This window comes from Synchiropus splendidus, chromosome 13, assembly GCF_027744825.2.
Source record: "Synchiropus splendidus isolate RoL2022-P1 chromosome 13, RoL_Sspl_1.0, whole genome shotgun sequence".
In the NCBI taxonomy this organism is placed as follows: Eukaryota; Metazoa; Chordata; class Actinopteri; order Syngnathiformes; family Callionymidae; genus Synchiropus; species Synchiropus splendidus.
The window spans coordinates 241,399-353,422 of NC_071346.1; the positions used below are offsets into that span (position 1 = coordinate 241,399).

At 54.7% G+C, this 112,024-nt stretch overlaps 1 protein-coding gene across 11 annotated transcripts; it reads right to left on the bottom strand.

Annotated features, from left to right (window-relative positions):
• Positions 1–10,912: 10,912 nt before the first annotated feature.
• On the bottom strand, positions 10,913–83,928 carry LOC128769921 (adhesion G protein-coupled receptor L2-like). 11 transcript variants are annotated; one of them, XM_053883998.1, is made up of 22 exons: positions 83,594–83,928; positions 69,254–69,436; positions 54,206–54,419; positions 49,071–49,180; positions 45,891–46,691; positions 36,613–36,912; positions 34,379–34,479; positions 31,940–32,125; positions 31,132–31,170; positions 28,801–28,984; positions 26,641–26,763; positions 25,625–25,830; positions 25,145–25,318; positions 23,800–24,009; positions 23,247–23,467; positions 22,689–22,755; positions 20,450–20,541; positions 19,510–19,678; positions 19,145–19,270; positions 18,075–18,171; positions 16,843–16,968; positions 10,914–13,630 (listed from the first exon to the last, which is right to left on the bottom strand). In XM_053883998.1, exons 2-22 carry the CDS (start codon positions 69,342–69,344, stop codon positions 12,792–12,794), a joined length of 4,476 nt encoding a protein of 1,491 aa, XP_053739973.1. In that variant the 5' UTR covers positions 69,345–69,436; positions 83,594–83,928; the 3' UTR covers positions 10,914–12,791. The 11 variants fall into 11 exon arrangements, with proteins under 11 accessions (XP_053739978.1, XP_053739976.1, XP_053739977.1 ...); XM_053883997.1 differs by having other exon boundaries at positions 69,254–69,439; XM_053883999.1 differs by lacking the exon at positions 83,594–83,928 and adding an exon at positions 80,871–82,849 and having other exon boundaries at positions 69,254–69,439.
• Positions 83,929–112,024: the final 28,096 nt, after the last annotated feature.

The window sequence follows — 112,024 nt, forward strand, 5'->3', positions numbered from 1 at the left end:
GAGTCCAGCCATCTGCAACAGTCAGTCCGAGCTCGGGCGGCAGCTCTAAAGCGCTCAGTGACGGAGCAACAGAGGACTGACTCCAGCAGCAGCAGCAGCAGCAGCAGCAGCTGCCTCCACCTCAGGTCCTGGCAGGATGGATCCTGGTGACTCAAGATGAAGGACTCGTCTGAAGCAGCTGGAACTCCACAAGCAGCGTTAGCTACCTCACACGGCCCATGTTCATCTGCGTTTCTACTCAAATGTTCCCATGAATTCATTCCTTTGTGAAGGGGGGCCCGAGAGCAATGAAACAACACGAGAAAAGCTGCGTATAAACAACACAAGAATGAAAAGTGAAAGCATTTGCAAGAATGATAGTTGGCAGATTTGCCAGTAGTAAGTGATGTGAGTGGCTCAACATCCATAACTATTATTCCGGCCTCTTGCGACATCCACACCCTCCTGCATTATTCATCGTGTGGAGTAATGCGTGCATGTACAGACATGAAGCGCTGACATGAGAATGGAGAGAAGGAAACGGGGCCGATGCTTGTACGAGCAGCGCTGTGTGTGTGCGCGAGTATTCACCAGCCTCCTTCAGTCACACGTGGAGCCCGGTTCCTCAGCAGGCCGTCAGGCGGCGCTCTCTGCTCCCTCCCACTGGGACAGCACTCGTCAGTCATCCTGTTGTAGCTCATTACAATGAGTCACGATCATAAGTCCCGCAGGCCAGTCAGAGGCTATTGATCCGCACGAGCTCGGCTGACTTCACGTGCACACTCGACTAACAGCCTCCGACGGCAGTGCCACGCGGCTCTCGGTAAAATCTTGGGCTTCCAGCCCCTCCTCAGTCCAGCAGGTGTCCAGGAGGTGCTGGGAGGCGACACACACCGCTGAGGAGTGTTTCATCAGCCGTGTGCAGCGGTGGAAGGAGGCTGGCGCTCATCAGCATTCTCCTCAGGCGGACCACGCAGATGCGAGGACGTTTCCCCCCCCGAGCATTAGAAGCCCAATATCTTCCACACACTCAGCCTCAGCAGTGCGCCTCACTTGGAGATCACCCACAAAGAGAAGCAGGCTGGAATGAGAAAAGCCAGCCTCCCACACACCTGCTCAGCGCCGACTCTTTCACACCACGCCTCTTGGAATGGCTGAGAGCATGTGAGCGGCCGCGTGCCACCACAGCTCCTGGCTACATGCAACGCACTGGATGTCAAGGGCTGCTGGCCTTCGCTGAAACCCGTCCATGTGACTTGCATCAGTGGGACCAATAGCCAGGCATTCACAGCAAGGTGGCCGCATCCAGTCCCTCTCTCGTCTTCACGTAACTCGGCTGTTTGAGTTTTGCCATCAGCTGACCACAGTACTGTACAACTGTAGCACTGGCAGATTCCCCTGTGTGAACTTGGACCCATCACCGTAACCCTCCTGTGTTCCCCGTCCTGCAACACAACTGAAGGCAGCCGCGGGCCACGCCTCTCCTCGCTTAATGCTGCGACGGATCCTCTGGCTCTCCCGGCAAACTCATTCGACGCTATGACACACGTTTCTCCTGCCAGTGGCAGAAATCCCAGCTTCATTCTGAAGAAGTGCGCCGCAGACACGAAGGTGATGAGAGTCTTTGGCTGTTTTACATAAAGAGCAGGAGCTTTGAAGTCCCCAGATGAGCTTTGCTGCAATAACTGAGTCTCAAAAGACGAGGGAACATCCACACTTCACAGGTACAAGCAGCGCCGCGATATGACAACTGTGTTTCATCTGATATTTCATTATGCTAATGCTACAGACAAATACGGCGGCGGTGCGAGCGGGAAATTGAATATGTCGCATCCTTTGCTTTGAGACGTGTTCTGCTCATTTGTTTGATGCCAAGAGACGGGACGGAGTGAGGAGGAGGATTTGGGGATCAATTGGTGACCTGTCATGACTCTCACCATTATCAGTGGCTCATGCACGTGAGGAACTCCCTCTGTCATCTGACATAGTCGGGTGACTAGTTCCCGCTCCAGTGACCAGAGACCCAGCTGAACAGGGAATGACGTGAGAAGCACAACCGACAGGCTTCTGGATTCATTATCACTCTCGTCGGGTCCGGCTCTGTGTTTGGAGCAAATCGAGCTAGATGTGTTCAACTGGCTCCACTCACGGGTCCAATCATTGCTTGTTCATGGTCAGGGGAGTCAGAATAGTGGACCAATGCAACGGTAGTGTCAGCAGCTGTGAAGTCGCGGCGCAGCCTGATGAAGCAGTGTGTGAAGTGGGAGTCCCAGTGAGTCCCAGTCAGGTCGTGTCAGCACGTGATGCAATCCTCAGCCTTCATTTTGTTTTGCCGTGGAACTTTGTCCCAAGTGTCGGATGGAAGTCAACGCTTGGCTTCCATCAACCACACCATGCTCCGAGCAGTGACATCCGTGAGAGACCTCTCTGTGCTCACAGCTTCCCACGGACACGTGTGTTTAGGGAGCGTTGAGCTTCGCCAGGCCTCGACCGCAGCATGGACACATCGGCGACTGCTTCACTTTTACACGGTTCAGTGAGTGAAGCAACAGAGGTGTGAAGACCTGCCCTGGAGGTTCGTAGAACTGCCGGGACATGAAGCTGAGCTGTAACTATCCCAAAGGCTTTACTGCATGGCTCCACACACGACAAGTACCGCCTTTTTGAGTCGGTGAACTGAACAACCAAATTCCTCAGATGACGTTGAAAGGAGCAGGAAAGTACTCAGGGAGCGCCCACCTCTGCTAACAGCCACATGGAGAGCTCCAGCCAGAATTACTGCTCCACAGCTGCTTGGTCTGTGCAACTCTGCACCATCAGAGATGTTGGTGATGGATCCCAGCTCAATGCCACAGCACTGGCGCTCACACACGGTCGTGTTTTGCTATCTTTGCGGGGACCTCTCATGCCGTCACCCTTTCCCCAGCCTCTCCCTCTGAACCTGACCATCCAAAACACCTGGCTGAAGTGAAGCAGGACCCTGAAGCAGACCGGAACCCAGTTAGAATGAACTACTGCGACTGAGGTTTTAACCCTCTGAACCTTGTGAGGACCCAGTAACAGTAATTTCACCAACAATGAGCAGGATCGCTGCAACTTTCACTGAATGACGGTTGAGGAACTGGCCGACGGTCTTCCTGAGGACTGAAGGTGGGGGTGCGCTGAGACCGCCCCACACGGGCACAGGCCCCGCTGACCTCTCTCCTGCTCCCTCAGCACAGGAGCCTGAAATATGTCTTCAGCGTCAGTCCTTTCTGAATTCACTGAGTCAAAGTCAGTGGTATGAGTGTGGACTTTCTGCTGTTTATTTTGGCCAGAATGATCAGGAACAAGTGAGTGGGTAAGGACGCGGGAAGGGGCTCTATTCATCCAATGTTTGTGCTGGCAATTTCTGGCAAAACATGTTGTTCTTTGTGAGTCTGTGAGTGAAGCCCATCTGGCTGGCTGCCCAGTTCCCTGCGTCCCCCCTGCCTGCCGTTGTAATTCTACACGGCGTGAAGGCACAGGGAGCCGGTGCCAGCCACCGGTACTTGGAGCGGACGCATAGCTGAAGTGACAGCGGCTCGGCAGTGGCCAGTTCCTTTCCACATACCTCAGTCGTGGCTGGCTGGTCAGTGGCAACCTGCAGAGAGGTCCACGCAGCCAGTGGTGTTGGCATGTCACAGGTCATGTGTGTGACATGCAGCCTGGCTGCCCGGTCCAGGAGGGCTGTCTGTCACGCCTCTGTTCCAACACCATTTGATGGCTCAGCCGTGATCACACAGCAAAGGTTGGTACGTGGCTCCGTGTTGGGCCTGTGATTCGGCGACATATTTCACAATCGATTGAAATTCTTTGTGAATTCATGGGTCAAAAGCACAACTCTAAGTTTTAAGGAAGATCCCTTGACTTGTGTGTGTTGTGTGAGTTTTTTCTCCTCTTCCCAACACGAGCGTGTCAACTAAAGTCCAGCTGTGTCTGTGATATGATTTCACACAGTGAAAATGTCAAGTTAGAAGGTGGCAGCCCACAAGTCAGGACCCCATGTCAAGTGTGACATAGACATTGAAGCTATTTCTCACCACCTTAAACACACAGCCAAGTTTCTTTTCAACAAGCTCCACAGCCAGCGAGGACAGCCAGTCACCACGTCGCTGCGGCGGTGGGGAGAGACGCGCTGAAATACACGACAAGAGCAAAGAAGAAGGACCACGTCGGGTTTTCTTCAGATTGTTTTCCTGGAGAATCTCACTTCAGAGCCCGCGTGGCTCGACACTGCAGACACATCCTCCTCTTTCAAGGCAGCGGATCGAGACCTTCTCTCTGCACCTGGAAGTCAGCCAGTCAGTCACAGCGTTCCATTCATGGCAGCAGACGGAGCCAGAATATAGTCGCTGCAACGCTTTGCAACAATTTGCTCAGCCCATGCGAGAGGCTTTATTAGCTGCACATTGATGCCAGAAACAATCGCAGCTGACATGTCAGCCGCCCCGCCGTCCACCCCTTGACGGGCTCCGTCAAATTGCTCCCTGATATGTTTCTTTGAAGTGAGCTGGCGTGATTTGAGGAATGCTAACGGGACGGGACGTGCGGTTTGTATTCTCATGGCTGCCTCGGCTGAAACCGCTCCAGTTTCTCTGTGCGGCGGATTCTGGGGGGCATCTGCTGATGTTATTTGCACGGAGTGTAACGTTTTCCCAGTCTTTCCTGCCGGCCAGCGGCTGACCCACATCTGGATATCTGCAGCAGTGGGCGCCCCACCCCCTCCAAAAAACAAGCCCGCGAGCTCGGGCTTTATTTTCCTGCGACACACCTTCGTCCGGTCCTGCAAACGTGACAGAAGAAGAAGAAGAAGAAGAAGAAGAAGAAGGCAGAGCAACGCTCTCCATGTGACACTTGCGGACAGCTGTGTTGGGCCGAGGGCTGGGCTGTGGCCACAAATGAGTGACTGCATGGATGGATGCGCCAAGCGAGCAGATGCAAAGATATTAAAGCTTTTGCTCTGGTCACGTGCTGTTGTCATGTGATGACCCTCGACTCATGAGTTTGTGCTCGATCTCAAGGTCCTTCCCTTCACGGCCGTCCTCCTCCTCGGCAGGGGCAGAAAATCCATGGAGCCGCGAGGACAATCCAAGCCAAAGGAAATTCACCAAACCTGCTGCAGGATTGAACTGCTTGAAGTCCTAATTTTATTCTGGGGAAAAAGGTTGAGCCTGTTTAAGGACAGTGATGAAGCAGGACAGGAGCCATGAGAGAAACATCCTGGACTCCTGTCCACAGTGCTGAGTGTGCTGCTTCAACAGTTGCTCACTTGTTTGATCTGAAACGACTTCAGATCGCCACCTCAGAGGCAGCGCGGGATGTTGCGTGAGGAGAAGCCAAGCCTCGCGGCTGCAGGCCGTTTGGCGATGGACGGACGAAGGCCACGCCATGGCCACCTTACGGCCGTCGGTTTGTTTGTCCTCTGCCAGTCAGCCACAGGACGTGGTTTGATACAGAAAGTTGTCCCCCCTCCTCGTCCTCCCAGTGGGTTTGGAATGGTTTTCTTGTGGTCCAAACAACGGCCCCCTGTGGATTTAATGTCTCATCCCTTTCTCTCATATCGGACTCTGAGGGCTTTGAGGCTGTAATTAAATTCCAATCCCCGCGCTCACTCCTCCAGCGACTGTCCCGTCTCTGTGGGAGTTTGAGAGGCTGGTTTTACTGCCCGCTGTGGTTTGTTTCCCTCCCGAGCCATTACCATGGAATTGGCGCATGCAGTGCAGTGGGAAAATGGAAAAGGTGTCTGCTGGTGTGCCAGACGGGCCGGACCCACTGCAGAAGCTCTGCCTGTGAAGAGCAGGAGTGAAGCCGTCTCACGTCACGCCGGCCGTATGATGGGTGTGCTGGGCTGTTAGGAGGCCCGCACCAGTCCCTCAGCCATGGTGTCTCTTCCGGGGCAGACGCCCGCCCGCGGCCCAGGTGCAGAGTGCTGGCATGGGCCTCACAGGCTGGAGTCAGCTGCAGCAGCAGGTTGTCAAGACGGGTCCGGCAGGGACCGGCGGGAGTGGATGCTCCACTGATCCAGAGTGACAGTGATGGACAGGTTGAGAGTGGAGCACTGACGGTGGAGCTTCTCCTCCTGTCTGGACAGTGTTTGGAAAGATGGACATGACGGTGAGGGGGGCACGTGTGTGCGTGGCTGATGTGGGTGTGCAGTGGTGTCAGAAGTCCAGCTATGACTGTGAGAGGTGACACTGAAATCACAAACCTGTTCTCATGTTCAGTCGGCCTGCGCTCGCTGCTGGGAGGTGAAGTGTCGGAGCGAAGCAGACCTGCGCCAAACACATCAAGTCATACGTTCGTCAACATCACCTTAAGTCATGTTTGCTTTGGCTGCAAACGACTGGCTTCTGACCTGAAGACGTCCTCCACTGAAGTCTTCTGTACAGGGCTGCGAATGCAAGACAGCAGGTGTCGGCCATCCTCTCAGCGCATTTACGGCATGTTGCAGACGCTGCGGACCGGTGCATTCCTGCACTGAAGGAGAAGCATCATGACGTGCAGCAGCATGGGGAGGCGCTGTCGAGCCACGCGGCGACCAGAGGTCAAGTGACTTCCTCAGCAGCCGTGGCCCGTTCTTCAGTGTGGGAGTCGTCACACGTCCTTCAGGTTCAGGTTTGACACGTCATTGGAAGTCGTGCTTTCACGCGCGCCTGGAACAAACTGCTCTGTTGAGAAAAAGGAGCCTCCCAAGCAGCACTTGTTTCTGTGGGAGGAGACAATGGTGGAGGCAGCAGTTAACGTCGGAACTAATAACATGTGATGAGGCCCCGGGGCCAGGAGCGTAACGTGAGCGCCGGCACCCCGTGTCGAGCCGTTTACCCTCAAGTCGGCTTTGATGGCCTGCGCTCTTACACTCGCGTGTACCTCATGTCCTGATGATGAATAGACCTGGGCTCTGGAGAAGCGCTTCGTGTGCTTTCTTTTCAGCCTCCCATGCTCGAGGACCAGTGGCAGAACATGTTTCTGGAAGGAACATATTGAAATTCCCAAACGACGGGATGCTGCTCGGCAGTATTTCGTCTTTACGACAAAATGAATCTTCCCCAAATTCGACTCGTGAGTCGTGATTTGCTGTACATCCAGGACGCGAAGTGACAGTGGCCCCGTCCTCCCTATTACTTCTGGCGGACTTCAAGGTCTCTGCACTAAATCAAACGCACCCACCACACGTCCACGCCAAGGTCCTCCACACCATAATTCAACGGTGGTGAGGAGAGACTTCCACCATGAACTCTTTCAGTCACACGGACAAGGCTGACCAGCAGCTTGTAAAACACTGTGCCTTATCACTCTTCCAGCTGTAGACTCTCTCAAGAGAAGCCCTCTCACGTCACAACCTGGAGGTTTAACATGTGGGGTCACACCTAAGTCATCTGAGATTACAAATGATGACCAACGTGAGGGCAGTGCTCAGGTCAGTGACCGTCCGTCCATGCAAGTCAGCAGTGTAAACAATATCTCTGAAGGACATTTCACACCAGACAAGAGCCGTCTCGGTCCGCATGATTCGGCCTTTTGGAATGGATGCTCCCCCAGAGACACAAGTGAATCCGACCGGCTCAGGTGAAACGGATCTTCCTCAGCAGTGCAGGAGGACTGATTCGGCTTAGTTTCCCAGAAAACCACAGGGCTTGTGCAGCGCACCTCAGCGTTGAGCATATTCACTGAGGAAGAAAGAATCCAGTGCGACTCCAAGGAGGAACAAGTGAGAGTCTGCGCTCTCTGTGGACCTTTCAATGTCAAATTCGGCAGAGGGGCTGCCTCCAGCTCTGGGTCTGATCTCTCAGGAGGCGCACATCTATGGCACGCTTCTTCGTCTTTCTCATCCTTTTCTCCAGAGTGAGAACGTGTGGAGGAACTGAAGAGGGTCGTTCACTCTCTCACACAAAGCCATGATCTGGGTTCATTCAACACGGCTGCTCCATCTGACGTCCACACAGCACCGACCATGGCCGCGACGGTACCGTGGTGCACTGCCAGCTGGAGCCGCTGAGAAGCTTCCGCCGCGGCTTTGATGTCAGACCGTGAACGTGACGGAGCTCCTCCAGCGCCACAGTTGACTGGCGCAGTTGGCTGTGGACTGAGAAAGTCCGGATTTGCTTTCCAGGAGGTTCAGATGAGACTTGACAAAACAAACGGGAGGTTTTAGTTTTGTGTTTTGCAAGTGTGTTGATGTAGTGTGGAGAACGAGGCCATTAAGAGTCAGATGTCAAGAGCACACGTTTACTGAGGAGCCAGACACTGTCGTCACGTCAGTGTGGCTGGACTCCGGTCTCAGCTCCTCGGACACATCTGGCCCCACTGGCTCTCCTTCACTGCACTCCGCTTGATAAGGGAGCCCCATCTCAACCCCCCCTGGTGTGGAGGGTCAAAGCCCCAGTCCTGTCCACGACAGCTGCACGGGTGACAGGAAGCTCCGGTCGGATCGGCTGCACGTGTCAGGGTCCCGGTTGCCGGGACCAGAGGACTGGTTTCTTGGATGAGTTGCAGATTTGATTAGAGCTTCTCGGGGATGGTTTTCTTTTGTTGTGGCTCCCAATCCTCCTCAATTCATCGGAATATCCATTGGAAGATGAGCAATTGACAGAAGACTTCAGTGGGGACCGAGTGAGTGCCTCCAAAGGAGCAGTGGAAACAACTTCTGCTCAGGAGTAATGGGGGAAAGGACATGCTCTCCTGAGTCTGCTGAGCTGCAGGTGGTGGCCAACTGAGTGGCCCCTGACACCAGGCATCTATTCCCTCTCCCCCTCAGGTTTTTGTTCATGGAGCCTCAGCTCCAACCTACGTCAGAAAGGCCCACAGAATCCTCTACACGTCACTCGCTCAGGAGCCTGAAGCTGCGCGTGGAAGGAGGTCAAACACTCACCTCGGACCACATGTTTCCGTGACATACGGCCTGCAACTGAGGCACAAGACAAAGAGCGTCCTCCTCCTCCAGTTCACTCAGCTGGCTGAGTCACAACGCGCCGCTCCACTTTTTAAGAAGGTTACAAGTGTCTCACTTGCATCAAGGGGGAGTGACGATCACGGCGGTAAGCAACTGACTGGGGGATCAACAGGGATCAAAGACGCCATGCAGTTCATTGCTCTGCTGGAAGTACGACACACACTCGGCCCAGGGGGAAAAAAAAGCATTCTATTTTAGCTATTCCATTCGCTATGCTAATTCCTGGTGGAGCGCGGGACCTTTGTCCCTGCAGCGAGAAGACCAGATGAAGGCCATCTAATCTAGTTGGCACGGGTCTTGAACAGAGTAGGAGGAGAAACATCGAGGGTCGCTCTTGGCCTCTCGACAGAAGCGATGGAGAGGACTTACCAGGGAGGGTTGAGAACTGAGACTTCAATCTGCAGTTCTCCTCTGTGTTTCCAGTCTTCTGCCTCCACATTTGGATCCTGGAGCTTCGGCTGGATCACTGGGGACCTGAACATGGACAACCATCCCTAAGTTGAGGAGGCAGTTCACTCCAGCCCAAGCTCCACCTGATCGACTGGATGCTTGCTCTCTAGGTGACCTTCGGGATCCACCTGCCGCAGTGGCCGACCTTGACGTCACCAGCGCTTCGTTCCCTTTATCAGTCCAAGCGTCTGAACATCAGAACTCCTGACTGGGCTGAAGAGAGCGCCGACCCACTGGTCATGGGTCTGTCTTTCCCGCTGCGATGAAGGTTTAAGTATCTAATCCATACGTATAAATCTGTGAGCTGTTGGCATCAGGAAGGCTCCCGTCAGCAAGAGACGCGTGCGTGCGCGCGCGCGCGTCTGAAGCAATAAACTGGAGCCACACGGCAGATTCTGCTGCTCTTTGACGAGGCAGTCTCCATAAAATGACATTTCAAAAGGCACTTTGAAGTGAAACGTCCAGTTAAAAATGAACTGGGTTTATTTCCAGCTGCTTCTTCTGCTGTATGTTTGAAGTCGTGTCGTACGTGACTTGCACAGGTTCCCTCCCTCATGCATGTTCCAAATTACATCATCACACGCCTTTTTTTGGTTTTAATGTCATAAAGACGGGGAAATTCCTCCCCTGAGTTTTCCACTAACAGGAGACACATGTGAATCTCGGGTAGGACATGGAGCTCATTTCAGCAGGGAGACCCAACGAAAAGAGCTCTGCTGCTGTGACTCCCACTCACTGGTCAGATGGAGGCGGAGCCTTGAAGGTCACCTTGATCTTTCAGTGTCGAGCTGACACGCTTGACAGGAATGCAGAGCCCACCTTTGTCCTGCTGGCAGCCCAGACCAACCCTCATTCCACTCTCGTTCCCCCAGGTGAAGGACATGACACCGGTGGATTCAATGCAACGCTACATGATGATGTTCAGAAGCTACTCATTGATCTGAAGATATCTTCAGAATTACAACGGCCAGGCCACTTTCACTCTGCTACTTGGCTTGTTTTCCGTTCCCTGTTTTTTCCTCCAGCTTCCCGAGCGCCTCGGCTGGCGTTGATCTGCCATCTCCATGGATATCTACACCTTGGTGCCGGGTCGTCTCGCCAGATGGCTGCTTCGCGTCCTCGCGGTAAACTCCCTCAGAACGCCGCTCGCTGGTGCATCTGACTTTCTGTCTATCGCCTCTCGCCATGGAGCTCCTGTGTGACTGTGAGTGTTTTGTAAAAGTCACCTTTTTGTTCGTTTCTCCGTGTGATGGCGATTCCTCGTGGACGTGTGTTTAATCCCGCCACCGTGCACTTTCTGTCAGTTGGGCCTCTTGAGTAATTTCCGAGTGCGTTTGACTCAGGTGAGTCCTCACGCCTTTTAGATGCAAATCCAGAAGTTTGTTATTTGAAAGTGATGTCAAGTTCAAGTCAGAGCACAGGTGTCGTTTCACCAACAGCTGGCCAGTGATTGGCTGGTCTGCTTGAGACTCCTCAGACCAGGACCAAGGCCAAGTTTGTGTCGTCCTCCTGAACAAGTCACAGTCATCGGTGTGTGGGGACATGAGAGCTCGGGTCTAGCAGGAGCCTCTGAAAACCTGGTGACGGGCTCAGGTCTGGGCAGCAGCTGGGAGCGTGGAGCTCCTGCTGACATGATCCGCGGCCTTGGTGGCGTGGTCCTGACTCCCTGAAGCAAGGTGGCGGGGATCAGCACAGGCCGGCCGGCGCCACCATACATGGCACAGCTGAGGAGGGAGGGATGTTTCCAGGCTACTCACACATGGACCTGGTCAGCACACAGTTCGGCACACAGGCTCTGTGACCGGGCCCCACGGTAACCTGATCACCACCCAAGGGGACGTGCGGGTCCGTCCGTGGCAAACGATGATGTCCGTCGCACCTGAAGCCAAGGTTCCCGGAGGGTCTGGGCAGAGTGGCCTTTCTTCAAACACTGAGGCAGAGCCACAGTGGACTCGGAGCTTTGTCTTAACCTGCCCACCACTCTCCTGACAGCAACTGCCCCACAGCTCCAACTAATAAAGCTGCGCTGACGGACGGCTGCTGCGACCGCAGCCGAGTGCCTGCGCGTCTGTGTGTGTGTGCGTGCGTGCGTGCGGTCGGCGGGAGCCAGGACAACGCCAGCAGACAGTGAATGGCTAAGCCTGGCAGCGTGTGGCGAGGAATGTTAGCGCAGACACCAGCGCGGCAGGTGCCTCTCCTCACCACTCTGAACGGGTTTCACAGCACTTTGATGACCTTTCCTGTGAACATGCAAACAACATCTTCCACACAGTCCATGAATATGTTTCCCCCATTCAGTCATTTTTGAAATCAATAACTAACACTGTATGCAAATGTATCCAACCACAGCCCTCCGGTCACATGCTTTTGCTGCCATTCATTGGTAAAACAGCAGTGAGAGAGGCGAGAAACGTCCTTGAGCTTTGTGCAGCTCTCTCCAGCGTCGGCTTCCTGACTCAGCTCTAAGCTGCGGACGCCACCCCAGCTGCTGTAATGACACGACGCACTGTGCCAACAAGGAAAAACAATTCACATTTATTTGATATCAAACGGAGTAGAATGAAATACCAGCGGATGATGGGCTCTTACAAAAGAAATCAAAGGATGATCAGTGCTTCCACGACGTTTTTCACACTTTCTAACCACAGTCTCTTTTTCTTACTAAAACACATCATTGAATAAATGACTGTGTGTCTGATGAGCGATATTGCATTGACACATGGAACACAACTCTTTTGACAATTTCTCTTTCAAGTCAAATAAATTACACAGGATTTCCTCCCAAATCTGTGCGTGGCCTGGTGATGAGTATTTACGAGAAACAATCATTCATCAACATGAAAGCACTTCACAAGTGTGAGCCAACGTCTCTCCATCTGTCTTTCTACGGCGAGTGTGAGAGAAGACGACGCACATTTCCAACTTTGGGATTTTCTTAACACTGAAAGGTCGCGCACTACTGCTGCTGCTGCTGCTGTTCGATACACTGGTGGCACAGCAAAATAGAGTTTCTGGAGCTGTCACTCACTTGAATGTGCAATAGAGAAAATATAAGGCCTGAGTCTGAGTTAGTGGTTCTCGCAACTTGACAGTCCCGACCGTGGCGCCGCTTCAGTCTCAGCTCCTACTGCACGACTTTAAAGACCCCGGCGTCCGTTTCAAAGTTCTCTTGCTCAGAGAGATTCTGCATCCCTTAATCTTCCGCCGCTGCTTCACACAGAGTCAGAGCTCCTGAGTCCGAGCGCCCGACGGACGACACGTGTTGTTGCTGTGTTATTGATGCGTGCAAAACGTTCACTCCTTTACCCAGCCGACAACACTGCACTTCCTGCTTGAACAGAAGGAGCATGTGGAGTGCGGAGGCAGACGCGCCGGCGCGGCGGGGCGGGGCTCAGAGGCTGGTAATGAGCTGCATCTGTCCGTCGGCGGGGGCCTCCCCTCCCTGCTCACAGTCCTCGGCCTCGCCGGGCGGGATGATGCACCCGGCGCTGGTTCCTCGGTTGATGTGATGGCGAGACAGAGGCTGAGGCGTGTCGCCCAACTCCGGCATGCTCTTATGATAGGTGTCCTCGCGCTCGCTCCGAGGAGAGGCGGCGAGCTCCTCCTCCTCCTGCTGCTGCTGCTGCTGCTGCTCGGGGGGGTACGGCGAAGCAGAAGGTGAGTCTCTCAGGTTGGGCATGCTGGTGTAAAGGGAGTCTCTGTTATTAGTGGGCGACTTGCAGTCAGCATCCTCCACTGTGGCCAGCGCCTCGGTGCCGTGACCCCCTTCCTGGCGCCTGTAGAGCAGAGAGTGAGTCCGCTGGGGCAGCAGCGGGGCCTCCAGGGCCTCCTTGTGGTGGGGGTGCAGAAGCAGCTCCAAGGTGGCTCCGCCTCCTCTTTGAGGGGACGGCGCGTCGGCGTGGTCAGCCACAATGGCGTCATCCTCGCTGCCGCTCCCACCCCCACCGTGGTCCACCGCCACCCTGGTCTGTGGAGGCGGAGCTCTCTCCCTCTGAGCATCGCAACCTTTCGGGGCCCCGCGGGGCCGGAGGTTGTTGTGTACAATCTCCGATATGATCATCTTCTCAAAGGCGGCGTCGTCCAGGTTGAGGACCCCGAGGTCGGCGGGGGCTCGCACCCCGACGGCCTCGTAGTCATCGTCGCGCAGGGAGTAGCTGTTGTTGAAATTGCCGTTGAGGGGGAGGGTGTCCATGGCGCTGATGTCCCTGCTGTTGCTGAGGGAGTGCTGTCCTGCAAGAAAGGGCGGCGGAGCAGGTGAGTGAGGAGAAGAGAGTCAGAGGTGTCACTCAGCCATGCAGCCGGTCCACACACGCCACGCCGCACCAGTCCTCCCCCTCCCCTTCTGCCGATCTGGAAGTGGAGCTCCCGTGTGTGTGTGTGTGTGTGTGTGTGTGTGTGTGTGTGTGTGGACCGCTGGCACAAACCCACTCACATCCACGTGTGCGTGATACTGCTCAGGACTCTTTGATCTGCGGCTGAATTTGGATCCAAATGGAGCTTGGAACATTCAAAGGCGAACCCAATTAGCGGTGCGAGACACGGCCACTCATTACGGCGGAATATCATCACAATCCATCTACGAGATGATCCTGAACAATATTGGCGTAATGAGGAAGAATGGATGGGCGATGAAGGAGGGTGGCAGCAAGCCATGAGCAGAAGAAGCGGATGAGCGCAGGAGGAGAACAAGAGCAGATGAGGAAGTGTGGAGTGGCGAGCGGAGGACAGAAGGGCCCAACACACATGGCCACGCCACACTCACAGCACACACACACACAGGCTCCGTGCAATGACTCACTTTGCCACCACTCACAGCAAGTGTGTCTGCTCAGGCCTAAGAACGGCTGATGTGCAAAAGAAGGAAAACAGATGCTGTTTTCAATTGCAGCCGAGACACTTCAGTGAAATAAGATCAAAGTGGAGGCTGGTAACATCCAGCCAGGATTCAGTTGATCCGCGTCCGGTCCCTGAATTTGAAAGTAGAATGGAGGATTGGCTCGAGTTGGTGGGTGGACAGTTTGGACGGGTCAAGGACAAGTGAATCCGGGAGTCAGCAGGTGAACGGGTCCAGCAGCAAGCACAGAACGTGTGCGAGCGAAATCATTCAGGAGCCACAGAGTCCAGTACAGAGTCCAGTGGGCCTCGGTCAGCTGGGACCGCCGACTCAAACTTGGCACCCGGGCCATCTATCTAGGGACCCGGTCCTCACTCTGACGCACAGAATGAGGTGTGGCTCAACACGTAAGTCAAAAGCAGTCAAACTTGGCCCGATGATCCAAACCTGTTTTTTCACTGTTTAACAGAACGCTGCGGTCTCCTCACATTAGCGATGAGTTGCTTCTCGTGGATTCTAGACGTCTCTCTACCGAGCGTTAACCAATGTGTCGGGTGGACTCTGCTGACGCGACATCTAAGTGCAAGTTTGCTGTCGCTTGTACATCTCTGACGGAAGAACAAACTCTGGTGCGTTCGGTGAGTTTCACGGAGTAAACTTCTTTTCTTGCGGCGTTTTGAGACACGCTGAAGTGCCGCCGCCCCGGGTTGGCAATCCAAGATGGCTGCCCTGGACGTAAACAGGCAGTACACAATGTCGTTGCTTCTGTTTTCCAGAAGCAAAGAGAAGTTGTTGCCTCTATCCAGATGAGACGTGCGTGAGGACGGCGGTGCCTGGAACACACCGTCCCACTTCCTCGGGAGAGTCACTGTGTCAGTGTTAGCACCGGTGCTGGCACCAGCTCAATGACAACTCACACGCATCACGTCACGCCACACGCCAATGCTGAGACTCGAGCTGTCGAAGAACGGACACGGCCCCCCGTCAGTGACTCAACGCAGCACGTAACTTGTAGTCTACGCTGTGGTCCCAGCTGAGAGCAACACCTCTTCCAATGTCGGGAGAGTCATGGCAACTGGCTTGACCCTCCTCAGCCGAGAACTGCTCCTCCAACCTGTGAGAAAGTCTGGTGCTGGAGCACTCGCGTGTCGTCAGAAGGTTGGAGGACAAATGTGTCCGGTTTGGATTGGAAGGTGCTGAAAGCTGGGATCCTCTCTCTGCTCCATGTGATCCCCCGCTGGAGAGGAACGTCAGCAGATGCTCACAATGGACGACATCATGTCGAGGGAGCGGAGTGAAGTAACCACGGCCGACACCGTCCTCAAAAAGCTTCTGTTGAATGTGACAGTGCCTGGCCTCATCTCTCCCTGTCGCTGGTCTTCACACCGGCTTCTGACATTCATGTGTCAGACGGTTCCTTCATCGCCTCACACTGCTCTCCATAGGTTGAACCTTCCTGACACTTCCTCTGCAGCTCAGCCGTACGGCGAGGCGAGGCGAGCGTCTCGTTTGGGTCTGGTGCTGAGCAGCGCCAAGGCAGGTGAAGACGTGGGGGCAATAAAGCAGGAGCGGCGCCTCAAGAGAAGCAAGACACACTGTCTTTGATTCTGCCGCTGACATTGTTCTGGTCCCAGTCCTGCTTCATTATTGCTCTCTCACAGCTCTCACGACGTTCTCTTCCCTCACACACTCTGGCCATATACCGCCGCTTTTCCAGATTCCCTTTTATCATCAAATGCATGAGAATATCTGAGGGCTACGACTCTCCCCGCATTGCGTCATGTGCTTGTATTTTTTTCTTTTTTTCCCTGCCTTTGATTGGGTTCTTTCGCTCTGCCAGCGAGCAAGTAGGTCACTTTAAGCGCCGACTTGATGTAGGTTTAAAGCGACCTATATAAAATGTGAACCTTTTTTACATGAATATTTGACACATGTGCAAACAGTGGGAGCGTGTAAATCCAGCAGGACACCAGCCCCAGGTGAGTGACCACTTGAGGAGGAGCTTCCCACACGTCCACGGGACAGAAATCATTCTCATTGTCTTGTGTCCATGCTCAATAAAAGATCTTTGTTGACATGCTGGGAAACAGGGCCGTCATTTGCATAGAATCCTATTGAAATAGATTGAATATTTCATGATGAATTATGCAGCCTGTGAAGGTAGCTTAGCATGGAGGTGGAAGCCGGCAGCGGCGCGACGGGCACAGCTGGCGCCGAGTGGCGCGGGCTGCACCGCTTGACTGGCACGCAAACACCTTTCAATGACAATCAGACTCACATCACTTCACCGTCTTGCTGTGATGTGATGTGTAGGGTGTCCCTGATCTGGAGCCCTGAGTCCAGTCACTAACTGACTGTGTTGTGTGACAGGACAGTTTGAACCCATCGATCTGAAAATCAGTGGTTCAACAGTCTCATCTCACCCAACATGATGACGACACCGTTTGTAAGTCCGTGGCCTGAGTGAAGTCCCACTTGCCTCTTGCAGAGCAGAATTTTTCTAATATCACTATGGGGGACTATTGGGTGGCGGAAAGTGTTTCCCAGCATGTGGAGCCCTTGTGTTAAAGGTAAAAGCAGAGGATCACAGCGGAGGGTCGAGGTGCACCTGGAGAGTGAAAGGCCGGTGGGGAGGGGGTGTTGCACACCACCGTTTCTGCCAGCAGGTTGTTATAGGGGTTAGTGTCGTGGGTACGGAGCAGTGGGTTAGTGAGGAGGTAGTTGCCAGTCATGCCTGAAAGAACAGCCAGAGAGAAAGAGAGACGTCAGCAGGTACAAGAGAAAAGTCAGCGCTCCACCTCGAGCGTCAACAAACGCAGACGCCGTCCCGAAGCTGTCGCCACTTAAGATGTACCAGGGCGCTGTTGCCACGCCGACGTTGGTCACCGACACTGTCAAACACAATGGTCCCAGTTTCCAGCTTCATGTAAACAAACGTCAGACGAGCAGACTAAACACGCGGCGGCTATTGTGTAAACCCTCCAGAATCTCCTGTCTGCTCTCACACTGACGGCTGAAAGGATGGCGCTGGAGGATTCCAGGATCCCACCCAGAAACCCGCTCTGACCTGGCCACCTCCCTCACAACGATCACCCTGGGGTGGAGATGAGTTTGCACGCGCGGATCTGAACTCATCATCCATCGCTCCCGGGATCCGCCTCACCCCCCCCGGCCACTTCCAACACACGTGAACGTCCACGCAGGCTCTGGACACGGCTCTGGAAGCTGCTGTTACACAAGTCTGTTCCACACTGCCAATGCCGCGGTCCAGTGCCTGCCACAGCTTCTGCTAAACACGAGACCGTTCCGTTCCTGGGGCGCCTCGCCACTCCCCCACGAGACTGTTGAGAAGAGCCACTCAGTGATCAGCGCTTCCGACTGTCTCCCTGAGCCTCGCCTCCCACACGCCGAGGGACAGCCGTCCCACTGCCAACCTCCATCTAAAGAGTCATAAAGAACAGACCACGGCACGGTCCAAAAAGAGTCACCATTCACTCACATGTTCTGTGAGTCTTCTGTGCTCTTACTGGGTCCATCAACCTACACTCAAGCTGCACACCTAAAGAGGGGCAGGAATGATCAGGACTGCTCTTCTTCTCTGCTCCTTCTCCATCCCTCGGATCAGGGCGATCGAAATAAAGACGGCGCCGCTCGGCCCAAACGTCACCACCCGCCTCCTCTTGCTACTCCACTTGATCTGGGCCAGCGCAGGAGACTCACACATCTTTTCATGCTATCTCCGATTGCTTAACAGCAAAAGACACGTCGACAGGAGGCGCTGCAGCAGAGGACCAAACACAAAGAGGTCTGGAGTGGGGCGGGAAGAAAGGTCCTGCTCACCCTGGTTGAGAGTGGAAGTGCTGTTGATATCTCCAGAGATGAAGGAGGACTCCGACTGCTTCCTCACAGTGTCGTTCCACATCCTCCTGATGCGACTCTGGAGGGAGAGAGGAGGAGGAGGAGGAGTCATCGATCAGGTGTCGCGGGCCTTGGTGCCCTGCATTGAAAATGACACTTGGACACATGACAGCACTTGATCAAACAAAGGGATATTGACCGTCCTGGGATACAAGAGCAGGAAGGACTGAGTGGGACACCGCTGCTCATCTGATGCCGTTTCTCTGACATGAACAGGGAACTCGGAGTCAGGAAGGTGTGGCTCCACAGGGTCCTACCAAGGTGGTAACAAGGCCGCTGGAAGCTGAATGGAAACACCGCCTCCTCTCGACTTTGCCCCTCTTTATCACACACTTTGTTAGATTTGCAATTAAATGGGCTGCAGAGTGGTGCGGTTAGTGATGCACACCAAGATGCTTGCCTCCATTTCCTGTGTGCCGTCCAAAAACAAGCTGCTTCATTGATGTCTGGATTGTCTGCAGTCTTAATTGAAGTGTGTGTTCTTGCGCGTGAGTTTTTAACCAACAGAGTGCGGACATTTTACCCAGGCTTCACTGAATAAGCTTCAAAATCACGGAGTGACTAACTGAGAGTGCTGCTTCAGGTGTGTTCGGGGGGGAGGCTGGGGAAAGGGCGATGGCCATGGGAGCTCCTCACAAGGGTGAGAGAGGCAGTGTGGGCTCTGTCTTCTCATGGCTTGGTCTTGGAGCGCACGCTGCCATCTGCATGTTGGTTCCAGTGCATGGGCTCAGTGTGTGTCTCAGCGATTCAAGCCTTGAGCTCAGTACCTTCTGGGTCATGGGATCTGATCCGTGTGAGTCGGTCCTGTGTGTCAGGCTCTAACGCCTACGCAGGTCCTCACCTGTCTCCCTCTGTGTGTTGAGATACGAGGCTCGGTGCGTGTGTGTGCTGGGCTCCCAGGGCCTGTGCCATACTTCTGCACGTGCCATGATTCCAACGGTAGTGACGGAGGTCACCCAGCCAGACCCGTGCCTGCGCTCAGGTTCACCCACCTGTGTAGCGGAGGAGTAGCGGGCCGTGGAGCGGGACGTGGCAGTCTTGGCTGAACTGTGGGCTTCGGGCGGCAGCGCGCCGCAGCACTGCGACTGGCGGAAACACTTGCTGTACTCCTTGCGGACCTGCGGCGAGACGACGGGAGGCCAGTGAAGAGCAGGCGACACACACCACAGCCAAACAGCCAGCAACAGTGCGCAGACAAAAACGCAAAATGTTGGGTAGAAGGCTGGATTTGATCTGAGATTCCACGCTCACAGCAGCTGCTGGTGTGTTTGCCATGAAGGTCACTCTCAATCTCACCCAAGGCAGAGAACAAGCCGTCACACGAGCCGTGCTGGTTTGAGGGGGTTTGACAGCAAACCTTTTTCTGGAGGAGGCAGTGGAAGATGAAGATGAACATTCCCTGGAGCGTGTTGAAGATGGTGAAGAGATAGGCCATCACGATGGAGGACTCGTTGAGGAAGAACAACCCGAAGGACCACGTCAGGCCCAGAAGACAGAGTAGGGCGAAGGCTCCCAGCACCCACGACCTGCAAGACAGCGCAGCATGAATGAGAGCCCAAGAGTAGACGGGAGCCAGCGCCTTTGCTATTTAAGTCACGGCATGTAATCGGATAAAGAGAGTGCAGACGTGGCAGGTTTCTCCAAAGTGGCTTCCAGGAAAGACAGAGGGAAACAGGAGAAGTTAGCAGTCAGTTTCAATGAGGACGGCGGGTCGGTATTGACACGCAACAGAGAAGCGAGCCCCCCCCAGAGAGGCTCATGGAGCCGGGGGCAGCGGGGAGACGTGTCATTGACGGATCCATACGGAAGACAAAGGAGACGCGGCGCGCAGACTGAGGCCTGGTGGACGAAGATGCATGTCTTCTGGTGCTCGCGGCACAGTCATCGCACGCCACGTGACTCGCTGCTCTCAGCCCAACGCTGCGTGTCTTGGCCGGCCTCCTGAGGTGCATGCCGGCTGCTGGCGCGACCATGAGTTGGTGGTACAACTCCCCGTAATGCAGCTTTTGTCTGAGGTTGTACTTTTCCTACTCGACAGAAGACAGTAGCAATGTGTCACACAACGGTGGGCTCCTTTCACATGCTTGACATGATGCACCAGCAAAGCTGGGGATGGCAGCTGAGCCAGCAACTCTGAAAGGTCAGGGGTGCAGATATGGAGGGGAAAAGTAGCCCCAATACTGGAGAGATTCTATATCCCCGGGAGGAAACTTGAGTGCAACACGTCACCGGCAGGAACCACGGCGGACAGGAGAAGGCACTTGAAGAGATCAGCCGACCGGTGAGGGACATCTCACCTGATCCCCCCCAGCCTGGAGGAGTCGGGTTTCATGGAGGTGGAGTGTTTCACCATCTTGTACATGGTCAGCACCAGGACGAAGACGTTGACCTGTCAAAACAGACACATCAGGACTTACACTGCGCTGCACTCATGGAGGCATCAGATGCTTCTGCTTCACATCCACCTCCATTACTGTTGAATCCATACGCTGTGACTCGGCCCTCAGCAGCGCCGTGGAGCCCAAGGTCCAGGCTCGGAATGGAGAGTACAGCACATTCAGGCGTGAGTATTGAGAAACACGCAGGACGAGGACCTGCTCCGGAACGCTTCACACACACAGCTGGCTGTGGAGCTGCTCGCCGTGTGACAGAGCTTTGGCTTCCTGGCTGTTCACACTCCCTCACCATGGTTCAAACCTGTGAGCTGATGGGGCCAAGGTCATCTGCGCCAGGACCTTGACCCGAGCAGTCGCACAGAGAGGAAACAATAGAAAGGAGAGCCATGTTCATCACACAGCCCTCCTGAGGCCAGGGAAAACACTGCACTGACTCAAGCCATACATCCAGAGCTTCCCAAGCCAGAGGGGCCCATCACCCCAGGAAGAGGGAGGAGATTTGCCCCAATCTGACATTCATACAGGACGTGGGTTTTTTATCCCGTCGTGCTGCGAGCATGTCTGATAAGGGAGTGTATATCCTGCTGGGCCGGTCAAAGGTCAAATAACATGAGCTCCTGTTGGACTGGCCACAGCACATTCAGGTGCCAAGTGAACCTTTCAGTACACGGTACTGAGCAGCCACTGACATTTAAAGCTCAAGACATTGGACAAGTGCATCAAAAATGAAGCAAGTGTAGCATCTCTGTCTACACATACAGATATTGATGACAATAAACTGACTGAACTAAAGAAATAACAGGCATGTGACTTTGATTATGTAACACAACACTCGGAGTTCTTCAAATTATAGAGTAATGTATTGACTGAAACGGACTCTACAGTGTTGTACACCATGTTCGTGCTCAGACACTTCATTTGGAATCCTTCGCCTCCAAAACAGGCAATGGATCGGGGCGATGCCTTCAAGGCAAGAGAAGGGCGTTTGAGATGGAAAGACAACGTGTGCGTGGAAAGCAGATGGAGGGGGAAATGGAGGAGAGGGAGGAGCGGTGGAGACGACACTGGGAGGCTTTTAGAGCACAGCTGAGCTGAGTTCTGTCTGCCAGCCACTGGGGCCGACTGCAGCCGCGTCTGAGTCGGCCACAAGCGATGAGGCCGATCTGATGAGAGGCAGACGACTCCCGCCCGCACTCCTCGTCGCTCGCTCTGCGGCCGAAATGAGGAGCGTCAGCACGCGTTGACGGAGTCATGGCCTGCGTGGATGTGTGCGAGTATATTTCTGTGCCAGCCGGGGCATGAAATATTCAAGGCTAAGAGGGAGAGGGGCGTGCGCTGGGATCGGATCCTCTGGGAGCCGCCCACCACCTTCATGCCTGAGACCATCTGAGGGGAGTGCTGGCCAGAGCGCTCTCCACTTGTTGCCCATCGACCAGTCTGCTTCGTGGAGATTTCATGGCTGAGTGGACACTGATGTCCTCGTGTCAGACGTAATGGGCCCATTTTCCTTTCACGCTAATTGATCTGAGAGAGACGAGCTAAGAGGCTGCCAGCGAGGATCCGGGGAAAATCTATAAGATCTTTTCACCGCTTTACAGAGTTATGTTTCGGCCTCCACCTCAAACACTCCCAGATGGGTTGTGCGCAGAGACCTGGGGTGGAGCCACGGAGGCGTGTCCTGCGCTCAGCACCGTGCACGCCGGCGAGGTGACACTGCGCCAGTAACAGTCTCGTCCTGAGCGTCCACAGCACATGGCACCATTTACGCCCTCTTTTCCCAACTTGACGCTCTCCCTCCTCTCCAGTGTGTCCCATCAGAGGTGGCCACTGCCAGTCAGACTCCACCACCTGAAGCATCTTCATCCTCCTCCCTGCTCACGCCCCTCCTCCCCCAACAGTTGTCTTCCTCTCCTTCTTTTGCCTGCCACTTCCACTGCTTACTCTCTTTCCACACCTCTCACTATTCGGCTCTATCAGCAGGACGGTCTCTTCTTGGCAGTTATGGAAACTCTCTCGAAGCACTTTGGAATCCATCACTTGAAACACGTGCTGTGTGAGAATCCAACTTCCTACGTCTGCACTCCTGCTGGCCCCGTGCCAGCAGCCATGAGACGTCCCTCGCCACGAGCGCAGGACTCACCAGTATGACGAAGGTGACAGGCCCAATAAAGCTCCAGATGAAATGGTTGTCCACCCTCAGCCAGCATCTGCCGTGGACAAGAGGGGAGAGAGCGCTTCATTAATCACACACTTGCCAAAACAAGGCTGCGTCTCGTCCATCAGGGCAGACATCGCAGCAGGCGGGTCGCGCCTCGCGCAGTTACGGGAGTGTCAGCCTCCGCACGACGCGCAGCAAGAGAAGCTGTGGTTTCTGGGATATATGACTTCATCGTCTGAAAATGTCTCCAAATGTGGCACGGCTGAAAAGCCAGTGTGGTAAACAGCGCCTCGTACAACCGAAGGACGAATTGTGCCGGCGTTTATCATCGGGGAGCAGAAGTGTTCCGAAGGCTGCGGCTGTAAAACACTCCGGGAGAGTAGTTCCCCTTAAGCCCCATACATTAGCGGGCGGTGGCGGCACAGATCACAAGGCTCGCTGCTCGGATGCAGAAGGGCAACACTTTTCCCTGACAATTATCCACGTGCGAAGAATGAGCTCCCAGCAGGCCGGAGGGAGATTAGCAGGCGCTGAACTTACGCTCGCTGCGTGCCGTAGCTGCGGTGGTCCACGGCCGCCGAGATGCCCACCACCACAGCCGGGAAGAGGTAGCCGGCGACGTAGTAGTACTTCCTGCGTGAGAACTCGCTCTCGAAGACCTCCACCAGCATGAGGTAGAGCTGCACGCCCTCCAGGCACATCCAGGCAAACGCCGCCAGGAAGCAGAAGTGGAGAACCCCGGCCACGACGGAGCAGACCAGCTGACGGCCAGACAGGAAGCAGGTTAGGCAGCGGACAGGTCCACATCATGGCAGTTAAGACACCAACAGAATGATACCGTCTATGCATGAGCCTGGATCACTAAATCAACAACGCTCAGGAGGAGCAATGAGCTCCGTGCTGGTCAGCAGCTGATGTCTGCAGCTACAACACCACAGCTCCTGTGCGAGTCAACACGGTCCGTGATGATGATGCCACAGAGTTTAAGGCACTGAAGTATAATTTGGCTTCACTCTGAGGAAAAGCTGAAGGAGCAAAAGAGCCTCCACAGGTTCATGGAGGGAGTGCCCAGGCTCTGCATTTCCCAGGTTACCTTGGGCTCCGTCATGTTGATGCCCACCAGGAAGACCAGCTCGCCGATGAAGAGGTTGAGGCAGAGGTTCTTGTGGATGGTGTTGCGGTCGCTCTGCAGCCCACGGAAGAAGCAGAAGGTGTAGAGGCTGATGGCCAGGCACACCAGCGACACGGCGATGCCCATCCTGGTGATGACGGTGAGCAGCAGCTCGTGGACGCTGCCCTCGGCCTGCGGGGGAACACACGGCCCATTGAAAGCACCAAGAGGCCAGTGTCTGTTGCTGCATACGCAGGACACCTGAAACAGTCGGGGGCTCTGAAACCCCGCCCCCTTTTCTTTGGCGTCATTGACACGAGCCGCTGTTTCACACGCTGCTCTCCTTCCTTGGACTTCAGAGCAGCACTTCCATTCCTTCCTCTTTCTTCCTTCTTCACTCCCTCCCTCGCTCCCTCGCTTTGCTTTCCTGAAGGTGTTGCCGACCTTGGCTGTCGCAGGGTTTTAAACGCTGGTTGCCCCGACAGTCTTTAATCAGAATGCAAATCTGACATAAAGCCTTGGCCTCATAGCTCTCATGAGGAGGACCTTTAAAGTAACAGCGTGCATGATTCACTGCCGTTGGAGGCTTGCAGACGTCTGTGTTGGGGTGTTTCAACACACTTGAGCGGAGCTTCTCTGTTTTCTCTGGTATCACTTATGAATGTCTCCAAACGCCTGGGACCCTCATGTGATCCGCGGCCCACGCACCAGATCAGACTGGGTAAAGGTGCGTCACGTGCAGTGCGACTCACGACAAAGGCAGGAAGGTAGGAGGGGATGAGGACGAAGGAGCGAGACGCTGCCGGACGTCCCATGAGAAAAGAAAGCAAATGCTATGGTGCAGGGCGGCTGGGGTCACTGGAACACGTCAGAAGCTCCTCTGGGGCGGCCCCAACAGCTTCCTGATGTCTGACCCACATTTGAATGTCCCATGAAAAAGCGCGTGGAAGCACAGACTCCACACGTGTTGCCAAAGAGCGAAGCAGCTCCTCCTGCGATGGAGGGCAGAAGCGGCTCAGGCCACTCAGGCTGAGGTCACGACAGATGACGTGTTAGTAAAGTTGCCTCAGACTGATCCTGCGCACTCATTACTCCGCCAACACCACTCCCTCATCATGTCATTCAACTGGAAATGGGCTCAAGAGGAGCGGAAACCTCAGTCGCCGCCAGGTTGGGCTGTTTCCCCTGGCTCCCCGGGACAGAAGGACACGGCTCAAATGTAATGACACAGCTGGCTTCAACTCCTCCGGTCCAGCTCCTCCAACCCTGCCCCTTCCACGCCACCTTCACCTGCTCCAGAGATGCCGAGCGGCGCCGGACAACTCACCACGTTCCCACGATGAGCCATGAGGATGGCGAAGTTGGTCAGGTGGCTGCAGGAACAAGTGGTGTGGCTCTTGTTGGTGTCCAGCAGCTTGCAGTCCTGAGTGGACCAGTATCCCATCATGCTTCGCTCCGAGTAATTCCAGAAGGAGCAGTTGGGGTTGAAGTAGTGCTCCTTCTGCCAAAATCAATCGGAATGTTACAAGTCACGGTGACACCACAGTTTCAAACAGCAAAGTCATCTTGTGCTCAAGCTTCCAGTCAAACCTCCCAAATAAGTCCCAAACAAGTGGGGACAGAAGCTGGCACCAGTGGCTCTGCACGACCGCAGTGAACTGGCGTCTAGTGAGACACACAGACTTCCTTCTCTGAGTGAATGACTCGACAGGACAGCGTGACGTAAAAGCCACGATTTCTCCTCTCAGCTGATAACAACAGCGGCTCGGGTGTGGCCCGGGCTAGCAGGGTCGCAGGGGTGACTCACGTCCAGGTGCTCCAGGGTGAAGACGACGGGCTCGGCCACGTACACTCGGCTGGACTCCTTGGTGATGGAGGCCGACAGGACGTGGGAGTTGATGGTGAGGGACAGGTTGCGTCTGTTCATCTCGCCGACTCCCCGCAGCGTGGCGTTCTCCGTGCTGAGGAACTGACCCAGGTGTTTGTAGAGAACAAACACCAGCTTGGCCACACCTGCAGCAGAGCAGCATCATGAGCATCACCTCACGCACGTTCACATCTGACTACCGTCAGTTTGCCGCGCCCCGTCAACATGGAGTCTCCATATTTCCGCCCTGGGCGGCCTCAAACCGTTTCATTCTCACTCCCAAAGAATCGAATCCAACACTGGGAGTGAGCCGCTCCACAGAGACTGGGTTCACCATCTGTTTTCTGTCTGTCTCCTCTGGTTTGAGGATGACAATTAAAGCATTCCGTTTGTTTTCAAATGGGTCGACCGATTTCAACGGCACAAATGCCTCACAATGTGTGGTTTATTTACAGCACAATATGCTGCAAAACAAAGAGCAGAAGAAGTGTCTCTGCCTGATCTCAGCGCGGCCCGTTTCACAAGTGAATGACAGGGACAGAATGGCATGAATGTGTTTTCAGCCCAGTCGTGAGCTCAGTCCATGTGTGTGGTTGGTGAACAGAAAAGCTCATGTCTATGAAACTCACCAACCACTCACCAACACCACCACTGCAGCGGCTGAACAATAATACTGTGACTTACAATCGGCAATGAGAGCACCTCAAGAAAAGTACCCACTGACCTCTGCTCACAGCAAGACATTGGGAAACTGCCGTGATAAGGTGAAGTGACCAGTAAAAAAATAGATGAGTGAAATTTGCAGTTTTATCAAATCAAGAAAATCACAAAGAACTACCCAGTCGGTCACCAAACTGACTTTGGAAGGGCTTGACTTGGAAACACCGAATGCTACTGTTTGGAGTCATTGCTGGAGACGGTCAAGTGTCAGTGGCGTGGGACGGGCCTTTGCTCACCGCTCTTGCTGTTGACCTTGACGGTGTTGGAGGAGAGCTGAAGAGTCGCTCCACCTTTGCTGGTCTGGGGGAACCTGAAGTCCTGCACCTGCCCGTCAGTGCTCAGCACGTACACGTCCAGCACTAGGAGAAGAGGCGGAGAGCAGACATGACGCTCAGAGGGCGTTGAAATCAAGCAGCGCAGAGAATGGAATGGGACGGCTACGTCAGCGCCCGGCAGGGGGGCCTGTTCAGACTCCACGTTTATTGTACCTGCAACAGAATCTCATCTTATTGGCAAGACCCCATGGAGAGCCATTTACTTCCTAAACCTGTCGCGGAGCTGCAGAGGAGAACAAGACGACGAGACAAGGCAGCGCTCGCACCCCACTGCAGCTTGGATGTCAAGCATTCACCGCATCACAAATATCTGCCGCTTCTTTCTAGCGCTTCCCCGATGGCTCCAGATGATTCTGCTCTTGACAAGCAAATCTCTGAAAATCCACCAAACCTTCCCACAGCCTCACTGCTGCGTCGCCAGCTGCCGGCGGTTGTTGCCTTTGAGGTGTGCAACTGCTGAGGAGGCGGCGGGTCTGGGCCGCTCCCCGACTTCACACGGGGCCCTGCAGTTTTCCGCGCGCTCCGTCAGGTCTGCGACGGGCCGCGAATCCTCACTGTGTTTCACAGGTGGACTTGGACTCGGGCCGCCCTCCGCTCACACTAGCGAGGGCCTGAGGTCTGTGAGGCTGCAGCAGTGTTCTACACACAGTTGCAAGCAGCTTTTCCCCAACAACTACAAAGATTTGATCGTCTTCCTCGCCCCAGCGGGGAGTCGTTGGAACCCTGGAGGGATACAAATGGACGCCATCAGCTGGAGCCGCCATGAATATTCAGCCGTGGAGTGTGGAGGCTTAAAATAGCTCGGCCGCCGACGGAAGGGAAAGTCACGTGCCATTAAGAACTATCTCTCGAGTTATCTGACAGGACTAGAAAACCTTCCAACTCACTCTCTGGATCCAAGCGATTCCAGCAGCAAGCAGCGCAGCAAGAGCTCAAAATAAAGAAATACAAAGAAGCAGAGTCAAGACTGCCACTTCCTCAAGCTATGGAATAGAGAAGGCAATGGAGTTTCCCAACAGGGTTGCAGGTCCTCCACCTTCAGCATGAACCCCACTGACTCTTCGTCTTCCACCTCCATAAACTGGCGTGGACCATCAGCACAACAGGCCTTTGCTTGGTCTGAAGCAGAAGCTCCTAGTCTCACAGTTCCCGGGCAGCCGGAGCTCCAGAACAGGCTGGGAGCGCTGCGATGAACTCACAACATTCTTCCTATCACAGTCCTGAGCAGACAAAGCCAGCGGCCGTTATCACCTGAGCTCACTGGCGCTCATCAGAAGAGCTGGAGAAGAGCGATGAGAACGGAACAATGACATTCAATTGGCTGCTTTGTTTAGCACCTGGAGGGATGGACGCTTCGTCTGGAGCCTGGCAGTCAATGAGGCAGATTAAAAATCAATGAGGGAGCAGACAATAGGGTCGGAGCAGAGAGGCAGGAGCAGAAATATGACTTCACTCGCTGGACTTCAAGCAGCACAGCACGCAGGAGCTCGCCCTCAAAGTAACAGCTCAGCACAAGCACACATCCCAGAACAGGCTCTTCGATTTACTGGGAGCCATAATTCCAGCGGAGAGTCAAGCCACGGCTGTGAGGACCAGCTCTGCTCATGGGACGGCCATTCCCTGTGACGGAGCCCTCCCTTGGGGAGTGGACCTCACTCACATGTGACCTTCAGGGGAAACCTTCTTGAAATCAACCTGTTATTTGGTTAATGGTGAATATCCAAACAACAATGAAACTTCAGTATTTAGTACTATTACATTCCATCTATATGACATTCCAGCGGGAGGTGTGACAGCTTGGGGCCAAACCCTTGGGACATGTTGAGATCAGTAGCAGCTAAACTTTCCATCATTATTGAAGAGGAGAAAACCATGGGGGCTGCTTCTGTCTGAGCGCTGGACTCTGCTGATGCTGGTGTCACTTCACTGAGTCCCACCAAGATGCCCAACCCTGTGCTCTTCCTGTGGGACGCCTTTCATTTGACAGAGGTTTTCTTTCCTGACCTCTGCGAGGAGCAGCTGTCCAGCCAGCAGATTGTCACCGTCTTATTTGTCACTTACCGATGTTCTCCGCAGGCACTTTGACGATCGCCGGCTCGATCAGGTTCTCTGCCAGGACGAAGGCCCCTTCCTCCAGCGTGTCCAGCAGCATGGTGGCGGCGTGAGTTTGCTCCGTGGAATTCATGTCTCTCCAAGAGTTCAGGGCTTCCGGCCGCAGGAGGTTGTCCACGGTATCCACGATCGCCTGGAGCCATGGAGACGAGCCACACGTCAGCGCTAACTGCAGTTTGTCAAGAAACAAAGGAAATATGCAGACGACGGGAGTGTGACTGTGTGGCGGGCAAGTGAGGGGCAGCGTTCGCCCTCGGCTCTCTGCCTGCAATCACCGTGGATGTTGTGGGAATGTCTGCTTCCCTGCCACTCCCATGGCCATGTGTCCACAGCACAGGATGAGGGTGAGAAGAAGCCGCTGCACCCCGTCACCAGGCTCGGCTCTTTGTTGGGATGAGTCAGCGTGTAACCTCATGAACCGCTCCCGTGCCAGTTAGGCACAGCTCAACACTAATTGAGCACAGAAAGGATCATCCATTTGCCAGGAACAACAAGCAAGCAGCTGGAAGTGGGCAGCGCCGCAGCATCCGCCCCCACCCCACGCTGAGCCGGGAGTGGGCAGCCGGTGAGCCAGGACCCCAGCAGCCCTCCAGAAGGAGACCCTGTTCCTACTGGTGGCACCTGAGCCGAAGCCATCTCAGCGCATCACTCCACAGGACCAGGCAAGAGAGCTGGACACTGAATAGTGTCCAGTAAACTTGCCCAACCCCCCTGCCACCAACGGTGTTTGGAAGCGCAGTCACTTCCCATGTTTTCTTCTATGGAAATAGAGCAGGCGGCGTGGAGAGGAGTTGGAGGAGGACATGAGGACGAGTGGCCCGGGTGGCCAGGGAAGCTGAGGATTCCGCTGGACGTGGGACATCCCAGCTGGAAAATGTGACCAAAGCAGCAGTTTCACAGCGATGACATCATCAGAACCACATCCACATGTTTGTGCAGCCGCCGCGCGCACGACTGCCAAAAGACACATGATGAAATCAACTTGACATAATTGAAATCACCGTCAGATATCGGCGGATTAGTTGTTCCAACCAAACTGGTCGACTCACGTGGTGTTTCCATTTCCACAGTGAATGAGATGAGATGATTATGAGTTGATTGGCCACGCCTCATTTCCTTCCCGTTGTGCTGGAGAGGAGGGAACTGGACGGGGATCTCTTTGTTTCAATAACGAAGAGATTCAGGAGGTCCTGTCTGGGAGCACCTATCTTCCCCTGACCTGACCAAGCACATCAGAGATCTGATATTGAGGGAGCCATCGCCGTCAGCGGCGCGTGAGGGTGAAGAGTCTGACCAATGACAAAAGGGAAGAGATTTCTGTTCAAGTGGAGGAATCGCTCGGGACAGACTGGACGTGGGAATCAAGTGGAGCATTTCATCTCCTCTTGGAGTATCAGTGAAGAAGGTGTTGCCAGGCAGCTTAGCACTAACAACACTTCCTGTCGTAGGTGACGGAGATCAACAAGGCGCCGCGACGACGGTCCGCAGAAGCTCCACCTCTGGGTCACTCAGGGTCGTCTGCCTGATCACTGCCAGGGTGCAACACACCTCATACTGAGTTCAATAGTCCCTTCAGGTTTTGACCTGGTTTGGAAGAACAGCGAGAAGACTGGAGACCAATCCTGAGTACCTTCGTCTTCACGCTTGCCTGACACCAAAACGTTAACGTCAAGTTCAAGTAGGCAGCAGAAGACGTCTGTCCAGCCAAACCCCACTTTACATCCCACTGGCCGCTATTTTTGTGTAGCTTAGCAACAGCAGCCTCATTCAGAGAGCAGGTGTGCGTCACGTCAGAATCGTCCTGATCCACAGAGACGCCTGTCGCATGGTGAAACAACACACGTATGGGACGATGGCCAGGAATCAGCCCCTTCATCTCAACATTCGTCCTCGCAGACGGCCACAACACCAGCCGAATGAGGACAACATCAATGGGCTGAGAGACGGAGCAGGAAGACAAGAGTCCAAATGCAACAGGATTCTTCTCCTGATGCGGCGACAAAGAGGAGCAGAATTGGAACAACGTAAGCAAGTGGAAGCTGAGCACACAGCCACTTTGATCACACGTCTCGCTGACAGGGAGGTGCAATTACCACTGTGGGAAGGCAATTATTCACACAGCGTCTGAAGAGGGACGAGTGCGAAAACGAGTGGGGAGGGGGGGAGGAAAAATGAAAGGGAGATGTTGCAGGGATGGCTAGAAGAAGGGAGCGGCGATGAGGATGAGGATGAAGCTGGCAGGCAGGGCAGCATGCGAGGGCCGAGGGCCACTTCTGATACCTTCATGTAGGCCCTGCACGTCTTCTCTCGTTTCTGAAGCTGTTCCACACAGAAGCACCAAAGACAAAGGGAAGAGAGGGTGATCGTCAGAAAGAGACAGGCTGCGGAGCAGGAATGGCGGGAGTTAGTCCATCAGCAGAGGGAAGTGGGTGACAAGGCAACACGCGGCTGCCTGCCGTGAGGAGGAGAGGAGGCTGCACTGCTGGACCCCTCCGCCCGCTGCACACAACACGGTCAAATGGCGTGAGACAAGTCGGAAACACCTGCGTAGAAACCCAATAGTGTTGCGCTGGACCAAGACCAAGAGCCTGACCAGCAGAGGGTCGCAGGAAGAGCCGAGCAAGAGTGAGTGTGCTTGATGTCACATGCTTCCTGTGTGTGTGTGTGTGTGTGTGTGTGTGTGTGTGTGTGAAGCGGGTGGAGCTGCAGCGCCAGACCAGAGGAGCCACGCTGGAGAGAGCGGCTGGCCATAGACAACAGCACCGACTGCAGGGTCAGAGCACCTTCTCTCACGAGCAGAAACGGACGTGACGGCAAACGCTGAGTGGATCCTCGTCACGTGAGCAAGTCAGAGAGAAGAAAAGGCCACAACCCACTTTGTCATCTCATTTCTAATCACCTCAACCCCCCACGGTTCTGCCCGCAGCTGAGAGACGTCAGCAGCCCACAGCGCCAGCTCAGGCGGAGCGTGCAGGCACACTGCTCCTGTTGGCTGGCGACGCTGTTTTAGGAGGGGTGGAGCACGGGGTGGGGAGGTGAAGGGCTCACGGAGCTGGCCCAGAAAAGAGAGGTCACCTGAGGTCAGTACCTTGTTGAAGCTGCGTCCGGCCGAGTCCTTCTCGCTGGGCCTGAGCTCCTGCAGCTGAGCGTCCAGGATGTCCACCAGCTGCTCCATCAAGCGCACCGAGGAGCTGACGTCGCCCGCGAACACCGGCCCCTGCGTGTGGCGCGCCAGCTCGTTGGCCAGGTTGGCCGCGTTCTCACCGCTCCGGATCTGAACACAGAGAGACGTGAGACCCAGAGGAAGTGCTGCAGAGGATTCCTGCCTGCAGCCAAAAGCATGACATTTATCTTTAACTGCTGGTGCCGCAGCCAACACGGGAGGCAGGTGGTGACGGACCACAGAAGCTGCTACTAAATAAAACAGGTGTGTGTGTGTGTGCGCGCACAGAAACAGACAAATGAGCAGCACAGGGCAGCACTAACACAAATCGCAACTGAAAGCAAGTCTAAATTATTCAAGAAACATCTATACAGGCCATTAGAAAAAAGACAAAAACAGCTATTTTGGTTTCTGCTCCAGGAAACTTCAGACAGAATTGTTCAGGTCCAAATATTCAGAGGTAAAAGTGCGACCCAAAATCCAGTGTAGCTGCTTCCTCAGCGTTCATGTCAGACATGGACATTCATCTGGACGCACGGCAGATTCTTCGATCCACACCTCTGGTGGGGCACAGCAGCAAACAAAGCAAGAGACGAGGGTTTGCTTCAGAGGAGTCCACGGCACCCTGCAGCTTCGGCCTCCACTCTCGGTCCAACACCGTCTCACCGGGGCTCGAAAACAACCGGCCCGCCCTCACCTTGTCTCCACCTCAGTACGGGACTAGTACTTGCATTAGTCTGGCTGAAACAGAGACATGTTTGCGGGACTTAGCTGGACAGGTAACTGGAGCAGAGCCACTTCACTTGCAGGACGCGAGGCGCTCTTAAAAATTTGACAGCTCCAGGAGAAGGAACTTGAAACCTGTTTTTTCAAGATGGCCGCCGACAAGGCTGACTGACTCCCTGCGGCTTCGTAACGCTGCGTCACCAGTTTCTGTCCACACACGCTAATCGTCTTAGCATGTGGCTAAAATGTTTTACTTCCATTTGGACGAAGGGGCTTTTGTGTATCTTTGCGAGGCAGTGACTGCGTTTAAAACAGCGAGTCAACCTTTCACTTGGATGCTTTCCCCCTCAACAACGTGGAACTGGTTCGGAGACTCGTTTCAAGCGCATCCAATAGCTGTCTGTGACGGCACCCTGCATCAGGGTCTCACTTTTTCATCCCAGCCAAATCAAAAAAGCATCACTTTGGCAGAATACAATGTTTTTTGTTTGAGCTCTTTATGATGCTTTCAGGTGATGGAGTCTGCGCCCAAATCTCCATCTGCATCAATGACAAAGCAAACAACTCGGAGAAGAAATGAGCTCTGGCTGCTCTGTTCCTGAAGACTGCCACAGCAGCGCAGTGATTGAGATGTTGTTTTTGCAGCTACAAACGGCAGCACGGCTGTTTGTGATGTTTCATTTATTCCACAACATATGTGTGGCAGCTCCAGTGTTTGCAGGAAGAAAGTTCCTCTTCAGTTGTTGTTATGGATTTTAGAGCATGGAGTGACATGAGAGGAGCAGAGGACACACAGGAGACAATGTTGCTATCTTTAAAGGTTGGAGTTGGCTGACTGGGATTCAAGCGTGCTCCTCAGGGAACCACGGAGGACGAGCTTCACGAACTGCTCCCTGTACCACCAGCATCCTCGTCACATTTCCTCCTTTCACATTAAGACTGGACGGACCCTTGGAACGGCTTCTGTTCTTCAAGATAGAACATCTCAGACCTCGTGACCTGCTGTGTTTCCTGACTATGATGAGGCTGTGTACGAGTCGGCGGCGACCAGGATGTGGAGCGGCTACTCTGAATCTCAGACCGGGAGTCTTCTACAGAGAAGAGAGTCCAGTCCAGGTTGCATATCAGACCCTTCTGAGCATCTTGGAGTCACCAAGTGTTGAGAAGAAAACTACACCACCAACACAAGCGTTCGCAAGGAGTGAGGACGTTCTCAGAGGCGGAGCCACTGCAGCTCTGCACCGAGGAAATGAAATGGTCTGGGTGTGTCCTCGACGCCTTCCGCAGAAGTGCGGGCCACATCCAGGACTTGGTCTCCGGGTAGGACACCACATGGGGTGGGAGGATGGTGAGCGCCGACAGGCTGAGAGACGACTATTCCTTTCACGTTCTCCCTGCAGGTCATATTTGAGCTGCCTGCCTGGAGAGGAAGAGGAGACAAATCTGGCTCTCTTCACCCACATTGCTGCCCCCGTGACCCAAAGCTTGTCCTGCTGCTTGCAGAGCACACGTGGCTTGGGTGCTGATGTGAAATGGCAAAAGACCTCAAGGACACAGACTGAATGAGCGGTGAGCAGCAGTGATGCACGTGGGTCTGCCGGCTCTCTAGCTGCTGCTGACATCACCATCCTGCTTCACCTTTTGCGCCACTTGAGTCACCCAGTGGGAGGTGCAGTTGCTGAGGTCCGGCCCTTTGGAGCACCAGCTCCCCGACACCGTGCAGAGGAAGGAGGCGATGCCTGCAGGAGCAGAAGAACAAAGACAAGAGTTGGACAGAGGCCAGGACTTAGCTCAGATCGCACTGCTCCTGCTGAGCTTTTCATTCAGGAACGTCTGTGAACAGTGTGAGAGCTTTGGCAATCTTCAACACAATCAGACTGTGACCCAGCTCCCACCAAACAGGCAGGAAGAAGCAACAATTCAGGCCACACGGTGACCTGTCGGCTCCTACGGATCCTGATCGCAACCAAGTCAGTCCAAGTGGTTTCAGTCGCCAGACACGTTCACTGAACCGAGAGCACAGCTGCTGGTGTGCTGAGCACCTAACAGTGGCTAGCATGGACCGACCACCAGCTCCAGCTGAGCAACACATCGATGAGAGCAGCAGTGGTCAGCCATGGCGGCAACAGAGCCACCTGCAGGGACTCGTACACACCACGAGAGGTGTGTATGCGAGAGGCCGGTCTGAAGAGCGCGCACGTGCTGGTGCTCACCAGGATGAAGGTTCCCAGCGGATACTTCCAGGAAGCTCCACATCTGCTGTCAGACCCGCACAACTCAGAGACTGCGGGGGCTGTGATGTCATATCCTGTGACAGACTGGCCAAACCGTGGAGGCGGCCATGTTGTTCCAGGGATCCAGAGTGGCTGGAAAACCACTTCTTCTAATTGGGTCTAATGTGAACTTCATATTCCCAAACCCTGCTGTCGCTGGTGCCATCACTAGCTTCCCCTCACATGCCGCCTGTCGCGCTACGACAGCTCCGTCCTTTGATCCTTTGATGAGGGGCTGACGGTGAGGTCGCGCGTGTCTCCTCGTCAGAAGCAGCTCATGATGACCAGACACTCCTGTGATTCAGAGCTGCTGGCGGGATGTTCGGCGCCTCAGCAGCACCGTCCGCTGCTCTCCTCGGGGACCGCTGCGTGTGGTGTTGTTTCCACGCCACAGGTAAACGCCGGCGTGTTGGGCTGCCTGACGGCAGCGGAGCGGCTCAGACCAGGACAGTTGCACCTGCCACGTCCGCCTCATTTAGTGGAATTCTTCCAAAATGAAAGTGACATTCTGGACGTTTCATTGATTCTACAATTGTCACATTCAACCATCAGATACTGAGGAGCATGAACTTTTATTTCTGAACATTTGGATTTGAAAAATGTCACCTGAAACAGAATCATTTGAAAGAGGACATTTCAAGTGGGAGCACCATGACTTCCGGACTGGGCTTCTTCAAGAGGCTAACAAATGTCGTACGGGTGAACAGTTTGGAGAAAGAAGCCGAGTCCTGGCTCCGCCCCAGAGCTCTGCTCGGAGGCTGGACGAGGCCACCAGTGAGCGCGCGGCTGCAGCCAGAAGGCAGTGAAAGAGCCGACAACAGTGAGCTCTGGGGCGGAGCCAGCACCAGCTCACAGTGTCGATGCTTCCAGGACGCAGCAGAGGCTCTGACCTGCTTCCTGGTGTTTCCCTCTCTGCCCCACTTCAGCCTCACAGCTTTCCTTGGAGCTCCCCAGTAAACAAGCCACGTGTCACAGTTGCACACTCTCCGTGACTAAAGCTCAGACAAACATCCCTGGTGAGAGCGGCGGTCGGGGGCCGTGGCTCTGTCTGCACATCCTCCGCTTGATTTACTGACTGTTTAAAGGCAACAGCCAATGAGATGGGAGGATAAAGCCAGACCTTTAGGCGCCTCCAATGTAAGACTGGATTAGTCACAGGTGACAACACAGATGTGCAGAAGCCCAATTCATCAGCCACTGGGATCCAAGCCTGCGACCCAGCTTCCTACGGTTAAGAGTTAAGACCTCGGTGTCACCAAGCTAGAGTGGAAGCAGGAGTTTGATGCTGGTTTGGTGGGCGGAGCACAAATGCTGGACATGAAGAAGAATGCTTCACGGCAGATTGTGGTGTGACTGGAGGATGATCGAGTCAGTGCCGGACACGGAACCATCCAGCTCAGCTCGTGGGACGCACGCACGCACGCACTGAAGCTCTCGCAGGGTTCGAAAAACTCTGCCGATGAAGATGATTCATCTCCCTTGCATTTGAACATTTATTATTCCTGCTCTGTCGCAGCCCAGAAAACGGCCGTCAGTCAACCGACTTGAGCTGCTTCAACAACCCTGGAGAGTCAGTGGCAGCACCCGTCTCTCTCTTACCTCGGGTCCCTTTGGGACAGGGCCGCTCCACCGTGGTTCCCGTGTGGGTTTGAGGCCAATCGATGGCTCTCCTCCGGGTGGCCTCGCAGAAGCGCCTGGGCGTAGGTGGCAGCTCGGGGAGCACAGGTTCCAGCGTTGCAGAACCACGCCTGTCCTCGAAGGGATCGCGGCCGTCCCTGGGGTCCGCCCCGCCCATGGTGGTGTCACCTTGGCCTCTCAGGCTGAACGCTGCGGTGGTGCTCACGGCCGTCGTGGCTTTGGGTGTGGGCGACAGGACGGAGGAATCGGCCGGCGTCGGCACTGGCAGAGAAAAGAGAGAGTCAACCTTCCCTGGACATCTCCTCTCGAATCAATGGAGCTCGCCTGTCTCCTGTTATTGTTGCTTGGGTTAAATGAGAACAGCACTGGTCACCGATTTCTTCCCAGCAGAGTCGCTGCAGCGAGCCGATTAAAGCTGCCTGAATTTGACTCCCTGCCTGCTCCGTCTCCGCCGCCTTGATAAGCCTCCTGTTTGGAAGGTGAATTGTGCCGACATCAGCAATAACGCCGGCGAAGCAAATCTATAGGTGATGATTGTGTGCAGAGGCGCTTGAGGGGTGTCGCGGTGGAGAATCGCTGCATGTACACAGATGCTTATCTAGCTGAGATGAGAGAGGAAACAGCAAATCTTTACCAAAGCCCTTCTGCGTGTGCAAAGTCAAACAGCTATACATGTGGGGACCAATTCTTGTAAACACCTTTTGCTGGTCCCCACAAATTTGAGGAACGTCCAAAAAAAACCGGGTGATTCTAACTGAGTCCAGAGTCCTGGTTCAGGCGAGCCATGTGTTTAGGGGGAGAGGCTGGCGGAAGGTCCCCACAAGGACAGAGAGACCCACGTGTGCACAGCGACTGATTCTGCACACCAGCAGGCCACATGTTGAATAGTCCCATGACAGAGACTCGGCGGCAGGTGACTCTGACAGGGGAGGCAGAGTGGCCCACCGTCCTCAAGTAGAATATCGCTAATCGATTGGCCGTCTAGCACTTAGCGAAGAAGAAGACGTAGCGGGCCCTGATGCCATTAGGGGCCGAGCTGGAGGTTGTGAGTCCATTACAGGAGGAACCATCTGGAATCCCCACAGTCATTAAGAGTCAATTAACCAGGACGCATGTTTCTGCACTCACGGTGCTGCTGCACTCCACCTTACACATTCAGACCTCCACATCACTTCTGACGCAGAGAGGCGATGCAGCAGGGCCAAACCAGCCCACTGCACCGGTGACTGCGCTGCATCACACCCTTTGGTCCCCTGGAGCCCAACAGATCTCAGGTCAGCGCTGGAGTCCACGGCTGCAGTTGGCTTTGCCCATCATGTGATGGTCACCAAGTTGGCCGAGGACAGAAGAGCACAGACCTTTGCAGGAAGCAATGAACCAGCTTTGCACCGTCTTCAGCCAAGTAGCGAGGCCATCTGAAGGGAAGAGCAGGGAGAGAAGCCCTGCTCTGCTGCCGTCTGAGAGACTGATGTGAAGCAGGACAGAGGTCGGGATCAGACCTTCTGATCTCCTGAGTCCCGGGACGTGAATTCCACGGACGCAGAGAGCCCCTCCCCGCTGGTCGACTGAAGCAAGCCAGAGACAACTGCGCCGCATGATCCTCAACACCAACTCCTCCGAACAGCAGGGATCGGTGCAGGAGAGAGTTCTCGAGAGAGTCTCCAGCAGGAAGCATCATGGAGGCCACTGCAACTGACTCTACTGGAAGATAGAGAGCAGCTTGGTGTTGAGAATGGAGCGGCTCCCAGGCACATGCAACCTCATGTTGTCTGAGACAGGAGGGGCCCAGACCAGCGTGCTGACATTTAACTCTGTGACCTTCTCTCCCGACTAATTACCTGTAACTAATGGCTGCAGTGTTGTGAGCATGACAAGCAGATGACTGCTGCGCGTCAGAACCTGCCGCAGGCTCAGAGGAGAGCTAACTCCTCAAACATTCCCTGGAGCAGCGGCTGAATCTGGGGGCCGACAACCGACTGTGGCGCCGCAGCAGCCCGTATCCATCTCTGGGACGCTGGAGCAGCAAAGCGGAGGCCCGGCTCTCCAAACTACCGTCTCTCTCAGAGAGTTTTCAGCTGGACGTCAGAACGCCACCCACGGCCCTCAGGCTTGAATTGGCCAGGCCCCTGCTCGCGCCCAGCAGCGGCTTCAAACTCACCATCTCAAAGAACCAGAGCCGCTTCTCTCAGCGCTCCTTGACTGTGTTTAAGGCGCCCACCTGTTGATGACTTGCGTTTCTATTCCTGCATTTATTGGCTCGGATCATAATGGCCCTCTTCACCACCACCAATTGAATCGAATTTCTTTGTTATTTATTCTTGCAGTTTCCCACTGAACATTAATATTGAGCTCCTTTAACTTTCTTTCAGATGTGTCTTCTTACCCTCCATTTTCTTGAGCAGGTATTTATAATGCAGTGACTTTACCATTGGAGAACGCGTTATTGTATTTTGTATCGTCATCTTTTTCTGAATCAAACAGGTTGCAAAACAAACTCTGACCTGCGCAGGCTGCTCTGCTCAGATCCAACTATGGAGGCAACATCATGATGTCAAAAGCAGTGTGACTTTCATGTTTTCTATCAGTTTATGAGATTCATATCTCATATATTCTACTTTTCTGAAGATGCTACAAGAGGAGGATAAATGTGAAAACAGCTTTTATTTCCTTCAAATAAGAAGACAACAGTGCAGCATTCTGCGGGGGAAAATGCACTTGATGTGCCAAAGTTTTTTTATTGACTGGGGAAAGGTGTGATGATTCATGACCTGACTGCGCTGATTCAATACGCTCACTTAATACAATCTAACGGCCAGACTAGTTGGGTTGGAGAATGAGCAAAGCTGAGCCGCTCCACAGGCTGAGCTCATGTGCATCTCCCTCCTGTGAGGACGGGCCACTCCCACAGATCCAGTCCAGTCTTCTGGAGCCAGGATCCAGCCACCTGCTCTCCCGAGGAGCACCTGTGGATCTGCGTGGCGGCGCTCACTGACCCTCACAGTCCAGGATTTCTGGCACAAAATGGGGCTCGGAAAGCGGTTTGTTGACATTTGAAACATCTTGTTGAACTGCATGGTAGCATGACGTCAACGTACATCGCCGATGATCCAGCTGTCACTTCACTTCAAATCAGTAATGACACCACGTCACCCAGTGGAAGGAAGGATGCACTTCACTGTCACTGTTGTGGAAACCACCCTTCACACTCCTCTCTGACGGTTTGGACAGTGGTTCGCGCGCGCAGGAAGCTGTGAGCTGCTGCAGACTGGCTAACAGCGCTGCTCCCTGAGAGCCTGCAGGGGGCGTGTGGCCTCCTCTGGCCTGCGCCCAGCCCACAACATTCCTGGGTTTGCTCAGCAGCAGCGATTAGCCGCTGCTTCTCTCCTGGGACAGTGAGGTCGCTCGCTTTGATATGCTGAATAGTGCCACTAAGTCAATCACGGAGCGGTCAGTGCGCCGCACAGAAACTCTTCCAAGTGACTCGCGGCTCTCTGGGGTGGGTCGGTGTCAGCTGACCTGACCATGACAAAACATGGCCCAGCACAATCGCAGGACTCCAGCTCCCCGGTGCGTCATGAGGGAGAAATGACCTCCGCGCAGCCGGGAAGGCAACGCCATCTACCTGTCCACACACATGCTCGTCATCAGAAAAAAAAGCAGTGACAACTCAAGCTGTTTTCAATGAGTTTGCTGCGATCCTCCCGAGGAGGGACGAGCGCCCCCGATTCCAGAGCCCCACGCCGGTGAATGTTCAGCAAACCTGGCTTGAAGAGCAGCCATTTTTCTTTTGGGGTGAATGAGGCAGAGGATAAATGAGAAGGTGCCAGAGTGGACGCCGGGCTGATCACCGCGCCACCCGGGGTCACACTTCCTGCCTCAGTGTCGGTCCACTTCTCTCTCTTTCCCTCACTGTCAGCTGCTTTTATCATCATCATCAGTGAAGAAATGACTTGCTTTTTTGAAGCCTGTTCTCAGTCCTTCAGCAAAGAGAAGAGAAACCGAAAGCATCAGCACCTCTGGTTTGTAGTTTGGGGTCTGGCGCCACCGTCCTGATCCAGGCGAATGAAAACAACAGCTAAGGCCCGGGTTAGTGACAGGCAGGTTTGCTTCAGCGTGAAGCCTTGGACCTTGAAGAGAGCTCCTGTCAACATGACCCCTCCAGACAAACAAACATCCACGTGAAAATGGCTACAGCATGTGACAAAACAGGCACCTTTCTTCATCCGACATCAACGCAAGCGTAATGCAAATATGCTGGGCGGAGCCTCCGCACCAGCGCAGGCGATCGAGGAGAAGCTAAGTGGGAAAGGAAGCCGCTGGAGAAGCTGGCCCCGAGCCCCATGTAGCCAGATATCAAGCTGAGCTGTAGGAGTGAAAAGAGCCCGGGTGACAAAAGAAAGCCAAGGCTGCCCAACACCGACTGAGTGACAGCGTGGCACAGCTACGAGTTCAGCCGTAATAACACATGTATGACAATAATGATCAGAATCCTCACAACATTGCCATCGTAGTGAAGACAAAGAGGGAGTAAAGATGAACCTGCGCTCCTGATAATGCACTCAATGAACGTGCTTGAGACGCAGCAAACTTTAGCGCGGTAATCCAAAGTGCTTGAGAGCTGTAGCACATAAGCAATGGCACTTTGGCCGTAACAGCAGTCAAACCGATGCGGCTACACCACTGAAGCCACGAGAAATATTCATATCATCACAAAAAATTGGGCCACAATAGCTAATTAGCTGAGGCCACGTTAGCATCTTAGCCACCTTTCAAGAGCTTATGGCGCTGGAGCAAATGTTATGACGAAGAATGAGCAATCCATCTCAACAAGAGCTGTGGAAGAGCTGTGAGAACAAGACCCAGGGCTGGTCAGTGCACCTCTCCAAGAACCAAGCCTGGGTTCCTCTGTGAGACAGACGCCCGCGAAAACACACCTCCGTAGCACAGCTCTCTTCAGCACCAAATACGCTGCACCCTCCGCTGCCTTCTCACACACTGTCTCGCTTCCTGAAGCCACTGCCGATTTCAACCTTGGTCTTCCTGCCTCCTCACAAAGAGTCATTGCTGGTAATAAAGGGCAGAGCAACAAACCACACAAGCTCAGGCTCTTTTCCGCTTGCTACTCCACTATATTCAGGTGTACGTGACGAAAGGCTCGGCGCACACGGCGTCCACACGACATTGTTGCTGGAGGATGAGGCAGGGAAATGGCTGCTGGGCCGGTCCTGAGCAGGTTACAGGGGCTGAAACTGGATCGGGCGCCGCAGGGGCACAACTCCACACGGAGGAGCTCAGGTGGCCGCGCAGTGACGGCTCAGGCAGACCGCTACCTGCACCCAAAGTAACTGCCTGCTCCAAATAGTCGACTGCCATTTCAAAACAAACAGGCTTCGAATGTCAATGGGACGGACGTCAAGTGTGAGAGGTGAGGCCAACACTTCTCGCGGCCCTCTAGGGGGCGCTCGTGGCCCAACCACCCAGCCCTGTGGTTAAGAATCACTGCTATAAAGTATCCATAAATGAGTTTCCAGTGATTGAACGTGTCCCAATGTCTGTATGCAGCCATTAGCATTTCAGTGAGAATCACATGACATTTCTCATAAGCTGGATCAGAGCTAGCAAGGGCGCTGGAGAGCACCACGGGCTGCTCGGGCAGATGGGAGGACACACACAGGCAGACAAGCGCTCTCGTGTGAGTCAGGCGAGGATGTGGGAGGAAACTGGAGTCCACCAGAGGAAGCCACGGAACACGCTCAGGTAGGAGACGAGAATGAGCCGCGGTGTTTTAGAAATACGCGGCAGTGTACACTCCAAACAGTGGCATTCAACGTGCACTGGACTGGACTGGAATGTGTCTTTCACGTATGTTAAGTGAAAATGTGCAGCCAAGTGCACAGCTGGGTTTCAAGCTGAAAATGGCCCAGCTTAGCAGAAACACCAGCCGCCGATGACAGATATGCGAGGCACGCAGCAGGCTGCACGGCTGCTTTTCTTGACGTTTCACGCTGCTAAAATGAGGCCGAGAAGCATTGGGACGGAGCCGTTGGTGTTTGGGCTTCAGATCAACGCCAAGTCATTTTCTCTCCGCGTCACTTTCCAACCAACTGCTGGCTCATCTGACTGGTTCTGTTTGGCCACTGACTGGACGGACATCAGTTGGAGTGCGTGCACATCACAGACAGTGCTTTCATGGCATGAGCTGCTTCGACACAGCTCACAAATCTCCACCGCGCATCATGGACCGGTTCTAAGGCTTTGGCTGCAACAGAAGTGGTCAATGAGGGGAATGATTTCAGTTGGAGCTCCACCGTGACGTTCCTCTTAGCTGGGCGGCTTGGTGGCAAGTGTCTTTCAGCCCAGCAGTGAACAGAAGAGGACGGCCCTTCAGCACCTGCCCAGCAGGTCTCCGTCCCTTCCGTCTCACCCTCCTCAGCTCCACACCGTCACCATCATGTTCCACACAGGAAAGCAAGAGACCTGCCTCCGTGTTGGAGGGAACGTCTCTGGCTGGTCCATGAATCTTAATGGGCACAATGAATTTCTTTTAGGCCTCAAGTGGCCGAGACAGAAAGGGAGAGGGAGACATCAGATCAGCCTGCAGCACAGGCTGCTTCAGTTCAGTGCCATATCACGGCCGCCATGAATCCTCCCAGCCAGGCAGTCAGGAAGTTAGAGGCGCTCTCCAGGAGAAGCCTAATAAACAAGAACCAATTACTTTCAAGTGCCATTCACAAAGCGCAGACCAGAACTGCTGGCCATCTCGAGCTGCCTCTCTCCGTCCCCCTCCCTCTCTGGAAAAAAAACCTCCCCCAAAAACATGCTCCGTAGTACTGTGTAGTACTGTGTAGTACTGTGTAGTACTGCGTAATACTGCGTGGTACTGTGTAGTACTGTGTAGTACTGTGTAGTACTGCGTGGTACTGTGTAGTACTGCGTAATACTGCGTGGTACTGTGTGGTACTGCGTGGTACTGCGTGGTACTGCATAGTACTGCGTGGTACTGCGTGGTACTGCGTGGTACTGTGTAATACTGCGTAGTACTGTGTGGTACTGTGTAGTACTGCGTAGTACTGTGTAGTACTGCGTAATACTGCGTAGTACTGTGTGGTACTGTGTAGTACTGTGTGGTACTGTGTGGTACTGTGTAGTACTGTGTAGTACTGCGTGGTACTGTGTGGTACTGTGTGGTACTGTGTAGTACTGTGTAGTACTGCGTGGTACTGTGTAGTACTGCGTGGTACTGTGTGGTACTGTGTAGTACTGTGTAGTACTGCGTGGTACTGCGTAGTACTGCATAATACTGTGTAGTACTGTGTAGTACTGCGTGGTACTGCGTGGTACTGCGTAGTACTGCATAATACTGTGTAGTACTGTGTAGTACTGCGTGGCACTGCGTGGTACTGTGTGGTACTGTGTAGTACTGCATAATACTGTGTAGTACTGTGTAGTACTGCGTGGCACTGCGTGGTACTGTGTGGTACTGTGTAGTACTGTGTAGTACTGCGTGGTACTGCGTGGTACTGCGTAGTACTGCATAATACTGTGTAGTACTGTGTAGTACTGCGTGGCACTGCGTGGTACTGTGTGGTACTGTGTAGTACTGGCCAACCAGGAAGGCTGTTTCAGTTGGCCGTTTCTGCATATACACCGTGCTTCTAACAAAAAACTACTTGAGTTTGTTTCTCAGAACAACACTTCAAGAAGATGCTGGGAGCAAAGCAAAGGTTCAGACACACGCGGCATCACAGTCACTGACCTGCTCAAGAAAAGCACCCAGAGGGCACAGACCTCAGCCAAGCAGCTCCCCTCCAACCACAGCGGAGGCTCTCACAGACGGTCGGCGGCAGCAGTGTGGAGCCAACTGACCCACGGCTACATGGGAGGCGCCTGCTGGAGTCTCCGCAGGCCATTCAGAGAAATATTTTCTGATCAGTGAGCGGAAGCAGGTGCACCGTTTCGTCCTTCCCTTCATGTCATAAGCCTCGGAGGTGGATAATTATGATAATCCTGGTGTTAATGACACGTCTGTCGGAACAGCAAGTTTAGCTGGCTCTGATCTCGCTTCCCAACACACTGGTTGCACAGGAGAAACGCAGCAAGTGAGGAGCCCTGGGGGGCGGAGTCCTGGTGCTAGAACGCTTCCAGGGAGCGGCGGGAAAACAAACAGACGTGTTGACCAGGGGCCAGAGTTCAGGAGCACGCGGGCTCCACGGCGCCCCCTGCAGCAGCGGCGGGGCTCAGTTTCCCGCAGGCGGCGCCTTCTGAACATGCAGGGCTGAGCTGGGCTCTGAGCCAGCGAGGCGGCCTGATGCCCAGGTCCCAGTCTGGCGACACACACGTGGCCTCGCAGCACGTCACACATCCGTTGCAGCCCCTGCCCACACTCACCGCTGTCACTGATCTCTGTGAAGGACTTTGTTCCTCAGCCGTGATTCACCTCGTGCTACTTTTCTCCGCTCCTCTTCAACCTGCTGCTTTTAAAGGAATCTTGGCTGCAACAAAAGCCGAGCAATTTTCTCCTGATCCGTTACAAAAACTCGGTGTCGGTGGAGCTGATGGTGTAGCCATGACAACACCAAACCCAAGGTAAGAGACAGCCACCGTGGCACTGTGCCTCTGCGCCGCCATCAGAGAGCAGCTCAGCCTTCACCACGGTTCTGGAGGAGCCCAGCCATGAAGCCGCCGCGGCCTGCTGCAGGGTAATGAAGACGCACGACGGTCCCACTGGGAGCTATCAGTCACTCCGAGGTGAGTCTGTCGCTTCGGTCAGAAAAGGAGGCCGGCGCTGATGAAATCCCACACAAGCAAGTCACGCGAGCGTGTGGTCACCCGGGTCCTCCACCACTGGACCCGCCCACCCGGCAGCCTTGCCCACACCTGTGGACAGGTGGTGAACTGCTGCCATCAAAGCGTCACCCTGAAGGGGCAGCTGATCTCATCGAGCCGCTCCATGACACCTGAGCAGCACTTCAGTACTCGGATCAAGAGTATTCAACAGCGGCTTTACCAGCCCAGTTCCAATGGCATCCAGGACAAAAGACACTTTTTGAAGCCAGAGATTCAGGAGAAGACTGTCAGAGACCTCTCTCTCACCATTCTGCTGAGGATGTGCAGAGTTTGAACTGAACGATCGTGTTCTGTGTGAAACGAGCATCAGACAAAGCACTTTTCCTTCGACGTCACCCCCCTCCCCTCAGGAACTGAGCCACACATGGAGAGGAAGAGTGGGGGGGCCTTACCTTCAGCGGGGTCCCCGGGAGCGAAGTCCAGGTCGTAGCGCAGCACGTAGAAGTTATTCCACACATAGAGCTGGTTGTCTCTGGGGTTGTAATCCACAGCGGTGATGTACTGCTGCTGGTTGGGGAAGGGCATGTCGCTGTACTGGCCCTGACTCAGCTTGGTGTTGTAGACGTAATCGATTTGGCTCCTGCTGGCGTCGCTCTCGCTCTCCTCGTAGGTGGAGCGCACCACGTGAAGCACGCCGCACACCATGAAAGCGTTGGAGGCAGAGCGCTTGTCGTACGCCGTGTCCCACGTGGCCTCGAAGCGCAGCGTGTACGGGTTGAGCTGGCTCACCACAATGCGCCCGTTGTTCTGCTCGGTGGCGTAGATCACCCACAAGCCCCGCTCGTCCACGGCCAGGTCAATGTCCGTCTTTCCGCCCCAGCGATACGGCGACGTGTCATGATAGTTAGCGTTGTTGACAATAGCTTCGCCGCTTTTAATGCGCGTACGAAGGTCAAACTTGACAATGTTGCGCGTGCGCTCCTTGTTGAAGAAGATGGCGCCGTCGTACGCTACAAAACCGGTGCCGTCCACCCGGTGTGGGAGTTTGTACGTCGTGGTTTGGCGGCCATTTTTGAAGTCCTCCAGAGAGGCATACTCGATCAGCGTGTCAGTGCGGTACGGGGTCCAGGGCATGAAGAAGACTTTGTCGGCAGCCTGCAGCGGGTCTTTGCACCACGAGCCAGCCTGCTGCTCCGCCTCATACAGGAAGGTGGCATCGCCGATGCCCTTCAGGATCCCGGGACAAATGAAAACTAGTGGTGCAGAAGAGAAGGTGGCACGTTAGACCATATCAGAGGCGTCATTCTCGTGGCTGTACGGCTCAGAGGCAGGACAGGGAGACTGCGACTCTGGAGGCTCTTTTGATCGTCTGCCATGATAAACGTACAACAGACATCGAAATGACTGAACGTGCATTCAAGCCTCTGCTGCTAGATCCTCACAGGAACCAACAAATAAGAGATAAAACAAACAAAAACAAGGTCAAACTGAACCTGTAAGTGAAACCAATGGAGGAAGGAGTGGCAGGAGAAGTGACCTACACACTGCACATGCACACTCGGACACACGTCGTCAACAACAGGCTGTCGATGCAGAGGCAGAGGTCAAAGAAAAGCGCAGGGGAAGAGAAACTTTCACTACTTCTGTCGCAGAAAGGACAGGAAGTTACCACTGATGGGTGAGAGAGGTCGCGGCAGGTCGCCCACCCCGAGGGTCTGGATTCATTCGGATTGACTTTTCCCCCCTAAAGTTTCTCAGCCCGTGCCAGACTCGCTCAACCATCACTGCTATTTGACTTCACGTGCTGTGGGCGGAGCAGGACGAGGGCCAAGCAAAGGGATGAAGACAACAGTCCTCCTCCTTTCAGGAGGGCGAAGCAAGAGCCGGGGGGCTGGACCCGCTCTGCAGTCTAGCCGCTCTCAATTTGTTTGGATTGAATGGATGCAAACAATCTTTGGGCTGGTTTAGTATCCCACAGATGGAAGAAGACGTGAACGCAACACCACACAAGACGGGACCAGGAGAGGGGAGGCAGTGCGGACCAGACCACTCATTTACCTTTTTGCTCCACTTCTATTTCAGGCATTGGGAAAGAAAGCAAGAAGAGTGCAAAGGGGAGAGAAAAGGTTATATGGTAAGTCATCTGGCAGCCACAAGAGGAGAATGAGTTGGGAGATGGGGCGACGCCTCAGCGAGCCGCGCTGCGGAGGAGCTGGGAAGAAGAGGTGTTTTTAAGAAAATCCAACGCCCATCCGTCCTGGGGTACAAAAACAAGTTATGACATGAGGTGCGCACCAAACTCCGGCATCCAACAGCACGTCACGCCGGCTACTGTGGAGGCAGGAAATAGATAGCTTTAATAAGACATCCAGCCCATAAGAGCGCAGGTTTGGACTGAGGGCGGAATCTGCTGCAACTTCACAAACACGGATCAGAAGTCGTCTCCAAAGGTGCGCGCCCACACACTCAGAACATGACGCAGGGCTAAGTTGAGTGGGTCAGTGAGGCGGAGAGAGGAGCAGCACATGAGATGAGTGAGTGGTGAGCGGACGGGCTCCTGTGGAGGGAGGAGCCAGAGGGAGCGGGCAGGAGGCTCTGGAGGTCTGGTAGAGAGAAGAGCCGGTCAGTGAGAGGGGCTGCCGGCGTCTGCCAGCAGGGAGAGAAGGTAGCTTCAGTTCAACGATAACCTCTCATATTTGAGGAACCATCTCCGAACGTGGGCCTCAGACCCGAGTCCCTCACTGATGTGGTTTCAGCAGGGCCGAGCAGGTGACCCTCCAATGACGCCAGTGATGAAGGATGTCATTAGCGCGAGGATTGTGTTGCGGCGGAATGTTCTTTCTATGAAAAGTGATAAGAGTGAGGCGCTTGACAGAAACCAAATACAATGAAGAGATTTCAAACAGCGTTGCTCAGACTCATGTCTGTCCAGGCCGGCGGAAATGTCCTCAGCGCCAGCGTCATTTCTCATTGAAAACAAAAAGAGCGGTGTGATTCTGCTCATCGCTGGTTTGCTGAGGCCCGGCAGCATCCGGGAGATGAGAGGAGACTGACTTAATATCCATGGCTGCATATTCATGACAGATGAAGCCAAGTCTTTTAAGAAATGATCCCAAAAGTTGGTGAGTTTTCAGGCTTTCATCATCTGCTAATGTGATGGTCATAGTGATGTGCATGACATTGCTCTACAACACCATCACCTGACGGGCAGGTTTTCTTGGAAGGCACCACCATCATCACTTTAGCCTCAGACTGAACACACAATCATTTCATCTCTCAACCAAGAGCTTATGAACATTTCTGCGTCAGTGTGTAATGAACCATAAGCTGCGGCTGTAACTGTGAGTCGTGGTACAAAACTACCCAGCTACTTCTGAACAGTCCACTGAGCTACCACTATTGCGCTGCCAGCTCCAGCACATGCATGGACATGACCACTATCAAGGTGAAGTGGCGCAGCGCGACAGCAGAGCTCAGCTGCAGGGGCTCCACTGAATCCAGTCGCTGAGGTCGGACACACACACACACACACGCGCACGCACGCATGCGGCACAGCAATGAAGGCAGAGAGACGGAGACCACAGCAGCATGACATGATCAGTGTAATAGGAGATTTGGGTGGCGATACTTACTATAGGGAACACACTCATACTGGACCTCTAAGTACTTGTAGGTGCCAGGACACGGATCAGGAAAGACATCGGAGCCAGTGACAACCACACACTGGGTACGGTTGTTGCACCTAGAGGAAGAGAGAACATTGACCAGAGATTTCTTCACGACGGTACAGAAAACACACAGCAGAGGAGGAGGTCGGCTGGACTCCCAGGGCGAGCACCTTTTCACATGTCACACCTTGGCAAACAGAGAACCGGGTGAGAGAGTTGAAGTCAAGGCGCGTGTGGATGAATGGGAGCATGGATCAGAGGGTGAGTGGACAGCTTGTTGTCGGGAGTTCTCATTGGAGCAGAGCCCACAGGTGTTCTCCATCTGTGACTCTCGCCCAACAAAGCATCCCTCAGTTCATCCACCGCTCATCTAGAGAAATCTGGGTCAGAACCACGCTAAAGTAAGCTGCGTCGCTGACAACAAAGGCAACATGTTGGTTACACGCACGGCTATGAGAGAGAGAGAGAGAGAGAGAAGAGTGAACATCATAAGGCACTGGGAGGAAACACATTCATCTCAGGGGACACCCGCAGTGGGGTGCGTCAGGACGTGCACAGAGAACCGCCACGCTACTGTGGCGCTCAACATGAACTAGCTTCCCAGCTCACTCTTCAGCTAGCTAACGCAGTCCCATGTGACGACGTCACAAGATTGCTCATGTCAGTGGGCAACCTCTCCAACCAGGGTTGCAACGGTTCGGTGACGTCATCCACAACTAAATTTGGTCGACGTCGAGTTGCTGCTGGTGTAAACACACACGGGCTGCAGGATTGTTATTGAGAAGCAGTGAGGAACCTTGTCTGGAATCATTCAGAGAGGTTCATTTCTGCTCCTTTCATTGGTTCCTGACTGAGGTCCGACTGGCCCCAGGCTCCGCCTCACCACCTCCCACTGAGCGGCGTAGTGTTGAAAAGTCACAGCGAGAGGATTGAAGCAACAGCTCCAATAGAAAATAACGGTTAGTTGCAGCCCCACGACCAACACGTCAAAACATTCAATTATGTTTGCCTGGTCCAACAGCATTGATAGGAGTGCCAAACATTCCCGCTCCATCTGGGCACCACTGGCCGACTGAACGTTTGACCTGGACCGACGGCGAGTGTGTGAGTGGCAGGAGGCGGAGCGATGGATGGCAGCGCTCCATGAGACTGGTGTCCAGGACACAGACGCTCTGTGAGCCAGCAGTCTTCCCCACGGTTGACCCTTACCACAGCTCTGCGATGCACCGTGATAAACAGCTGGGAAACAGCTGCGATCCTCACACATCACTGAAAGGTTTGTCACTGCGTTCACTAAAACCTGAGTCGAAACTCCTCGTGTGTTAAGGAGAGAACATGAGCTGGAACCCACACACCCGCTCCAGGGCAATAGTACGAGCAGAGGAGGGATGCTCAGGAAGCAGTGGGCCAAAGCGACTGAGAGGCCAGTCAGTGTCACCAGCAGCAGAGGCCAGCCAGGTGGATCACAGAAGCTCAGTGTGTGCAAGTGCACTGCCGCAGCATGTGGGCGTGGCAGGCGGGGAGGTGTGATGCACGCTGCACGGTCCAGGTTTGAGGTAGAGGAGGAGGAGGAAACAAGAGTGGGGTGAGTCGGGTGGCTCCCGTGCAGGCAGCGGCACTGAGGCATCCGCCACAGAACGATCGGCGACGAAGGAGCACAAGCCAACAGTCTGAAGCCTGAGATGAATATTTCAGAAGGTCAGTGGCAGACGTGCAGGTCGGACATGCAATTCCACTTCTGACTTTGAAAGAACATCAGAAACTCAGGAGGCATTTTGTCTCCACGCAGGCTCAACGTGGCTGCAGAGATAGGTCTGGCCACGCACACGGGCCACGCACGGCACTCGTCCCTGCGGAATAATGGCAGATTAAACATTCCATATCAATAAACATGGCAGACGTCCATTATGAAGGCAGCACCGGCAGACTCCCGCGGGACTGAAGTGCGCCGACAACGCGCCGGCAGGCAAGTTGAAGGCTTCACTTTTATGGCAGTGAAAGGCGGAGAGCGGCGCTGAGAGGAAGCAGGGTCACAGCGGCGACGGCGGATGAGAGCGATCACTTCACTTCAAATGTACCCGCTGATATTTAATTCAGTGTTTGAGCGTGTGACTGACACTTGCTCCCAGCTGAGGGGAGTAATGAGCTGCTGCAGCAGGATCCACATGCTTCTCCCTTCAATGCCGGGGCTCATTTGAATAGTCTGCTGAGAAGACAACTTTTCTCATGACACGTTTAAGCAGCTGTCAACAAAGCATCGTCGTGACTGGCCACCAGTGTGCTTGACATGGGGCGATTTATTTATGGGTTGGTGTTGACAGCGGTGGATGGACGCCGTTGAGTTCTGCTGAGAAGAGCTTATCGGTCGGTTTGGGTTTTTCACAGCTTCGTGCCAGGACATTGGCAGGAGCACTGAAACCCAGCGAGGAGCCAGGCCCGTGAGCTGGAGTCCGCCAGGCTTCTTTCATTGGCTTCCCACGTCTCCCCTGCGCTGAAGTGTCCGGCTCATCGTCCTTCTAAACTCGTCTTCTACATCCAGCAATTACAATCTCCACACCAGCACAACTTGCCAAAATGATATCATCAGCAAGATCTACTTCAATCATCTCCACCACGTCCAGGAGAAGGGCCGTGTCGTGGGCGAACTGTGGCGGCCTATTGAGGCGCGGGTTATCGCAGCCCGTCCTCTGTTGCTCTCGGCCGCCCATGACGCCCGCTCCGCAGCGTTAAAGAGCCACACCTGACTCAGGCTTTGAGTTGAGAGAACATCCTTCCTCGTCTACTTCTCTGAGTGGAACATCTGCAGCGCCCCCACCCCCCCACCCCGCCCCCGCAGCGGCTCGGCTGTCGATGGAAAGTGGGTCAACTTTTGGAAAGGCTTGGGGCTCCTCGGTGTAGCTTGGCTCTCAGAAGTGAGGAGAATGGATTTGACGTGGTCCCCACCATATCTGGGCCGACGGAAGTGGCAGAAGTGGAACTGGCTGTCCACCGACATTTGTGACTCCAGTCCGAGTGCGAGTCACAAACGCGTGGCGATGACCACTGAAAGACGCTCCGACGCAACACGGCACAGTCACATGACTGGTCCTCAGTGAGCATCATGATGGACCCGGCTCTGGGCAGCATGGCTTCTTATTGTGGGTCCATGCGCAGAAGTTTTTGATTTGACTGGATTTGATTTTACTAACGTAGCTGAAGTGCTCACTCAGACCTGTTTCCGGTCAGAGGTCACGTGTTGCTTGTAACTGTACTCGATCTGTAAATGGACTCATTTCAACGTTTACTCCACAGACAAACGTGTCTCATGAAAACACATTCCTCTTCATGCAGCACATGTGAGGCGAGAAATCACGGGTGGGAGGGAGGTAGGCGGCAGAGAAAGAGAGAGAGCATATCTCACATCCCTCGCTCCCAGCACGATAAACACCCTGCTGACCCTGGGCGACAGCACTGGGCCTCAGGTGGAGGCTTCTCCAATGGCGTGTTGCAGGGGGACAGCAGTCTCCTGCCTCAGAGTCCAGGTCGCTCGGACAGCCGGTGCTTCTGAGACCTGGATCTGCCTGACTGTGTTCTGATGGGCCACAGTGATGAATCCCCATCGGCGTCAGTGCATTGGCTCAGACCTGCGTCACGAGGGTCCCTGAGAGCCGCCTCTCCGCCTCCAGGGGACGATTCAGAGGAAGCAGAGGTCTGAGGCGACAGAAGGACGGGGTCCGTTCCCTCAGGACTCCAGACAGAAACACGCGGAGGTGGAAGGCCCTGAGGTGAGAGATGGTGGGCGAGGACGTGCTCGCTGAAGGGGATCGGGGTGAGGGCGCTGCGTCGCATGTGAAGACCAATCGCTCGGCTTGCTATTGCTTCATGGAGGGCCCCTTAAAAATACAGGCTGCTGCTGCAGCATCGAGTGGCTGTTACGCTCTCGTGACGCTGGGCTGCATGCTGGATGAGGGGCACGGCTGGAGAGCCCCGACACTCCAGCGCACCACCAGCGTTCCAGACAGGGAACCGAGCGCCGATCATGTGACTGTCGGCGGCGCTGATGGTGACTCAAGCTGCAGCGGCGAGGAAGCGCTCGGCTGCCAATTCCTGCCAGTCAGGAATTAATCCCTGCCCCAGTTTTCTCCTGCAGCTCCAACGTGCCACCTCCATCGTGGAAACGGAACCTTCTCAACGCGTGACATGTTGACTAAACCACAGCAGACTGCAGGTGCAGCTCAGTGCAGTCCTCAGATGTCAGACACAGCACTCGAGGTTCACGTCTGACTTCCACTGTCCTCGATGTGGAAACAACAAAAGAAAGAGAATTCCTCCAAACACGGACCTCGTGAGGCCCCCAGTGTGTGAACTGAAGGAGTGTGGCCCCGGTGGGTTCTGCGACAGCCTGCTGCGAAGGGCTTCAGCAGAGAAAAGAAGTGGCACCTTTGTTTCAGGATATGTTCACCATCACATTTATCACTAGTGCCCTGGTTCTATTGACCTTGATTTCATAACGACACACACACACACACACACACACACACACACACACACACACACACACACTCACACTCACACTCACACTCACACTCACACTCACACACACACACACACACACACACACACACACAGACAGACAGACAGACAGACAGACAGACAGACAGACAGACAGACCACACTCACACACACCACACTCACACAGACAGACAGACCACACTCACACACACACACACACCACACTCACACAGACAGACAGACAGACAGACAGATAGACAGACAGACAGACAGACTGACACACACACACACACACCACACTCACACACTCACACACACACACACACACACACAGACACACTCACACACAGACAGACAGACAGACAGACAGACAGACAGACAGACAGACACACTCACACACACACACACACTCACACTCACACACACACTCACAGACAGACAGACAGACAGACAGCATGTGTCATGAATGTGTAGCTGCTCTTGAGAGCAGCAGGAAAACATCTGCTCCGCAGGTCCCGAAATGAAAACCAGCCCCGAGCCTCTCGCAAAGGTCCCTGCCGAAGCCACTGTTTACGAAACAAGATCCCCTCTTTGACCCCGAGCTTTACCTTTGTGATATGATCTTGTAAGCGTCGGGGAGGTAGCAGTTGACATTCTCCATCTGGAAGGGGTCGGCGTCACAGATCTTGTCGTCGGTGCGGCCGTAGTTGGCCGTCTCGATCATGATGACATCACTTCCTGGGCAGCGTAGATCGATGGCGTATCCTTCACAGGAGAGCTCCCTCCTGACCAGGCCGAAGGGCAGAGCTGCCCGGCTGAACCCTGCGCAGCACCAGACGAGACAAGACTTAGAGCAAACACACAGACAACCAGCCACACACACAAACGGGAGAAATCCTCCGCCGCAGTACAAACAGGCCGCAGCGGCCCAATGGTTAGCGCAGTTTTCAACGCGATACGTCCTCCTCCTTCTGAGCTCTTGCATGTTGACTTGGACACCGGGGACCAGAGAAGGAGCGGGGGGAAGCTCCCACCTCCACGGCTGGGCTGAGTGTCACTGTCTCCTCGTGTGTGTCGGCCGCGCGGGTAAGACGGAGGAGGAGGAGGAAAGAAATCAGCCATTTGACAGTGTCAAACAGGAGCCGGAGTGGAGTCGGGGCTCCGCTCGCCTGTCATAAAAGCAGCACGGATCTAATGAGGTGAGCTGAACAAGAGACTCGCGACGCTTTCCTATGTCAGGGCTCCAGTTAGTGCAACTCAAATATGACCTGTCGTCACGCACAGCAACATTCGCTGAAACTATGACAGAACAGAATCCAGTCCTGTCCTTTCTCACTGCCGGAGGAGAAGGAAGCCACGTCCACTGTCGGAGCTTCAGCTGCTCTTCAGATCAGGTGCAGCCATCGTGTTTCTGTCTCACCCCTCTGGGCCGCCATGAGCCAGGTGTGGTGGCAGCAGTGAGTCAGTGAACTGACCTGACCGCTGCTCATCTGTGAGAGTCACCAACTATGGCAAAGCTCTTGGAAAGAAACAATGAAGAAGGAAGTGATGGCGCCCCCTACAGTACAGACTGTTCATGAAAGCACCTGTTGGAGCTGTTTTGAAAATTTCATGGCAATACTTTCATTGACACTTTATTTATATCTTCTGTGGAGTTTAAATAAAATATGTATTTTTTATTTGATGATATTTAGGCATGGTTCTGTCAGTCATTTTTTTCTCTTTCTTTAGTAAATTTGACCACATGCTTTCATGTCATTTCACAAGGTTTGCTTTGTTTACGCATGAGTAGATTCAATATCGTTATTGAGCCCAAATGAAATCAAGAGTCAGTTCTACTGAATGGGCCCCGGGGCCATATATTCTGGGAAAGGTGGGTGAAAGGTTGAGAACCCCTGATCTGAAGTGAGAAAGTCAGAAGCAACTGTCAGAAGACAGCAGCAGGTAAAACCTGAGAGTGTGGAAACGTAAAAGTAATGGCAGACGTCCCTGAGGGGGGCGCTAGCATTTGCTTCCACTACTTAGCCCTTCTTTCGGCCCGTTACTGTTCCCATCCTCCCATTTGCTCCCGAGCATTGTCATGCACGAGAACCCCCCTCCCCACCCCCACTCTAATGACCCCCAGACTTTTGACAGCCTGGCCGACGCTGTTCACATCCTTTCAAGTGCTCTGAGTTGAAGTGATTCCGTCTCACAATTCAAGTCATGGTGACTGCTGTGTGTGGAGCAGAACCTCTCTGGTGGTTCCTTTTCATGACTTGATCCCACTTTCTCAGCTGGTGAGGAAACATCCGTGCAGCTGCACCAGAGCGGGAGGTCACTGCCTCGACTCCAAACACCACAACAACTAACCAAACCTTGCCCAAATGAAGCCTTCGGAATCGGCCTGCGCAATAAATCGATTCTGATTCACCCTAGTGTCTGATCTTTTCAATTTACTACTTTGCTTGGTGAGTTTCACCTCCCAAGCGGCGCTGCAAGCCACCACTTCCTGAGTTCTCACGATGCTCATGGCTTCACCGCGGACACAGTAGTGACTGCTCGTGTGGCTGGTGACAGGATAGAAACTGAAGGAATATGGATGACAAACCAGGAGCTAGCTACCAGAGTCAGCCCCCCCAAACAGCCTCACAATAAACTTGTTCTGAAAACAGAGAGTTTTCTGGGCTCATGAAAGTGAGAGCGCTGGCTCCTCAGCAGCTTAGCAACACCCGCCGGTCCCAGCGTGACATTGGGAGTGATGAGAAATAACCACGAATTTCACAGAGCTAGATGAGCAGCCTTTCTCAGGTGGAGACGGAAACAGAAAGGACCGGATCCCTCACCCTGCGTGGCCACCTGACTCTGGAACTGTCGTCACTGCAGTGCTCTCTGTCACGCAGTGCCGCTACAGTGTGTGAATGAGATTCACCTGCCACGTCTCACGTGGAACTAAATGTCTCTCAGTCGTGTCCTTTTGACAGAATAGTTGCCGCATTCATCAAGGTTTCTCTATTGTCTGCCTTCTTGAAGCAGGACATAAAAAGTGTCTGAACTCAATTGATTCAGTGGTTCATGATTTCACATCACGTGCACAGAAGGTCTCACATTCTGGATGACAAATTCAAAGTCAGTCCATGGTGTGGGTATGGGTGATGGGCAGCACCAATCCTGATCGGAGCGTCCCGACCACAAATCTTTATCAGCACCTCAAACCTCTTTGTTTTGTCATGGTTTATGTGGGCCATAAACTCCATATTTCATGTCAGAGAATCGTGATATCAATTCTTAGCTACAAAATCATGATTCCTATTTTCCCCCGAATAGAGCGGGCCCACTCCGGAGCGCGCTCAGCGCTGCACTGCTCTCAGTCCAGACCAGGCAGACGGGCGGCGGCGGCCCATCCATCAGACGCCGCGGCTCGACTGTCAACACGGCTGAGTGATGGGACTCGCTGGCCTCCCTAACCCACATAGACGCCTCTGCTCACGAGCTCACATCCATTCAGGGCAGTTTCTTGTCCGTACCGGCGGCCGACGGGACAAATGACTTCCTTCTGAAACTGGAGCCATTGATGACTGTCCTGTCGGCCAGGAATCGGCTTTTAACAGCAGCCAACACAGCGCATGGGCTCTGTGGGAAACATGCACTGACCTCCGCCTCTCTTCTGACACCACAGCAGTGGGCCAGGTGAAGGTCTGGACTGGCTGGAGCGTGCAGGAGAACCCACATGGGTCCCATCAAATGAGTCTGGTGATATTTTCTTTAGCTCGTCGCATGAGCTGATGGATCAGCCGTCTTCTGAGCTCACCAGGGGAGGAATGCTAATGCAATGTGGCTTAGCGTTTGAAAAGTTCCACCTTCCTGATCAAGACCCAAAATCCCCACCAAACCAAGGGAGATGCAAACCATGATAAGGCGTGCGCCGACAAAGATCTTCTCTGTGTTGGGGTGGGCTGTGCAGGGTGTTGGAGAGCAGGAGGGCGTGTCTCAGAGAAGTCTGAGGAGCGCTTCATCCTGCTCTGGCTGCTTTGTTGGTGCGCTCAGCTTTGAAGCGGGTGACGGCGACAGAAGGCCACCAGCTGCAGCGACAAGGCCGTCAGAGAAGAAGCCCAGTGCCAGCGAGCGAGAGAAGGTCTCAGTGTTGGCTGCCTCTTGCCTCTTCAAATGAAATGACATGATCAGCAAGAGAGAGAGAGAGCTGCCACGGTGCGGCGAGGAGCTCTCCCACCTGATCATGTATTCTGCTCAGATTGCTCCCGCGGATCTTCCTGCTAAGCCTTCTATTGAGCTGCAGAGAGCAGAGTCCAGGACCGCTTTTCTCTGCTGGAATTCATGGGTGAGCCCCCCCGCGCCATGATACATCATTTGTTTTCAATCAAGACCTGTGAAATGGGAAGCGCCACTCTGAGCCAGATCAGGTGCGTCTGAGAGCAGCCACCGTCACACAGGCACTGAAGATGAATGAGAAACGATCAGAGTGTGGGACATTTGTGGCGCGACAGAGCCCTGCGCCCCCTCCCTGACCCGTCCCAGCTGAAGAACCACAAGCATCAGGCCACACCAGCAGATGCTGCGCTTGGTCCTCAGCAGTCTGGATCGTCGTTTCTGTGCTGGAAGTGGAAGGCGAACGCAAAGATGAAAGCGGTGGTTGGGACCTGCATGAAACAATTGCAGCTGAGAGAGAGAAGAGGCTGCAGGCTGTGTGTGAAACCATGAAGAAGGTTGAAGGTTGAAGCAACGTCAGTCAGCCTAACGCTCACTCTGCACGGGACGGTTGCACGGGACGGTGACAGTAGAGAGCCGGTCAGGCTCAGCGACCGCAGCAGGCCAAGCGCGTTCATCCAGCAGAGACTCACAGTGAAGCCTGCTGAGTCACAACCATGCCGCGGTCGCACCTGGATTCATTTTGCACATGGAGTTGGGGGAGGCCTCCAGAGCGACGGTGCCATGGACGGACAAACAAAGGCTTTGTTCCCCGGCGCCGACCGCAGCTTAAAACAGAGAAAATATACTCTCCAGGCCCCTTCACCTCAGCAACTGCAGCGTATTGACTAAAGAAAATGGAGGGAAAATACTGCCGCATGTTTGGTCAAGCTTCCACAGCGGGCCACTTCAGGAGGGCAGACGGAGCGGCCGGGGCCGACACAGACGGAGCGTTGCTTGATGCTTGTCATCCTCCATTAAGGCTCTTTGGACGGGCTTTTGTGCTCCTGCAAACGGCAAACAGCTGCATGCAAATGGCCCGGCCCCCCTGAGCTGGGCCCCATTGTTCCCAGCTTGGCTTTGACAGGGACACTTTCTTCTCAGGATAAAGGAGGGTGTAGACTCTGGTCCAGTACGAGCGCCCCCGCCGCGGCGGCCGCAGCAGGACGACTTCACATTTGGCTGTCTTCCGACCACTATTGCTGGTCGTCGCCATCACCGGAATAAAAGAGGAAAACCCCAGAGTGGAGCCTTCCTCCAGCAGCAGGGGATGCCTCTCTAATCCAACATCCGGAGGGGCCACGATGGATCTTCAGCCGCAGATCAAGAAATGGGTCCCACCCCTCACCTCCACCCCCACCCCCCAACAAAAGTTTGAATGAAGAATAGGTTTTTTAAGTGGCGAATTGCTCAGGCGCGGGTTACAGTGCTCCTGCAAGTTGAATTGATTTGGACGGAAAAACCTTTCTTTCACTTGTTGAGCATGATTTTAAGAAGCACAAGATGACATTCCTGACACTAGTTTACCAGTTTAGATAAAGTCTGGAAAACGCCTCAGCAGACTGGCACGTCTGCAGCCACTGACCCCGCCGACCCCTCACTGTCACGTGACCATGAGGTCGTTCTCATTTCACCCCCTGGCATCGCAGCCGCCGTCGTCATCATCATCATCATCATCATCCTCATGAATGTCACTAAGCCAACTCTGCTCTAAAGGAGCAAAAAGGGTCCAAGTGCAAAAAGCAGTGAGAGACAAGAGCTTCACTCCAGCTGGGACAAGCAGATGAATCCTTGGGATGAAGGTTGAAGGAGCTTCACTGAGAGGCCAAATGCAAGAGAGCTGCAAAAACCGCACCACACAGGGCCCAGATGCAGCGGGGCTGGGCGCAACATGATCTTAGAGAAGGTGCAACACGTCTGGGCAGCGCCTCGTGTTTCATGTCAACCCTGGAAATCAAGCCCTGCCACACGCCTGGGCTCACCTTGCTGGGAAGCCAGCGTCCGACAGGCCACTGCTATCAGACACGCTGGATTCCGATCGACGTATTCCAAAATAGAAGGCGGTGCATTTGTGGTTGGACGGAGCCCTCCGGGTCGTATCCTGTTCCTCTGAGCTAGAAATTCACTGCTGCCACTTCAAATTCCACTGCCTTGTCTCTTAATTCCCCTCTCCAGTGTTTGCTCCGTGAAAGAGAGGAGGGCGCAGGCGGGGCCCCACCACAAGCACGTTGAGGTGTTTTTCAGGGAGAAACTCAGGAAGGACTTTGTCATGTCAGATGGCAGCATTTGAAGGAGAGCCAGGACCTGCATGTCTGGCTGGTGGATTCAGCCGGGGCAGACTTGTTCTGCGAGGTGGCACTGAGCGTTCGTGCTCAGAGAGGCAGAAAACAAGCCAAGTTGGACAGGCTGCGGGGGCCTGTTGCCTCAGCTGCCGGGGACATGCAAGCTGATCCTGCACGTGCAGTCGGAGCAACATGCCTGTCATGCCACCCGTCGTCACAACCAGCGGAAAACTGTTGGTGGTTCCTGATTTGCCTTTCAAACGCAGGCGTCTTATTTCCATACCAGAGTCTAGTCATCAACGACAGAGCGGAATTCCCAGGCAGGAGTCCTGCACAGGACCAGGGGAACCGGGGTGAGCCACGAGCAGCCAGATCTTTCTGCTGGAAACACTCAGGGTTCCATGCAAGTGGCTGCGTGGCTCTTTCCATGCCGGGGTGTTGGGGCAGTGGCGGGCGGTGGTCAGCTCAGTGTGTTTGGGACTGTGGGAGGAAACCAGAGTGCCAGGAGGCGGCTCCCGGGAGTACTGGGTCCAACGTGATATCGTACACTAATATTCCTTTACATCACTTCTGATGTTATTTTGGCTCAGATCAAGACACTGGCCTAAAAGCGATGGTGGTTAAAGAAAACCACTTTCACAGCTGCATTATTTAGTGGCCTGATTTCCAGAGGCTTCACTTCTGAAAGGGAAAACAGGCCAACTTTTTCTAAAGTGACTTGACAGCAGCATTGCCAGAGGGCATTGACTTTGAAAGGCGACTGCTTTAGTCACCAGGACCTCACCGGAGAATAACAAGCACCTGCGTCTCTTCAAAACCGTAATCACGCTTCAAACATGGCAACGACGTCTCCAAATGACTGATGTTTTGATGTCTGCCAAATCTGGGACTTCACAACGCAGCGTTAAAAAAAAGAAATTCTCAGTCGACACGGGGGATTATGGCGGTTTTACACGCCGCCGCCGCAGAAGACTAGCGTGAAGAATCGCTCCCGAGGGAGGGACTGGCGCCAGAAGGCCGGAAGTGCCTGCCGTAATGACGGTTTTAATTTGGTCGCAGGACTCGGGGCTCTTTTTCACGGCTCTGTCCACTGGCCGGCTGATCCCTGACCCTGTGGGGACACATCAAAGGGAAGCAGCGGCGAGAGGGAGCGAAGCATCGTTGCATCACGGAGGCAAACACACACTCGCACAATTAGACGCTCCGCTCTGCTCATTGTCTTTGAACCTTCAACCAAGCCCTCGGATGAAAGTCAGATATACAATGTGGAGACATGCAAAGTACGGGGAGAATATCCGCCTCTTCAGAAGACACACCTGACCGCACCAGGCCAAGAGAGCAGGAGACGCCGAGCGTGAGGCTGCGGGGAGAACGGCAGGACTAGTTCAGCCTCTCTTCCAGGAAGCTCATAAGGTGGCAGGGTGGAACACAATGTGATAGTGGCCCATGACAAAGCCATCCCTCTGTCAGAGGAGCTGCAACTGTTGCAGTGCCTGACAGGAGCGGACAACGCTGGCAGAGCCATTCAAAACGGACAGAATGCAGGCGATGGGCTACACATCTGAGAGTGAAGGCCTGGAACATGACTTTTGCTTTCCTCCGCCTGACTGGAGCTCCTCCCTGCTCTGCTGAAGATGTGAGGTGGAGCCGGCACACGCCACCATCCTGCCTTGCTCTGAAGCCGTCTCTGCCTCCTGTCCAGCCAGTGGTGTCCGCTCTGGAAGGAAGCCCAGCGTCTGTCAGACAGCACGCCTCCCCGCCCCCCGCCTGACCGGACGCCATCACGTGATGAGACGGGAGACGGTGATCAGCGGCCTGGAGTTGATCATGAAGAGAGGACGGTGATAAGAGACACTTCACCTTCATGCATGCATATCCTTCTCACCACTCATGACTCTCATGTCTGTAAACAAAGGCAGGGGAGGGGGTGGAGCTGGGCTTGTGTTGACGCAGATATGACAGCAGCCAGAGGTGTCGCTGCATGGCTGAGCATCAAACCAGGTTTCTGTCCCTCCTCCAACCTCAGAGAGAGCTACACTTTTTTCAGTTGAGCGCAGCACCAATAAAGAGCACGTTGCCTTTGATGAACGGACAGAGCTGATGACCAGAGCCTTCTGGACTAACAAGGCCGTCGCCTCTTCCTCTGCTCAGCAGCATCTCCACAACACCCCTCCCACACCTGCTTGCACTCGCCAAGTGGAAGGTCATATCGAGCCACTGACTTTTGGATTGAAGAGCACAGGGGAAGAGAAAAGCCAGTTGATCCGTGAAGCCACGCGTCGGACGGTGAGGGCATCGCGTCCAAGCATATGTGGCCATGAAGGGAAACCGGCTCACTCATGAACGTCATGCTCTCGGAGCCCGGCCTCTCCACTCGTCCAGCAATTCAGTGACCAACCTCACGTGACGCAGCTTCCAACTGATGTTAACCTTTGGTTAAAGGTTTAACTGCCATGAGGTTTCTGGCAGCCGCAGCACATTATTGCCAGATTGCAGCGCGGGAAAGTTAGCGGTTGCCATGACGATGGATCAAAGCCACATCCCAGAGGAAGAGGCATCAGCCCTGGGAAACTACCTCGGTCTCCCAGTGACACGGAAGACCAGCCCTTCGTCCGCCATCGTCCATCCAACCACAACAGCTGTCAGCCCTGGGCTCTGAAGACGCGTCTCCGAGTGCTATTCAACCAGGTCCCGGTGGGCTGTGTGGAGAAATGACCCTCCAACCGAGGAAAACAGAAGGGCGCAGATCAAAGCAGGACGTGGGGAAATGCTCTCAGCTATATGCCACCTCACACTGCTCATCTTGTGTTTCCAAAAGCATCCGATCATTTCTAAGGAAACCGGATTCAACGTCTCCTGCGTGTCCAACAGTTGTAAATCACACAAGAAACGCCAGCCCAGCGACAGCTGCAAACACCAACAACATGATGACGGATAACACAATACACTCTAATCGGGTCGAGGCCGCCCCACAGCAACGGCATAATACATTTTGGGAGTTGAGAGATTTGCTCAAGGACAGCACGACACAGCGGCGGGTGAGCGGTGAATAAGCTCAGTGACCGCGCGCCGCAGCCCCTAACCTGATGAGGGAGGCGCACACAGACACCAGCAGGCGTTGGGAGTCTGGCTCAAGGACACTTTTCACTTTCAATCCTGGTGACAGTCCGCCCACCGCTGAAACTCCAGCAGCTTTATACAGAGGCTCGAGTTGAGGAGGCCGGTCCGCAGGACACACTGAAACTCAGCTGGGCCTCGTCTCAGATTCTGACAAACACCAGCATCGTTTCAAAATCAGTCCATGTTCACTGGAGGTCGGGCTGGAGTCAAGTTTTGGGAGCCATTTTCGATGTTTTTATCCTCAAGGACCTGATTCAAGCTGAATAACCACAGACAGATCAGCCATTATTTATCAATAACGGCGGCGCTGATGGACAATGACCCGAGCACGGAGCTGGTTCTGTCTGGGTGGGATGAGAGTGGGAGCGAAACGACAGACAGCTCAGGAACCATCATGCCAAACTCCCATCAGTCATGATGGTGGGCGTGGCCGTGTCAACACCGTGAAGCAGCTCGGTTGGCTCGAGGAGGCCGTGCTCTCCAGGTCGCCCCACGAGTCTAAGTCAGTACCAAAGGGCCACAGCAACATGGAGCCGACTGGCCTCACAGAACTGAAGAGGTCCACTGGACATCACAGAACAGAGTCGCTGACTTCAGGCAGCTATTGAAGCATCTCCACCCAGGAGTGGCACGTGGCGACGGCACACACTGGTCCTTCACACACACACACTCTGGAGCAGATGGACGTCTTTCAGCAACAAGGCGGCGCTGGTCAATGTAAAGGGCAAATGCTACTCACTATGGTGCCAAACTTTGCGTGAGCTCCATCTTCAACGACCTTGGCATTGAGCAGAGACATGCGACTCCGCTGAGCCTCCGTGCTGCACCCACCATCACGCACTCAGAGTCAGAGGCAAAACTCCAGGTGGATGCAAGTGGGCCTCAGCCATGACTCCGGTGAGGAAAACTGAGGCGGCAGCACTGGAGGAGAGAACAGGCAGCGGCGGCCTCGCGGCCCAGAGTCCCATCAAGCTGTGAAGTGAAGGGCTCCAGGGACGCTGCCAGCAGGTGAGCTTTAACCAGCAGCAGAAGAAATCAAACAGTGGCCTCCGCAGCCGACCAGCTCCTGAAATATTGACTTAAAGTTGAGAAGGCACTTCGCCCGTCCTGTTTAACGTGGACTTATTCCTGGGGATGTGCAAGCTGAAGAAAGAAGCAGGTGATAAACGCAGGCTGACCCTATCAACCTGGTCACCTGCTGTCTCATGTCCTCCAGGGGAATCCTGACCCTGGGGATTCACAGGAGCCTGGCTCATTTCAATTCCATCTTCTGTTGGGATGACACACTTTCCAGGATCTGAGCTGCATTAAAGGAGCACATGCTCTCAGGCCGACGGATCCCTGTGACCGAAGCCACGATCACGGTCCAACTCTGGATGTGCTGGAGCCACGGCTGCTGGAGGCTGCGGGAAGTGACACACTGACGGCGGCGTGTTGCACGATAGGCCCCTCAACTCTTTTATTATTGACCACGGCGGACGGTGAATAGCTGCTCAAGATCATGAAAGTGCCACGATTGAGTTCACCATCAATGGAAGCAGGCCCAAGCAAGTGGACTGCTGTCTTCACTGGGGTGCGCTTCAGCCACAGGCGTCCCCTCCTCAGTCAGACCACACCAGCGCACGCTCTCAGGCATGACAACAAACAGGAAACCGAGCCAAGTGAGCCGCTCCAGATGCTCACACTTGGTCAACATACGGTATCACAGTAACAGCTGACCCCGGAGGTTCATCACGTCACTGCTCAGACTGACTCCCGACTCTGCTGCCACCAGGGAGGCACTCGCTCCTGAGGCTGCTTCTCATGCCAGCTTTCAGCCAGCGGTGAAACAGCCTCTCACGCGGACCCAAACACTTCTCCACACTTGTCTTCTTATTTCCACAGAAATATACTATATCAGGACCACACTGAATACTTTATCTTATTCGGTTCAATGATCTCCAAAAAGGGCTACAAACTACAAAGTCAAACGGCTAGTAAAACATTTTAACGGCACTACTAAATGAATACAAATGATGAATTCACCTGATCGATATTAACTTAACAGCGTATGTTTGATTGAAAATAATGCAATATTTGGTGGCCAAACAAATGTCTCATTCATCACATTTTTGACTGTTTTATTGAAAAGGTCTACTTTAAATCCTGACATGAACGAATCGAGGCTGAGGTTTGGATGGGTGAGCTCATTTCAGAGGCACTCATACTTGACTATGATTCATTATATCATGATCTGTATTGTTGACCACTTCACCTGACCTGGATATTGCCCGCCGGCTGCATGGACTGACTCCCCCAGAGACAGGCTGAAGGAACCCGACCTCACCGATGCAAGGCACTGAACGGCGTGGTTTAACCTTACGTGTTCCACCATGCTTGTTGTGTTGCCACCGTAGTTTCTCGACACACACGGCATCTCAGTAGCCCCACACATGGCCCCGCTCATGGTCGGCCATCCTGCAGCACTGAGAGCGACCCAGTCTTGACTGCGAGTGGCGCGGAGCAGCGTGCTCCGGCTGCGCTTATACACAACGGGCGGAAGAAAAGTAGTTCCCACTAACCAGGTCTCCACTAACCGCGTGGTTACTTTTCATCGTGGTGCTGTTAATCATATCGCTGGATTAGCTGGTTATCAGCCTGGAGGCCCTCTTCTCACTCGGCCACCACCAGCCCACTCACGCACCTCCAGGAGCAGTCGAGCAGGACGGATGAGTCCCAGCTGTTTTCCAGCGCTCAGACGGACCAGTCTTCTCTCGTGAATGATTCACGACGGCGCTGCCAAGGACCCCGAGCGTTCAGTCCGAGTTCGGAAATGGCAAGCCAAGCAGATCGATGGATGACAGACGGGATGTCACAGCACAATGAGAGTGGAAATACCAGCGTGGCACCAGGGAGGGTCTTCACTCAACACATGTGGAGCTGAGCTGCACAGTTGACCTTTGCAACTTTGCAGAGGGGAAACACAGGCCCGCCGCTTGTGCTTTCACCACCGTCTCTGCCTTCTGAGCGAGATGCGCGGTCCGCCGGCCGCAGCTTCGTCTGTGGGGGGAGACCTCGCCGGCCGAGCCTCCTCACTGGATCAGGCCACGACGCTCTTCCGACTGCAGCGTGTTCGTCAATGGAGACTGAATCAGAGTGGCATCTTTACGTTCAGTCTCGCTGCGCTGACCTGGACAAATCTCCGGTCTTTGCTCGGAGTCAGGGCTGCAGCGGCTGCACGCAGCGTCATCTTGCTCCCTGTGCAACATATTCAGATGGGAAGTGAGAGGTGGCGGCTCTTCCTCTCGGCATTTAAACACCGCAGCTTGTCGTGTTGACACGGACTGCACAACATAATCCCGCCTCGATCTGCCTTTCTTTACTTTAAAGAGGGAGATAACAGCTCTGCCGGAGACACTCGCCGTGTCTGCGCTGCTCCGTCGAATCTCTCCCCTCACGTAAGCCGACGGGACGGTCTCCGGCGCTTGCAACAAACCCGCTACCTGCCTGACCCACTTTCAACCACAGCAGCCAGTTTTTAGAGCCGTTATATAACGGCGCAACGTTGCGAGGGAAATCACGCCGCAGCGTCGATGATATCCAGCAGCAGGCAGAGCACAGCTTCCACCTTAATCCTCTGCTCCGTTTTGTTGGTTTTTCATGTCGCACACAAAGGTGAAGCTTCTCTCTTTATGTTGAATTCAATAGTGGAGTTTCTTTCTCATCCCTGACTCCAAGGACCACCTCCTCGTGACATGTAAGAACATCAAGGATTCCACCGCATCTTCTAGGTTAAGCTACGAGCACAATAATTCATGGATTGATTTATGATTGATTTAATAAGGAATGTGTCATGGAGCTGTAAAGACTGTACCCAGACTTATATAAACACAAACGAGGCTTGTCTGAGGCACCTACAGGACATGTCTGAAGTTCTGACCGAGCCTCGCTGAACAGCGCTCCTGGAGCAAACCCACCATGCTCAGGATTTTTCCAAGGAGTAACGACTGTGGTATTAACACACAGTGGCGAGAATCTCACCAGACAACGGACTAGTGACATTTGGACAGAAGTGGGTTGATTCTCAAGGGGATCGGCATATCCACGATGTTTGACCTTCTTCTCATTACAGAGGTGTTTGTTCACAAAAGCCAACAAAGAAAGAGGAAGAGTAGTCGTAGCAGTAACGGCAGCAGTGTTGAACGTACAAAAGTACAACTGACCAACAGTGGGCAGACAGCTCGCAGGGACCAAACAGCAGTGCTGTGAAACCACTGTTCCCAGACGGACCGAGCTGCGACGGAGAAGCCACCCATGAGAATGGAAACCATTTGGATGTATACAAGGACCTGGCAGACGGTCAAGAACATGTAGCGGAGTTCTTGTTTCAGCTCATTTCTAATGCAAGCTGAGTCAATAACACGTTTAACGTTCCATCTTCCATGAGAAGAAGGAATTGCTGGACTGATTCCTTCAACAGTGGCTTGAATGAAGAGGCGCCATGACAGCGGAGAGGAGACCCTGCGACGCCCGCTGCAGAGCTTCCTCCCGCTGCAGCGCTTCCTCCCGCTGCAGCGCTTCGTCCCGCTGCAGAGCTTCCTCCCGCTGCAGCGCTTCCTCCCGCTGCAGAGCTTCCTCCCGCTGCAGCGCTTCCTCCCGCTGCAGCGCTTCGTCCCGCTGCAGAGCTTCCTCCCGCTGCAGCGCTTCCTCCCGCTGCAGCGCTTCCTCCCGCTGCAGAGCTTCCTCCCGCTGCAGAGCTTCGTCCCGCTGCAGCGCTTCGTCCCGCTGCAGCGCTTCCTCCCGCTGCAGAGCTTCTTCTCCCGCTGCAGAGCTTCCTCCCGCTGCAGAGCTTCCTCCCGCTGCAGAGCTTCTTCTCCCGCTGCAGAGCTTCCTCCCGCTGCAGAGCTTCCTCCCGCTGCAGAGCTTCGTCCCGCTGCAGCGCTTCCTCCCGCTGCAGAGCTTTTCAGCGATGTCACAGAGCATTTCAAAGCCAGACGATGGTTTTGGGAAAAACCGATAAGCTGATTGGACTCTTTTCTTTTGTGGTGCAGAAGGTAATTATCAAACGGCATTTGAGTTGCCGATACTGAATGGGTCCGGGACGCACCCCCCACCACACACACACACACATTCCTCCATTCAGGTAGGACGGACGCGCCTTCTCAGCATCGACACACTGAAAACCAAGCAGTATTCCTCCGGAACCCTGGACTCAGTGAAGACAGATCGACGCTTCACTGGGCTCCGCTAACGCTTCAGCATGTCTTGGCATCCTTCCTCCGTGACGTCTTCGGAAAGAAGACTGAAGACACGTTGAAGTCAGGAGCTCTACATGATACGGTGGCGCTGTTCTCATCCCGGTCAGACCACAGTTGCAGCGGGCCATGGCTTCTGCCTTGGCCCTTCAGGATGAGTCAATAGTCAATGAAGGTTTGTCCATCAAAATACTGCCTTAAATAGCCAAAGAAAATCTGAGGAAAGGTCTTGGGACGGCCAGTGCCTGTTCCCTGCCTCTTAAGTAAAGCTCCCTGTGTCTCCTGCCAGCCATGACCTTGACCTGGAGTCGAATCTTCAGAAACAAGATATGAGGCTGCGTGTGTGTGTGTGTGTGTGTGTGTGTGTGTGTGTGTGTGTGTGTGTGTGTGTGTGTGTGTGTGTGTGTGTGTGTGTGTGTGTGTGTGTGTGTCTTTGTTGAATAGGCAGAAGCTGTGTTTGGCAGTGAATGGAGCCAGACTCCAATGTTAAGTACCTGAGTGGATCAGATGTGGTCTTGGATCAGTGTTTGTGTCTGGTGTGAAGCTCGGCGGCTGCCTTCCTCAGAGGTGCAAGTCTCGCTGACCCATCACGCAGCGTTCAGTGGCGGACTGCTGCTCGCAGGGACCCGCCGGAGCTGAATGACTTCATTATGACTATTTTGTTGAAGCAGTCTTTTCAAGCTCCAAGGCTAAACTTGCCGCTGAAGAAGCGCGCGACCTCGCTGGATAGCAGCTCCCACTCCTCAAATCAATGTTGGTCATGCATTCAACACATTCAGCAGAATAACAAGTGGCTTCTTGGAAGGTTGACCAGACACACATTAGCACGACTCACCTTGAGAACAGTGAACGCAACAGAGGAGGAGCAGGAGGAAGCGGAACATCGCACACCTCCACAGTGCAGAGGCCATGTTCTGCGGCGGCATGCGAGCGATCCAGGAGGCCGGCGGCGGCGAAGAGAGGAGGCTTCTGTGGCTGGAGGAGCGTCAGGGGCTGGTCGCTCCAGTCATCTTCTCATCTGCTGGAGAGAAAACAGGAGGGCATATGAGCGCGAGCTCTGTGACCACCACACGTGTGCACGCGCGCCCTGACGGCCGCAACGCTCGCCACCTTCATCGCTCTCCTGCTAAGCTTCGATCTTCATTTGTCCTCACCCGTCCTGAAAGCCAAAACCCCATCCACACTCTTGCCGATGCATCGGCAGCTAACAGGCTAACAGGTTTGAGGCCTGCTCCACGGCTCCTCTCGTGCTCGGTCCCGGGACTGGTCTCAGTTACACTGCAATATCTGCACCGACACCAAGACACTGGCAACGGTGAGGCAGCTGAGCCCAGATCCGGATGTCCATGAGAAGGTCTTGGTTCAGTGTGGCGACGGCCACCATCACACGTCCAGCAGAAAAAGCAGCCTGACATTTCAACTGGCGGGAACTCTTCACCCCGGGGAGCGTGGAGCGGCGGCAGGACATGGCCAGATTAGGAGGAACTTGAAAGCAAAGCAGAAAGTGCTCAGCACTGCGGCGTGTTTACTCCGCCTCATTCTCAGGCCTCGGCCATTTATTCCCAGACCTGTCGCTGTGGCAACACATTCACGCCATTAGAGACAAGGCTGCTTTGTGGGCTACTTTTGTCTCCTTCCTTATCGAGGGTTTGGCAAAAACATGCCTTTGTCTGCAGAGGCAGCGAAAGGTTAGCGGCTGAGACGGAGCCTCCAGCCAGACAGGTAAGCAGCTTAACGGGACTCAAAGACCAAGAGGTTTCGCTGGTGGACGGCCGAGCCCACGCCACAGGACCACTGGAGCTCATCCATAAATGCAACAACACACCTATTTGTTTAGCACCCGCTCACGCCGTGCCTTTCTGAAGACACGTGCACCGCCGCCTGTCCACCGGAAGCTCCCGGGAGACATGGACACCTGCTGAAGATGGAAAGCTTCAGATTGCAAGTCGAGAACGGAGCCGGGCAAAAGACGTGGGACTGAATCCACTGGCAGTGGCTTGGTGCCGCTGGAGCCCAACCTGATCAGATAAGGAGTCTGAAACAGCACTGGTGTCTCCAGAAACAACTGCTGCTCTGCCTCTTGTTTTGACTCGCGCTGCGTAACAGGCTGACTGTGCCGCTGTAGTTCCCACTCTGACCCACTTTCAAAATCAAGCCGCTCTATATTTACAGCTGGAAGCAGAGCATGTTCCTGTTATTTGCTTCCAAGTAGACATGTATCTTTAGGCTACTACGGGCCAAAGTGCTGCCAGGTTCAGGCTTGGCCGGCCATGATGGCGTCACCATGTGACGGACAGCACTCTCCCGACTGAGAACCATGGTCTCGCCCCAGCGCAGCCGGAGGTCAAGAGGTGCAGGCTGAAGCCAACAGCATTACATCAGACTCAGTGGCCAACCAACTGGACGGAAGTGAAGTGTGGTGAAGGAACTCAAACTCGCTCGTGGCCTTCACCGTGAGAGAGCCTCACTCTCCCCTCTGATGCCAGCAGATCCAACTGTCCTTTTTGCAGAGGGTTTTCAAGCGTCCCTCTCCGAGGTTTGCTTCGGACGCCTAACCGAGTGCAGCGGTTCACGCAGATGAATGTTGGAGATCTCAGAGTTTGCATGCTACTTGGTCAATTCACCTGAGACTTGCTGACTCCAGACTCCCTCGGCCTCTTGTTAGATCGGTGCTGACGTGCTAAGATAAGAGCCTGGACATGAGCTCTGATCTCAACCCCGGGCACCTGTTTTCAATGGGAACCAGGCGCAGCACTTTCACACATGCTCGCTACAAAATGGGAAAGTGAAATGCAAATGTCTTCACCGTCTGCCGTGGCTGTGATTGTGGGCCAACGAGCAGCTCTGCTGCGACTCAGCGTGGCGGCGCTGTCCAGGAGCCAGCTATCATCTCCCCAAACAAGGTTTGAGGCCCAAAGGGAAGCTTTAATTGTTGTTGACAGGAGGAGATTGGAAAGTGTCGGGGGGCGACGGGCTCAGCTCGGAGCCACTCTGAACACCAGGGGGCGGATGTCTGCCAGGGCCTCAACACCCCGGGGTTCTTCCTCCCACCGTCCCCTCCTGCTCCTCCGCCCCGCTGAGAAACATCTCTCCTTTCGGCCGGTGGAGAACAGCTCATCTTCTGAAACACACTTTTGTTTGGTGGGATTTCTCTGACTCGGTCAAGACGGGCGCTCAGAGGATTAGCCCGCGAAGTCTTCCTTCATCACTGGGGGTGTCGTGTCAATGACTTCCTGATGAGCAAGGCCTCAACCGTCCCTGGCGACAGGTCACCTCATCAGGAGACGGATTGAGCAAGCAAAGGCTGCACAGTTATGTCGCCACCTTCTCATTCCGATCAGCTTGAGAGGAAAGCAAAGCGCCAGCCGCGCCATGAAAAAAGCCAAAGCGTTCTGCAGGCGCGCGTGCGTCCCGCGGGAGCCCTTCCCTGCTCAGTGTACACAGCAGGAAACAAGACACGAGACGAATCACCACACGTCAACAGTCGCCACATCTGTTTTGCTTCCGCCTCCCGAACATACGCAGAGAAATCCATCATCGGCCTCGATAATGGAGGAAATCAGAGTCCACAGCAAGTTTCTCACAGCAGCCTGATGGAAATAATACGCAAGCATTTACAAGAGGACGGCCAGCAATTAAAAGCTAATGAACATAAATGGATGGAGGCAGACAGCCCACACAGCGCTCGGCCAAATGAATGTGAGGCTCCGCTGACAAAGGTTCTGGACCTGGAGAGGGTCCAGGGAAAGAAAGAGCGGGGGATGCAGAGGAGGAGAAGAATGGAGGAGGGAGCGGGGGTGGTGGGGTCAGAGCCCAGGATTGACAGGCTGTGAGGAGGACATGACCTCCTGGGTTCTCCTCCAAGCTTCCTCCGCCGGCTCAGAAAAAAGGCCCGCAGAAAGCAGAGGAATGTTAATTTATTTTCAATTGTCAACAGCCGGCCGAGGAGCGCATACATACATATCAAGTGAGAGAGGAACAAAACTCCCAGGCAAGTCCAAGTGTGAGGCAGCGAGCTGCTGCCTTTGAAGGCCCTTCTGGGCCGCGCAGCCCTGGATCCAGGACGGGGGAGGGACAATGTGAGCGGGGAGTTTTTCGGTGAAAAAAACAAAAGCCAGGGACAGAGCAGGCGCAGGCGCAGGCGTCCCCCCACGGATGTTCCCAGGGAACTCTTCTGTCATGACAGGCTTGTCAGCGCTGCGCATCAACCCCTGCAGGGACGTGATGTCATTTCCTCCGGTGATGTGGAGAACCTGCCATCAACTGCCAGACGCAGAGACGGGTTGACATCCAGCGTCAGGCGCTTTGTCATCAACGGGCTGATGAGACGTTTGGAAGCTCAAACACGGACTCCTGCACCGAGTCACAGCCGCCAAGGTGAACGAGTCACGGAGCCGCTCCTGACCAGCGCAGCTCACATCCGTTTAAGGCGGCACATCAAGTATGAACCAAGCCATTGAAATTAAACAGTGGACACAAGGTTCATTAGAAGACGTCTTTTAAGCCCGTCAGTCCTCATTATTGTCGGCTTCTCGCTCGCAGACGAAGATTCCCAAACAAGAGCTCATCCACTCCTTCGCCATCAATACTTCTAGCTCATTACCGCAGGAGGAACTGAGGAGGTCACCAAGAGAGCCCCGACGCCTGCCGCCCTGCACGGACCTGAAGAAGGCCACGGCTGCTGCTGGTCCCCAAGAACACCGGATACTTTCTTGTCTCTCGTGAGCTCAGAGACAATGGTCTTCAGGGCCACTCAGTAGAGCAGGGAGAAAAGGGCCGCAGCTCTCGGGCTCCCATTGAAAGCTCCGACACTGACCGTGCTCGGAGGCTGCCGCCACATGACCAGGGCAGGAGATAAGACGCCAGCGGGCAGACGGACGCCATGAAAGGCTGAGGCCAGCAGCGCGGCGTCGGAGCAAAGTGCTGGGAAGAAAGAGGAGCTGAGCCCAACCAGCAGGTTAGTGTCGCAGCGAATCTGGCAGCCTTCACAAGAGCCTGGAGGAGGAGCCGTCAGACGGAAGACGCCGCCGAAACCTCGCTGTCAGCTGAAGAATCGGTGGCGCTAAAAACTCATCACCGCCTTTGTCTCAGCCTGCCGCGGCGCTCATTAGCAACACGGAGCCGACAACCTGTCAAGCGCTTGGTCCACAGAAGAAACATGACATCACTCTGCCAGAGACTGCTTTGACAACAGTGATCATAGAACAAGGCACGCCGATCTGGGCTCAGACAAGCGGGCCGAGGCGCGGGTCGAGGCGCGGGCCGATTTGTCCCCTTCCCCAAGCCTCACTTTGCACCTCCTCCACACATCACTCCCCCGGACGCTCTTCATCCACCGCCTCACACACAAACACAGCGCCCCACACGCTGCTCGCCTGCAGCGCTCTGAAGTTGAACCACATTTTTCCTCCCGGGGAGACCGTAATTGGGTTTGACAGTGTTGCTACCAGCCAAAGTCATGGTCAGCCCCCGACTTCAGAACTCAAATCAGACCATCAGATTGGCTCCTTGATTCTACAAACATTTACAAACAGACAACATGGCAAACCAGGACTCCACTGTGCTGTTCACCCAGCAAACGCCTCTCATCACGAGGTCACGTGGACTCGGACCTCCGTGCGGTGAGAGTTTAAAAGCGTCTACGACAATCGAGTAGCTTCCCTGGGAGAAGGGAGTCTGGGCCTGTCACCGTCACAGGACATTCTACTATTCCTAACCACTAACCTGATGGTAATGCATGAAACAATCACAAAAGTGAACAATGAAATATATATATCTGGGTCTCCTGGCCGAGCTGCGACCGGACCTGGGCTAAAGAAGACACACGCCGTTCATCTTATTCAACATCAGTGCAGCACTTCTGTTCAAACGTGACAGGAAGGGGTGCGCATGGTCGGACCGAGTGTGTGAGGGCTGTGTTGGGCTGTCGGATCTGGTCTGACACGAATCCCCAGGGAGGGAGTGACCTCAACGTCAGACGCCTCTTGGAACGATGAGCACCTGGCTCACCTCCGAAACACAGCGAGTGTCTGGTCACCGCCTCACTCTCTGGTATGTGTGTGTGTGTGTGTGCCTCTGCAGGACAGATCCCGCCGACCCCAGCATGGCTTAGTGACCGCCTTCACGCCCGTCTGAGGGGATTGGCTTGTACAGGTGAGGGAAACAGGCGTCAGCAGCTGCAGATGTGAGCAGTCAGACAGATGTGGGGCCTCCTGCGCCCCCCCGCGCGCTCCTCCCGTCTGAGATGACAACTGCGAGATAGTCTGCAAATAATGTGCCGCCTCCTCCGGGGCTGCCGGCTCCCGCTGCTGCGGAGCTTTAAATCACAGCGCTGCGCGTGACAGTGGTGCTGAGAGCAGCGGAGACACGGGCACATTTCCAGGGCTCTGCACAGTTTGAGGACGAACCTGGTCCAACTGATGCAGTTTCCATCATGTGATAACCACATTTCCACCACCCAAACCCCATAGTGCATGGCAACAGTTGAAGTAAACAACGGCTAAGAGTCAGACTCAATATTGACCCTTTCTTTGATTGACACCTGTGTTCAACATCGCCACGTGAGTCCCGCCTCCGAGGGGCCCGCGGGGGCGGCAGCAGTGGCCCCTCACTCGGACCACGACACCCTGACAGCGGCGGTCGCTGGACACGGCTCCGTTTCTAAGGGAGGCTGCCGCGGGAGGAGCAAAGCTTCAGCCGTGTGTGTCGCAGCGCATCTTCCATCCGAAGGTCACAGCGGCGGTTTTGTACAACCCGGGAACATAAGCGGTTCATCGATGGATGGGAACAGGCCGTGTCAGAGCGGGACTCCAAGACAAATGACTGAAGAAATGACAGTGTAAGTGTCATAATTTATCCTTCTCTGGACACGCTGCTCGCACATCAGAACCACTTCATCCCCCTGACAGACCCACAATGATCCCGCTGCCTCTATTACAAGCCATGAATCTGCCCAGATCAGCAGCACGTGACCGGAGCTGGCGGGACACATGAAAAGGGACGTGAGCTCAGGCGACACGCCCCTGAGATGCCTGTCCTCTGAAGATCCGACTGTTGGGGTCGCTGACCTGACAACACTCTCTTAAGGTGGACTCCCTCCAAGCGTTTGGCTTCCAAAGATGCAGTTAGATTTTGAAATCTGGCTTCAGGCGGAAAACATCAAGGTCAGATGGTGACTCTCCTTGGACTCAGCCTTGAGCAGAGGCTGAGCAAAGCCAGCCCAGGCAGCTGTGGCCCACTGGGCAGGTTGGCCTCTCACACAACTCTAGTCAGAGGCACATGGCGACGGGGCCGGACACTTCCTTCTTCTTCATTCCTCAACTCTCCAGTGGGTTTGTGCAGGCAGATCCAGCCGAACAGAGCGGTGGAGCTGGTTGACTTCTTGACTCAGTCCGACACACATGTTCTGCACTGGAGCTGGACTGGCACCATCTTCACTGACCGCCAGGCTGCACATCTAAAACCATTGCTTTTCCTTCACGCTTGCTCATGATCATCTCTCTCTGTCATACTCAAAGTTCATTTCTTCTGTTCCCGCTCAGTCGCTGGAGAGGGAATCTCGTGTCCACTTTTTTTAGCTCTCATGAATCAGAAGCCATTCATCCCGATGTCCGAAGCCTCTCCTCAGGTGGGACTCCAGTGCAGGGTGAAAGAAAGCTGACTGGACATGCCTTGCTCCGACCGGCCGCAGCTTAGCCTGCTGTCTTCAGCCAGCCACTGTGGGAACCGGAGTTTGACTTCCTGATACTGGCGCTGCTGCTGGAGGCCCGAGGCCATTACCTGGCTGCAGAGCCGTCTCTGGCCCAAATGAGTCCGGTGAGAGCTGTGGAGCCCCGTTCACCAGCAGGTGTTCTGGCTTCCTCCACACCGCTCGCTCGCTCTCTCTCTCCACTTCAGAGACTGACACGCCAGCCATCAGGACCAGTTTTGTAGGGCCAGGAAGCCAAATAAATAAATGAAGGACTCATATGACATATTGACCAAATCCACCGCTTGAATGGTATTTTGTCCAAGAGAGAGTCAGAAAAAAAAAACAAAATCCGACTCAAAAGATACTTCAAGGCCAGAAGCTACACACCTATTTGGACAATGAAAAGAGACTCCAGGAGCTCTGAGTCACGTTTCATTCAGCCCCACGTGACCAGCGAGCGGGTCTGCCTGACCCAAGACGCCGGCTTCGCTGGTCTGCCAGGAGAGGGAAAAGGAGGCGTGAGACGACCACCTGTATCAACCCACGCTCACCTCTGGGATCGAAGGTCAGCGCCACAATTTCCTTCCTCACAGGTGAAACCCACTGGGCAACTGGGTGGATGGTTTCAGTCAAACGGAGCCTGTTTCCAAGCCTTTTCCATCATTCGTCCATGATGAACAGTCGAGCCGCAGCATTTCCAAAGCAGATCATCGTTCCATCCCTTCGTCCTTAATTGAATATCGCATGGCGAGCCAGACTTCCTTGGCTGCGTCTTGGAGACGGGGAACGTTGTATTTGTGTGGCAGCTCTGAAAAGGTCATTCATTATTTGCGACTGCTCGTCCTGGCGAGGAATCGCGGGAGCCTCAGCGGGAGCTCGGGCTAAAATTAGGCCGGTGACGGAGCAGGCCCCGCATCGGAGCGCCGGAACTCACACGGACCCAGTGACCCAGAGAACGGGAGCCAAGTCCAGCGCCTGTCGGCCCCTGCCTCAGCGGCTCTCCGGCCTGCCGCCCTGCATCATTCCAGCGGGTGTTGCTGTGGTGTCCCTTAGTTACCGAGCTAGAGACGAGAGTTAAAAGCCTGCCCTGTCCCACTGCTGGGAACAAGACCATCAATAATTCAGCCTCATCGGGAAGCATTATCTAACAGCCTCATGCCGTTTGAAAGGTTGTGGGTGACAAGACGGAAGCAGGAAGAAAGTGCTGGGTGAGAGGACACCTGAGGTGACAGCATCATTTCCTGAGCCTGAACAGTCCAGCACAGAGCCCCGCCGCCACCTTTCTTTCCTCAGCAAGCTCAAAACACAGGATCATGTCCATTCTTTTCAAATCGTTTCAAGGCCATTCAAATTGTCCTTCACAATCCAATGAAGAGAAATGAAGCGCTCTGAAAAGTTGTTAATGAGCTTTTCATGAATGCAAATGAAGGCGGATGAAAAGGTGCTTCTTTAAAGAAGCGGGCTTTTGAGAAAGACTCATTTCAAGCTCATCGCCTGACACAAGAGACGCGGCCGCCGGCCTGAAGCAGCGGCGTGGACGGAGCTGGCTTCGGCCCCCGCCACACCACTGGCCTCGCCAGCGTCTCTGTCCAGGCAGATCTTGCCACAGATCGACCGCAAATCTGCGATGGTTGTGCCGTCGCTATACAATTCTTTCTTCCGTTGTTACGCCACCACCACCGAAGACACAGCTCCTACATCACCGCCGCCAACGTCGAGTGTCGCCAAGCTTTCCTCTCAAACGGAACGCCCCTCCTCTGCACCAGCACCGTCACATTTAAGCAGTGAAGACACCACCAGGGTTTTTGCCCACTGCGCATGAAAACACCAGGAGAAGTAACTCTCATGACTTCAGTTCTGCGAGCACCGGGTGCCTCGCTGTCACTTGGCCAGTAGCTGTTTTACCTTTCAAAAACCCCTAAATCATAATGAGTTTTCCGCTTGTTTCCATGTTTCTACTTTTCTTCCATGCCTTTGGTCACAAGAGATTCCTCCTTGAAAAACACTGGAGCCGTTGCTTGCAGAGAAGAAGAAGTGCACGCAGTGGAATTCTCCTTTAGACTGGTGAAGCGGCTGCATCCCACACAAAGGACAGTGAAAGGAGAGTCGGAGAAGAGGCGCATCCAGCCTGGCGTGCCGGGCCCGTGTTAACGCCCAGGCCCGCGCTCATTGACAGTGAAATCCCTCTAAGCCCAGATCAATTCCAGCCAGCGCTGCTGTAATTAAAATGTCCTCACAAAGGTCTTAAGAGCGCAGGGCGCAAAAAACACCAGCCGGAGAGAGTGGGCTGGCTCCAGTCTGGCGCAGCCTCCCTCCCTCCCTGGCTGGCTGGCTGCAGCGCGACAGGGGCTTCGTCACAGGGCACGGCGGTTGGCTGGGTTTCTTCCCGCTGCTCCGACCACGACAGAATTCTTCTGAGTCTCCTCATTAAAACGGTGGAGTGATTAGCAATCACAACTTCACTCTTCAAATATCAAGATCTGATTTGCTCCGCTGATCAACAACACGCTGACAGGCTCCAGTTGGAGTGTGTGTGTTTGAAATCCAGAGCTGAATTCAAGGCCTGCTCTCATGTCCCTCCCACGCCTGCCGCTCCAGGAAGTGCATCTGGTGGCGGCGGAAGGTGCAGAGGAAAGACTTGCAACAGCTCGGTGGGCGTCCGTGCAGCGCTGAAGACCCGGAGCTCCACCGCTCAGTGACGCTGCAGTATCTGGGCACTTGTTGACCATCTTCCAAAGTGATTCACCGTCACGGACGCGGCACGCAGCATTACGCAGCAGCCAAAGTGAAAGTCGAAAGCCTCGCTGAGACGCAGACGGAGCAAGATGGCTGACTGCACTGGCTGGTAGATGCTCTCTGCTTCTCATCTCAAGTGAGCACGTCTGCCCATCTCAGCCAGAGGAATGTGCTCTGGCCGTGGGAGCATGTCGGGCGGGTGAATGCCCCTCCCGACACCAGCGCGTTACAGCGGACTCAGAGACCACAGCCATCGCTGGGCAGGGAGCATGCCTCACTTATCAGCAGAATATGGTCGATACCTGGTGACACACCACGTCCAAAGCACTAACAAAAGCAAGAGAAAATTCCAAAATAGTCCTATAATTAAAAATCTGCCACTTACTTTTAGAAACGGTTGTCGGTTTCCTCCTGGCATCAGTGTCGGACATGCCACCAAAGTGTGAAGAACCGTGGATAAACAATATGGCGGCGGCGATGGCCAACCTACGGCTGCAGAAGGGCCCAGAATGGCCAAATTACCGGGCGGAAACCCGTGTGACTAGGAGTCGGCTGTCGTACAGCCACTATTGACGGGACATTTAGGGGACGTCCTGCTGAGAAAACTGGGTGCCAGCTTCTCATGTGCCACAGCTCAGACGCCCAACGTTTGCTCCCCCAAGACCAAACAAACATCTAGGCACATTTGTTCAAACACGGAGCTCTGAGCCCGCAGATGTCGCTCTGCTCAGACACACTCAAATGTAGGAGACGCAACACAGGGCCACACCAGCACCATGACAAACACTCACTGCTAGAGGGCGCCATCTTGAACCAATCCACTGTGTATGTTTATGGACTTCTTCAATCGTAGCATGCGGCCACTACTGTAAAGGCTGCCACCACCAGGGAGGGGCAAATTCGTGCATCAGGAGAAAGACCAAGACGACAAGAGCCAAATCTTTCAACATGAAATCCAATCCAGCGCGTCGTCACCACGTGTGTGAGTGTGTGTGCGCGTGTAGCCGTTGCCAGTCCCAGTTTTTCTCCTCAGAGCAGCCGAGAGATTTGCATTTTCATGCGACCCATGAATACAGCGCAGGTTTACCGCAGTGAAGCATGTCCTGAACCTCAATTTCAGCCATAATTCTACAACACCAGCAACCTGAGCGCGACACAAAACCTTCTCTCAGTCCAAGACGGACGGCCTGTCACATGCACCTAATAGCAGCACAAAGCTCTGGGCCTTTAATCCGCTCACTTCCTGTGACCCCGAGCGACTCTGGGACCAAATCAAACGCCCAAACTTGGGACCCCCCCCCGAGGCCCAGGGAAGTCCTCTGAGGCTAATGTCCAGTCTGTGTTGGAGAGGCAGCTCCCCTGACAGCTCACGGCTCAGCGCTAATCTCCTGATAGATGAGTCTAAAGACCCGGGACACATCCATCACACCTGCCGACGGCTCCCCAACTGGGAGCGATCTGCACGCACCAAAGGGTTAACAGACCAGCCACAGACCATCCATCACTCACAAGAGGCTTCCTCTCTTACAAGCGTCGGGACTGGAGCCACTAGCCTCCGTCCACCTGCAGACAGCAGTGGGGACGGGAGGTCCACCCATCCACCCATCCATCGATCCATCCATCCATCCATCCACCCATCCATCGATCCATCCATCCATCCATCCACCCATCCATCCATCCATCCATCCATCCATCCATCCATCCATCCACCCATCCATCCATCAACTGGATAATGACGACTTTCGTCGTCCAGTTGGACAGGAACAGCAGCTGAGGGCAGTGTTTCACGCTCAAAAAAGTGGCCACCTGATCAAAGAAGAAAGAAGCGGCTCAGATTAAAGGAGGAGGCAGAGCCGTGCTGATCATCAAAGCCTCATTTGTTGGATGCCACCAAGCCAACCACAGGAAGTGACTTGAACCATTGTCATTCCCACAAGTGTCAATTGACGGACTGTGTACACGCGAAGAGCAGAGGAGAGTCACACAGCTCCTCACCAATTAAAACATAAAAACACAGCGTTTCCACCTTCTGCAGCGTCGACAAGGCAGACGACATGTAGGTCTCCTCCTCAGCAGCGTCTCTTCATCGTGTCATAAACCGGTCGCAGCAGGATTTCCACGTTCCCCCCGCGGCTCCCACTCTGCGTCCTCCTACACAGCAGTAACAGGCAGGCAGTCACAATTCACCTCCGAGTTGGTCCCAAATCGCTTTGAAGACGCGTGTGAGGGCAGCGAGCGTGAGAAGGAAGGCTAGTCCTTCCATGACTCTGCTGTCCGCTGACCCCCCACCACACCCCCCCGCCCTCCTTCTCTCCGTCCATTTGTTGCCCACCATTTCACAGCGACAAGACAGCTGTCAAACCGACCACCGTGAGTGATGACGGCAGGTGAAGTTCAGCCCAGACGACAGAATCCACCGCTGCGTCCACAGATGCGCAGAGTCATGCGCTCATGCTGGTGGTCCACTTGGTTACGGCGAGCCTGTTTCCTACACCGAGCGACAGCGACAGCACGGCTGGTGCTAACAAGCGTCGCACAGACTGAGCTCCGGCGTATGGAAACGTGGTGACGCTGTGCTTCTCTCAGCCAGGGACTGTTTGCACGGGCTCAGCATCAGAGCCACGCAGAGCGCTCAACTCACCACAGCAGATATTCCAGCGTCACATCCGTGCATCACAGCAAACGCTCACATGCAAGTTTGAACGCAGCGTCACTCGACACTGGACCGCAGAAAGATGATTCTAACACAACAATCAGAAACACGAGTGATCACACTCTCACCTCAATAAACCTTCTTTCCACCTGTCTTTGCATTGTCTTGATTTCCTTTTCTTTGGTATTCATGTGTTTTTACTACAATAAAAACACAGTATTTGGTCCTGAAATCCTAAATAATAGTAAATATCAATGTATACATATTTTTAAATGATTAGAAATAACTAAACACACAAACACACACGTGTGTCATTTCACATTTGCAAAGCCCAGCCACTGCTGCGCGTCCACTCAAAAACAGTCTGAAGAGCAGCGAAGCCTTCGGGGTGTGAACAGCCACCACAGTCCCCTGAGGCAGGGAGGTTAAACTCGAGGCCCGAGGGCCAGAAGGAACCCGCAGCCAATACTTGTGACATCATCTCATAGTTCATCACTTCATGATACTGGCCTCCAGGAAAAATGGTGCCGCAGGTCTCATAACGCACGGCAACAGCTACAGCTTCACACACTTCCAACATCAACAACAAGAGCGTCAAAGCATCACTTCTCACCAAGAACCCTCCATCACAGGGCAGAGCTAGTCAGAGAACCAGCAGCTGGAAGATTTCACTCCAGCCTCCTGGTGACTGACATGCAGACTATGGAGACCCGTCACCATCACCGACCGAGGCAGCGCACTGAGAAACGCTAGCTTGATCCCGATTCCTTCCATCCGAGAGCACGTGCCTGTCAGTCAAAGCAGAAGAAAAATGCTGGATATGAAAGGCACATGTTGGTTTTTTACGTTTCCCATGTCTTTCCTTCGCTCGACCGAGGACGACCGACTTGAGGCGCCATTTCGTCTCAGCCAGAAAGAGTGTGCTCATTGTTTGCGCCACTGCTTCTTCACTTCCATGATGTGAGATCAGCTTCAAAGACGTCCCGATGCCACAGAACAGCAGTGTCGAATTGAAAGACAAAGACAGGCCTGCGGTTTTCACGCAGCCCTGGTGCTACACTCCACACACGCCATCGTTCCACATTCCTCCACTGGAGTCAAAGCAGCAGCCGAACATGCAGAACAAATGTTATCTGCGGCGGAAAAACAATCGGCCGCTTGAGCCTGAGCGTCATTCTCCGGCCCAAAGCAGACTCCTTTTGCTCCGAACAAAACGGCTTCCACACTGAGCACATTTCCATCTCCTTATTTCAGTCAGCCACAGAGAGCGGCGCATGTGCTGAGGGATGAAACATGTTTGAACAGCCAACTAGTTCTGCAGACGGAGCGCTGCGGCGGCCCTTCAGCAGAGCAGCAGAACAAAACGCTCGCGCCTCTTCTCTCCACTTCACTTTGATATGGAAATGGCAAGTTAGGAGGCTTCACACCAGAGTCCACTGAAGCCATTTGGGCGGGTGAGACGAGAGGGCACGTCCTCCCAAGACCAGGCCTGTGAGATGTGTGCGTGTGGAGAACACTTGTCCAGCTCGCCCTCTTTCAGAGTCTGCCATCTTCTCCGCGTCCCACCACCCGAGGCCGTTTCTCCTGGTCCACCCTCCTCTGAATTCATTTCAGGACAAGTGTCCCCAAACACCCCCCAGTGACATAATGCTGCAGCACCGTCCTGGAGCCATCAAGTGTTTTCACCTTGATCTGATGGCTTCCTAAAAGCTCCAGCTGCGCGTGTGTGCGCGAGCGTGAGACAGAGAGAGAGAGAGAGAGAGAGTCCCATCGTCTCGGCTCAGCTCTGTGAATTATACATGCTCTGAGGAATGATCTCATTTTATAGCCACCAAAATGGAGCAGTAAACGCAGAGGCGGAGTGAGACGGAGCCGCTCCGCTCCTGGCTGGAGGGTCACGGATGACCTTTCCCACTGGCAGCGCCGATTTCAAAAGCCCGGAGATGATCGACGGACACGCAGCCCACTGAGCAGACAGAAGCCAGCTCTGCCCAGGCCGTGTCCCACCCAGGACCGAGCCGAGGTGGGAGCACTTCTGGGCTCGACTCGGTGTGAAAGCTTACGGCGGGCTCCACTTCACTGCGGGCGCGACTTACTGCGGCGTGGACTGGGATCGGCAGGAGCCGCTTCTCTCGCGCGTCCTACCGCAGGCCCCCGGAGCAGCGGCTCGGCAGCATCGGCGCGCTCCACCTCCCTCACTGGCGGCTGCGGCAGCGATCGGCTCGTCTTCACGGCGATCCGTCCGGGGTTGCGGGGCTTGGCTCCATGACCGGGGTCCCTCCTCAGTCGAGCTCGGAGATCGCCGAGAGCGCCCCGCTGGCCTCCCTGCGGTCCGCTGGCGTCTGGAGAGTCAGTCCTGGGGAAGGTGTCGCCCGCCGTGACTTGTGGACGCTTGTTCCTGCGGGACCGAGCCTCACGCAGCCGGGCGGAGCTGGAGTCGGACTGGAGCTGCGCGAGGACGCGGAGCTGCGCTCGCTGCAGCAGCTGGCTGCAGACGGAGCGGCGCAAATCCCGGAGCGGAGCGCGGGCCAGACGCGGAATGGACCGATCCAGCAGGCAGACACGACGCGTCAGTCAAAGCTGGGGGGGCGGGGTTATTGGACGCTCTGCAGCGGTGTGTGTGGCCTGCCATGGACCGGCGACCCGTTCTTCGCGTGCACAGTGGAGATGAGAGGATGAGGGGGGCACGCGTCCTGTCAGAGAGGTGTGAACGACAAGTCACCACCATGACCTGCTTTTGAGTAGAGGCTCGGCATCGCGCCACTTGTGCGTCAGACTGCATTTCCCAGCTTCTGTGGAGCATCTGTTGGTTTATGACCACTCGCACAGCGAAAGCCCCGTCAGGCGTTTGGTCACCTGTCGCTCGGAGCAGGTGGCTGGGAGGGATGCAGGGCCTCGGGCCGGGCGCCTGCATGCCCGGGACCTAACGTGGAGTCGCTGCATTTGAAGAGAAACTCACTCCCAGTTCTTCCCAAAGTGACCGCAGCATTTACATGGTGTGGAAGAGCAACTCACCTTCGGCTGCCAAGCTTCGTCTCTCTTGGAGACATGAAGCCACCACAGAAGCTCTTTGAAACCAAGTCACCTCCACCTATCTTTGGAGTCATTGGAGTCCCATGTCGTGCATGGTCACCGGTCACCAGGGTTGCTGGAGCCGCCGTGACTTTCTGCTGGTGCCTGGCACGAGCTGGACGCCACCAGCGCTTCATTTGCCACGCGCCTCAGAGGTGCCACTGGAGACGTCCAAACGGCGGCGCTTCAAAGTCGAGCGCCCATTAAGTTGTTCCATTTGCATGAAATTACCATTTGTGAGCAGCGCATTATATGCTGGGGAGGACAAACACAAAAGTTTGTGTACCATTATTGAGGCTTGAAAAATTGACTGTTCTTAAAACATGCCTGGGGCGGGAAAGCCATGCCTCGGTCCGCAGGCAGAGGAACGAATGCGCCGAAGCGTCATTAGCAGCAACGCGTGGCTGGCGCGTGAGATGTCAGATCTCAGCTTCTTCAGGCCGCCCGTGTTGTCGCCAAACTCACGTAGCATGTGGAGTCTGGGAGGAGACGTGATGCGGGCCCAGTTTCTCCGGTTCAGCCCCATGCGGCGCTCCTTTGAAGCAGTCACTCGCCGCTCTCATTCCACAAGACGAGGCGCTTATTTTTAGACGCCAACTATCAGCGTCAGAAATGGCGCCGAGACACATATTTGCAGGAGGAGAGGGAAACCTTTGGATGAGGCAGCACCACCTGGCTCAGTTTGACATTCACTCCAGAACAGTTTTGCACCTGAAGCAAGGAGCAGTCGGGTCAGCCGGACCCGAGCCGTGGATCGTTTCCTCATGTGAATCTGGATCGTCTCACTGGAACTCTCTGAGCAGCAAAATACTAAACAAACGCAGAGGTCAGAGGTCAACTGGTTAGGTGCAGACACCACATTGAGAGTATGAACAAATGCGTTCGCTCACAAACTGTCGTCTTTAGTGGCCCGCGGGCCTGCAGCTGGACCCCTGCTGGCAGCACACGCCACACTCTGGTGACTCTGACATAGGAACTCCGGTGCAGGGCCAGCAGAAAGGGACCTTCCTTCTTGTCCAAGTGTCAGGTTCCTGAAGATGACTCAGTGGCTTCAGGATTCTCCCTGGCGTGACTCGTCACAACATCAGCTGAGAGAAAGAAAATATTGTCTTCCATCACTCCATCACTCCTGATTTTGCTGGGTATTCTGGATCTATCCAGATGAGGACGTCCTCTGCCACAGAGCAGAGAAGAACATCAGACGTGCTACAGGAACAGCAAGAGTTCAGCAAGCCTCTGAAGCGCTTGAACAACATCTCAGTCAGCCTGTGTCGCTGCATGTGCTTGAGCTCAGCTGACCTCGGCTGGGGGGACCAGCCAGGGCTCGGTCACCAGGTGCTCCCTGCTCCTCAGCAAGTTTGAGTTTTAGAGGTGATTGATGGAGGCGCACTGACGCGACCTCGCTCACACACAACACATGGACACACACCCACAGACACGCGCGCGTCACAGGCGTCCCCATCCATCTGACCTGCTGCACGTGGCTCCAATAAAGGCCAGTCCCCGTCCCGGCAGGGGGAGCGTGAATGTGGGTCAGATGTGGCGGGTGGGAAGTGAGAGGATGAGTGCAAAGCTCATGGGTTTCTTCTGTCTGGTGGAACATAACAGAAGGATATTGGAATCAAAGAAGAGGCGCGCTGCTCCACATCAGGACGGAAGACTCAGCAGCCTCCGGAGAGCCATTCACTGGGTCAACGCTGCATACATACATAGATATGTATCTGTATATGTAAATGCACAGCCAGCCGCTCCGCGTCTTCTCTTTTATTGTGTTTGAGGAGGAGTGATGAAGTTGTCAGAAAATGCTTGGCTCTGCTGTTCCACTGCAGCGTGTCGCTTCTGCTCCGGCACACAATCAAAAAGTCTGCAAGTTAAAGGACAGAAGAAGTGAGTGCGGCGCTCGGTGAGTCCTGCTGCTGACTCATCTGAAGAGGGTAAACAAATGCTCAGGCTGCGTCAGCGCCAGGACACCAGGACTCCGGCATCGTGGCTCATGACTATTTACCGTCCGCACTTTCAATCTGCCAGGAAAATCTGACGACAAGTTCCGAAGAGGCAGGGCACGTTCGTCTGCTGACGGGAAATGCAGGTGTGCAGGAGGAGAGAGGCAGAGACCCCGGCTCCGCAGCAGTGAGTGAGTGTGTGTGTCTGAGATAGTGGCGTGTGTGCTGTCCTCTCCCCGTCCTGACCTGGCCCTGACCCCTGCGGACAGCTCCATGAACACCTCTCTGCTCCCTCAGACTCAGACCTCTGCTGGACTCACCTGACCATCCCACTGCTGGCACCGTCCGTCACAGAGCTGCCGGAGCCCGACGCATGTGCTGCCTCTCCCTCACATGTGCAGTTGAAACGATAGACCAAAACCCCATCCAGCGCGTTCCTGTGGTCAGTGAGAGGGAAACAGGAAAGTCTGTCTGGAGTCATCATTAGCCTGCTTTTACTCATTAGGTTCAAAAGCCTCGGATTCTGCCGTGAACATTTCTGGAGGTTTGATGGCGGCTCTTGTTGCCCGCAGACATGAGAAGATGCTCATTGGTGGAGCCATCTATTGTTTGGCGTCGCTCGCGGACCGTGATCACGGCACACAGCCAGCCACACGTGAACCCTGGTGACAGTGTGGTGACAGTGGCTTGAATCAAAGCGCTGACTTCCTGTTTGAGCCGCCTGGATTTCTGTCAGCAGTAGGCTCAAAGCACGGCTCCCTCGGACGATGAGACGCTGAGCAAGTTAGGAGTCAGGTGGTGAATAGCAGAGCAGCACGTGGCCCACCGCGCAGACCACAGCACGTCTGGGTGCCTTGCTCAGAAGAGCCTTAACCCGACGCTGCCGTGGCTCTGCTGCCAACATGTGAGCGACGCTGCAGCCGACGTCCTGCCCTGCTGCTGCTGCTGCTGCTGGATGGTGTTCTCAGGGAAGCAGCAGTCCGTCCTCACCACTCACTCAGGGGAGGACTGTCCTTCACGAACCTTCCCATGGAGCGCAAACATGACTCCACGAGTGTGACAGCCAGCTGTGCTTCTCCTGCTGCTGGGCTGAGTGTGTGTGACTGCCCCCTGCCGCTCACCTGCGGAAGCTTGGATCCACCCCACACAGTCCGCCACCCTGACCTCCCCACCATGGCCAGACCACGGTCCACCTCAGTCAGTGGGACGAGCCGCCAAGACTGTAGTTTAACGTTTGGTGTCGCTCTTCTTCTTCTTCTTCTCAGGCCCGTGGGGGAAGAGTCGCTTCTGGAAGCATCCACTTTTTCTCCCCAGAGATTTGTGACCGCAGAACTTGGATCAAAAATAGAAGGCCAATTCAACCCTCCACAACAGGCCCAGTCTGACGGGCAAGCGCGAGGCGCTGGATCTTTCTCTGAAGCTCTGCTCTGTGCAGAGGGAGAAAAGACGCCGACAGAACCAATAGAATCAGCCCAAAGTTGCTGCTTTCCAACTGTGTGATTTGCTCCAAAAATATCATTCAGCCCTCGTCGACAAACAAGCTTATCTGCGCGCAGCATCGGAATCAAAGCAGCTGTGTTTCAAGGCACTTGGCAGCGATTGCTCGAACGCAGTTCCCAGTGGCGGATGTTTATCTCGGGCGCGAGGGCAGTGCTGTTTCTGGGTCTGTGTGCAGCAAATATAAAACGATGAAAAATGGAAACAGACGCCACGGCAAGACGGAGGAATGACAAAAAGAGATGGGGAGAAGTTTGGTAAACAACCAGGTCTGGAGGCCGACCGATGACTTTGGTCTTGGTAGCTCCAAGTGGCTGCGTAGTTGATGTTGACTGTGGAGGGAAAGAAGGAAAAGGGTCGTCTGCCAGTCCAGCAGCACTTCTGGGACGGCCTCTATTTTTAGCACCCGGAGCCCAGACGCATGCCGCGCAGTTTAGCTCTGACACAAACACACTCACCCGCAATAAATAATGAACGGGAAGGTATGACTGTCTCAAGTCATTAGGCTTCAAGGCAGCAACAAATCAAATCCATGAAAAAGAAACCTTTTAAGCCAAAGTTGAGGGGGGAATTGATGTGCGCTGCAGCGGGATGTTTCCCACACCTCGCACAGACAGAGAGATGAAAGGAGGGACGGCGGCTGCGCGCTCGCTCCACCAGCTGGGTATTTAAAAATATTACGCCACTCTGAGAAACACTGGTCACCACGGCAACTCTGCTGCAGCCTTTCCCTCAGTCCTCCTGTTTTCCACTGGGACGTTCACAACATCTCTGGCGCTATGGCGTGTTGCTATTGAAACACCGCATCAGTCCTGCTGCTATCAAAGCGGAGCGGGACGGCGTCAGAATCTGCAGCTGATGCTCACAAGTCAGCCAGCGTCTCCCAGCCCAACCGTCCTCAGCGCCTTTCACGGCCCTGAGTTTCCTCCAGTCGCTCAGTTCGATGGCGCCAGTGGTCAGTCAGGAACATCAGTGTGTGTGCTTGAGCCTCACTGGTGTTTCGTGACCAAACACTATCCTTATGAGGACCCCAGGGGGTCAACCTGAGAACGAAGACTTGAAAATAACCGGGTGATTTTGGATGGTTAGGATCAGGAGTGAGGCCGGGGAAAGGGTGATGGCCATGAGAGGTCCCCACAAGGAGAGGCAAACGTGTGTGTGAGAGTCTTGATGAACAAGCAGTGTCGTGCAGAGGTGAGTGAGGGGCCTGCTGCTGCTTCAGGGCCCCGCCCGGGGCAGGGGGGCAGCAGCTGAGCCACACTGAGCCCCGAGGTCCTCCTCCCCCTCCTGGAACGGCTTCTCTGTTTTTTCCAAATCGGGTGGTTTTCCTGTTTTCATGCAGCTTCGGTGGCGGCCATGAGCCTGTTGCTCAACAGTCATGCTGGCGCTCTGAGAGCGCGTGGTCAGCTGACTGATCTGAGCGCCTCGGCTGATGCAGCCACTCTCACGTCGCCTCTGAAGGGCCAAATGACCTCCATGGTCCAATCGTTCTGTTCGGACACACAACTTCGTGCAGCTGCTCGCAGCTCGCAGCCTTTGTCAGCCGTGCAGGAGGGCGGCGGCGTGGAGGGGCGGGGCCCCCACTGCTGCCATCCAGGTGTGTTGACTGGACGGCTCCACTCTGCACGTCGTCTGCTCAGGAAGAGAGGCGCGTGCCAAGTCGGTCACATGAGTGACAGTCCATCTGAGTGAGTGACCCTTGGCGTCCGGCCGCCGCGGCGGGGCCGAGCTTTGCTCCCTCGGGTGCTGGAGCGGGATGTCACGGCTGAACACGGCTGGAGAGTGACGGCGTCGCCCCAGTCCAGCTGATGTCACCACGTCTGCTGGGCTTCAGCCTCGCTCCGTCACGCGCCGGCGCCGGCCCATCCTTCACACGTGGCCGGCGGCTGACGATAAAAGGGTGATATTAAAAGCCTTGCCTCCTCTCCAGGCGCCAGGCCGTCTGACACTGACTCAAATTGATTCTTAATCAGGTTTGTATGGACTCACGAGCCCAGCGCAGAGTGGACGTCCACCGCGGCCTGACTTCTCTGCGTGTGCACGTGTGTGTGTGTGTGTGTGTGTGTGTGTGTGTGTGTGTGTGTGTGCATGACCGTCACGAGGGCTTGGAACATGATTTCGAGGAAGGAGCCGCGCGTCATGGCTCATCACAAGTCACTGGCCGTTGGCATGAACCGGCTGTGTCTCCTGGAGGCCATGAATGGGAGCAGACCTCTGGAGCCGCCTGGTCTGGGAGCAGCAACGGTCAGTCCAGGGAACCCACACAGGCCAAGTGGGAAGGAGGAGGAGGCCTGCTCACCTGCTGGCCTTCTGCATGTTCTCCTCCAGTGCAGCGAGGACCAGCTCCAGACCCAGGAGGTGTCTGCTTCACGCTGAAGAATGGAGGCCCCCTGCATCGTTTTTAGGGTTCCATGGAAGCAGATGTGCTGGGATTGTTCCGAGGGGTTGCAGGAGTTGGTCTTCTGATGGAGCGTGTGGTCATCCTTCCCATGAGAAGCAGGAGAAGGACGCGGCTCTGCTCCACCCATCAGGAGGTGAGTCATGTGTCAAGCCTTTCAGCCGCCATGTTTCCACCGGTCCACTCCACCCGGCAGGGCGCAGGTGGAACCTGATGTCCTCCGTTACGACCGTGACAGTCTGCGTGGACCATCTGGAGACCTTCTCTCCTGAAAGTGCTCAGCAGAGGTGACTCTCTTGAGGAGGAAGAGACGCTCCCCCACGTGGCTCTGTCGCCGCCCTGCCAGGCCCAGCAAGCCTCCATTTTCAGGAGGAAGGTCCCTTCTCTCCCCGCCTGCAGAAGAGCTTCAGCCCAGCTGAGCGGAGAATCTGCTGAGGATTAAGTCTGGGCCTCGCTCTGCTCTGCTCTGCTCTTCAGTCCGCCAGGCTGAAGGCCTCTGGTCACCTCACCGCCATTGATTCAGTTCCACGGTGGAATGATGGCAGTATTAATGATGGCAGCATCTGCTGTCACGCAGTGGGGACAGTTTTGGGTCAGGCCTCAGCAGAGGGTTTTGGGCTCCTCCCTCTCCAGGCGGAGGTCAACTCAGTCACGGCGGCAGCGTGGAGGAAGCGCGTGACTGTGAGCCTCTCAACACAAGACAACAACATGATATTGACCATGTTTATCTTCTTCGCCGTGACGTCCACCTCGCCCTCCACTGTAGACCTTCATTTCAATGGTTTCATACTTTGCCTTGGTCTTTTACGATCTTTTATTCAACATCATTTGTCTAAATGTCAGAGGACCTTCCTGTCTCTCCAGGAAGCCACCAGTGATGCTGGTGAGCCGCCTCGCGCAGTCTTGGCTGATGCCACACACACCTCAACCTTTGTCAGCTCAGCTGACGCCGGCTGCTGTTTTCCCGGCAACAGATCAGTGGCGGTGCATGTTAGCCGGCTCTCCGCGCGCCCTTCCTCCCTCCCTCCCTCCCTCCCTCTCTCACTCAGGCTCTCAGCCACTTGTCCTCCAAAGCGCCTGGTGTTGGAGTCATAAATCGGTCCTGTGGCTGGCGGCTGCTGGGGTGGTCCTCGTCCCTGTCGCTGCTGTTCTGCTGAGGAGTTTGGAGGTGAAGAACCTGTCGCCTGCCTCCAGCTCTGGTGGTCTGCTCATGATCACGGCTCCAACAGCCTTTCAAACAAGCGGTGCACAGCTTCTGTGTGGGATTCACCAGCTGATGTTGGAGGAACGTTGGAGCTGCGACAGAGAGTTTATCTGACGGCAGGAAGTCCGTCATTTCTCCTGCTGAAATCCAACTTCAGTCCACACACACACTCACACACACACACTCACACACACACACTCACACACACACACACACACACACACTAACACACACACTCACACCCACACTAACACACACTAACACACACACTAACACACACTAACACACACTAACACACACACTAACACACACTAACACACACACACTCACACCCACACTAACACACACTAACACACACACTAACACACACTAACACACACTAACACACACACTAACACACACTAACACACACTAACACACTCTAACACACACTAACACACACACTAACACACACTAACACACACTAACACACACACTAACACACACTAACACACACTAACACACACTAACACACACACTAACACACACTAACACACACTAACACACACACTAACACACACTAACACACACTAACACACACACTAACACACACTAACACACACTAACACACACTAACACACACTAACACACACTAACACACACACTAACACACACTAACACCCACACTAACACACAGACACACACTCACACACACACACACTCACACACACACACACTCACACACACACACACACTCACACACACACACACTCACTAACACACACTAACACCCACACTAACACACAGACACACACACACCAAGGTGTGACTGTTGCCAGTAAGGAAAGGGCCGCTGCCAGGGAAGGGTTGAGTTGATGAATGTGCGCTGCAGCTCTGCCATCTGTGCTGCATCCAGAGCGGAGCCAAGTGTTTCCGTGGAGCCATTGTCACTCTCTCTGTATTTAACACATTCAGTCGAGGGCTGATACTCAACATTCACACCCTGGAAGCAAATTCAATTACGATCCGATTGAATTCTTGGCGAGCGGTGAGACACACGTCTCGCGGAAGGGACCTTCTGGTCAGGTCAGTGGAGGCCAGCAGAGCTCCATGCTGCAGGCCGGGATGCTGACAGAGTCAGCCAGCAGCTGCTGAAGGAGCGCCGGCCGCGGGAGGCCCGCTCCCTCTCCCTCACGCAGACTTCCTGTGAGGAGGTCCGGCTCCAGGCCGCCTCCATGAAGCCGGAGCGCCTCTTTCCTTCACACATGTTCTGCGCTGTCTGGCAGAGGAGATCTGGGTTGGAACACGAGTGACTTGCCACTCAACAGAGGTCTCGTGTGTTCAGCCAGAACCAGCACTCCGCCACTCGCCAGCTGAATAAAGGAGCAAAACAAAGAATGAAATCCTCAAAAATGAAGTGGATTTTTACGACAGTGGAACACCTTGAAGAGGCCCATCATCTGCCGGAGCCTCGGAGCGGAGCCGCAGCTCAGCGTCAGTTTTGAGCGGAGACGGAGGTTGCCATGGCGACCGAGCGCAGACTGTTGAGCCAGCGAGTGCAGTAACGCTTTGGCCGCTCCGAGTGTCTGTGGCAGTCGGATGGGTCGACATGTTTAGAGGTCCGTCCCGTGAATGCAGTGACTTTTACGAGTCTTTTCTCTGGACAGAACGAAAATTCCAAACGTGGGAGATCACAGGATCCCTTTCTGTGCGCAGACTTGCCATCCATTTGTTCCTCTGCTCTGTTTGATGATCTTCTGTGTTCAAGTCAAATTGGGCGTCTTTATAGGTTTTTATTACATTCCAGCTCTGGCCAAATTCCCCTCTGCTTTAACAAGTGGATGTTTCCGCCATGTTTCCACTCCGGCTGCTGCCAGTGAACGTTCTGTTGTGGTCCAGTCGCGCAGCGCCATGAGGAACTTGGGGAAAACCCCCTCTCTTTTGCTGAAATGGAATCCAGCTGAGGGGATGAGCGCCACTGCGCTCAGCCATGGACCAACAGGAAGCTTTGTCCCGGGCAGCTGGGGTCGCTGGACTCTGATGACCCCTCAGCCGGTGTGGAGGTGAAGGCCAGCGCAGCCTAACTCACGCCGGCGGTTTACAGCATCAGACGGCAGAGCCAGAGCGTCGACTGTTGGGAGCGTCGAGTGTTGGGGAGCGTCGAGTGTTGGGGAGCGTCGAGTGTTGGGGAGCGTCGACTGTTGGGAGCGTCGAGTGTTGGGGAGCGTCGAGTGTTGGGGAGCGTCCAGTGTTGTGGAGCGTCGAGTGTTGGGGAGCGTCGAGTGTTGGGAGCGTCGAGTGTTGGGAGCGTCCAGTGTTGGGAGCGTCGAGTGTTGTGGAGCATCCAGTGTTGGGGAGCGTCGAGTGTTGGGAGCGTCCAGTGTTGGGGAGCGTCGAGTGTTGTGGAGCGTCGAGTGTTGGGAGCGTCGAGTGTTGGGAGCGTCCAGTGTTGAGAGCGTCGAGTGTTGTGGAGCGTCGAGTGTTGGGAGCGTCCAGTGTTGGGAGCGTCGAGTGTTGTGGAGCGTCCAGTGTTGGGGAGCGTCCAGTGTTGGGGAGCGTCCAGTGTTGGGAGCGTCCAGTGTTGTGGAGCGTCGAGTGTTGGGGAGCGTCGAGTGTTGGGAGCGTCCAGTGTTGGGGAGCGTCAAGTGTTGGGAGCGTCCAGTGTTGGGGAGCGTCGAGTGTTGTGGAGCGTCCAGTGTTGTGGAGCGTCCAGTGTTGTGGAGCGTCCAGTGTTGGGGAGCGTCGAGTGTTGGGGAGCGTCCAGTGTTGGGGAGCGTCGAGTGTTGGGAGCGTCCAGTGTTGGGGAGCGTCCAGTGTTGTGGAGCGTCGAGTGTTGTGGAGCGTCGAGTGTTGGGAGCGTCCAGTGTTGGGAGCGTCGAGTGTTGTGGAGCGTCCAGTGTTGGGGAGCGTCCAGTGTTGGGAGCGTCCAGTGTTGGGGAGCGTCGAGTGTTGGGAGCGTCCAGTGTTGGGAGCGTCCAGTGTTGGGGAGCGTCGAGTGTTGGGGAGCGTCCAGTGTTGGGGAGCGTCGAGTGTTGGGGAGCGTCGAGTGTTGGGGAGCGTCGACTGTTGGGAGCGTCGAGTGTTGGGGAGCGTCGAGTGTTGGGGAGCGTCGAGTGTTGGGGAGCGTCGACTGTTGGGAGCGTCGAGTGTTGGGGAGCGTCGAGTGTTGGGGAGCGTCCAGTGTTGTGGAGCGTCGAGTGTTGGGGAGCGTCGAGTGTTGGGAGCGTCGAGTGTTGGGAGCGTCCAGTGTTGGGAGCGTCGAGTGTTGTGGAGCATCCAGTGTTGGGGAGCGTCGAGTGTTGGGAGCGTCCAGTGTTGGGGAGCGTCGAGTGTTGTGGAGCGTCGAGTGTTGGGAGCGTCGAGTGTTGGGAGCGTCCAGTGTTGAGAGCGTCGAGTGTTGTGGAGCGTCGAGTGTTGGGAGCGTCCAGTGTTGGGAGCGTCGAGTGTTGTGGAGCGTCCAGTGTTGGGGAGCGTCCAGTGTTGGGGAGCGTCCAGTGTTGGGAGCGTCCAGTGTTGTGGAGCGTCGAGTGTTGGGGAGCGTCGAGTGTTGGGAGCGTCCAGTGTTGGGGAGCGTCAAGTGTTGGGAGCGTCCAGTGTTGGGGAGCGTCGAGTGTTGTGGAGCGTCCAGTGTTGTGGAGCGTCCAGTGTTGTGGAGCGTCCAGTGTTGGGGAGCGTCGAGTGTTGGGGAGCGTCCAGTGTTGGGGAGCGTCGAGTGTTGGGAGCGTCCAGTGTTGGGGAGCGTCCAGTGTTGTGGAGCGTCGAGTGTTGTGGAGCGTCGAGTGTTGGGAGCGTCCAGTGTTGGGAGCGTCGAGTGTTGTGGAGCGTCCAGTGTTGGGGAGCGTCCAGTGTTGGGAGCGTCCAGTGTTGGGGAGCGTCGAGTGTTGGGAGCGTCCAGTGTTGGGAGCGTCCAGTGTTGGGGAGCGTCGAGTGTTGTGGAGCGTCCAGTGTTGGGGAGCGTCGAGTGTTGGGAGCGTCCAGTGTTGGGAGCGTCCAGTGTTGGGAGCGTCGAGTGTTGTGGAGCGTCCAGTGTTGTGGAGCGTCCAGTGTTGTGGAGCGTCCAGTGTTGTGGAGCGTCCAGTGTTGGGAGCGTCCAGTGTTGGGGAGCGTCGAGTGTTGGGAGCGTCCAGTGTTGGGAGCGTCCAGTGTTGGGGAGCGTCGAGTGTTGGGAGCGTCCAGTGTTGGGAGCGTCCAGTGTTGGGAGCGTCCAGTGTTGGGAGCGTCGAGTGTTGTGGAGCGTCCAGTGTTGTGGAGCGTCCAGTGTTGGGGAGCGTCGAGTGTTGGGAGCGTCCAGTGTTGGGGAGCGTCCAGTGTTGGGAGCGTCCGGTGTTGGGGAGCGTCCAGTGTTGGGGAGCGTCGAGTGTTGGGGAGCGTCCAGTGTTGGGAGCGTCCAGTGTTGGGGAGCGTCAAACGTCCAGTGTTGGGGAGCGTCCAGTGTTGGGGAGCGTCGAGTGTTGGGGAGCGTCGAGTGTTGGGGAGCGTCCAGTGTTGGGGAGCGTCGAGTGTTGGGAGCGTCCAGTGTTGGGGAGCGTCCAGTGTTGTGGAGCGTCGAGTGTTGGGGAGCGTCGAGTGTTGGGAGCGTCCAGTGTTGGGAGCGTCGAGTGTTGTGGAGCGTCCAGTGTTGGGGAGCGTCCAGTGTTGGGAGCGTCCAGTGTTGGGGAGCGTCGAGTGTTGGGAGCGTCCAGTGTTGGGAGCGTCCAGTGTTGGGGAGCGTCGAGTGTTGGGAGCGTCCAGTGTTGGGGAGCGTCCAGTGTTGGGAGCGTCCAGTGTTGGGGAGCGTCCAGTGTTGGGAGCGTCCAGTGTTGGGGAGCGTCAAACGTCCAGTGTTGGGGAGCGTCGAGTGTTGGGGAGCGTCCAGTGTTGGGGAGCGTCAAACGTCCAGTGTTGGGGAGCGTCTCGTGGCGTTCTGTCCTGTCAAAAGACAACACCTTCAGAAGCTCCACAGCTCACTCTCATTTGTTTCACGCAGCAAACCGAGCTGTAAGTTCTCTCTTTCACAGGGAGCAGGACGACATGTTTGGGCTGTGAAGAGCCAAGTGGAGCCGTGTTGTCGCAGCGTTTGGAAGACGTTGAAGCGGTGACCCCTCGCTCCCAGGGTCATGGACTCTTCTGAGTCTGGGCCAGACGGAGGTCCAGTGCGGAGACAGCAGCTCTGAGCCCAGCACTGAAGAGACAGAAGACCAGCAGCAGGCAGCTGCATGACCAGAGGACAACAGGCGAAGCAAGTCGCCCTGGAACAGACAGCGACTCTCCAGAGACTCGTGCTGTGAAGCAAAAGGGCTTGTTTGTGCTCAGCAAATGAAAGCCACGTGTGTAAATACGGCAGGAGTGCTGCCTGTGTTCCAACATTGTGGAAGTGTATTTCTACATGAGTCAGTTCTTCTGAAGAAGCGGCACAGCTCTTACTGATGTTTGCTCATTGTCCTCCACGCAGGACCCTGGCGGGCTGGAGACACTGTGGCTTGGGAGCTGACGACGAGCCCGTTCCAAATGGAAAACACAAAGCTGCGTGAGGTGGGCTCTGTCCGCCGCTCGCCCCCTCCCAGGCGTGAGTCAGAGATGACGTCCAGCAGGTGACGTTCTCACGGAACACTGCCCCGGAGGTCGTCCTCCCTCCCAGGTCATCCTCCCTCCCAGGTCGTGCTCGCTCCCAGGTCGTGCTCGCTCCCAGGTCGTCCTCCCTCCCAGGTCGTGCTCGCTCCCAGGTCGTCCTCCCTCCCAGGTCGTCCTCCCTCCCAGGTCGTCCTGCTCCCAGGTCGTCCTCCCTCCCAGGTCGTCCTCCCTCCCAGGTCGTCCTGCTCCCAGGTCGTCCTCCCTCCCAGGTCGTCCTCGCTCCCAGGTCGTCCTCCCTCCCAGGTCGTGCTCCCTTGCGAACTCGGGGACGACAGGTGACGACCGAAAGTGGCAGCAGAGAAGCTGGAGAAGCGTGACTCCTCACAGCTACGAAAAATGTGTCCGCTGCTGGGAAAGCGTTTCAAACTGTTGCCAATTGAGGTCAGCTCCAGAGGCCTTGCTCTCCAGCACCTCCAGGATTCCGTCATGCTCTGACCGTCCAGGAGAGCAAACACGCCGACGTGGAGGCGGCGCCACTTGATACTGGGGTGGATACTTGGATTCACTAAGTGGAGTTGTTGACCTCCAGAACCGAGTCACAGCGGCCACAAGAGGGAGCTTGTGAAGCAGGAGGTCAGTGGTCAGGCCCTGCAGGTCTAACACGGGCCCAGTGAGACCTCCTCAGGTTAGCTGGAGTGACCTCCACATGACCTCGCTGCCTTCTATTGAAATGAAGCCCAGTATCAAGTGGAGGCAGCGGCGCAGGGTTGGAGCACCACAGCACTGGCTCCTCCAGCTGAAGCAAGTGGGTCGTGTCTGAGCCGTGTCCTCTGCAGTCTCGTGCCTCGTGAAAGAGCTGGAGCTTTCCGTGCAGGACTGGAGGAAATCCTGTGACAAACAGCCATGAGATGAGAAACCCTGACAAATAAAGCAGGCACGTCGCCGTGAGCGGCCGCGACGTCGATCCCGGCTCTCGTTCCCTGCAGTAGAAGTCACTTCTGAGAAAAACTGTTACTCACAGCTGGTCTTGTTTTGGAAGTTTATTTCTTTATTTGCTCAGCGTCTCGTGTTTAATCGCGCTTAAGGCAGGGATTTTCCTTGTTTGTAAGGTACACGGGGTCCTGCAGCCAGTGGCACTCGGGTTTATGTCCTGTTGAAAGTCACGAGAGCCGAGCTGATCCGCCAGTCTTGAGCTCCTCTCATGGCTCTGATTTCCTCCCACAAGCCTTCCTCCCTGCTCATGTGCTAATGCGGGCCGTCACGATTGCTGATTCCCTTTGAACTGCTGATTTCGTCGCCGCGCGAGTGCAGCCACAGAGGCAGAGAGCAGGAGGTTCTGTGCCGCGAGCCTCCGGCCCCTCTTCCACCATCTGCTGGACCTGCTTTCATTTGAATAATAAATGACGGCCGGCCCTTTTTTCCTCTGCGCTACACAGAGGCTCCTCTCACGCTGCTGCAGTTCAAGGAGAAATGGCCACCAGCCACGTCTCTAACCCAAACCCTGGCCGAGCCGCACGCTGGCGTGACACCGGCGGCTGAACACAGGATCTTCAATGCCATTCAAAGCCTCAGCGTCGTCCTGCTTTATTTCCAGTAGCTGGGCTTGAATGGACAAACAGGTCGCCCGGCTTTTGTCTTCTCCTGAAAGCCCTTCCACGCTGAAGAGGACCAGCAGAGAAGGATTGGCTCAGCAGGTTTTGTCGTGTTGTTGTGCTCCTGCTCCATCTACGACACATGAGAGAGAGAGAGAGAGAAAGAGGGGAAGAGATACACCGCCGGCTCCAGTAGCCGCTGTGCCCCTTCCACGGGCTTCAAATGGTCTCACACAGATAAGGCCTGCACGGGACCCAGCTGGAGATGTGCTGCAGCAAACCTCAAGCTTTGGCCTCAGCGAGACACGGAGCAGGACTGCAGGCAGCGGTGGCAGCGGCTGGGCCGTCCCTCTGGTGCACGGCCCAGCCGCTGCCACACATTCACGAAGGAAACATGGAGCGTGGATTCAAACAGCGCCAGCTCAAGCTCCTTCCCATCAGCAGACGCCGTGCCCGTCCCAAATGGCAGGATCACCTCACCCAGTATGAAAGAGTCTACTGCCATTTCCGCTCCATGAGAAAACAAAGATGCAAAATAAATGGTTGTCCCGACAGACTGGGAAACTTTGGTTCAATCTTCCAAGCTGGAGAAGCCTGTCGGAGCCACTGGGGGACAGTGGAACACATTACATCAGAACTTCATTTAGCACAGTGCTCTCCCACTCCCGGTGCTTCTCTCTGGCTGGTTACCACTCTGTCTGGATGGATGTTCAGTGTCCTGCGTCCTGATGGGTTCAGTGGGACCATGGTAGGGATTTGAACTGGAGCTCCGGATGTGGCACCACGGACAGTGCAATTTGACCAAGCAGAAGAATCCGTTTCCTGTCAAAGATGAGGAAGAAGAGCCCAAAGCCTGATGAAAAAAGCACCCGGAGTATTTCAGTGATGTGAGTCTGAAAGGCAAGAACAAAGGCAAGGATGAAATGCAGAAGAGAGTGTTTGACACATGGCGGCCCGGCGGGACGGAGACGACATGTGGACTGCTCTGGTCTGGAATGGAACTGAACTGAGGCCGGTGAAGTTCTTCAGAATCATTTTTCCACAAGAAAGACGGGGTATTTATTGAGAGCAAACGTTCTGGCCGTCCTGAGAGGGAGAATACGGAGGAGTGCGTAAATCTGCTCCCCTGCCGAGAACCTCCAGCAGCTTTAAGAATGATTGACCTCAGCAGCTCTCCACAAGCCAGGAGGCAGGGAATGCCCTTGACTCGCCCAGGAATGAGAGACGCAAGAAAGAAAGAAAATTGGCTCCAACCCCAGGGATCAGTCGGGGCGCTGAAGCAGGTCCTTCCATTTCCAGTGGCCAGAATTACTGCAACCATCATCAGCAGGATTCATAATCCGCCGGCTCCTCCAATCCGCTGACAGAAGGTCACATGGGTGGGAAGTCCCTCCTCAACCAACCGCGAGTGGTGATCATGGCCCTGGAGCGAGAGCGTGAGGCGCCGCTGTGGAGCACCGACCAGCGCCAAGGTTGGTTACAGAGGCACAGAGGTCACCGAGGCGGGGAGCCGCCATGTCGCCGGCTCGTGTTGGGAGGCGCTTGGCTCCAGAAGCGGCTCATGCGGTTGATGTCAGGACCGTGTGGAGGGAACAGGGAGAAAATAGAGGAGAGCAGCGCAGGACTGAGCGTTTTCCATGGTTTATCTTTGACGGCAAGCGTCAGAAAAGCCTTTAGGTTTGGCGTCAGCAAAGTCACGGTGCCAAGCCTCGGGACCCGGGGGGAAGTGTGGGCGTCTCATCGAGCTTCTCTCAGCGCTGCCTCCTGGAGCGAGCTGCCATCCTCTCGTCAGAACCATCCCTCACGGCACCTCGGCCCTCCTCTTCTCTCGGTTGCACCAGTCCCAGTGATGAAGCCCTCAGCATTTGGAATAAGAAGGCGGCGAGCGCAGCGTGTCCGCCTCACGCACTCACCCTCAGCAAAACAGACCCGGGCAAAACGCTGGACAGGGAGGGGGTGATATTGTATCCTGCAAGTCACAATTCTGGGCTCAAAAAGAGGAGTGCTGCTCAGACGTGGACACATTTAAGCGCACTGCTCCATCCCAGCAGTGGCAGGTGGACAGACGATGGCCGAGGCCTGCGTGGCTGGATCACGCCCTCCATTATTGGTGATGTCTTAGCAGGTCACTCGATCGTGAAATGAGCTCAGCAGCAGCTTAAAACAAAGGAGAATTTCCTGCCGTTTGCTCCAGTGCAGCCGTATTCTTGAATAGATCTGGATCGATGTTTCATGCAGTATAAATATTAATATGCTTTGGACAGCTGCAGATCTATCAAGCCGGAATGACTGCAGTTCCTGTCAGCTACCAAGCGCAAACTTCATTTCCATCTTGAACACAGTTCTGCCGAGAGAGAGACGGAGCCGAAGGAGCACATTCCCCCTGCAGAGGCCGCTTCCCCTCCTGCTCTGGGAGGGGGTCCCAGGGCAGAGAGCAGCACCTGCCGGAGTCATCCGCAGAGACGCCAGGCCTCGGTGCTTCAGACAAACACGGTGAGGAGGACGGATCCCTATCTCTTCCCTGGTGAGGAGGTTTTGGAAGGGCCTCACATTAGCATGTGCGCTGTCATGGCTTGCTGAGCCAGCAGCGCCGACCCCAGGCGTTGTGTAAGGTGAGCCGCAGATGACGGAGAGTGACTTTGAAATGGCTCCACACGTCAGGGAGGAGCTTGGAATCTGACTGGCTCCAGGCAGAAGAAAACTGGGTCCAGAATTTGAGTCTTATCTGAGGCAGGCCGCGGGGGCAGCAGGCGGAGCCAAGAGGCCCGGACCCTCCAAACAAACTTTGTTGAGTCTAGCAACGAAATACATGAAATCCTGTCAAATGTCAGATGACAAAAAAAGAATCATCAATGCAACAACTGCCTTTAGCAACAGAGCTGTGGACATGTAAATTCTTGTTTTCATTTCAGGGTTTTAAAGCAGGAAAGTCACTGGAAGAAAACGCTTATCACATTAGAATCAATAGCAAAAGTTCTTCGGGACAGAGCGACGCAGGATGAAGAGGACTGGCGGCGAGGCCGGTCGCTCGCAGGCGAGGAGTCTCGGTGGAAACACTCCTCTGACTGCCATGTTTCTGAGCCGTGCTCCAGATATGGCCGCCGGCGCGTTGCACGCAGTTTTTCTTTACCAATAGCAGAGGGAAAGGCAGACTGCGCTAAGATCCGGGCCGTGAGAGGAGCGAGAGGCGAGCTGTTTACAGCAGAGAGCCATTGCCTGATGTGGTGGGGCAGCGGCTGCCACAGGAAGTGCTGCGGGTGAGAGGCCAGACGCACGTCACCACCTGCCACCTGGAGACTCAGACTCGCATCAGAACGTGGCTGTGTCTGTGGCCGAATGGAAGATGACCAACCTCCAGAAGCTCAGGTGACAGGCTGCAGGAGCCAGTAGTCTCTGGAGCTGTGGGAGCAAACCAGAGCGGCTTCCTTTGCTCTGCCGAGTCTGTGGCACAAGACAGAGACAGCGACACCGATGTTGCTTCATAGTGCCTCGTCCAAGCACGACGGCGCCACTTACAGGACCGGCATGTGCACACCGTCCTTTTCCGAGGGTTCAAGTGCAGACAGAGCTTTCTGCAAACATTTCTGAAAAGGGACAAGATTGGGTAGGAAAAGAGCGTTTCTGTGGCGCCCAGGTCCCGACAGATCAGAGAGTTGCTGGGGTCACTGTTGCGAGGTCCGGCAGCAGGCGCCTTGCTGTTGAGCCGGCGCGCAGGGCGCAGCGCGAGCGGGGGTCTCAGTCGGCGCCAGGCTTTAGAGCAGTCGCAGCTCTGTGTCAGTGAAGGGGTCAGGGACGTGGTGGTGTGTCTGTACTGCGTCCTCTTCCAGACAGGACCCAGGAGGAGAATTGTCTTGCCAAAGTGACTCAGTTATTCAAATTCTCTTCGCACTCCTCCGGAAGAGAATAAAACAGTTTTCTCTCTAAATCATTGGCAGACTCTTCTCTCCGTCACGCGCCGCCCGACACTTCATGTCTTCATCCGGCGGCAGACCCGAGGAGCCGTGTCCAGGATGGGAGCACCAAACCTGGCCACGCCCGCTCCTGCCGCACCTGTCATCACACTCGCTGTCAGTGACCTCAAAAGGGTCGGGCAGCATGAGACAAGTGGGACCGATGGCCTCTGGCAGCAGTGCAAGTGGATGGATGCGCTCTTCTTCATGCCTGAGATTCTCTTGCGAAGTGATGAGCCAAAACACCAGATGAGCGAGGTCTGAGGCGCGGAACAACCTCAGCAGCGAGGAGGCGACCTCCAGTTCACTCAGACGCGCAGCAGTGATTGGTCAGCTGACTTGAGTGTTGCGGGGCTCGCAGCCTTTCTTCTGACCACCCCGGAGCCGCGCGGCCTCTCGGCAACAGGAGCCAGTCGACGGTGATCCTCTCAGCCTGCAGCAGGTCCGGCCAAGCCAGGAAGCATGTGGAGGTGTTAGGAGGGCAGCAACAATAGCTTCAGCGTGATGGAGCGACTTCACTCTCCCCTCGTGCCGCGGGCCCTCAGGTCAACATTTGAGCCGTTGAACTGTTCCTCGCGGTACATGTGCTCAGAGCTTCCGGCAGGATTCTGCTCTTGAATATTTCATGCCAGTGGAAGTAGCCAGCATGCACTAAACCACAGGGAGAAGGGGCTACATGCAAGGTCCTTGAGGAATCGGAGGAAACCCACTGCAGTGGGCGGAAGTGTCCTCCTCTGTCCCAGCTGAGAAGTCATGGCGCGGATAGAGGAGATAAAGATGGCTCCCTTCTCTCTCTCTGAGAGTGTATGGCACAAGTCTGTCAGGATGGTTTATCAGCAGCTCTTTCATCTTCCAGCAGTCAGAGCTGAAGTGAATGGCTGTGGATGCTGCGTCCTGCCTTCCCAGGGTGGCAGGAGGGGCTTCTTTCATCTGGGAGAGGAATCTGTGACTGAAGTTTGTTGGGAGGAGTCACGAAAGGAGGCCAGACAATCCAGCAGCAATGTTGAAGAGATCTGACAGGATGGAGGCAAGTGTCTTCCTGCAGCGACTGGACAAAGTCAGGCGTCGCGCTCCTTTACACCGGTGCCCAAACACTGGACTTCTGTCTCCTCCTGTGACCCCTCCCACACCTCGGCTTTTATTGAACCATGGTCGGGTGACCTGCCTTCACCCAGCACTTCTCACTGAATCCCAGCCCCCTCACCTCACAGCAACACGATTCTTCACTGGGGGCCAGAAGGATGGATGGATGAGGCAAGAACTTGAAGCTCCAAATCAGGTCTCTCCTCGTGGAAGACTTGCTGGTGACAGACGGAAAATCACTCAGCGCACAAGTCTTTAAATAGATCAGAGGAGCAGCACCTTCAGCCTCTTCCTGCTCCATGGTGAGTCAGGATGGATCTGAACACTGAATAGGAATAAGAATCATTTCCATCTGCTGCTCCTCAGTTGTCCGGGGGAGAGTTGGCGGCCTGGTCTGCAGGCGGACGCGTGCGCCTTGTCTTTGCTTCACAACAATAAACTGGAGGCTTAGCTCCGTGGAAGAGCAGCAGACAAACCCGGGACCAAAGCACCCGTCATGTCTCTGTCTTTCAGTCAGTGCATTCACATGAGCGAGAGAACAGTACAGTGAAGGTCGGTGTGTGTTTCTGTCCGCACCGCTGTGTGATGCTGGTGAGGCTGCCACCTTAACACGAGGATGCTGGACAGTCTTGGTTTGAAGCCATGCTGAGGTCACTGTGAACGGCACCGTCCACGCCTGTGTTACACACACTGCAACACTGTCCCCCCGTTCTCCTGAGAGCGCCTCCATAATTTCGACACCTTCATGGTCCCAGGTGAGAGAGCCTCGAACATTGCTGATAGAGAGGTCATCAGAGAGGTCCTGTGTCCTTGAGCCTGAGGCTGGAGATCAGCGGCGTGTCCTCTGCTAGCATGCGCCGAGGCATGTTGCAGGCAGCTTGAGTCCTGGTGTCAAAAGTGGGGTGGCCCTCACAACCCACCTCCACACCGGCCGCCTCACTCCTGACTCCAAAAACAGCAGCGAGCAGAGTCAAGAACCTGTCAGTCAAGTCGGCAGGCGGAGAGGAAATCTATTTTTACAGGCTTTATTTTTATTACAAAAGTTAGCACAAAGGGAGTCGGCAAACTGGGAAGAGAAGATCCCTTCATACCTGGCAGAGGTCGACACCCCACGATTGAAAACATCAGCTTGGTATTTTGGATTCAAACCACTTTCTTCCCAAGCTTTTCAGTCAGTCTCCATTAGGTGTGATGTGTGCCACGGCTGAGAGCGAGGAGAGACGAGCTTCTCACCCATCAGTCCCCCGTCAAGCCCGTCTCTCCCTCTGACCCACCACCCAGAGAATCCAGCAGCTTCAGCGGCAGACTGCAGATGCCCTCACTACGACGGAAGCCAGGAGGACAATCGTTGATCCTGAGGTCAGTCTGAGCCTCAGCAAACCTGCGCAGAGCGTCGTGACACGCTTCAGCGGCGAGTTGCTGACCCCGCTCTCAATTGTTGCAGCACGTTATGGGCTCAAAGTGCCGCAGCAGATTTGAAGTTCATCGTGGCTGCCACCAGGAGGCCGTTCCTCCATCCAAACGCTGGAGCTTGAGGGAACACGTGAAGCTGAGTTCTCTCACTCCAGGAGACCAGACTAAAGCAAGGCAGGGGTTGTGAGCTCACTTGTTGCAGCTCAAGAAAAACCTTGTGTAAAGTCATGTGGCTTTAGAATAGCAAGGTCTTGTGTTGTGTGTATTTGTTTCTAGTGGCAGAGTTCATCACTCACATGAAAATCTATTTTAAAACATTCATGACGACCAACTATGAAGCCTCGTTGAAGGTCGGTCTGAGTCGTGCTGGTGTTGAGCGCACGCTCTGGACTCTGTCTCTTCTGGAACACGCTCACTTGTATCTCTTCTTCCGTCAAAGCTCTGTGTCTTTCTGACAGCAGGTGACTTGTTACGCTCCACTGGGTTTTCCGTGACTCAGTGCATCGGATGTCCTCCTGGTGGAACATGCTGCTGGGCAGGAGCCTCCTCTGCCACGGCTGTCACTCCTGCTCCGCTCAGCCTGCCCTGCGACCCCTGCAGCTGAGGCCATCCTCTGCCTGTGTGTCTGCAGCGGGCCGGCGGCGGCTGCAGCCCCCACATCTGATTCCACTTAGAGGTTTCAAATAGCTTCCCCCCTTCAACCGACACCATCCCCTTTATTCACCTCTTGTTACTGTTTAGGTGAAGCCTCTCTGGAGATTTGCTCGGCGGCTGCGTGCATGACGGCCCTCCATTCCGGGGCGAGTGTGGGAGCAGTCTCCATGTGATCCAGGGAAGCGGGCCGCGCCACCCTGCTGGGCTGGAGACGCTCGGTATCCCGCCTGGGTCCAAGGTGCTGGGACGCAGCCACGCTCAGGCCGGTCCGCGTTGACATCACAACACATCGAACACAGTCAGGATGAGAATGTCATTTGTTGAAGAATGAATAAATATGACTCCAAAATGAAAAATGGAATGAACTCCATGTATTTTTATGGAGTGTTCGATTAACTCAGCGAGTGCAGTGCTTAAAGGTGTGAGGGCTAAGCTGTTTTAGTCAAGTCCAATTCTTTTCCTCATATTGGAGCTTACCTTTTGAAAAAAATAGATGGAGATCATTCTTTTATTATTTCATCTCTTTTTAGGTTACGCTCTTCTAACATGATGAAACACACACACATTTCCAGTCCAAAACTACCAAGAGATGTCTTTAGTAATTCATTCATTCAATAGTCACATCATGACACATTAAAACAAAAGAGGGACATTAACACTAAGAATGATTAATGATCATATTTTTTGTCTTGATTGTATTGTGACACTAATAAATGTGACATTTCACTTTATAAAATGCTTCCGTCATTATTTTTTATTTGTAAATTATCCTTTTGTTTTTGAATGACAAATTTAGCAATTATAATATATAGTGTTTATATTGATCTGACAACCTGGAATAAAAAACATCGATCTCTTTGATTTGAAATGAAATATGTCTATCATCATCTAAATTACAAGCATTTTGAGGGGAAAAAAATCACATTTGAAGAAACATATTTTTAAAAAGAATATTCCTTCCATAATCATTTCAGTTCAGTGAATAAAAACAATAACAACAGGTTTCTGTTATTTGTGATTGAAACACAATTATTATTATTATTGTTGTTGTTGTTATTATTATTGTTGTTGTTGTCGTTGTTGTTGTTGTTGTTGTTGTTAATGTAATAATGTTTATCATTATCAGAGGATTGAAATAAACATTCAGTCATGTTATTATTATGATCATTATTATTAGGTGACACTCTGGTTGACTATTTCCTGACCCACTGTTGTACTGAAGCATTTTCACGTGCAGCGATGAGTTTCTGCGTCTGACTGTTATCAGACCATTTAGCACGTCAGGATGATTTCAAGCGTCGCAGCCATGGACGAAGACTGAAGGATGAAGACTGGCAGCCTGGCGGTGACACGGAGGTCGCAGGGAAGATGTGGCCAACAGAGAGGCGGAAATGTTCCACAGAGGGGCGCGGGAGTGGATTCTTGCTCCCATCCATGGTGACGCAGCCTGAGGTAAACGCTGAGAACAAACATGAGCCTTCTGCACCACAAACATCAAAGAGCAGCACAGGCCCTCGGGAGGTCTCCTTTAATCATTATCATGCAGGCTGCTCGCAGTGTCGTCGGGAACCAACGACAAGGTGCCAGCTCTGTCTGTGAAGAGGGGAGCCCACACATCTGAGCGGCCTGATCCTGGAGCTGCCGCCGCCGAAGAGGAGACGGCAGCACCTTCTCCTCCGTGGGAACGCTCAGACGGCTTTGAAGGTTTTAGTCGAACCCAAATGTGCTGGTTTTGCTCTCATCTCCAGCGCCTTGTCAAGGTTCCCCCTCTCGCGTCTGGATCACAGATCCAGCGAGCGGATCCGCTACAAAGAGAATTGCAGATCAACTCCAGCTTAACAGCAGAAGAATGCAGAGGAGCACAAAGCTGCCGGTGGAAAACTCATTTCACAGTGTGGGGGGGGCTGCGTCCCCACATAAGGCCTGCGAGCTCTTTGTTTGCTCAACAGCCAATGACATATTGTCACAACATCTGTGGATAGTTTCTGTTGCTGCTGGAGTCTCACACCACGTCTGTGGCATCACACTGGGGCCCAGCGGAAGGACCCTCTCACCCCATTGGCCGGACTCTCCTCCAATCACACGCTGCAGAGACGGCAGATGTGTCCCGAGGGTTGGAGAGGCAGGAGGTGGGGGTGAGGAGGGTGTGTCGGGAGACAGGTGAGGCTGCAGGCAGGAGAGGAGTCATGTTCCCAGCCGCCTCCAGCTCTGACGCCGCGCAGCATCTCTGGGCTCTCTTCCATGAACCGCTTGATTCCGAGTCCTCCGTCTGGTCCCAGGAGCAGGACACCGTCAGCCGGGACTCTGTGAGCAGGAGAACACGGGGCTCCAACAGCCACTGTGTTGCAGCAGATGACTTTATCGCCTCTTCTGGCCACAGCTTCTGGAGCGGCACCTGGATCTGACAGTGAAGCCTGACAACACTTGGAAATGGAGGAGGTGTGGAGAGCTTCTGCTCTGGATGTAGCCACCTGCTAACTGTCACCGCTGCTGCGTGAAGAGACGACGGCGGCGAAGCACAGACTCGTCACCTTTGATAACGGCTGCAGCAAATTGGTAGCTGAACTTGACAGCCCAAATCCCATCAGTTCCAGAGCAGGCGTGGCGGGCCACACGCCGCTGCCTCGGGGTGAGGGAGGCCCAGCCCAGCGTGGCTCTTGCTCCAGCCTCACTCCGCAGCTCCTTCCCGCCGCCAGCTTCCTTGAGTCTCTACATCTCTGTCACTGAAATCTTTTTCCAAAGGTGATGGTGGGGAACTGGGTGCAGCAGCAAACCCCAGAAAACCCCAAGAGCAGAGAAATGAAGGACCTGAGGGAGGTCCAGCCTTGAACGTGGCTGATATCTCTGCCTTGCTCTCTCAATAGGAGTCGCAGCTCAGGAGGGCTTCGGCCGGCAGAGTAGCACGGTCTGCAGGAGACCAGACGGCAGACCTGCTTGCAGGGTGAATTCCTCTCATGCCCTCGGGTTCCCTCAGAGCACCGACATCGGGACCGTCTTCGGCGATGGTGGACCTGCAGGACGTGTTCCATCCAGCGTCCTGCAGGAGCCAGCGGCGGCTCGTATTCACGTCCGTGTTGATTTACATAAACATTTTTATGAGCAAACTGGGAGGCGGAAGATTGATGTGGAGCATGAGAGCAGTTGGCTCTGAAATTTACTGCACACATGGTAGAAACTTTGCAGCAAATTCAGTCCCAGCTCGCGCTGCTTCGCCTCACTCTCCTTTGATTTGATTAATGTATTCATCTATTCCCTTTTATCCGTTTCACATGGTACCAGACCTTTATGTACCGCAGCGTAGCCGAGTGTCGCTGCCGCAGAAATGTGAAAAGTGGAGAGTTTGTTTGCCAGTTTCCTGCGTCATCGCAGCAGGTGGATCAGAAGGTCTTTGCTGTACATGCAGCCGTACGCGCAGACTTCCCTCAGTCTTTCACGAACACGTGAGCTGCTTAGATGCCATGCAGAGTCCGAAGGAGAGATGAGAAAGTGACCAGCTCATGGATGAGTCTATTCGAGTCTGGTCAGGGAGGCCAGAAGGCTGGAGGAGATACACAGGTGGACCAAGGATGTCGGAGCTGGAGAAGACGGCAGTGAGGTTGGTGACGGAGGAGACAACATCAGCTGTTGTCCTGAACCTGGGCGTGTCTTCCGTCCCAGGTCGGCCTCCAGACGCTCTCCAGCCCTCGTCCAGCTCAAAGGAAGAGGCTGGCTCCATCTGCTGTGGATGTCACAGCTCTCAGAGTCGGACCAGTGTCCAGGAAGCTCGGCCTAACGTGTGGCGGTGACAGGCCATGCAGCTGATGTTGTGGAGGATCCAGAGGTTTGCACCTCCAAACCCCCATCAGTTACCGGACTTGGTGTCGACTCCACCCAAGTGCCTCCTTTCATCCCACAGCAGCAGCAGCCGATCAGAGTGAATCAGATCGTCAGAAGTGACTCAAATCGTCTCGCTCCATTGGCGTTCATTCTGGAACTCGTGCTGTGGTGTTTGAAGAGGTGTTGCAGCACTGCCTGCTGTGTTGAGACAGACGGCGCTGCCATCTTTCATGTGAGAACATTGCCCCCTGCTGATCTTCTGGGGCAGCGGCGCGCGGTCTTCACCCCTGACTCGGACACCGCTTCACTTCTCAGTCGCGCCTGAAACCTGAAGTCACCAGCGTCCAACCAACCTGCACAGCTCCCACCATGTGTTCCCCAACAAAAGCAGGCGAGAAGAGAGAGTTAGATGGTGAACGTTGCTCACCATTCTCCTCACCTCACCATTTAAGGTTGGTGGCCAACACGAGCTCATTTGGTTGAGCCATCGCTTTGTTTCCCTGATGCTTCTCTGAGGGTTTCAGAGGCACAAAAGTGTGTTTCAGCAGCCAAGACCTGAGCGCGAAGGAATCCTCCAGATCCAGAAGGCCATTGTTTCCCCACAGTCAAACTCTGTTTCTAACTTCTGCAGTGATGATGGCGGAGGCTGGAGCCGGCAAAATGGTCAGTTCAGCTGGACGTCTAACTGAAGTAGCCGTGAATTTTGTTCCATTCTCTGGCGTTTGGCTTCATTTCATGCCTTCTCATGATCCCACCTCGCATTCATAGACTGAGGAGACAGCAATGCGTGTACATGGCTCTGACACGTCAGGGTCCGCAGGAGGTCCAACAGTCCATTCACGTGGACTCGGCACAAAAGCCCTGCCGCAGCTGAACTTGCTCATGATGCTGGTTGGAAGTGACTCACGCGTCGTCTCTCAAATCCCCTGGTGGTCAAACGCTGGCCGGCTGCAGCCCACAGGTCCTCGGCCCCACAAGTGTCCATGTTTGCTGCCATCGTGACGCGACGCGTTTGACCTCCTCCTCCTCTTAAACTGGAGCGTGTCACCTGAGTTGTGGAGCCTTGTGAGCCAAACGGTCCTGTAGTACATCTTGCAGTTTCCCGCGGCTGGCCACGACAGGAGACGTCAGTGCTGGAGATCCACGGAGGGCGGCCGCTTCCCACACAGGCTCCACCTTGGGTCGTGCTGCAAGTGTTTAAGAAACTGCGCAGAAAGTGGGGGCTGGAGCAGAAAGACAGGAACAACTAAAGAGAAAGTGATTCCACTTGTGGAGCCGAGCCTCTGTGAAAGTGAGGACCAAACAAGCAGAAGACGACGTGAGACGTGTAGAGTGGGGCAGCAGGAGACGGAGGAGGAGGAGGAGGAGGCGGCAGCTGATCACACGTGGACTTGTACGCACCAGCTGGCCCTCATTTGCTGTTCAGTCTCAGGCCTTCCTCACAGAGGCGTAAGCTGAGTCGTCAGACACCACGCTTGAGAGATTGCTCGTCGTCAGTATTCACACCAGCTTCTGGGTCCCATCAAAGCCTTCAATTAGCAGTCAGTTCCAGTCAGCTGAGCTCCTGGCGCCAGCGTAGATGTTGGCGCTGTCTCTGAGCAACAGTGGCGGCTCCTCGCCCGACACTTGCAGGGCCGGCCTGCTGTGAACACGGGGCAAAAACAGCCGTTTAGCTGTGATCGAACGTCTGCTGCTCCCCACATTGTCAGTGCAGACATGCAGGGGGAGCTCAGCCCAGTCCTTTGCTTTTAGCCCTCAATAACAGCGTGCTCTCTGGTGGGCGGATGAAACAGCTGCTTTGATTGTCGGCCTGAAGCTGCCGTGGCTGGTGCTGGTGCTCGCCCCGGGTCTTCTCACAGCTGAGCTCCTCTTCCACTGGCCGGACTGGGAGGGTGGGAGGCTGAAGTGCTGGAGCCGCAGGCCGACATCATCCGGTGGATGATAACGCCGCAGCAGTTGGCGGCGTCATGAGTTGGCCCAACGCATCTTTGCTCCAGAGTGAGAGCTGCCATTCAGCATGATTATTATTAGTATTGTTCGGGGAGTGAGGTGCAAGGTGTTTTCCAAGTCAAGAGGCGAGCAGTGGGAGCCTGTTTTCCATGAGGAGAGCGAGAGTCTTGCTGGGTCGGCGGGGTTTCATGGAGAGCCCTGCTGCACCAGGCCAGCTGACGCAATAGTACGGTTCCTTGAATTCATGATGCCAACATGTGACCCACCTCTGGTCAGACTCAGTCCCTCCAGGTGGAAGCAGCCGAGGCTGGATGGAACAGAATCACTGGCATAAAGAAAAAGAAGAGCACTCGCTATTTACTGAGGGATGACCATAATAAACACGATGAGAGCATGACGATGTTGATGATGCCAGGCGCTAAAACA

Coding starts and splice junctions, on each gene's coding strand:
- LOC128769921 (XM_053883998.1), bottom strand. CDS start 69,344: ATGCCGCCGCAGAACATGGCCTCTGCACTGTGGAGGTGTGCGATGTTC. Junction 23,468..23,799: donor TCAACATGACGGAGCCCAAG/GTAACCTGGGAA, acceptor TCTGGCCGTCAG/CTGGTCTGCTCCGTCGTGGC. Junction 20,542..22,688: donor CTGTCACCTTCGTCATACTG/GTGAGTCCTGCG, acceptor CTGTTTTGACAG/GTCAACGTCTTCGTCCTGGT.